Source organism: Mobula hypostoma, chromosome 26, assembly GCF_963921235.1.
Source record: "Mobula hypostoma chromosome 26, sMobHyp1.1, whole genome shotgun sequence".
Lineage (NCBI taxonomy): Eukaryota > Metazoa > Chordata > Chondrichthyes > Myliobatiformes > Myliobatidae > Mobula > Mobula hypostoma.
The window spans coordinates 27,718,780-27,840,698 of NC_086122.1; the positions used below are offsets into that span (position 1 = coordinate 27,718,780).

General features: G+C 41.2%; 1 protein-coding gene across 2 annotated transcripts; it reads right to left on the minus strand.

The window, feature by feature from the left end:
• Positions 1-60,664: 60,664 nt before the first annotated feature.
• LOC134338267 (claspin) lies at positions 60,665-117,794 on the minus strand. Of its 2 annotated transcripts, XM_063033986.1 has the most exons (26): positions 117,611-117,794; positions 113,860-113,971; positions 106,922-107,403; positions 106,626-106,793; positions 102,274-102,342; positions 96,048-96,129; positions 94,035-94,143; positions 89,548-90,164; positions 88,419-88,610; positions 87,272-87,444; positions 85,395-85,470; positions 84,854-84,953; positions 83,423-83,493; positions 78,974-79,191; positions 78,391-78,542; positions 77,838-78,061; positions 77,097-77,214; positions 76,895-76,961; positions 76,676-76,770; positions 76,196-76,357; positions 70,617-70,738; positions 68,480-68,607; positions 67,414-67,504; positions 65,898-65,971; positions 64,728-64,892; positions 60,665-60,892 (listed from the first exon to the last, which is right to left on the minus strand). In XM_063033986.1, the coding sequence occupies exons 1-26, from the start codon at positions 117,635-117,637 to the stop codon at positions 60,776-60,778; spliced, it is 4,011 nt and encodes a 1,336-aa protein (XP_062890056.1). In that variant the 5' UTR covers positions 117,638-117,794; the 3' UTR covers positions 60,665-60,775. The 2 variants fall into 2 exon arrangements, with proteins under 2 accessions (XP_062890056.1, XP_062890057.1); XM_063033987.1 differs by lacking the exon at positions 113,860-113,971 and having other exon boundaries at positions 117,611-117,783.
• Between the last annotated feature and the right edge of the window lie 4,125 nt (positions 117,795-121,919).

Consider the following 121,919-nt stretch of genomic DNA (forward strand, 5'->3'; position numbering starts at 1 on the left):
GACTGCAGAACTTCAGAACAAATTGAGTACAATACATTTTTTTCAGAATTATTTCCAATTCTGGGATTTGATAGTACTGACTAACCCCGAGGGATGGACTTCCACCTACCACCAAGAGGCTCTTCCTCCTCAGCCTAAACCACCAGGAATGTTAAATCTAACCTCACCTTCCCATTTATTAAAAGGTTACTGGCTCCCTCTGCGGGGTGACTCTTTAACCTGAGGGAGAGAGAAAAAACATTAAATTCTCAGGGTGCTGACATTTCCACAGACACTCTGAATGTGGGTCAAGGGAAGCCTTAGGAACCTGGGACATCCCACATAGACAATAAGGGTTTGCCACACAATTACTGACCGTTGAGTCCATCTGGTCCTTGTGCTCCACTCAACACTCCTATTTTTCCTCATCTCATCTTATTTTTTTATCCTTTGATTCCTTCTGCCTCATGTGTTTTTCTGACTCCTATATGCTATTTGCGTCCTGTCATGATGTGCACTGGCAACGTCAGGTCCCCAGTGCAGTGAAAAGACCGACTCTGATGTACAGACGGCAACCAGAGTTTATTCATAATAATTCCAACAGAACAACGGTGGCTCGGCCGAGCGACACTGTGAAATTTAACATTTTCAAAACTAGGACCACACGATTAATCCTAATCAGGCGTCCACTTAAATAGTACAAGTAAGACAAGTAACACACAATCCCCAAGACTATCAGAATAAATTTAACAAGCTCCAGGAGACCGCATTACAAAGAGCAAGTCACTCGAGAAAAAACACAAGGAAATCTAAACAATTAGCGACTCTCGTTAAGCAACAATTAACCAATTCAGGTGCTCTAAAAGCCTCAGAGCCCCACACAAGCCCAAAGACCTCATTACAGCTTCCATTCTTACTGGTCATGGTAAATTCCCTAATTAGCCGAAGATTGGTTTCCTTTAGCATTCTAATGATTAAAACAGTCTCTTTATTCAGATTCTGATTTAGTTATCACATCGAGACATGGGATGGTGAAATGCATCATTTGCGCTAACAACATGGTACATGAAGCTTAGAAAAATGGTACATGGAGCTTAGAAAAATAGAGCGCTATGGGTAACCCTAGAAATTTCTAAGGTAGGGAAATGCTTGGCACGACTTCGTGGGCCGAAGGGCCTGTATTGTGCTGTAGGTTTTCTATTTTCTATGTTCTATGTTCTAACCAACATGGCCAAGGGTATGCTGGTAGCAGCCCACAAGTGTCACCACATGTTCTAGCACATTGCTTACCCTGGTGCGTGGCACAATAAACAGAACACAACAAAATTGCCAAGCCACTAAACAGCAGAAACTAAAAAGGCCTAAGCATGTTTGTATGGAAATGCAGAACCAACTGGCATATTTAGTGAAGACTTTGCCTCGCAAATCATTATTCTGTGGCAGTGAGAGGAGAGACCAACTATAATGGAAATCAAAGAGCCTCAAATCTCGAGCTTAATGGATAATCCATATTGGAATGTAGCAATGTGACACCACAGGTTTGATCCCTGATCTGTGTAGACTTACCTGAGGCACGCAATTACCTACTGAGACCCAGGGTTTGCTGTTGCTGGCTGCAGAAAGAGTTCAGCCATCCATTCATAAAAGTTGCTGGTGAACGCAGCAGGCCAGGCAGCATCTCTAGGAAGAGGAAGACTGTACCTCTTCCTAGAGATGCTGCCTGGCCTGCTGCGTTCACCAGAAACTTTTATGTGTGTTGCTTGAATTTCCAGCATCTGCAGAATTCCTGTTGTTGTGAGCCATCCATTCTGTCCATCTGTAGGAAGAGGTGCAGTCGATGTTTCAGGCCGAGACGTTAGTCCTGACGAAGGGTCTCGGCCTGAAACGTCGACTGCACCTCTTCCTACAGATGTTGCTTGGCCTGCTGCGTTCACCAGCAACTTTGATGTGTATTGCTTGAATTTCCAGCATCTGCAGAATTCCTCTTGTTTGCGAGAAAATAATGCTATTGGTCTTAATATTTACATATGAGTCTGCCCACCCTACACATGTAGCACATTCTTCCTCGTCCTGTTGCATGGATCTAACTCACTCTTCCAAAAGGCCAGACTGATTAATCTGTACATGAGGCACCAAGGCAAAGAAAGCTCTCCAAAGCCTCTACTTCCTCGGGAGGCTAAAGAAATTTGGCAAGCCCCCATAGACTTTTACCAATTTTTAGCAACGCACCATAGAACACATCCTATCTGGAGCATAACAGCTTGATATAGCAGCTGCTCTGCACGTGACTACAAGAAACAACAGAGAGTTTGGACATGGTTCAGCACATCATGGAAACCAACTTCTCCTCTATGGACTTCTTGGTAAAGCAACCAACAGCATCAATGGTAACACCCAGCTTGGCCATTCTCTCTTCTCTCCTTTCCCATTGGGCAAAAGATACAGAAGCCTGAAAGCCCATGCCATCAGGTTCGAGGACAGCTTCTGCCCTGAAGTTATATAACGGTCAAATGCAATGCACACAATGCGGTGGAGGAGCTCAGCAAGTCAGGCAGTATCCATGGATGGGGATAACCTGTCCCGAAACATCATCTGTTTGCTCCCATCTATCCTGATGAAGGGTGACGGCCAGAAACATTAACTGTTTAGTTCCTGACTAGATGCTGCCTGACCTGATGAGCTCCTCCATCTCTGGATTTCCAGCATCTGCAGTACCTCTTGTGTCAGGTGATCTAATGGTTCTCTAGCACAACAAGATAGACTCCTGCCCTCACGATCTACCCCTTTATGATCTTGCACTTTATTGTCTACCAGCACTAACCTTTCTCTGTATCTGTTACACTTCATTCTACATTGTTACTTTGCTCTACTTGAATGCACTGTGCAATGATTTGATCCACATGAAAAGTATAGAAGACAAGCTTTTCACGTACCTTGGTAAATGTGCTTGGAACCAATTCCAATTCCATTTCTCAGGGCTTTGAACTGAAGGATTGGAAAAATATGCCGGAAGTTGTAAACTCGGTCAGCTCCATTGTGGGCACAAGCCTCTCCAGGATCCAGAACACCTTCTGAAGGCAAAGCCTCAGAAAAGGCCGCATCCATCACTAGGGACGCCCATCACTCAGATCACGTCCTCTTCTCATTGCTACCCTCAAGGAGAAGGTACAGGAGCCTGAAGGCACACACATTGTGATTCAGGAACAGCTTCTTCGTCTCCATCATCGGATTTCCGAATGGACAATAAACCCATGAACACTACTTCAGTATTTTTCCTTCTCTTTTAGCACTACTTACTTAATTCAATTGATTTTTTTATATATATGGTACTATTACTGTAATTTATAGTTTTTATTATTAATTATTGCAATGTATTGCTGCTGCAAAACAATAAATTTCATGACACACATAAAATTTGCTGGTGAACGCAGCAGGCCAGGCAGCATCTCTAGGAAGAGGTACAGGCGAGGTTTCGGGCCAAGACCCTTCGTCAGGACTAACTGAAGGAAGAGCTAGTAAGAGATTTGAAAGTGGGAGGGGGAGGGGGAGATCCGAAATGATAGGAGAAGACAGGAGGGGGAGGGATGGAGCCAAGAGCTGGACAGGTGATTGGCAAAAGGGATATGAGAGGATCATGGGACAGGAGGCCTCAGGAGAAAGAAAAGGGGGAGGGGGGAAGCCCAGAGGATGGGCAAGGGGTATAGTCAGAGGGACAGAGGGAGAAAAAGGAGAGAGAGAAAAAGAATGTGTGTATATAAATAAATAAATAACAGATCCGGTACAAGTTGGGGCATAAGCGGAAGTTTAAAAAGTCAATGTTCATGTTTTTCTCTCTCTCCTTTTTCTCCCTCTGTCCCCATATACTCTGCTTCTCAGTTCCACTCTGACATCTTAACTTCCGCCCACTTTTCTCTCCAATTTCATGAACCATGTTCGCTGATGTGAACTGAATACACGCCTTAACGAACTTCAGATTGGACCGATATCCTCCGGAGCTTTCATGCTGGGTTGCTAATAAGGTTAATAATTTGCATGTAAATAATTTATAAGATTCTTGGCATGGATCCAAGATACAAACACCATTATGCACCCCTTTTCTGAAGTTGATGGACATATCGAAGAGTCCCACCATAATTGCTTTAATTACACTCTGTGGTCACTTTATTAGGTACACCTGTACACCAGCTTATTAATGAATAAATTCTAATCAGCCAGTCATGTGACAGCAACTCAATGCATAAAAGCATACAGACATGGTCAGGAGGCTCAGTTGTTGTTCAGACAGCAAAATAGGGAAGAAATGTGATCTAAATGACTTGACCGTGGACTGATTGTTGGTGCCAGACGGAGAGGTTTGAGTATCTCGGAAACTGTTGATCTCCTGAGATTTTCACTCGCAACAGTGTTGAGACAAAGAATAACACAAAGAACAAGAAAACATCCAGTGAGCGTTAGTTCTGAGAGCAAAAATGCCTTGTTAATGAGAGAGGTCAGAGGAGAATGGCTAGACTGGTTCAAGCTGACAGGAAGGAGACAACAACTCAAGTAACTATGCATTATAATAGTGGTGTGCAGAAGAGCACCTCTGAATGCACAATACATCAAACCTTGAAGTGGATGGGCTACTGCAACAGAAGACCACAATCATACACACAGTGGCCACTTTGTTAGGTACAGGAGGTACCAATTCCCATTCCCGTTCCGATATGCCAGTCCATGGTCTGTGCCAAAATGAGGCCATGCTCAGGGTGAAGGAGCAGCACCTTATATTTCACTGGTAGCCTCCAACCTGGTGGCATGAATATCGAGTTCTCCTTCTGGTAAAAATAACTCCCTCTCCCTCACACACACGAGGAAATCTGCAGATGCTGGACATTCAAGCAACACACACAAAATGTTGGTGGAACACAGCAGGCCAGGCAACATCTCTAGGAAGAGGTACAGTCGACGTTTCGGGCCGAGACCCTACGTCAGGACTAACTAAAAGAAGAGATAGTAAGAGATTTGAAAGTGGGAGGGGGAGGGGGAGATCTGAAATGATAGGAGAAGACAGGAGGGGGAGGGATGGAGCTGGAAAATTGATTAGCAAAAGGGATACAAGGCTGGAGAAGGGAGGGGATCATGGGACGGGAGGCCTAGGGAGAAAGAAGGGGGGAGGAGAGCACCAGAGGAAGATAGAGAGCAGGCAAGGAGTTATAGTGAGAAGGACAGAGGGAGAAAAAAGAGAGAGAGCAAGAAAGGGGAAAAAATAATAAATAAGGGATGGGGTGAGAAGGGGAGGAGGGGCAGTAATGGAAGTTAGAGAAGTCAATGTTCATGCCATCAGGTTGGAAGCTACCCAGATGGAATATAAGGTGTTGTTCCTCCAACCTGAGTGTGGCTTCATCTTGACAGTAGAGGAGGCCATAAGTGGACATATCAGAATGGGAATGGGATGTGGAATTAAAATGTGTGGCCACTGGGAGATCCTGCTTCCTCTGGCAGACAGAGTGTATGTGTTCAGCGAAGCGTCTCCCAATCTATGTCGGGTCTCACCAATAAATGGAAGGCCACATCGGGAGCACCGGACACAGTATATCACACCAGCAGACTCACAGGTGAAGTGTCGCCTCAGCTGGAAGGACTGTCTGGGGCCCTGAATGGTGGTGAGGGAGGAAGTGTAAGGGCAGGTGTTGCACTTGTTCCGCTTACTAGGATAAGTGCCGGGAGGGAGATCGGTGGGAAGGGATGGGGGGACGAATGGACAAGGGAGTCGCTCTCCTTCCCCCTTCTCTACTCCCCACTCTGGCCTTTTACCTCTTCTCACCTGCTTATCATTTCCACTGAGTCCCCTCCTCCTTCCCTTTCTCGTATGGTCCACTCTCCTCTCCCATCAGATTCCTTCTTCTCCAGCCCTTTCCCTTTCCCATCCACCTGGCTTCACCTATCACTTTCCAGTTGCCTCCTTCCCCTCCCCACACCTTTTTATTCTGGGGTCGTCCCCCTTCTTTCTGAGTCCAGAAGAGGGTCTTAGGCCAGAATGTCATCCGTTTATTCACCTCCGTAGATGCTGCCTGACCTGCTGAGTTCCTCCAGCATTTTGGGTGTGTTACCTAATAAAGTGGCCACTTGGAAATAGATACAGAGAAGATGTCAGGGGTAAGTTTTTTACGCAGAGAGTGGTCAGTGCCTGGAATGGGCTGCTGGCGACAGTGGTGGAGGTGGATATGATAGGATCTTTTAAGATACTCCTGGATGGGTACTTGGAGTTTAGAAAAATAGAGGGCTATGTGTAACCCTAGGTAATTTCTAAGGTAAGGACATGTTTGGCACAGCTTTATGGGCTGAAGGGCCTGTATTGTGCTGTAGGTTTTCTATGTTTCTATGAGTGTATGTCACTCTGTATCTCGAAGAGTTTTAACTCCCTCCCTCATTTGTTCTCTGTAATAACTATTTATAACTTCTTTTAAACTTTTCATGTTTTCTCACTCACATTTCTGTTCTGCAAAGTAAAAGCCATCTGTAGCGCATTTGAATTCCTGTGATTGGAATATCTGGTGTCCCTCCTCAGTTGTGCAAAGACCACTGGAACTGAAAGGTGCTGCCTACCTCCAAGTGGTTCAAGGAGGAAATATAAAGGAGGTGTTCAAAAATTACCATGGACTTTAATAAAACTAACTTGGAGACTGTTGTCACTACCAGGTGAAGACAGCGTTAAGATATTTCTGGAAGAACAAGAGGGGGAATGAGGAGAATGCACTATGATCTGGAATTCATTGTTTGAATTGGTTCCGGAAGCAAATTCTGTAGTAACTATTTATTCCTGAAGTATCACAGGGGAGAGTTTGGACAGATTAGGACTTTAATCCTTGGAGGATAGGAGACGGTAGGGGGCAGGTGACCATATTGAAATCTATAAAATCATGAAGGACTTAGACAGGATGAATGCATACATTTTTCCAGTGAAAGGAAACAAAGCCTAGAGGGTATACAGTGCTGTGCAAAAGTCTTAGGCACATATATTAGATTAGATTCAACTTCATTGTCATTGTGCTGAGTACAAATACAAAGCCAACGAAATGCATTTAGCATCTGAGCAGAAATGCAAAGAATAGTGTTATTTACAAAATAACTGTGAATAAAAAAAGTGCTACAGCACACAAATATAGAAGTACTGAGACAGTACAATACGGATGCAATACTGCTTAGCGTTGTGATGTGAGGTTCAGCAGGGTCACAGCCTCAGGGAAGAAGGTCTTCCTGTGCTTGCTGGTGTGGGAGCGGAGGCTCCTGTAGCGCCTACCGGATGGAAGGAGAGTAAAAAGTCCATGGTTGGGGTGAGATGCATCCTTGATAATGCTGTTCGCCCTGCCCAGGCAGTGTTTATGGTAGATGTTCTCAATGGTGGGCAATTCGGTGCCGATAATCCGCTGGGCAGTTTTCACCACACGCTGGAGTGCTTTGCGGTCCGATACGGGACAATTGCCATACCACACTGAGATGCAGTTGGTGAGTATGCTCTCAATGGTACAGCAGTAAAAGTCTGTCAGTATCCTGGGACAGAGGTGAGCTTTCTTCATGCTCCGCAGGAAATAAGGGTGCTGTTGCGCCTTTTTGATCAGGGTGAAAGAGTTCAGGGACCAGGTGAGATCCTTGGAAATGGAGACACCAAGGAATTTGAAGCTTGATACACGCTCCACTGCAGTTCCGTTGATTAGATGGGGACGTGAGTGTGACTCCTGGCATGCCTGAAGTCCACAATGATCTCCTTGATCTTCTGGGTGTTAAGGGCCAGATTGTTGTCGGCACACCATGCGGCCAGGTGCTGGACCTCGTCCTTGTAGGCCATCTCGTCATCCACTCTGATCAGACCAACCACCATGGTGTCGTCTGCAAACTTGATTATAGAGTTATAGAGTTAGAACCATGTACAGGAACGCGGTCATAGGTGAAAAGGGAGTACAGAAGAGGGCTCAGCACACAGCCTTGAGGCACGCCGGTGTTCAGGGTGAGAGTGGAGGAGGAGAGGTTGTCTAACTTAACTGATTGGGATCTGTTAGTCAGAAAGTCCAAAGTTATACTATAGCTAGGATGCCTAAGGCTTGTGCACATTTTTGTCAACATGGAGTGGAGATCCGCTAAATCCGGCGGGAGCAAAGGATGTTGGGAATGGCGAGGGTGGAGCACCGCAGGAGGGGTGTGGGACAGGTAGTAGGGAAGGAGTACCAGGGTGTCGGTGACGTGGGTACTGACACACCCAGCCCTGAGGCGCCAGGCAAGGTCATTTGTTTCCAAACAATTGGTGTATTGAACATTACAAATGTCCCTCTGGTGCTTCCCATTCCCTCCTCTCTCCCTTCCCCTTTTCCCAACCTAATTCCCCTCTCTCTGTCCCCTTCCCACTCTCAGTCCACAATAGAGACCCATATCAGAATCAGGTTTATTGTCACTCAAGTACATCATGATTTTTCTTGTGGCAACAGTACAGCGTAATACGTAAAATTACCATAGTACCGTGCAGAAGCCTTAGGAACTTTGTCTATATATAGAAGCCTGAGGCTTCTGCACAGTACTGTTGGTTTAAGATGAGAGAGTAAAGATTTAAAAGGAACAATGTCTTCTCACAGAGAGAAGTGTTGCCACAGGAAGTGGTTGAAGTATAATAACATTTTCAAGACACTTGGACAGGTTTGTGGAAGGCAAAAGTTTAGATCGGGGGTTCTCAACCTTTTTTATGCCATGGACCCCTACCATTGACCGAAGGGTCCATGGATCCCCAGTTGGAGACCCCTAATTTGGAGGGATCTGGGCCAAACATGGATGAACAGGACTAGTTTAGTACAGCAACCTGCTCGGGGTGGACATTTTGGGCCATGAAGCCTGGTTCTGTGCTGTCGTACTCTGTGAGGGAACAATGGCAGGGCTATGGTGAAGAATAAGACAGTGAGGCATTGAAAGCTCTTTCCCTGAAAAGTTAGCTATATAATCATAAATGTGAGAAGGTCTGCAGGTGCTGGAAATCCAGAGCAACTCACACAATATGCTGGAGGAGCTCAACAGGTGCAGAAGCATCTACAGAAATGAATAAACTGTCGATGTTTCGGGTCGTGTCTCTTCTTGGGAGTGAAAGGTCTCGGCCCGAAGTATCAACTATTTATTTATTTTCATAGATACTGCCTGACCTGCTGAGTTCCTCCAGCACTTTGTGTGTGTTGCATTAGTAACATAATGATGGTACTCGTCCACAGTAGGTTAGTAACATCAAATGGCCTTGCAGGATTTCATGAGATTTTTCCTACTTCCTTCACACCTCCTAAAACGTCTTTTAATTTCCACTTCTAATTAAAAGCAGGTTTTTTTTAGCAGATGCTAATTAACTTGTTGTGTACTTCTAACTTTACTGGTTTACATAAAATGTGTTGCTGTGTTGGCTCTGTCACTGGATATCACCTGTAGGTTTGTAGGGTGAAGGTCTGATTGACATTCGGAACACTCCGGTAAAAAGCAGAGGCAGAAATTCATCCTCGTCGTTCGCACTAATTGGGTGATGTTGGGTTTCGGTCCGTGGAACCAGATTTCAGAAATGGAATGGATACTGCTATGTTGCATATTTAACGAAGTATGAATTTCCAGTGCCAGATTTTCCTCCACCCTCCCACCCAACTCCTCCAAAAAAAGTCTCCATAGTAAACACCCTTCGACGAGAATAAGTAATGGCAGAGATAAGGCAGAATCTAATTACACTTGAAAAGTGATGTTTGATGTCCCTGATACGTGCTGACTAATTGGATTAACTGAAATCTCCAGAACAACATTAAATATTTTGAAGAAAATAATCCTGCTTGAATATAACTTTCTAAGAGTTTGTTTTTTGTTGGTATGCTGTTGTGAGAGACTGTTTGAGAGAAATTCCTTTAGAACACAGGTCCCCAACTTTTTTTATGCCATGCACCAATACCATTAAGTACAGGGTCTATGGAACCCCTGAATCAGAATGATTTCTACATGATGCACTGTAGAGAGCATTCTAACTGGTTGCACCACTTTCAGGTATGGAGAGGGGCCACAGCACAGGATCGAAACAAGCTGAAGAAAGTTGTAAACTCAGCCAGCTCCATCATGGGCACTATCCTCCCCAGCATCCAGGACGTCTTCAAAAGGCCGTGCCTCAAAAAGGGGGCATCCAACATTAAGGAACCCCCATCACCCAAGACACGCCCTCTCATTGCTACCATCAAGGAGGAGGTACAGGAACCTGAAGACACACTCAGCATTTCAGGAACAGCTTCGTTTCCTGCGCCACCAGATTTCTGAAAGCACAATGGCACAGTGAAGCCATGAACACTTCCTCAGTGTGTTCTCTCTTTTGTTGCACTACTATTAAAATTATATATTTATATATATATATATTTCTTAATGTAATTTTTTTGTTCTTATTACAATGTATTGCAATGCACTGTTGCCACAAAGCAACAACTTTCACAACATATGCAGGTGATACTAAATCTGTTTCTGATTGTAAATTTCGACTGTGGCTGACCATCCTGGGGATAACTTCTGACACCGGAACTCATCAGTTCCTGCAGCTTGCACTGGGGTTCCTTCTGAAGCGTTGCGAGAAGATGTTGCAACCTCTGACTTCCCTTCTACCCCCAGCCAGGCTCGATGGAGGAGGCAAACAGTTATTATTCTCCATTTGACCCATCCGGAGTCCATTCTCCGCCAAGCAATTAGAGTAACACAGAAATCTTTGACCCCGACCCTCCCTCCCTTTAACCCCTGTCCCCGTGAAAGAGAGCATGTACTGGGAAGTGGATCGACTAAAAGGGATGAGGGGAAAAGAAAATAATATACACATTGAAAAAAAATTGTTTTGTTTTCAAAATATCTTATTCATCCAATCCTGTATTTTGACTAGTTGTTACTACTGCCTTGACTTCTTTTTTTCAGATCACTGCTTGACTTCACATGGTTATAAGTAAAAGGATCATTTTAAAATGCTGAAATGGCTTCCATTTCACAGTGTGCGTGCTGTACAGTTTTGTATTTTAAGTCCCACATAGAGCGAAGGTGCTGGTGTGTGCGCTTGACAGTGCAGTGCCTGTTATAGATGAGGCCAGTCTGTATCATTCCACAAAACTCTGCAATAAAAGAGGGGAAATGTCCTACCATCCATCTCCACGAAGTCCAATTATTTTCCACTTATAAATCATTACAACTCATTACTCCCTTCTTTTTGCTGACTTGCAGGGTAGGGTACAATATAAAACCTCTTTGCTTTTCACCGTTGTAATCTCTTTGTTAAACAGTTATCTTATGGTCCTAGAGTAGCGATATTTTCCTCCTTTTCCTGACAGCTGGTAAGGGTCCAAAATAAAATATGTGTGGACTGACTCTATCCAGTCCCCTGTGGATGCTAGTCCATTGCACAAAGCTGCCTATAATTCTGCACTGATTGAGCAACCTAGAGACAGGGCAATATAGATGGAGGGCCTGAGAGATGGAAATGTCACATTGGTGTGGTAGACGAAAGGAGCTGCTCCTGTGAAGCTTGGTTCTAAATTCAATATCACCGCAATGTTATATGGGGCACAGGTTTTTATCTCCTGTGTTCCATACAGTGCCTGAATGAAGAGAGCTTCCTACAGTCTGAAAATAAAGTGCAGCACATTTTCTTTTATGATACCATCACCTCCCATCTTTAAGATTATATGTACAAGTTGGTATCTGTGTACACTCTTCTGATTGCGACTGAACCCTTTCACATCAGCAACTTAACCCTTTGTCTGGCCGATGACTATGACTCTTCGATGCATGAAACATTTTCAACGCTCTTTATCAAAGTAAAACAAGAGATAGGTATTGTTTCAAAGTATTCGTAATGTTTACAGTATGTTCTTCACCTCTTTCTCAGTTTGAGTTGTGGTGGCTACAGTCTCCTTTGCCTTCTCCCCGGCACCTGAACTAACTAATTTTCCCAAACAGTGTGGGTTCAATTTGAAAATAATCTCAGCTAATTTCACATCAAAGTTGCTGGTGAACGCAGCAGGCCAGGCAGCATCTCTAGGAAGAGGTACAGTCGACGTTTCAGGCCGAGATCAGGGTCTCGGCCTGAAACGTCGACTGTACCTCTTCCTAGAGATGCTGCCTGGCCTGCTGTGTTCACCAGCAACTTTGATGTGTGTTGCTTGAATTTCCAGCATCTGCAGAATTCCTGTTGTCAGCTAATTTCAATCTTTATGGGTTCAATTTGAAAAGAATCTCAGCTAATCTCAATCTTTAAATCACCTCCTATCCATAAAGCCTTTACACGGATTAATGTACGATTTACAGCCAAAATTGTTCAAACAACATGACTCGATTTGTGTACTTTCATTATCTGAGGTAACTAAGACAACAAGCAGCTCTGTTAAAAAGTCCATTCAATTTAATTAATATTGGAGATATCAGATAACATTGAGGCTTTGAGAAGAATGCAGATAAAGGCCACAGAATTAAAGTGCCTTATATCAAGATAAACCAAAAGATTTAGTCCCCTGTATCTAGGGAAGTAGAGACTCAGCAGTGATCTGAAAATCATGGTAAGGATGTAGGTAACAGTGGTGATATATATAAATAAAAATTGAACAAAAGTGTAGAGAGATTGACTAAGATGCTTGTACAAGACACATTGGATTTATTTGTGAATAGTGAAGAAGATTGTCAAAAGATACAGCAGCATATACAGTAGTGTGCAGAAGTCTATATGTCGACGGGGTGCCTCAGACTTTAGCACGGTACTGTATTTGTCAGTGTAGAATGGAGAGCAAGTTTGTGGCGGGAGTAAAGGATGTTGGAAATGGCAAGGATGAACCACCATGGGAGGGGTGTGGGACAGGTGGCAGAGAAGGTGTGCCAGGGGCAGGGGGCGGAACAGGTGCAGACACACCCAGCCCTGAGACACCAGGCAAGGTCATTTGATTCCAAACAATGGGTTTATTGATCATTACAGAATGTCTCTCTGGTGCTTCTCACTCCCTCCCCTCTCCCTTCCCCTTTTACCATTCGTAATTCCCCTCTTCCCACACCCTTCCCACTCTCAGTCCGCAATAAAGACCCATATCAAAATCAGGTTTATCATCACTCACATATGACATGAAATTCTCTTTTTCTTCGGCAACAGTACAGTGCAACACATAAAATTACTACAGTGCTGTGCAAAAGACTTAGACACCCGAGCTACATATATGTGCCTAAGACTTTGGCATAGTACTGTAGATCAGTTGCAGATTTAGGCAGAGAGATGACAGATAGATTTTTATCTGTGCAAATATGAGGTGTTGCACTTTGGGAGATCAAGTGTAAAGGGAACATAAACTGAATAGTAATTATTAAGTCCTTTCGGCGTATTGACATGCAGAGGAATCATTAAATCCAAGGCCATATCTCCTTGAAAGTGACATCAATGAGTAGATTGGGTGATAAAGGATGTGTTTGGCATGATTTGGCTTTGTTTGGTAGTGTGCAGAGTAGAGGAGCTAGGAAATCATGTTGTAACTATTTTAGAATGGAAATGAGGAGGAATTTCTTTAGTCAGAGAGTGAAGAATCTATGGAATTTATTGCCTCAGGCGGCTGTGGAGGCCAAGTTATTGGGTATACTTAAGGCAGAGGATGACGGATTCTTAGACCAAAAGACCATAGGAGATAGGAGCAGAATTAGGCCATCTGGCCCATTGAGTCTGCTCCACCATTCAACCATAGCTGATCCTTCTTTCCCCTTCTCAGTCCCATTGATTCTTGATTAGTCAGGGCATGAAAGGACATGGGGAGAAGGTAGGAGATTGGAGCTGAGAGGGAAATGGATCAGCCATGATGAAATGGCAGATCAGACTCAATAGGCCAAATAGCTTTATTCTGCTGTTACATCAAGAAGTCTTATGATATTATGGTCTACATAAAACTTTGGTTGGACTCCATTTTGAGCATTGTGTGCTCTTCTGGTCATCCCCTTACAGGAAGGATGTGGAGGCTTTGCAGAGAATATAGAAGAAGTTCACCAGGATGATGCTGAGATAAGAGAGGATTATCTCCATGGAGAGGATTCTCTAAAGGCTTGATAGAGAATTACAAAATTATGAAAGCCCCAGATAGATAGATGGTCAGTGTCCTTTTCCCTGGGTTGGAAATGTCAAGCTGCTTTCAGATGAGAATGGGAAAGACTAAAGGAGATGTGCAGGGCAGGTTTGTTGACACAGAGTGGGAGGTGCCGGGGTGATAGAAGGAGCAGACACAATAGGGACATTTAAGATGCTTTCAGGCACTCACATGAATATACACGGATTGAAGGGATATGGAGTATGTGCAATCAAGTCCTACATTACATTTTTAAATACTTAACAGTTTCGAACCTTCTTAAAAGCTGCTGATCATTGTGAACCGCTATTGGGGAAGTCTGTGGATGGGGCTTACCTTCCACCATCTGCAGACTAGTTGCCACCTGCAAGACAGCCAAAGCAATGGTACTGGTTTGACCTTAGGAGCTATGCAGCCACTGAACATATATAGCTACAACGAGCAATCGTAAGAAATAATCTAACTCAAGCATGTCCCTAACTGTTCCCTTCACTAATTATACAGTATAAAAGACTACCCTGCTATGTTTAATAATAGCTTTATGCACTGTGCCAAATATCTGGCATCATTGAAGATTATGGGATATTTTTAGAAACCATATTATTTATTCTTTAAGCACAGTGTGAAATGAAGGACACACATACAGGAAAGGATCCAGACTAAACTACATAGACTAAGATTTCCCAGTCTAAACTACTGACCCTTTTTGATTCGTGTAATCAATGGGCCAATTGGATATTTCACATTTAGGATTATATAAACAGATTTGGGTGTCAAGAGTAATGACACGTCTCTACCAAACGAGGTGTAAGGTGCTCCTTCCCTCCACTAGCCTGCAGGTCATCCTTGGGCAAGGTCTAGCACCTGCTTAGCATCCCCCTCCCCCGGATCAGGGTCACATGAAGCCATGGGAGCAGCTGGTGCACATCACAAGTCCTGGTTATGCACCACTGATGCCAAACTGATAATCTCTGAGGAGTGTCACTAATGGCTGGAGGGGTCACCCTTCTTGTGAAGACACTGCCCAGAGGTAGGCAATGACAAACCACTTCTGAAAAACAATCACAGTCATGGGGTCATGATTGTCCATGTCATACAACACAGTACATAATATTAATGATGATATTGATGATGTTGATGGTGTTGATGATGATGATGATGATGATGATGATGATGATGATGATGAAGATGATGGTGTACTATTTATTCTTTAGGCTCAGTGTTAAACGAAAGACAAACACATGCACAGCAAAGGACCCGGACTGATACCAAATGCACGAATGAATAATTATTACCCAGTCTAAAGTTTTGACCCTTTTTGATTCACACGATCAATAGGCTAACTGGATTTTTAACATTTAGGGTTTATATAAACAGATTAAGAAATAAATTATCTATAAGGGGATAGTTAGACTTGACTATGTTCAAAGCCCAAGTCACGTACCATTTGTAGCTGTTAGCTTTGCAAAATATTACTTTTAAAGATCAAGCTGGTATATGATTTGACACCAGGTTTAAAAAAACTGGCGGTGAGATTATCATTGCACATAATATGTTTATTTACTTTTTTTTGAGATACAGCCCTTCCGACCCTTCAAGCCACACCACCCAGCAATCCCTGGTTTAATCTTAGTCTAACCATAGGACAATTTACAATGACTAATTAATCTACTGACTGGTATATCTTTGGACTGTGGGAGGAAATGGCACGAAAAAGTTGAGCTAAAGAAGGAAGAGACTCTGTTGGTGGTCACATAATGGGACATCTCGATACTCCAAATGACAGAGCAGCAACAATAATTCAATGTTGAATGGAATGGAATCTGGGAGAGATCATGGCACAGAAGAGGGCCATTCAGCCCATCAAGTCCTCACCAGTTCATTCAGAAAAACATTCTTTCTTGAATGCTACTCCACTTCCCTTTGGAAGACTGATTGATGAGTCTCAGCGACGGGAAAATCTCATGTGAACTCAAAGAACATTTGATGAGTAATATTATCTGTGAAATATGGAACAATGAAAATATATATTTGCTAGATTCTCACAACGTCCCAGCTTATTTTTAATTTATTATGCAAGAAGAATGCTACATGCAAGTCAAAAATAACACGTACCAACTGAACTTCTAGGTGAAAGTAAAATTATTAATCTCGTTTAGGATCCTGAAACAGCACTTCCTCGTTGATTTATTCAGCATTACTCCAGGACATTGGAACAGGGTTGAACAAAGGAGCCTAATACATTAGTAACTACACAACCACATGGGAAAATATGGGGCCTGGTATAACTGAGATCATCCTACCACTCTTTCCACAGTTCATCAGTGTCGTCGAGCATCAAATTGGCACAACTCCTATTAACAAAATTAATTAAGTAATTTTAAATAAATTTGCACTCTTTGGGTTGCTTTATTTACAAGCGGCGTGTTAATTACTAAATCTCAATGGAATAGCTCCCATAATGTGTAAATTCCATTTCCTCAGAACCTGATAAGTGAATACAATTTTGTGGCAAACAATTTCTCTACTTAACAAGAAATGACTGCACTTCTTTAATAGAAGAACCCCAGGGTCTGTTCTTGCCCTTTGACTCTCATTGCCTGACGGATTAAACACACAAAAGGATGTTCCCATTAAACCATTATTCTAGAATATGTCCATTGGATGTAATTTTTCAATTTTAAAATGTTAATGATTGCAGCTCAGGTACATCGGTTTCTCCAAATAACCTGTCTCTTTGATAAATAACATCAGTTATGTTACTGAAGACAAACAAATAGACTTTTCCAACACTGAAAAATCCTGGCAAAAACATGCATCATAAACTGTACTGAAATCTTTGACTATAAGGTGACCCTTTATACAAAGCTGAGTACTATAAAGAAAAAGGTGACTTTAATACCACACAATGGCAATTAAATATTTCTATTCACAGGAAATTCAGTGATCAATACATTTTACAGACAAGAGAAGACAATACCCCGAACACCCTCCACATTTTTCGAGAAATGTTTCTCAAGAATGAAGCTACAGCATATGCAGTTGGAATGAAACTGTGAAACATTATGAATGCAACAAACTAGATTTAAATTGAACAGAAAGACAGCCTTTACCAAGCAATTTGAACGGATCTTACATGTGCTAATAATCGAAGGTGACACACACAAAATGCTGGAGGAACTCAGCAGGCCAGGCAGCATCTATGGAAAGAGCAAACAGTCAATATTTCGAGTGAGACCTTTCATCGGAGTCCTGATGAAGGGTCTCAGCCCAAAACGGCAATTGTTTACTCATTTCCATAGATGCTGCCTGGCCTGCTGAGTTCCTCCAGCCTGTTGTGTGTGTTGCTTTAGATTTCTAGCATCTGCAGATTTTTTTGTGTTGGTAATAATTAGAAGTTTTGCTTATAATGACATGATGGGTATTTAAAAAATGAACATTATTGAAGTTCAAGCACTTTTACTAAAATGGCAAGACTGCTCATGATTGCTACTTGGTTTTGTTTAATTCCCTTTCTTAAATGCCCTTGACAAGATGGTGGTGAGCTACCTTCCTTAACTGCCACTGTCTTTGCAGCACAAGAGCTCACACTGTGCTCTTCATAGGGGAGTTGCAATACTTATCCCAGCAACAAGAGAGGAACGCCAGTGTAAGTCCAAGCCATGACGTGTTTGCAGTTCTCCTCAGCCTTCCAAAGGTTTGCTCTAAAATGGTGTTCACTTATCAGTGCCAGTCCTGCACACGCAGGCACATCCCAGTCTCCACCCAGCTAACAGGAGTCGCCTGCCACTCATTTCCAACATGTCACCTGCAGCCTATTTAAACCCAGCTCTCAGCCACAACCCTTTGTTCAGCAGCCAGTTGCTCCTAGCCTTCAGTGATCTTGTTAAAGTACCTGTTTTTTCTTGTGTGGTGGCTTGCTATTTTGCAGTTTACTGCCGAAATCATCTCTGCTGCACTGGTTTTGAGTCAAGTTTCCTCTGCATTTCCTGACCATCGGGTGCTCAGGAAGTGGAACCTATCCATTATGTGAGCTGTCTCAATCAAACGAAACACTGCTTGTAAACAAAGCAACCCAGAGAGTGCAAATGTATTTAAAATTAACCAGTTAATTTCATTAACATGCAAAAAGACTCCCTGGCTTCAGCAAGCTGTCAGTCTCATGACGAAGATTCATGGGCTAAGTGTGACTAATAATGTTCAAAGTAAAGAGAATCTTAGTAATGTTGCTGTTTATTGGGTTTAAGTTACTGACTGGGATCATTCTCCCCATCTGCATATGGTGTTTGAAAACTAGTTTCTCTGCTTTATTTTGTAGGTATAATTTATTGCATCATGGCAGGTAAGCTCTTTGAGCATGGGGAGGTTTACAGAGAAGCGGAAACAAGAGGAAATCTGCAGATGCTGGAAATCCGAGCAACACACACAAAATGCTGGAGGAACTCAGCAGGCCAGGCAGCATCTATGGGGGAAAAAAAGTACAGTCGACGTTTCGGGCTGACAACCTTGACTGTACTTTTTTTTCCATAGATGTTGCCTGGCCTGTTGAGTTCCTCCAGCATTTTGTGTGTGTTACAGAGAAGCTCATTGATTTTCTGTTTTACCGAGCTTGTATACTTTGTGTTTCCACACGTGGATCGTACTGGGGCTTCCAACGCAGAATGACTCTGAGAAAGTGCAAAGTTCACTACTGAACATTCCCATTACCCAAGCTCTTTCCAGATTTTGGCAATGCAGAACCAACTACCAGTACTGTGCAAAAGTCTTACGGACATGTATATAGCTAGGGTGCCCAAGGCTTTTGCACAGTGCTGTGTTTGTCAACGTGGAACAGAGAGTGAGTTTGTAAATCTGGCGGGAGCAGGTGGGGTTGGTAATGGCAAGAGTAGAGCACCGCAGGACAGGTGGCAGAGAAGGAGTGCCAGGGCAGCGGGTGGTGCAGGTGTAGGGACACCCAGCTCTGATCGCCAGGCAAGATCACTTGATTCCAAACAATTGGTTAATTGATCGTTACAGAATGTCTCTCAGGTGCTTCCTGCTCCTTCCTCTTTTCCCAACCATGATTCCCCTCTCCCTGCTCCCTTCCCATTCTCAGTCCACGATAGAGACTAGAATAAGAATTAGGTTTAGCATCATGCATGCATTTCATGAAATTTGTGGGTTTTTTTTGTGGCAGCAGTACAGTGCAATACATAAAATTACTACACTACTATGCAAGTCTTAGGCACCTTAATTATATGTATGTGCGTAAGACTTTTGCATGGTGGTGTATCATTCCACTTAGCTTTACACTTACTTTGAAAACATTTGCATTGTCTCAGTAATTAGAAAAGCCCTAGCATACTTTGATCAAAGCCCAGGGTAAATTTGACACACACACTTTCATAACTTCATTAGATAAACTAATTCCAAAACCAGCACCCGTGTTTAACTGCCAATGGAAGAATTCTGCTCTGTTAAAGTTAGGACCAAAATGAATCTGAACAAAGAGTAAAAGTACAAGAAAGAGCGTGCATTTATATTGCTCCCATTAGGACTTCCCAAAACTATTTCACAGCCACTTTTGAATTATAGCTATTGTAGTTTTGTAGCCTATTTGTGCACAACAAGGTCCTTGAGAAAGCAATGGGATTAATTGCTCATTAATCCATTTTAGTGGTGTTTGTTGAAAGATAGGTTTGGGCAATCCTCCAACATCTTGATCAGACTGATAAGACTTCGCTTTATCATCTCATAAGTTTTTGTTCTCACACTATAACTCAGTGCTTCAATGTAACACCAATCCAGTTATAGTAACGTCATTACTTTAGCAATAAAATTACAGCTCATCCAGACCCCTTTTACAGCTTCAAGGTTATAAACACATTGCATGGCGATGATGGAGAGGCTTGGTGGCTGGTAGGATTAGTAACACAGCTCTGAATCATCTTTTAGTTATTCTTCTTTTGGTAATCAGTACCAAAACTCTTCAGTACACTGCCTGACTCTGCCGCCACATGTTTATTTGTACCGAATGTTGGGAGGTATTCTGGAATTAAGGTATATAGGAAATTTAACTTCAGCACCCAATCTTTAGACATGAATGTGGATTGTAGATTGAATTTAAAATGCGACCCTGAACAATAGTTTCCTGGAGCTGTAGACACCAGTTAATTGAACACCAGACAATGCTGATTAACATTCATTTTAGGTGTCTGGAGTGTGGGTGCGAAGAAGGAAGTGTGAAAATTTATGTAATTCAAAGGAAGCATTGTAGATATATTGTAACTCTAGGGTTGTCCTGCTGACTCGTTTGATCTTTAGCATAGAAAATGTCATGCAATATTGGGTCAAACACACATCGTCCACCAAAAGTGTCTCACTTTGTTTGAATAAAGCACTTCTCTATCCATGTCTCTCCGGTGACTTTGTTCACATTACAACACAGTAGACGCATGGTTCTTATATCCTGCATTCATAGCACAAGTGCTTCCCCACATTTCCTGCTATCTAATCGGCTTATTGTAGTTTAGCCATTTTATTCATTTATTGAGATACCGTGTGGACCTTCAAGCCCAACAATCCCTTGATTTAATCCCAGCCTAATCATGGGACAAGTTACAATGACCAATTAACCTACCAACCGGTACGTCCTTGGTCTGCGGGAGGAAACCCATGCGGTCACGGGGAGAACGTGCAAACTCCTTACAGGCAGTGGTGGGAATTGAACCTGGGTCACCTGCACTGTAAAGCATTGTGCTAACCACTACACTACCGGGCCATCACAATTTCTTCTATGAACATTGTGGCAAGTTAATAGAGAACGCCATAACACATTGTTTTGTGTACTAGCTGATATGTATTCAGTAACTCAGTTCCATAATACATCTCTTTCTCTACCCAAGGTAATCCAGCTTACATTTTTTATTTTAAAGTATATATTCCTGACTAAATAAACTTGTAACAATAATTTCTTTCAAGATAAATAAAGTTTTGTTTTATCTTATATTAGTGATGAAAGTTTTGCAATTACATATATATTTGGACCATGTATTATGATCAAAATAGGACAGAAATGATGTACAAAATTTGGTCACATTATCAGTCACTACTTGGTATTTCCAATAATACAGAACTCAGTCAGTTTCACAAGTAGCAGAGCAAATTATAGGCTGAAAGCCTTGGGATTTGCACAAGTCTCTCCACTCTCATACAGCACCATGTCCTTTCATGATATTCTGTAATCACAGGTGAGATATTAAGAATGTGCTATAGGGACTCACTGACAACACTAGCTTAATGCCTGTTGAAATGAAACCCTGGCTGTAAATCGTGCTGATAAAGTTTGGTAGTATTTCACTCCTGTCCTGTTGCCTGGCACATACAAACTCATCCTGTGACATTTAACCTGCAGGTGTCCCAGCTAAGTGATGGCGCAATTTTAAAATTCACATCTTTGTCTGGAATCCCTTCACTATACTTTTATCCTCTCAACTCCCTTTCTTCCTTTACTATGCTCCCTGACTCACCGATCAAGCTTTTCGTCATTTGCCCTGATGTGTCTTACATGTCTTAGCATATCTTTACTTACTTCAGTGCTGCATTGATGGATGTGGTGGCTACATAAATTTTGACAGAATTTGATTAAGTTAGATGGTGGCATCGCTGTTCCAGAGAATCAGGACTGCGCAAAGATTGCAGAATCTCTCTTTGACCAGATGTGTTTCCCTCCCATGCTCTGCTGTGCTCCCACATTATACATGGTAAGGTTAATTGGCTGCAGCCAATTGCTCCCAAAGAAGGGCAGGAGAGGCCAATTGATCGAGGTGCAAGGAATTAGTCCCGCTGGATGTTTGATGCTTGACATAGATAGGGTAGGACAACGGGCCTGTTTCCATGCTGTACAGCCTTCTAGGTCCTATAAATAGAGAGAATGACACACCTTTTGGACACGATCCCGAATGCAGTCATGCTGCAGCATACCAGATGTTCAACAGAGTAACATGTTATATTGTCCAACTTTGTTCTGGATGACTTCATATTACTGACCACATCACATCAGGCATCACATAAATATGAGGATAAATACACAGGTTTTAAAATGTAACTTCAAGCAAAAGAGTTGGTAATTGTTTGTAGAAAGTATGACTTCATTGCAGTTTAAGTTTCCTACACGTACTGTTCCAGGAGACATGGTGAATTTATCCATATGCCTAGTCTCACTTTGCCATTGGGCATCCACTACTAAATTTAATTAAACTACCATTGTCATTTAATAGGAATTTCCTGAAACAACCACAAACAGCCTGTTTTGGAAAACTCACAATGACTACCCAGGGTAAACTGTTCTGATACATGTGAAGGAAATTATTACCCAATAGATTTTCAATGCCACATTAGCAATTTTGATTCAGATTTTAGCTTTTATAACAACGGTTGTTAAACATGAGAAAGTCTGCAGATGCTGGAAATCCAGAGCAACACACACAAAATGCTGGAGGAGCTCAGCAGGTCAGGCAGCATCTATGGGAATGAATGAACGGTCAATGTTTCAGGCCCAAACCCTTCTTCAGGACTGAGAAGGAAAGGGGAAGATGCCAGAATAAAAAGTTATAGGGAGTGAAAGGAGGCTAGCTGGAAAGTGATAATCGAAGCCAGTTAGGTGGAAAAAGTCAAGGACTGGAGATGAAGGAATCTGATAGGAGAGGAGAGTGGACCATGGGAGAAAGGGAAAGAGGAGGGGACCCAGGGAAAGTAATAGGCAGGTGAAGAGCGGTAAAAGGTCCGAGTGAGGAATAGTGGAAGAGGGGAGGGAGATTTTTTTAACATGTAATGTTCTAATCTGCTTGAAACGACCATAATACGCAAGAGATATACAAATCTCTCCTTCACTTTGAATTTTGTATTCTGTAGGTCTGGAAAGAAAGAGGCATGAGATAGTGGGATTTGGTGATTTGCATTAGCCCACAATGTCAAGTACTAATGACTGAACCTCGGAAACAAAACTTCAGGTGCTGGATATCTGAAATAAAAACAAGCTGCTGAAAACAAAACTCAGGTCAGGCAGATTCCAATGAAAAAGGAACATTTAACATTTCGGGTCCAGGAAGAATCCCGAACGTGTTAATTTTTCTTTCTACAGATGTTGCGTGATTTGGTGAGTTTTTCCAACATTTTCTACACTAATTAAATACCAATGTATTGATGTTTACTATTAAGGTTACACTGATACAATTATACTTTGAAGCATTATAAATATTCTATGAGATACCTTGGGACCTGATTATATTCAAAACAGTATTTATTATAAAATAAATTGTTCCCTTAACAATGATTGAGTCCAAAATAATGACCATATTTATTTTGTTCAGGAATCATTCTGAAGCAACCACATTTAAACAGACATATTATATTTAATGAGGTTAATTATTCTAGCCATCAAATATTTGACAGATCCTATCTACCAAATGAATAGAAGTTTCAATTACACAAAAATATCTTGAATGACATTGCCAGTTTTCTTTTAATAGTACCGTATTACTCATATTTTTATTTGTGTTATATTCTTGAAGAAGGAATTCAGTGAAGGCAGCAAAATAATACGTCCTTTAGTGACCCAATGTTTCAAAGCAGATGTAAAGTATTATGTATTTAGTGCACATTAGACTAGAACTTGTTCAGAAAACAACACAGGGTTTTGTACACTCGCCATTAAAATTTGTGTTAAGTAACCCACAACCCAGAAATTAGTGGCAAAATGCCATGAGTGGCAAATTGCTTCAAATTCCTGGAAGAGTTGTCCAACTCGACTGTTAACCTCAATTTCAACATCCGTCTCCTGTGAATTGCTAGTTGCGGCACAGCTGCTTTTACACTGTGAGGTTTTCAAGTTTGACATAAAATCTTAAAGTTGAGAAATAACAATGTAAAAACCTCCTTTGGCAGTGTTCCATTTTCATTTCTATAGGCTTTCATTATGCTCTAGCAATGTCAACTGCACTGCTCTGACAGGGGAACAACTTAGAATTGTAGTCCCTCAAAGAGTAAAGTGTATTTGAAGATCTAAAAAATTTGTTTCCTCGAAGTCTCATCTGATCCTGTTGGGGTTAAGTTTAGACTTGTGGAAACAGATGTTTCAGACCCGCTCAGATGAATGTCGTCCCATTTTCTATAGGTTTTGCCGTTCATTGTTACGCATCTGGATATCAGAGCATTTTATTTGCAAATATTATAGTTCGTCTGCAACGTGAATGTGAGCCTCCCAATCCATTAACCCTTTCGATGCTGAGTCATCTTTTCATTGCCTGTGTTGTTTGCCCTCAGGTTTAGGATGACTTCTGTTTCTCCTCTGCCCCCACTTTTTGTTTGGGGGGATGGGGAAGGGTCTCCCACTGGATGCTTCCTTTTGCCACCTTTTGCAAACCCCAGTTATTTCTCTGTGCCAATCCAGCTGCCCAAGCGTCTCTGTGTTCCCTTGGAGTAGTACATGATGTTCTTCCCTTGGATGCTGTGTGGCGGAACGACAAGCTCCAATGCACACCCTCCTGCTCTACATCAACAACGCACTGGAGCGTGTATGCACTGGGTCACCTGCACTGCCACGCTGTTAAAAACTAATGAGATGGTCAACTAATAAAAACCTGCAACCATGGTTTCACGGCAGAAACTGTCAGGTTTTTGCAAGGAATGAATGGCTGATTGTAGGTCAGCAGCTCGGCTTATTTTAAAATTGACAATAATCAAAGGGCTTTTTAACCCCGCAGACTCAACTTCAGATGTGTGGCCAAACTGCCATCTATTAAATGTAGTTTGCTTTGCAAAGTTTTTATAGTTACGTTTTGGACTCGTAAAGAGGTTTACTCTTCAAAACATTGTAAGTGCAGGCAGAAGACGACCAGCAACGTAGCTTAAACTACAGTAGCAGCATTCAGTTGATGTAATGAAATTTTAATAGACTGATGTTATGATGTATCCGAATTATAAATTTTTTTTTAATTAATGGTTAGTGTTTCAATAATTACATGTTCTCCACGAGTCAAAGTGGTCACAGCAGAGTGAGTTTATGAAATTCAGGACTCTCAATAATGAGAATAAAATTCTTTCAAACCCATGTAAGGTACATCCCGTTCCCTTTCTTAGAGTCGTACAGCACTATAGTACAGCAACAAGCCCTTTGGCCTGTTTTTTTTACCATGCCCATGGTCTGCTTTTATCAAATTATGGTATTGTCTTGCACTGTTGTAACTATATGTTATAATTATGCGGTTTTTGTCAGTTTTTTTAGTCTTGGTTTGTCCTGTGTTTCTGTGATATCATTCTGGAGGAACATTGTATCAGTTCTTAATGCATGCATTACTAAATGACAATAAAAGAGGATTGCGTGTCCTCATAATCTAATAATCTAATCTAATCTAGTCCATGCCGAATTATTTAAACGCAAACAACAGGAATTCTGCAGATGCTGGAAATTCAAGCAACACACATCAAAGTTGCTGGTGAACGCAGCAGGCCAGGCAGCATCTGTAGGAAGAGGTGCAGTCGACGTTTCAGGCCGAGACCCTTCGTCAGGACTAACTGAAGCAAGAGTGAGTAAGGGATTTGAAAGTTGGAGGGGGAGGGGGAGATCCAAAATGATAGGAGAAGACAGGAGGGGGAGGGATGGAGCCAAGAGCTGGACAGGTGATAGGCAAAAGAGGATATGAGAGGATCATGGGACAGGAGGTCCGGGAAGAAAGACGGGGGGGGGTGGACCCAGAGGATAGGCAAGAGGTATAGTCAGAGGGACAGAGGGAGAAAAAGGAGAGTGAGAGAAAGAATGTATGCATAAAAATAAGTAACAGATGGGGTACGAGAGGGAGGTGGGGCCTTAGCGGAAGTTAGAGAAGTCAATGTTCATGCCATCAGGTTGGAGGCTACCCAGACGGAATATAAGGTGTTGTTCCTCCAACCTGAGTGTGGCTTCATCTTTACAGTAGAGGAGGCCGTGGATAGACATGTCAGAATGGGAATGGGATGTGGAATTAAAATGTGTGGCCACTGGGAGATCCTGCTTTCTCTGGCGGACAGAGCGTAGATGTTCAGCAAAGCGGTCTCCCAGTCTGCGTCGGGTCTCGCCAATATATAAAAGGCCACATCGGGAGCACCGGACGCAGTATATCACCGTGTAAGCGGAACAAGTGCTACACATTCCCTTACACTTCCTCCCTTACCACCATTCAGGGTTCCAAACAGTCCTTCCAGGTGAGGCAACACTTCACCTGTGAGTCGACTGGGTGATATACTGCGTCCGGTGCTCCCAATGTGGCCTTTTATATATTGGCGAGACCCGACGCAGACTGGGAGACCGCTTTGCTGAAATCTATGCTCTGTCCGCCAGAGAAAGCAGGATCTCCCAGTGGCCACACATTTTAATTCCACATCCCATTCCCATTCTGACATGTCTATCCACGGCCTCCTCTACTGTAAAGATGAAGCCACACTCAGGTTGGAGGAACAACACCTTATATTCCGTCTGGGTGGCCTCCAACCTGATGGCATGAACATCGACTTCTCTAACTTCCGCTAAGGCCCCACCTCCCCCTCGTACCCCATCTGTTACTTATTTTTATGCACACATTCTTTCTCTCACTCTCCTTTTTCTCCCTCTGTCCCTCTGAATATACCTCTTGCCCATCCTCTGGGTCCACCCCCCCCCCCTTGTCTTTCTTCCCGGACCTCCTGTCCCATGATCCTCTCGTATTCCCTTTTGCCAATCACCTGTCCAGCTCTTGGCTCCATCCCTCCCCCTCCTGTCTTCTCCTATCATTTTGGATCTCCCCCTCCCCTTCCAACTTTCAAATCCCTTACTCACTCTTGCTTCAGTTAGTCCTGACGAAGGGTCTCAGCCTGAAACGTTAACTGCACCTCTTCCTACAGATGCTGCCTGGCCTGCTGCGTTCACCAGCAACTTTGATGTGTGTTGCTTGCCGAATTATTATTCTGCCTAGTCTCATCATTCTGCACCTAGTTCGTAGTCCTTCACAAATACCACCCAATCCAAACTCTAATAAATGTTGAAATTGAACCTTCGGGCAGCTCGTTCCACACTCTCAGCACCCTCTGAGTGAAGAAACTCCTCCTCAGATTCCCCTTAAACATTTCACCTTTCATCCTTAACCCATGACCTCCAGCTCTGTGCTCACCCAACTTCAGTGGTAAAAGCACATACCCTATCTATACCCCTCATAATCTTGCATAATCTTCATCATCATTATGTGCAGTGTCATATGATGCGGGCGACTATGGCCCATGACATGATGGTTCTTGGCCAATTTTTCTACAGAAGTGGTTTGCCATTGCCTTCTTCTGGGCAGTGTCTTTATAAGACGAAAGCCATTATCAATACTCTTCAGAGACTGTCTGCCTGGTGTCAGTGGTCACATAACCAGGACTTGTGATATGCACCAGTTGCTCATATGATCATCCATCACCTGTTCCTATGGCTTCACATGACCCTGATCAGGGGGCTAAGCAGGTGCTACACCTTGCCCAAGGGTGACCTGCAGGCTTGCGGAGGGAAAAAGCACCTTACATCTCCTTTGGTAGAGTCGTATCTCTACCCAGGCACCCTTAATTTTGTATACCTTCATCAAATCTCCCCTCATTCTCCTATGCTGCAAGGAATAAAGTCCTATAAGGTCATGTGCTTATTCTAAAGAGTGTAAGTTTTTTTCCTTTTTATTCCAAAATCCACAAGTGACTCCAGGCAGTGAGCTTGCTCGTTCCTACGGCAGTGCTTATTTCCATTTCCAAGGGCTTTCTCTATGAGCTTGATCTTAAGGATCAAGCTTAAGGAGTCACCGGAGGTGGTGTTAGCATGGCATCTGTGCTCGGTGGCTGTTGGCCTTCCCCATCAGTGCTGCCCTCCAGTGTTCGACTGGTGGAATGAGAGGCTGGACTGCCAGGAGCTGTACCAACAAACTGCATGTCGCTCTGGGTCTTGGACGATACATGTCTCTTCTTGCGTAAGGATGTGTGTGTGTGTGTGTGTGTGTGTTTTTTTTCCCTCTCTCACTATTTTGAATGTATGATATGCATCTTGGCCTCAGAGGAACACCGTCTCATTTGACTGTGTCCACATGTGGTTTGAATGATAATTAAACTTGATTTGATTTGAATAATCTGCAGAGTTTGAGGGTAGAAGGAATGCAGGCAAAATTTGTCCCCACTGAATATCGACACATGTTTGTCTGATCTTAACCTGGTGAGCTCCCTTTCTCTATAACTCCAGCTGACAAGTCCTCTGTCCTGTTGGAAAGCAATACCCCTTGACAAAAGGATGGGTCTGCTCCAAGCCAAAGATTCCACTTTTGGTCTTGTAAGATTTAGTGTTCATTTGCATATTAATTCCATTCAATGTCAGGTTGATGTGCTGATATTTCTGTCTTGATTTATAAAACTGCTTTACATGTTTAACAGCATCATATCTTTCGCTCTTTTACTAATAGCTCACCTTGCCTCTCACTTGCCCGCTGTCTCTCCCTCTCTCCTTCACACATGCACACTTCCCATTGTCGTTTGTCAAGCTGTGCCTGTCCCCAGTGGTGGCCTCATTGGTGGTGCTGCCTTTCACATTAAGGCCAGCTCAGTTTCTAATTTTCAGCTATTGATCCGCCCGGCTCCCATTTTCCTCCCAGCACCGCGAGGCGCTGGATCTGCTGACAGAGTAAAACCTGCTGCGTACACAGGCAAAGGAACAAAAAAAAATTAAAGGGCCATGGCAGCTCCTTATATTTTGAAGACTGACAGAAAGTTCTGAACTAAATAATATGCTGTGAAGGGCAGGTATTGACTGCATGGAAGGCATGTTCCTTGCTCATGCTGGAGCACTCAAGGACGAAGGTTCATTTCTCTTTAACAATCTGAGCATCTACTCTTAAATCCATCAATTTAAATGGCATTGAAGTAAACTTAATAAGACCGAGAGGTGACTTGTTAGAGGGGTGCAAGCTGAGAGGCATAGATCGAATGGATAACCAGGGACACTTTCCCATGGCGGAAATGGTTAATAGAAGAGGAAATAATTTTGAGATGATTGGGGGAAAGTACAGGGGGAATGTCAGAGGTAAGTTTCTTGCACAGAGAGTAGTGGGTGTATGGAAATCCCTGCCGGGGGTGGTGGTAGAGTCAGAGAAATTAGGGGCATTTAGGAAACTCTTAGATTGGCACTTGGATGATTAAAAAAAAATGGAGGGCTATGTCAGAGAGAAGGGTTAATTTGATCTTAGAGTAGGTTAAAAGGTCGGCACAACATCATGGGCTGAAGGGCCTGTACTGGGCTGGAATGTTTTGTGTTCTAAGCTGTTATCTGTTGGGATGTGAGGAGGGTGTGCAGCGGTAGGAGTGGGGGGGTGGGGGTGAGTGGGAGGGATCAACAGGGGAATGGGTCCTCCCCACTTAGCATTACACATGGTACAGACATCCATTCATGTGTGTATGTGCAGATTACGTGTGCCTTTAACATGGCCCTCCACAGCTGTGGTTTGTACATTCACGTGCTTGCGTGAAACGTACAGAAGGGGCCCGTTGCTGAAGGGGCTGTGGGTTGCCGTATTCCAGGAAAGGTGAGGGCATTGCCATGGCAACTGGCTTCTCTGCGGTCCCTCCCTCCAATGGCTCTTCACATCTGGGCTGAGAGAATCAACTTTGAAATAGCTATTTAACTAGAGTGATCTCAATGCCTAACTCAAAGCCTAGGGATAGTCAGATACTCATTATATGCACCGTAGCTTATCATGTGGGCTTCCATCAGATACTATCTTTCAAATTATTTTTGATCACAATATAGAAGGAGACCATTCAACCCGTCGAGTCTATGCCAATCCTCAGATCGTTCCCATCAGCCCCACCCTCCTTCTGTCTCTCATGTGATTATCAGCTCCCTTCAGGTTCCCTCATCGCCCATCTGCACCAGGGGCAACTCACCTGCCACCAGCGTGTTTTTGGGACGTGGAAAGCAACCAGGACACCCAGAAGGGGCCCACATGGTCTTGGCAGTGCTGGCCTACCACATCATGGTGTCAATGTTGAGCATAGCCTCCAGAAATTTCCCCACACTACTACTTCAGTCCAAGGCTGGCATTTGTTTTGTGGCTGGCCCAGCTTCATGTTTGGAGATTCTTAAACCGACATCAAAGATCAAGGAGTTCTGGCTTGAGCCAAATGGCCATATCATTGTTTCAACCTATTTACCCTCCAGCTTCCTGTGGCAAATCCATATTATTTCTATTTTTAGTCCTGACTCTGCTTCCAAAAGCATGAAAATTGCAAGCTTCCTGTCAAGCAATTAATGTATACTAACAATGCAGTTTTCAGTGTGCACTGGGGAGATTCTCACAGTAGCCCCTGACACAAGGCAAGGTAAAACTTCTACTCTGATAACTGAACCCCATATTTGGACGACAATTTAAGCCCCAGGTTGAATCAGAAAGGTTGGCAAAATCAACAGGTCAAATCAGGACAGCGGGAACCTGGCCCCAGAGCAACCGATCCTGTTGCTTGGACGACAAAGTAGGCACTGGGCTAGAGGGAAAAGGTCAGGGTGTCGGGTCTTAAGGTTCAGCTCGCTGCTCCGAACTAAGGGTCTGTGGACAGACTCTCTTCGTGGACCTCAGTTCAGAGTGCTATTTGGGTTGTGTTTATTGTTTGCATGATCTGCTTTTCTTTCTCTCTGCACCTTCGAGGTTTGTCAATCTTATTTTTAATTGGATCTTTTGGGCCTCTTTGTTTTGTGGCAGCCTGTTAGGAGACGAATCTCAATGTTGTATAATGTATGTGTACTTTGATAATAAATCTTCTTTGAACTTTGGCCCTCCCACTTCTCCAACTCCAAACTTTTAATTTCGCTCAAGTATTCTTTAACTTTTAATATTTTATTGATAATACTGCGATCAGTGCTCTTCCAACCAAGTGTGCTTTATTCCAACATTCAGTGGGTTGGAGTAAAGAGGTATTGCTTTTGTGGTATAGCATAATGTACTTAATTCCCAACTACTGACATTAACTTGGGGTTTCATTTTAAGAGGCTGGTCTGACACGATGACGCAATTATGTTAAGGGTTTTTTACTGTACTTTGATTTCAGATTTTTGGTGTTTAATCAATAAATTGCTACTGCTTTTCTGAAACATAAAACACCTCTTCCATTTTATTAGTGAATATCTACACTGGCGACCCCAATGCTCGAGGATGATTCCAGACTTATTCAACATGTCGGCCAACGCAGTGGCTTTGAAACTGCCGGAGTTCTGGGAGTAAAATGTTGTCGCTTGGTTTGTACAAGCGGAGGCTCGATCTGCACTTTGAGAAATCTCCACCGACACCACCAAATGTTTCTATGTGGTAGCATCGCTCAGCATCTCTACAGCTGCGAGAGTGGTGAGTCTACTAGAGCATCCGCCTGAACACGTTAAATACCGACCGCTGAAAGCCCATCTTTCCTAGACTTTTGGACTATCAGAGTCTGAGTGTGCCAAACAGCTGTTCTTCTTGCCTGGAGAGTCTAGGACGAGAGGGCCCAGCCTCAGGATAGAGGGGCACCCTTTCAAAACAGAGATGCGGAGAAATTTCTTCAGCCAAGAGCAGGGAGTTTGTGGAATTTGTGGCCACATGCAGCTGTGGAGGCCAGGTCACTGGGTATATTTAAGGCAAAGGTTGATAGGTTCTTGATTGGACATGGCAGCAAAGGTTACAGGGAGAAGGCCAGGAACTGGGGTTGAGGAGGAGATTTTAAAGAAAGGATCAGCCATGATTGAATGGCGGAGCAGACTTGATGGGCCAGATGACCTAATTCTGCTCCTATGTCTTATGGTCTTATGGATTCGGCAATGGTAAGTAAGCCTTTGGAGTGAATAGACCACATTCTGTTTCTCCTGGGAAATCACCATCCTTGTTTTATTTTTAAACAATTCTTTAGGCAGCAAATGTTCGATCAAGTTCGCAGAGCCCTCGCTAAAGCACCCGTGAAGGACTGTAGGGAGCTTGCTAAAATGGCTGATAGGCTACACTCAGCCAGGCAGTGATGCGTCATTCCTCCTCCTTTCTCTACCTCAATAAGCCCAGACGGCAAGGCCCCCAGCATAAGGTATGTCCGAATCAAACGACGCTGGGTTTGTGCTTATAGCAAGCTCACTTTGGTAGGAATGCTAGGAAGTGCCGACCGCCTTGGTGCCTCGACAGTGCCAGCACCTCGTGACATCACAGGTCTGTGAACACTGTGGGGTCCAGCCGCCAGGGTTGTCTACTGTTCTTTATGGACACTCTTTCAGGGCTTCCTGTGTGACACAGGTGCTCAAGTGAGTGTGCTGCCAGCATCGCCAACTGATGAGAAGGCAAAGAGCGACGAAACCTCGCTGGAGGCTGCCAATGGCAGCAAGATAACGGGACCTGATGAGCGACACTCTGCTTCAGTGGGTGATGTTACACATGGGACCTTGTCCTGGCTAAAGTGGCCAGACCTCTACTCGGTGCGGATTTCCTGTGTGCCCAAGTTCAATCCTAAGAACTGCTGGCTTGTGGATGTTAAGGAATTTGGGTCATTAGCCTGCTCTCCCAGGAAGTTCCCCACAACGACCCTGTCAAGAGCCTCCACCAGCCATCACATGTGAGCTTACTCGACTACTGGGCGAACTCCCAGACCTCACCAAGCCCACATTCTCCACAACTGTCACAAAACATGGTGTCAAGCACCACATTTCCACAAAATACTCTGCAGAAGCTGGAGTCAAAGCAACACTCACAACATGCTAGAGGAACTCAGCAGGTTGGGCAGCATCCACGGAAACGCTCAGTCAACGTTTCGGGCCGGAACCCTTCGTCAGGACTGCAGAGGGAAGGGGCAGAGGCCCTATAAAGAAGGTGGGGGGAGGGTGGAAAGGAGAAGGCTGGTAGGTTCCAGGTGAAAAACCAGTAAGGGGAAAGATAAAGGGGTGGGGGAGAGGAAGCAGGGAGGTGATAGGCAGGAAAGGTGAAGAAGGAATAGGGGAAAACACAATGGGTAGTAGGAGGCGGAACCATGAGGGAGGTGATAGGCAGCTAGGGGAAAGGGCAGAGTGAAATTGGGATAGGGGAAGGGAGGGGGAGGGAATTACTGGAAGTTGGTGAATTCTATGTTCATACCAAGGTGCCCCTATCACCTCCCTCATGGTTCCGCTTCCTTCTACTACCCATTGTGTTTTCCCCTATTCCTTCTTCACCTTTCCTGCCTATCACCTCCCTGCTTCCTCTCCCCCACCCATTTATCTTGCCCCTTAATGGTTTTTCACCTGGAACCTACCAGCCTTCTCCTTCCCACCCCACCCCCCACCTTCTTTATAGGGCCTCTGCCCCTTCCCTCTTCAGTCCTGATGAAGGGTTCCTGCCCGAAACGTTGACTGATAGTTTCCACGGATGCTGCCCGACTTACTACATTTCCACAACTGGCCCGTGTGGGTAGATTGGACACAGAAAAGCTGTCTACTGCGAAGGCTGAGTTTGCCTAAGTGGAAAGACTTGCAATTGTATTTTGGTCAAATAGCCACTGGGCTTTCCCCCTCCACATGGCTCCTAAGTCCGATCGACGGCGGTTGCAGCCCATGTGGCTATTACTGATGCCTTAATGAGGTCACCACCACCAATCGCTACCTGGTCCTGCACGTCCAAGACTTTTCAGCACGTTTTGCTGGAAAGTCAATTTTTTCCAAAGTTGATTTAGTTAGGGGCTAACATCAGTTGCCTGTGTGCTCAGAGGACATTCCCAAAACAGCTTTGATAACTCCACTTGGCCTCTTTGAGTTTCTGAATAGACCATAAGCCAAAAGATACAGGAGCAGAGTTAGGCCATTTGGTCCTTCAAGTCTGCGCCACCATTTCACCATGGCCGACTCACTTCCCTCTCAATCCCAATTTCCTGCCTTCTCCCTGTATCCCTTTAAGTTCTGGCTATCAGCCTGTGTCTTAAATATACCCAATGACTTGGCCTCCACTGCCGCCCATGGTAATAAATTCCACAGATTCACCATTCTCTAGGTAAAGAGATTCCTCCTCATCTCTGTTCTGAATGGACGTCTCTCTATTCTGAGGGTGCGTCCTCTGGTCTCTGATTCCCCCACCATAGGGAACATCCTCTCCTCATCCACTCTATCAAGGCCTTTCAACATTCAGTAGTTTTCAATGAGAAATCTTCTCTTTCTTCTGAATTCCAGTGAGTACAGGCCCAGAGCCATCAAACACTCCTCATATGAGAAGCCTTTCAATCCCAGAATCATTTTTGTGAACCTCCTTTGAACCCTTTCCAATGCCAGAACATCCTTTCTTAGATAATGGGCCCAAAACTGCTCACAATATTCCAAGTGAGGCCTCACCAATGCCCTATAAAGCCTCAACATAAGTACCCCGCTTTTGATAGGAAAGGTTTAGAGCAGAGCTTCCCGAGCTGGGGTCCACGGACCCCTCGGTTAATGGTAGGGGTCCATGGGATAAAAAATGTTGGTGATCCATGGTTTAGAGGGATATGGGCCTTGATTAGATGGAAACCTTGATTGGCATGGATCAGATGGGCCAAATGACCTTTTTCTGTGTTATATGATTGTATGTAGACACCATTCACAAGACCAGCATGTATTGTGTATTCCTGATTGCCGTTAAGAAGATCTTGATGAGCTACTTTCTTGAACCGAATTGAGAAGGAGGGAGCTCTGTCAGTAGTGTTGGGGATGGAGGTCTGGGGTTTACAGTAGATCCAGCAGCAATGAAAAGTTGTCAATATATTGTGCCAATGTGGTGTGTGACTCACGGAGGAACCTGCGGTTGGTGGTATTCTCATGTGCTTGCTTCCCCTGTCTTCCTCATTTATAGAGATCACAGGTCTGAGAGATGCCCGACAAAGGATATTTTGCAGATGTTTCTTCCAGGAATAGTGAGCCAGTAGTAGAGGAAAAGAATATTTGGTGTTCTAGATTCAGAGCTGATTAATTTGAATACTAAATCATGTTAGGCTTCCAGAATGACGTTGAGGTTGCACTTGTTCAGACTTGGTAATATTTTATCATATGCCTTGTTCTCTCCTTCAGACAGTGGGTGTTTCAGAGATGAGTCACATCGCAGAGGCCCCGACTCTGACCTGCTCTGGTTGCCATGGGATTCATGCAGCTGACGGACAATCAATAGTGAATCAGTGACCAGATAATCTGGTTTTAATGATGTTGTTTGAGCACTGGTCAGGACACCATGGTAAGTTCCACGCTTTCCTCAAAGGAGTGGAATGGGAGCTCTCATAACTGCCCAAGAGAGGCATTGATTTGAATAAGGCATTAAGAGACACCACCTGTATTATTCCAGCACTCTTCCAGTACTATCTCATACTGCATCAGGACATCAACCCACAACTTCTAAAGAAGAAGTGATAGAGTGTCTAACTGAGCTGAAGCTCTCAAATAACAAGGCATCAAATGGTTCATTTGAAAACCCACTTTTCTATTATAGGTCCATTACTTTCAACATTGGCCATTCAATTTTGGGACCCTTCAATGTCGTTCATTCCTACTTGAGCAGGTGAGAGACTAATCTGAACGACTACAATCCTTCTGGTGAAAGTGCTCCCAACGTACTGTTGGGCAGAGAGTTCCAGGATTTAGATGAAAGTCCAACAATAACTTTTTTGGTCTGGAGACTTGGCTGCCCTTTTCCTTGTTGGAAAGGTTATGGATTTAGGAACTGTTGTCGCAGTAGCCCGGGGAAATAAGTGCAGTGCGTTTTGTAGATGATACCTACAAATGCAGGCAATGCATGCAATGGTAGTTCAAATTTCAAAGTTCAAAGTCAATTTATTATCAAAGTACATACAAAGTAAATATATAACCCTGAGATTCAGTTTCTTGTGGACATTCAGGGTAAATGCTAGAAACACAATAGAATTAATGAAAGACTGCACCCAACAGGACACAAATAAAATATGCCAAAGACTACAAACTGTGCAAATGCAAAAAGAAAAAAAAGTAATAATAATGCTAAATAAGCAATAAATATTGAGGACATGAGATGACGAGCTCTTTAAAGTGAGTTCATAGGTTGTGGGAACATTTCAATGATGTGGTGACTGAGATTTAGTGGCATTACCCCCTCTGGTTCGAGAGCCCAATGCTTGAGGGGTAATAGCTGTTCCTGAACCTGGTGGTGTGAGTCCTGAGGCTCCTGTATCACTGTCCTGATGCCGGCAGCGAGAAGAGAGCATGACCAGGCTGGTGGGGGTCCTTGATGATGGATGCAGCTTTCCTGCGACAGTGCTCTGTGTAGATATGCTCAATGGTAGGCTTTACCTCTGATGGACTGGGCCATATCCACTACATTTTGTAGATGCTTCCGTCCAAGGGCATCGGTGTTTCCATACCAGCCTGTGATGCAACCAGTCAATACACTCTCCACCACACATCTATAGAAGTTTGGAAGCGTTTTAGCTAGCATGTCAAATCTTTGCAAACTTCTAAGAAAGTAGAGGTGCTGGATTGCTTTCTTCATAATGGCATTTGCGTGCTAGACCCAGGAGAGAGCCGCTGAAATGAGGAATTTAAAGTTGCTGAGCTTTAAATTTGGAGTTGGTTTATAGTAGTGAAGGGAATGAATGCTTACTGTGGTTGGAGGGGTGCCAGTTAACTAGGCTGTTTTGTGCTGGTTTATATTGAGCTAACTGAAAATTGCTGCATCAGCTCACAGTGTCACACTCCTGGCTCCTGCCTTTGAATAATGAAACAGGCTTTGAAGTATAAGGATATGATAAGCAGCCCCCTCACCTGCTCCTGTGGATGTTCCAGTTATGGCTCTGGTTAATGACGACACTCCGGATGTTGACACTGGGGAGCGTGGTAAAGGTAACATCACGGGTAAGATTTGAGACTCCCCCTTGTAGGAGGATCACTGCCAATGCTGCATCTAGAATGGAGCAGGTAATCGGTACTACAGATAGGGTGAAGTCTGGGCTTGGTGCTTTCAGTCATCCCTCTATAGAATGAATCAAAGTCACTGATGGCCGGCTTCCGTGGGGATCTCGGAATAAGGCCAAGGTGGATCATTTATTCTGCTCATGCAGCTGAACACTGGGTAGGAAAAGACCAGCAAGGATGTTGTCCTTTGCAGGATTAAGCAGATAAAGGAAACGTGCACTCAGGTGTACAGCACAGTTCTGCTTCAACTGTGCACCTGAAGTGGTCAAATATAAATGCCTCAGTGCAGCCCTGGTGTCACAAAAAGCTTTTAAAGAAGAGAAATGCTTAGCTCTGTACATTGCCACATCAGCAACGGATCTGGTAGGGGAGTGAATACTTCTCTGAGGAGCAGTTGTCTAGCTCTCCTTTGATGCCATAATCTTTGAACCCATTTGTGATCCAAATATCTATGGAACCTTCACACTGATTGTTCCAGCAAAAGCATCCTTCTTTCAACAATCCAATAGACTAAACATCTATGCAGTATGTCAGAGGTTACTACCGCATAATTTAGATATATTAGATAGTACAACCACTAAACATGGGAACAGCTTCTTCCCCTCTGCCATCCGAATCTGAATGGACATTGAACCCATGACCACCACCTCACTACTTTTTCATTTCTATTTTTGCCCTATATATATATATTTACTGTTATTCATATTTTTCTCTGCTATCATGTATTGCATTGTACTTCTGCTGCAAAGACAACAAATATCATGGCGTACAGTATGCCTGTGATATTAAACCTGATTCCAATTCTGATTCACATAACTCAGGAGTTTAGCTCAACCTTATCTCATGTCAAAGAGTACAGCGGCAAACGCATGTGAAAAGGAAGGCCGGATTCATCATTATCACCAATGCCATCTTAGATAAGGTGGGTGCGGTGGGTGGGAATTAAGGGAAATCAAGGCGACAACTGCCAGAGGAAGAGAGTCGGGTTATTAATTTTCATGGTAGCAATCCAGAAAAACCTGGGAACTCTTTGCAGGCCATGGCTTATCATAATCAGGTTGATTTGCTCACTATAACTATCCCTCTCATTAAAAGCATGGCTCATTCTGTTAAAGAATTGTAGGGTCTTTAGCAATGTGCTGAGAAGATGAACATGACTTTCACGTGAACTTTTTTTTGAGGTTCTCTAAGAAAGGCTCAATAAGGTAGGTCACATTTTCTTGACAACTCTTTGCCACTTTATCAGGCTTATTTCATTCCTTCAAAGGGCACACAAGACTACTGAATCTTTTTTTTAATCCCACAAAATCTGTCTGACAGGGAGAATTCACAAGCTCCATCTTTTTTATAGTTCTCTGATTTAGTTCTTAAGAAGAGCACCTGACCAAAGTTTGTGAAGTGCACGTGCAAATATTAACACTTTGATAGGTTTGACCAATTAGTGTTGCAGGAACTTATAAAGATTTTTAAAAAATCAATTAAGATACCTTATGCAAAAACCGCAGGTCCACAGACTCAGAAACTACTAGAACAAGTGATTATTTGAGATCTGTTGTGGTGGAGTAATGGGTGTGGAATGGATGGCATCTACACCATAGAATGAGGCCCCTCGTTGGCCAGGGTCGACGTTGGATGTTGTGTCCTAGTCATGCAAGCCAGAGGAGACGGTATGGAGAGCAAGCTGTTACCCATACAGCAGCCCTTCCTCTTCACACAGCTTATGAATCCAAAGGAATGACAGAGACCCATACAGTTTGGCACCAGCAGCATCGCAAGAGTGGCTGGCCAACACTGAACTCAACGTAGGACTGCCTTACGCACTCCGGCTCTGGATTTTTCCTCAGCGTTTACTCCAGAAGCCTTTTCCATGCGTGGGTCTAGCTACAAAGCAGTGCGGGTTTGAAATCAGAGTCTCCTTCTCCTCGGAGAACTGCCAGCCATGGCTGTCGAGACCCATCTGCCCAAAGCAACTGGCTTTAAGGTGTCAGTAACCCACCTATCCTCTGGCCCTTCTCCTGTCAGTAGAAACAGTTCCTCCAGGTTTAGTAGCTAAGCCACATGTGAGGGCCAGGAGTTGGATTTGGTTGTTAGAGGCTCTTCGCATGCCATTGGGAACATTTAATAGGTTCTGAGAGCTCATCCCCACCCCTTCCACAGCTATGACAACCTTAAGGAGCCTTAATCATAGATATTGCATCTTATACTCTGTAACTAGTTTGTTAATCTTCTCATTCTGCATTTGCCTTAAATCATTAAATTGTTTACTCACAAATTAAGTTTCAATATCCTTCAGCACTTTTAAGCAGTGGGTTTGTTACATTTTCACCATTGATAACAGAACTAATTCCATTAGTTTGTCTTCAGAATTCAGACGTGAGGCTCTTTAGCCTTTATAAGCTGTTTAAAAGTTGAACCAGACCCACATTGTCTCAGTGTCGTGCAGATTGGCAGGAATACTGGCAGAGGTAGAGAAGCCAGCGTTATGAGGAGGTCCAATGCAGACAAGCAGACAGGCATGACATTTTTCCTTACTATTCATTTTGTTGGTGGTATACTGTATGTCGGACAATTTTGGTCAGCACAGTAACTGGCTCATCATTAAAGAATTTTTAAAAAGTGAATGGAATCCCATACACTTGGGGAAAAACACTCATATTTTTGTAACACTTGACCCATCATGGACATTCCAACCACCAGGATACTAATGGGAGATGCTCAATAAATAAACATGCCTACAATTTTCTTTTACTTCAGGATTTTTTTTCCTATGAGTCTGACACTCGTATTTTATTCCACTTAAATAGTGATTACTTCCCCATACATTTCTCCACTAACCTTCATCCAGCAACTCCCCTGAACCTCAGTAATTGTACATGTTGTTAAGTTTAGTTTGCATTCATTTACTCTAATGATTTCTCCTGGTTGGGGTCTGTTGGTAGGAGTAGGTTGAGGCTGGCTGGAAAGCACCATCATTAGGTGGAGTGTAGATTTAAGTGGCTGAATGTTTAACCTCTCGCTGTCTTGTTGATGGCAGTCACTGCTGGGAGTTATGTGCTTAATCCCAGCAGGATGATGTCTGGAGACATTGGCAACCGAAGAAGAAGTGACACGTCGTGGGGGCTTTGGTGTTTGTAAATGATGCATTCCCCACATTTTGCACAACTCATTAAAATTATCAGCAAGACTTTTTTTTAATCTTCTATGTTCACAGTAGAACCTTGTGCTTATCTATCCCACTCTGCAAATCAGGATTATTATATTAATCGGCTGCAAACTTATCAAACAGTAGAGCCAGAAATAAACCTGAGATAAACATCTAGATTAATTAATGCTACATGTCGATGCTGTGCCAGGATATTACAACGTGTTTATCTATGGAAAATTTGTAACTAAGTTTCTTTGCTTAATGTCACCTCTTTGTGTCTTTCAAAATTCACAAAGGTCAAAACTGAATGGTATCTGTCCTCAGTACAATTGCCTTTGGATCTCCTTTATCGTCTGGATAATTACTTTAATAAATGAGATGTATTTAATATTTCCACAGAATTCAGCAGTTGATTTGTGAATGCAGTGATTATCCATTTGGATTTGGATATTACTGACGATTTTTAAAATCTCGGGTTAGCCTCAACGAATCTGAAAGTTGTCAGTTAGTTTCTGAAACCTCCACTTCATCTGCCAAAAGCAGAACTTCCTAGTGGCCAAACATTTTAATTCCCATTCCCGTTCCTGTTCCACACATGTCAGTCCACGGCCACCTCTTGTACCACGATGAGGCCACCCTCAGGGTGGAGGAGCAACACCTTATATTCCATCTGTGTAGCCTCCAACCTGATGGTATGAATATTGATTTCTCCTTCCAGTGAAAAAACATTTTGTCCTCTCCCTTCCTTGTTCTTCTATTCCACACTCTGGTCTCTCACCTCTTCCCTTGTACCTATCACATTCCCTGGGTCCCCTCCTCTTTCCCTTTCTCCTATGGTTCACTCTCCTCTCCTATCAGATTCCTTCTTCTCCAGCTCTTTACCTTTCCCACCCACCTGGCCTCACCTATCACCTTCCAGCTAGCCTCCTTCCCCTCCCGCCACCTATTTATTCTGGCGACCTTCCCTTCCTTTCCAATGCTGGTGAAGGGGCTCAGCCCGGAATGCCGACAGTTTAGTCATTCCCATAGACACTGCCCGACCTGCTGAGTTCCTCCAGCATTTTGTGTGTGATGCTCTGTCAATTGCTGTTTATTTCTCAGACATGACTACTGTAGTTTCAAACACTTTCATTAAGAGAGAAAGCTTAATTAATGAAGAAACTTTACAGTGGGGTACTTCTCAATTTAGCATTTCCAAATTGGGGAGGCACAGTGGCACGTCTAGTAGACGCTTCACATATCCACTGAGTTGGGTTCTATTCTGACCTCTGGTGTTGTCTTTGTGGAGACTTACTTTATACTTTATTGTCGCCAAACAATTGATACTAGAACATACAATCATCACAGCGATACTTGATTCTGCACTTCCCGCTCCCTGGATTACAAATCGATAGTAAATATTAAAAATTTAAATTATAAATCATAAATAGAAAATAGAAAAAATGGAAAGTAAGGTAATGCAAAAAAACCGAGAGGCAGGTCCGGATATTTGGAGGGTATGGCCCAGATCCGGGTCAGGATCTGTTCAGCAGTCTTATCAGTTGGAAAGAAGCTGTTACCAAATCTGGCTTTACGAGTCTTCAAGCTCCTGAGCCTTCTCCCGGAGGGAAGAGGGATGAAAAGTGTGTTGGCTGGGTGGGTCGTGTCCTTGATTATCCTGGCAGCACTGCTCCGACGGCGTGCGGTGTAAAGTGAGTCCAAGGTCAGAAGATTGGTTTGTGTGATGTGCTGCACCGTGTTCAACTTGAGGGTTACCATGGGGTGCACCAGTTCCCTCCCAGATCCCAAGGACATGTGGTGTAATTGGTCTCCGTGGATGGTCCCTAGTGTAAGTGGCTGGTAGAATCTGGGGGAGAATCGGTTGGAAAATAATTCGTTGGGGAAAGGGTTTGCCTTGTATGCCCAAGTAGATCTGAAGGATTGATATCTCCTCCTTCAGCAGAAATATGCAAAAACATTTTAAATACATAGCTATCTAACAATAAAGCCTAAACTAGTAAATACATTTTAAAATCAGCCTAAAAATAAAGACGATACACCATAATGCCCCCAAGTTAATGAAAAATGCATTATATCTGAGAAGAGCAAGATAAACATTTATAGGAAAGTGGATCATTTTGCTGTGTAGTCAATAATGTGCATACGTTATGAAGTGTGCTGAATCTCCTGCAAGGAGAATGTTTAAGTCTTCAGAAAGTACTTCTGCGAGCACCCTCCCTGAACCATACAAATTCAGGGGGTCACATCTACACTGAACAGCTGCCCGTCTTCCCTCCAACGTTCAGCTGGTCTTTTGCACATTGCAACGTGGAAGTTGGTGTTAATTTAACACCAAATCCTTGGCCTGCCTGTGAACCCTCAGAGTTTACCCATATCAGGATCGTACTGATCGCAGGGCCCACCGCACTTCACCTGAGGCTTTGCTGGTTCCCACTTGCGGCTGGTATACAACAACAATTTAATTGACTTAAAAAATGTCCCCAATCTTCACTGAAAATGTAAATTCAGGCTAGGGTTTTGTTTATATTTCCTTTTCTCTTTAGAGCCAAATAATCATACAGCAGAGAAACAGGCTCTTCAGCCTATCTCATCAGTGCCAGCAAGTTGCCCACCTCAGCTCATCCCATTTGTCTGCATTTGTCTCGTATCCATCTAAACCTTTCCTAACCATCTATCTGTTTGCACACTAATTGTACACAACTCTACCACTTCCTCTTGCAGCACATTCCATACACTCAACAACCTCTGTGTGAAAACCCTCAGGTCCCCTCTAAATGTGTTTATTTATTTATTGAGATACTGCACGCCACACCATTCAGCAATGCCCCTATCTAATCCCAGCCTAATCACAGGACAATTTACAGTGACCAATTAACCTAACCAACCGGTACATCTTTGGACTGTGGGAGGAAACTGAGGCACCCAGAGGAAACCCACGCGGTCACGGGTTGAACGTATGGATTCCTTGCAGGACAGTGGCGGGAATTGAACTTGGGTCACCCGTCCTGTAAAACGTTGTGCTAACCACTACGCTAACTTTCCCCTCTTATCCTAAACCTTTGTTCTATAGCTTTAAAATGCCCTTCACTGGAGAAAGACTGTGACCTTTCTATGCCCCTCATAAGTCACTGTAAGGTCACCCCTCGGCCTCCTGTGCTCCAGACGATCCAGCCTCTCCTGAGAATTCAAGTCTTCCAGTTCCAGTAACATCCTTGTGAATCTTTTTTTGCAGTCTTTCCGTTTTAATGATATCCTTCTTATAGCTAGATGGGCTGACCTGCACAAAATACTCACCAACAGCTTGTACAGCTGTGGCACGACATCCCAGTGATTGTATTCCATGAACCAACTGATGAAGACTAGTGAGGCAAACACCTCACTGTTCTTCATCACCCGGTTTCAGGGAACTATGTATATGTAACTCTATTTCTCTCTGTTCTGTAACTCTTTTCTGGGCCTTGACCAAGTCCTGGTTTAATTCACCAAAGTGTAACTCTTTGCACTTGTCTGAGTTAAGTTCCATCTGTCATTCCTTAGCCTACTTTCCCAGCCGATCTTAGGTAACCCCCTTCACTGTCCACTATACAATTTTAGAGTCATCTGGAAACTTAACAAACATGAAAACTACTTTTTTCATCCAAGTCATTAATAATGGATGACAAACAACACTGCACCCCACACCATTCCTGCAGCACACCCCTGGTCACAGGCTTCCAACTTGAAAAACAGCCCTCCACTAACGCCCTCTGCCTCCTACCACCAAGCCAATTTTGTATCCAATTTGCTAGCTCACCCTGGATCCCATCCAATCTTCCTGCCATTTATATGATACTAATGTTATTTGGGTGAAGATGAATGTACTTAATTATTGTAAAAATAATATTCTAATTGTTTAAAAATAAATACTTTTAAAAGTCTCAGGCATTCTATTTATTTAAAATGTGAAAATACCTTTGACCATAGCAACTGTCAAAGGTCGTCAAGCTGGTGCTGAGGTCAGGGCCTACCTAAGGTTTGCTGCCTTGGATCTCGTTGATATATGTGACACACTCCATCTGGCAGAGGGGCTTCAGAGTGTGTGACTCCTGTACAAAACCTCCTGTGGTTGCCACAGCAGATTAGAATGGTGGAATCTGCGTGGGAGCCAGTGCAGTCTGATCCAGTACTTTATTCTACCTTATCTGGATGAATTTTACAGCGGAAACACTGTTCTGATTTGGAGGGCATATAACTTCCCCTTATAACCTTCACTACCATTCGGTAAAAATGCAGACTGTACAGAATGTCAAACAACCAAAGTGAACAGTTTTTGAAGGAGATAACATGCACATTTACCTTTTTATTTCACATCTCCAGGCTGTAAACTCGCATGAGATTTGCCAAATTTGTACTCGTGTCCTCTAGTTGTTAGATCACAGATTAAGTTAAATGATATATTTACATCTACTTTACTTATGCCTTTCAGCATTAAAAAAAAAGCCTTGATAATGTCTACTCTCAATCTTACTGAGATAAATATAGCCTAGAAATTATTGTTATCAGTATTAGCGGACAAAAGTTTAACATGTTTGCCTTTTTGATTAGATTAAAGTCTGTCACAAGCCTTTGTGGCCCATCGGGCCGGTGCTTATGCCGGCTCCCGTGGCGTGAAGCGACTGAGAGTACGAGACTTGCCCCCCCCCCCGGATAGGATGCTAGTCTATCGCAAGGTTAACCCCCAGTATTTTGCCAGCACCCATTTTCACCTGGGTAAACTGGAGCATTGTGTGGTTAAGTGCCTTACTCAAGGATACACATGCTGCCCCGGCCAAGGCTTGAACCCACAACCTTCAGATCGCTAGTCCAACATCCTAACCACTTGGCCACGCACCACACATTTGCCTTTTTAACTGGGGTATTAATCCATTTAAAGAAAGAGCCTTCAATTCCAACATAGTATATCCTAAGATCCAATAAAACATAATCTCACCTGCAGTAAAAGTAGTTTAATACTTTTTGAGTGCCTCATATAACTTAGTTTTAACGCCTGAAATCAGTCCCACAGGTCTCCTATTTATCTCTTCCCATGGATCAAAGTCCTTTAATAATGGTAGAATTTTCATGTGATTCTCTCATTGGAACTTCAAGTGAATGATTGCCAGAAACACTGGAATAATTATGTGAACAGTCACCAGTTCCATCGCCTCAAAGCTGACAGAATTACATCAGTGGTTGCTGTGAGGAGACAGGCTAGATGGCCCAATGGGTCAATGCTAATGTTTTTCTTCTGCTCAGGTCTGATCCTACCTTGCAATCACCACCCCTGATTCCCCATCATCCCCCAGCTCCATTAACATCACCTTCATGTAACTTTCTATGTTTTGCTGTTGTATAGGAGAACGGGAGCCTCTCGTGTTTCTCCGGAGTTTGATTCTGGCGAATGGTAAAGGTGTGGGGAGGTGAGATGGAGAAACAAAAGTGTAGGTTATGTACATTCAATGTATGAATACGTGTTCCAATGTCCTTGCTCAGCACCAGAACAATAATATCAAGTTCAAGATCAATTGTCATTCAACCATACACATTGAATTGAATTGACTTTATTAATTACATCCTTCATATACATGAGGAGTAAAAAACTTTATGTTACATCTCTGTCTAAATGTGCAATGTACAATTTTTTAGTAATTGTAATAAATAGTATGTTCAACAGGACAGTCAATATAACATAGAAATACGATTGTGTCAGCATGAATTAATCAGGCTGATGGCCTGGTGGAAGAAGCTGTCCTAGAGCCTCTTGGTCCTGGTTTTAATGCTGTGGTACCATTTCCCAGATGTTAGTAGCTGGAACAGTTTGTGGTTGGGGTGACTCGTGTCCCCAATGATTCTTGGGGCCCTTTTTACACCCTTGTCTTTGTAAACGTCCTGAGTAGTGGGAAGTTCACATGCACAGATGTGCTGGGCTGACAACACCACTCTTTGTAGAGTCCTGCCATTGAGGGAAGTACAGTTCCCATACCAGCAGTGATGCAGTCAGTCCGGATGCTCTCAATTGTGCCCTTGTAGAAAGTTCATTAGGATTTCGGGGCCCATACCAAACTTCTTCAACCGTCTGAGGTGAAAGAGGCGCTGTTTTTGCTTTTTTCACCACACAGCCAGTATGTACAGACCACGTGAGATCCTTGGTGATGTGTATGCCGAGGAACTTAAAACTGTTCACCCTCTCAACCCCAGATCCATTGATGTCAATAGAGGTTAGCCTGTTTCCATTCCTCCTGTAGTCCATAACCAGTTCCTTAGTTTTTGCGACATTGCAGTAGAGCTGATTTTCTTGATACCACTGTGTCAGGGTGATGATTTCTCTGTAGGCTGTATACAGACAAACAAAAAATGTTCCATTGGTTATACCCTGTTAGTTATTTTCTTTCATATTTATGTCTGCCTCCTGTTGTTTCATATTCAATAAATCTACAGGGTGTCTTCAAAATAACCTTGACCTTAAAAAATGGGACAGATTAGTAACTGGTAATGACTAAGGTTGCTTAAGCCGGTGGTTCCAAACCTTTTTTAGGCAATGGACCGATATCATTAAGCAAGGGGTCTGTGGAACCATGGGTCTAAGGGCAAAGTCAGACATAGATCAGCTGCAAAGTTGGGCAGTTTTGTGGCGGATGGAGTTTAATCTAGACAAGTGTGAAGTGATGCCGTGGAGTCAAATTCTTAGGACATCAAAAGTAAATGTTATTGAAATGGAAAGATACCTCTGTCCCTTCATTAATTCAATGGCTTTTTCAAGTAATGCTATGTCTTAGCTTGGAAAAAATTAGAAGTAGAACTTTTGATCCTTGATTCGATTTTGAGAGAAGATGGGGCTCTTTTGCCAAATATTATCATTTAATTTGAATTAATTTATTTCCTTCCAATCTTATTTTATATAAATGTGAATTGGCAGTTGATGATTTTTCTTCTTTATATATATAGATGATTCTAAGACATATTGCTCCAGCAGTTGGTTCCTAACGTTTTTTTCCCTCTCTTTTCCTTCTTTTTTTTCCTCTTGTAGTTACTGTTTTTTTTTCCTTTTAATAGTTGGGGTTCTCTTTTTCCTTCTTTCCTTTATAAATTTTTTTTCATTATCATATATTATTCTTTTTTGATAAGGTTTTTTTCTTCGGCTTTATTAACTGTATGTATATCAATTTGTGGAAATTGTGTACCATTTTAAAGCTGTAGAAGATTATGTATCAATAAAAAGATTTTAAAAATGAAAATGAAAAGTAAATGAGGATTGATGCACAGTAAGGTCTCGGGGTGCAAGTTCCCTGGAAGTGGTGACACAGATGGATAGGGCAGTGGAAAAGGTACTTGTTAAGCCTGCCTTTCCAGAGTTGGAGCATTAGTAGGAAGGTCATGCTTCAGCTGTACAATGTATGGGTTAGACCATATCTGGCGGCACGGTAGGGCAGTGGTTGGCACAATGCTTTACGGTACCAGCGACCAGGGTTCAATTCCCACCACTGCCTGTAAGGAGTTTGTACTTTTCCCCCATGACCGCTTAGGTGCTCCAGTTTCCTCCCACAGTCCAGAGACATACTGGTTAGTAGGTTAATTGGTTGTTATAAATTGTCCTGGGATTAGGCTAGGGTTAAAGTGGGTGATTTCTGGGCAGCAAGGCTCAAAGAGCTGGAGAGGCCAATTCTGCGCTGTATCTCAATAAATAAAAAAGTATGTAAATATTCTGTACAATGCTAGTTTTCGCACGAACTGAAGGATGTGGTAACCATAGAGATTCACTTGGAGTGGCGAGCCGTAGGCCTAGTTAAAAGGAGAAATTAGATTTATTCTCACTGGAGTGAGAGAGGCTGAGATGGGTGACCGAAGAGATAGAGGTTTATAAAATTACAAGGGACATAGACATGATGGATGGAGCATTTTTCCTGGGGCGGTGAGTCTGGAACTTGAGGGCACAGGTTTAAGGTGAGAGAGACAAAACTTGAAGGCGATCTGATGGCAGGTTTTCACAAAGAGTGTGGTGAATAAAGAGAATAAGCTGCAAGAAGTGGGGCTGGAGGCAGACACAATTACTACAATTAAAGGGCATTTGGATGAATATTGGGCTAGGAAAGGCATAGGGCAATATGGGCCTAAAGCAGACAAAAGTGATTAGTGCATATAGGCACCACTGCCAGCATGGTCAAGGTTGGCCTGAAGGGGCCATTTCTGTGCTGTACAATTCTCTAATTAGCAAGAGGTTCGGCGTGAATCAGAAATAATTAAAATGTGATGTTGTACATTTTCACTAAAAATACTCTATTGAAAAATTCTGGCACTGCACAGGTGAGACATTATAGCTGATCCTCTAGACAGCAGAATCATAAAAGGCTAATGAATATTGGAATTCCAAGCTAGTATATAATACAATATTGGAGATGTAAAGGTGATTCAATATAAGTCTTGTGATGCGTGTAGCTTTGGGCTTTACACATATAGAAAGGATGCTAAAGCAATTGTGGAAAACAGAGCAACATATATGGGTTAGGATGCTAAAAATCAAAAACAAAAATGGAGCTATTCAATTTGGTATCAAACATCGAGAGAAAAAGAGTTAACATTTCAGTTTGATGACCATATATTGACCCTTTAGATTTCCAGTATTTGCAATTTCTCGCTTTACCTTCACACAGAAGATGCAACATCGATGAAGAGAGAAACAAAAGTATTTCAGATCTACGATCCCTTATTAAATAAAATCTACCTGGAGCAAGTTAAAAGGGATTTTTTTCCCCCCCCAAGAAAACCACACAAACCCAAAAGGAAGGAATGTCTCACAGCATTTTAATAATGTGTCTGAAATGCCAATGGAATCAATTGTCACAAGTCAATTTGGGAATTACCTGCACAATATTAAAAATAGCAAAGAGTGTCGGGTCCTTTTAGATCAAAGAAGCCCAAGTGGGTCTCCTCTTTGATATGTGGTAATGAGGCCAAAAAAAAAAGCCTAGACGATGTCTTTTTAATTTCTGCTCTGGACCTTGGAGCAGGCCTTAAGCCTTCTGACCATCCTTCCGTTCAAAAGTTCAGAGCAATTTCTAATTCATGGATTAAAATACTTCGGGCATTGGACGGAATCATTAACTAGATATGCAGAGAATAAAATCATGGTTTTAAAAAATGAACATTACAAAACACATGACATCACAGGTACAGAAACAGACAGGGCTTTAATGTGTTGAGTGATAACAGCACTCAATAGTCTGGAAATTAGTGGACTGACAGATTATAAGAGATTAGCATACATAATTGAATCAATTCTTCCTTTTAGTCTTCACTTCCATTATAAATTGCTGTATTGAATATAATTCTGCAGGTAGTGCTTTTTATGAAGAAGAATATAATGCAATCGGCTTACATGTGTGGAAATCCTTGACTGAACAAATCTCTAATTTCATGTTGCCCTGCCTGTGTTATTAAGTACTGTAAACCTTCAAATCAGACTGTGCAATCACAGCTCCTCCCCTCAGGCACCCCTCAGACCCTAACTGATTGTTGGCCCCAGATTAAACGTGGTAATTGGAGTTAAGATGGAGTGCTGCCGATTGCAGGGACCTTGCCCTCGGCTCTGGGATGTTACCGCTGTAAAAATGTGCAGATGCTACTTGCAGTTTTTCCCTGAACTTGAGCTGAGAGATAGAGTACACAGATTGAACTGCAATACAACCCTCAGTCACATTTAATAACTCTTCTCTCACTGGGTCCCAAGCCCTGCGGCTAACATGGTGATTTCTCAGAAACCTAATCTCTGATCTTTAAAAATATAATTATCCCAACAATACTAAAAAATCAATGGTGAAACCTGTTTTCTTCAGTTCCAACACACATTTTATAATTTGCTGCATCAGTCTAGGTTCTCCAAAGTCTGTTCTAAATTTATTTGTGCTTGAAATGGGGAGCTCATAATCCCAATTTCTCATCTGGATTTATTCAGCAGACTACGACATTCCTCAGAAAAACAAAGGTGGTTGACTCAGAGTTAAAAATGACAAGGAACATGAACTGAACCAAAGAAAATGACTTCAGGCCATAATGTGCTCATGAGGAAAACTAATAAAATAAGTGAAAAGATTGCCTTGGAAAATTTGCAAAAGGTTAATAAATTAAAGATTCACCTCAAGGATGAAGGTTATTCACAGACAAATCTGTTTACGGATAACAAAGCTAAGTGTGGGTACATGGTAGATTGTTGGACTAAATTCCAATTGATTTGTGACTTCCTGAAACTGGTAAATCCATGAAAATGCAACACTAAACTTACTGAAGATAACAGAATAGACTGAATTACATTGAGGTCGCACAGGTAAGCACAGGTAAGATTGTTACTCACATTGTGCTTAGAATAGTGTTGGGATGACCTTCTGCAGTCCTTCACTGAGCAGGATGGCACCTCCTTCTCTCGTCCTCAAAAGACCCTTTGGCCCACTTTGTCTGTGCCAGCTATCAAGTATCACTCTATATCAATCCCATTTCATAACCTGTAGTCTTCTATGTTATATTTCAAGTGAAATACATAAATGTGGTCGGACTTGCCTCCACAACTTCCTCAGTCACTAATCGCATTTCCCAGTTCCAAACCTCTGGTCTCCTCTGCTTTAAGTGTTGGAAATAATTCAGAAGGTGTGTAGCTTGGGTGGTTGACAGTTGCGCCGGGTTGTTCTCTGATCTTGGCGACTTACTCACAAACATTTCACCACCACGTGAGGAGACATAGTCAGTGCACTGTTGATTGTGGTGTTTCCTCCGAACGTTTGGCCTCTGCGATGAGATTTCCTCCCCACTTCACAACTGGGCTCCAAAAGTGACGTCCAATCAGCTGATTGGAAAGGACATAATGGCCAATCATTTGGAGGACACTCCACAATCAGCAGTACACAGACAATGTCTCCTTGTGTGGTGATGAAACTTTTGCTGGTAAATTGTCAAGATCGAAGAACAACCTGACCCAACTGTGCTAGAATGTGGTCGTACCTGCCTCCACAACTCCCTCGCATTTCAACCACAGTTTCAATGCAAGAAATTCAGGTCCCCTCTCAATCTCCTACCCCCTTACCTTAAAACAATGCCCATGGCTCATAGAAACCTTCACCATTTCTCACTAATGACCCCTCTCTATGCTCATCTAATTTTGTATACCACAGGTCTCCTCATCCCGCCTAAAATAAAGGCATCCGTTAGTCTTGCAAGACCATAGATCTGCGCCTGGAAAGTCTTCACTCTCCAGGGCGCAGGCCTGGCCAAAGTTGTATGGAAGACCAGCAGTTGCCCATGCTGCAAGTTTGCCCTCTCCACAACACTGATGTTTCCAAGGGAAGGGCATTAGGACCCATACAGCTTGGCACCAGTGTCGTCACAGAGCAATGTGTGATTAAGCGCCTTGCTCAAGGACACAACACGTTCCCTCGGCTGGGGCTCGAACTCACGACCTTCAGGTAGTTAGTCCAATGCCTTAACCACTTGGCCACGTGCCCACCTACATCCTGCCAACAAAGAAAACAAACCAACTTTTGTTGTTCTGTTTCTCCTCATAACGGAACTGCACCATCCCAGGCATCATCTTGGTGATTCTATGTTGCTTTCATGAAAGCAAGCATTCCATGCGCCTTCTTCACAATCCCATCTGTAGTATACATGCTACTGTTATCAAGTATCCATGGATACGTACACCAAGCTCCCATTTCCTCAGAAGTCCCTAGGATCTTACCATTCATTGCATAAACCTCAGGCTTCATCATCATCATCATTATGTGCTGGGTCTTATGATGTAGACATCATGGTCCTTCCATGACCATGATTGTTCTTGGCAAATTTTTCTATAGAAGTGGTTTGCCAATGCTTTCTACTGGGGAATGTCTTTACAAGCTGGGTGACCCAAGCCATTATCAATACCCTTCAGAGATTGTCTGCCTGGTGTTAGTGGTCACAAAACCAGGACTTGCGATATCCACTGCCTGCTCCCATGGCTTCACATGACCTGATCCGGGGGAGGGGCTGAGCAGGTGCTACACCTTGCCCAAGGGTGACCTTCAGACTAGTGGAGGGAAGGAGTGCCTTACACCTCCTTTCATAGAGACATATCTCCACCCTGCCACCCAATCGTAGCCTTAGATCTCCCAAAAATTTTCATTTCATAATTTTCAGGAAAATTTCATCTGCCATTTCTCTGCCCAATAGTCAGCACTGAGAAGATATCTTACATCCAGATATTCTAGAAAGGTGCACGACATTATGTCTGGTCTCAGTGTAAGGTTATTTATGAATCTGGAGTACTGTCTCACCTGTATTTAAAAAGTCTGAGGAAAATTGTGACAAACTGGAAGTTGACCCACCTCTAGAAAGCCACTTTAAAATTAGCAGATGAAAAATTATCAAGAAAAGGATTCTATCCATACGCTCATCACAAAAGTTAGATACAGTGAAAGGGGAAAGTAGTGATATCTATCAAAATACAGCAACAGCTGAGTGGAGTTCTGAGCACATCTGACTGTTGTGCTCACAAGTGAGGTAAGTGCTACAGTTATGAGATGCATCAGGAGCACAATTTTGAAAGTTATCTTGAAGGAGGTAATTTCTGATCATGAAAGCAAGGAAAGAATATGGTGCCACAAAACATGTAACAATCAGGGAAGGAGAAGTTACAGGAAAGACACTGATATGGATAGCGGAATGGCTGACTGCACGAGGCAGTGTGGGAATAAAAGGGGTCTCCTCTGGTTGGCTGCCAGTGACTAGTGGTGTTCCACAGGGGTCAGTGTTGGGACCACTGCTTTTCACATTGTTTGTCAATGATTTAGATAATGGAATTGATGGCTTTGTGGCAAAGTTTGACGGTGATACAAGGACAGGTGGAGAGTTAAGAAGCTATGCAATTGCAGCAGGACTTAGACAAATTGGAAGAATGGGCAAAAAAGTAGCAGAAGGAATACAGTGATGGCAAATGTATGATAATGCATTTTGGTAAAAGGAACAATTGTGCAGACTATTATATAAATGGAGAGAAGGTTCAAACATCAGAGGCGCAGAGAGACTTAGGAGTCATCGTGCAAGACTCCCAAAAGGCTAATTTGCAGGTTGAGTCTGTGGTAAAGAAGGCAAATGCAATGTTGTCATTTATTTCAAGAGGGATAAAATATAAAAGCAAGGAGATAATGCTCAGCCTTTATAAAATGCTGGTATGGCTGAACTTTGACTATTGCCAACAGTTTTGGGCCTCATATCTCAGAAAGGATGTGTTGTCATTGGAGAGTCCAGAGGAGATTCACAAAGATGATTCTGGGGATGAAGGGGTTAACATTTGAGGAGCATTTGGCAGCTTTGGGCCTGTACTCACTGGAATTTAGAAGAATACGGGGGAGGGGGTGGATCTCATTGAAACCTACCGAACGTTGAAAGGACTAGATAGGGTGGATGTGGAGAGGATGTTTCCTATGGTGGGAGTATGCAGAACTGGAGGGCTCAGCCCCAAAATTGAGGGGCGACTCTTTAGAACGGAGATAAGGAGGAATTTGTTTAGTCAGAGAGTATAGAATCTGTGGCATGCTCTGCCAAAAACTGTGTGGAGGTCAAGTCCATGTGTATATTTACGGTGGAGGTTTATCATTTCCTGATCCATCAGGGCATCAAAGGGTATGGCAAGAAGGCAGATGTATGGGGTTGCGTGAGATCCAGGATCAGCCATGATGGAATGGCGGAGCAGATTAAATGGGCTGAATGGACTAATTCTGCTCCTATGTCTTATGGAAAAAACATCCAAAAACTATCCTAATTTGATTCTGTCATTTAGCAATCTTAGCTGACCCCTTTCCTTGTACTGTAAATGCTCAAATAATTAAAAGCATATAATGGTCAAACTGTTTCGATCAAGTGCATTCTCATGTGAAACAACATCCATTGTCTTTACTGTAGAATAATACTCAAATATATTTATGGCAAAATCGGTAACATTCTTAAAGTGCTACTTTAGTTATAAAATCATACCAATAAATGGACATTTGCTATCATATCAGCTGTACATTTCTGAAAAGTGAAGCTAGCTCTCAAAAGCTTGTTTTCACCCATTTTGTCTCTTATTAAAAGATGAATTGATAAACATATGGCAGCTTCTCTTATGACCGAGGAAAAGATCTGGAAACCAATCACCAGAACTGTATTCAAATAGGGTTTAAATCATGCTTTGACTCATTAACAAGTGAAGGAACAGCAGGTATCAAAATCCTGCCACTTACTGTCCTTATACCCACACTGTGACCAGAAACTTAGCTCACAGGAGGTGACAGTTTACCTCCGAACCTAGTATGAAATCGTAGCACATTTTCCATTGTTTTCTCAGATAAACTATTGAAAGTATAAGCAACACACATAAAAGTTGCTAGTGAATGCAACAGGCCAGGCAGCATCTCTAGGAAAAGGTACAGTCAACGTTTCCGGCCGAGACCCTTCATCAGGACTAACTGAAAGAAGAGCTAGTAAGAGATTTGAAAGTGGGAGGGGGAGGGGGAGATCTGAAATGATAGGAGAAGACAGGAGGGGGAGGGATGGAGCCAAGAGCTGGACAGTTGATTGGCAAAAGGGATATGAGAGGAGCATGGGACAGGAGGCCTAGAGAGAAAGAAAAAGGGGAGGGGGGGGCTAAATCCAGAGGAAGGGCAAGGGGTACAGAGGGAGAAAAAGAATGTGTGTATATAAATAAATAATGGAAGGGGTACGAGGGGTATGTGGGGCATTAGCGGAAGTTTGAGAAGTCAATCTTCATGCCATCAGGTTGGAGGCTACCCAGACGGAATATAAGGTATTGCTCCTCCAACCTGAGTGTGGCTTCATCTTGTCAGTAGAGGAGGCCGTGGATAGACATATTAGAATGGGAATGGGACATGGAATTAAAATGTGTGGCCACTGGGAGATCCTGCTTTCTCTGGCGGACAGAGCATAGGAGTTCAGCGAAACGATCTCCCAGTTTGCCTCAGGTCTCACCAATATATAGAAGGCCACTTCGGGGGCACCAGACACAGTATATCACCCTAGCCGACTCACAGGTGAAGTGTCGCCTCACCTGGAAGGACTGTCTGGGGCTCTGAATGGTGGTGAGGGAGGAAATGTAAGGGCATGTGTAGCACTTGTTCTGCTTACAAGGATAAGTGCCAGGAGGGAGATCGGTGGGGAGGGATGTAGGGGGACGAATGAACAAGGGAGTCGCGTAGGGAGCGATCCCTGTGGAAAGCCGGGGGGGGGGGGGAGGGAAAGATTGCTTAGTGGTGGGATCCCGTTGGAGGTGGCGGAAGTTACAGAGAATTATATGTTGGACCTGGAGGCTGGTGGGGTGGTAGGTGAGGACAAGGGGAACCCTATTCCTAGTGGGGTGGCAGGAGAATGGAGTGAGAGCAGATGTGCGTGAAATGGGGGAGATGCGTTTGAGAGCAGAGTTGATGGTGGAGGAAGGGAAGCCCCTTTCTTTAAAAAAGGCCATCTCCTTCGTCTTGGAATGAAAAGCCTCATCCTGAGAACAGATGCGGTGGAGACGGAGGAATTTGCAGAAGGGGATAGCATTTTTGCAAGAGACAGGGTGAGAAGAGGAATAGTCCAGATAGCTGTGAGAGTTAGTAGGCTTATAGTAGACATCAGTGGATAAGCTGTCTCCAGAGACAGAGACAGAAAGATCCAGAAAGGGGAGGGAGGTGTCGGAAATGGACTGGGTAAACTTGAGGGCAGGGTGAAAGTTGGACGCAAAGTTAATGAAGTCAACGAGCTCAGCATGTGTGCAGGAAGCAGCGCCAATGCAGTTGATATAGCGAAGGAAAAGTGGGGGACAGATACCAGAATAGGTTTGGGATATAGATTGTTCCACAAAGCCAACAGAAAGGCACGCATAGCTAGGACCCATATGGGTGCCCATAGCTACACCTTTAGTTTGGAGGAAGTGGGAGGAGCCAAAGGAGAAATGATTAAAAGTAAGGACTAATTCCACTAGACGGAGCAGAGTGGTGGTAGAGGGGAACTGGTTTGGTCTGGAATCCAAAAAGAAGCGGAGAGCTTTGAGACCTTCCTGATGGGGGAATGGAAGTATATAGGGACTGGACAACCATGGTGAAAATAAAGCGGTGGGGGCCAGGGAACTTAAAATCGTTGAAAAGTTTCAGAGTGTGAGAAGTGTCACGAACATAGGTAGGAAGGGATTGAAAGTATAACATGGCTTTTAATACATTTAGCCTCATCCTCAACTTCCCTAGCACCATCACCTCTCTAATATACCTAACCAGCTTTTAAAATCCATATTTCTACCTACACTTTTGTTCCAAGCTTCACCATTTTTAATTCTTCAGTTATTAGCCACCCTGGTGATATTCATTCTTGATTATTTCAATTTTGCTTAGAGGCTATGCCCCCTTTTTATTTGAATTCATCTGCTTCCCTATGAACTTTCTGATGCTTGGTTTTAGCGGCCCTCTTAATTATTGCAAATTTTTTGCCCTTTGCTTTCACCACTCCCAAAGTCATGAAAGTCAGTTCCTGTATGAGCCAAGTTTCGACCTCCTTATGGACAAAGAGAGCCATTTACCTATTGTTTAATCTATTAACACTTTGGAACAACGTTGCAAATTTTTTATTGTTTTCTCTAGGAAATTTCATGACACAGGTCATAAAGTAAGCATCAATGTCACTGTTTATAGTGTTCTAGATTAACTATTTACATAACATATGCTTCCATCTATTGCTACTATAAGATCACTCTTCAGATGGTTCATTTCAAGTCTGAAAGCCCAATCTTCTCCAATCATTCCTCAACCTGGGCAAGATGGAATTTGATAGACAAGGCAAGTGCTAAATAATGCACAATAAATCCAGAGATTGATGATTTAGCATGGGTATTATTATCATCATCATGTGCTGTGTTGCAATGCCATTGGCAATCATAGTATCGGTATGATCATGATTGTTCTTGGCAAGATTGTCTATAGGTGGCTGCCATCTGGGCAGTGAATTTACAAGACAGGTGACCCCAGCCATCATCAATACTCTTCAGCATGGGTGTATAATAAGCAAACAGTAAACAAGTGTTTAAAGCAAACATTAGTCTGGAATGAGCCGATCAGTTAAAGGTAAAAGCTTTGGCATCACTCAAAAGGCAGTGATGTGGGATCTCCGATGGCAGAATGAGTACAGCAAATACTAAAGATTCATGAGATAATTTAGAGAATTATTATTCTTTAACCTGAGATAAACATCTACCCCATTTACACCTCCTCATTCCCTTTCTCCTTTGATTCACTCTCCTCTATCAAATTCCTTCATCTCTAGCCCTTTCCCTTTCCTACCAACCTGGCTTCACCTATCACTAACTATCCTCCTTCCCCTCACCCCACCTTTTTATTTTGGTGTCTCCTCCCCCTTCCTTTCCAGTCCTGAAGAAGGGTCTCGGCCCGAAACATCAACTTGTTTATTTATTTCCATAAATGTTGCCTGACGTGCTGAATTCCTCCAGCATTTTGTGTGTGATACTTGGGATTTCCAGCATCAGCAGATTTTCTCATGTTTATAAAGTATTTACTGTTTGTGAAATTAAAAGATACATGGATTCTGCTCTGTTACATTAAAAATAAAATTATGGAAATCCAGGGCAGGAAAAGCAACACAGCGAGTGGGCAGTACCTATTAATATTAGCGTTGTATACACAGAGTGAGATTAACGAGTTGTCTTAATCTGCCCTGATTTAATGATGTGCTCAGCATTCGAAACAGAGTTAAATTCAGTTTAATGCATCTTCTTGCTAACAAGCAGCAGGTATATCTGATGACATCTTTCACACCATTAATTGCATTAATAACCACCTTTTTACTGCTCCCATTAGTATACTTCCAGTCGTAATTCCATCACTGTGGGAATAATAATTTTCTTCAGCCTGCTGCACATAGAAAATAATCTGACATTTAGTTTAATGAGGAAAATGTAATTGATACAAATTACTTATTTCAGTCTAATACCATTCAGACTAAGAATTTACAATGGATGTCACTTTTTTTTTGCTTGTAATCAGTCAGGAAAATTCAGCTTTTGCATAATCTTACAAAGTACAAACTCCTCAGCAACTATAAAATTGTGCTACAAGGTTTCCCTCTAGTGTTGAAATCTATTGAACTGTTTATATTCCAGCTTCTCTTAAAGGAACATTTAACATTTTGGGGTTAGTCTCCTGTCATAACAGCAGCTGGTTTAACAAAACTGAACAGTGATATATACCAACCTGTGAATGTTAGCTATTAAAAAGTATTTGGGAACCGCTTTCACAGAACATTACTCTTGAATTTATTTTGGCATTGGTCATCAGAGAAAAGCAGTCAAAACTTCTTGTAAACCTAATCCACAATCTTTTTAATCATGACTTCCTTTAAACTTACCCTGAAGATTAATGCCACTGAACAAATATTTCTATTCTATCCAATGTAATCTTTTTTTTAAAATTCAGGGCACATTTCATCCAACTCATCCAGATGGAAAATCTAATATTCCCTTTTTACTTTCAATCATGCCAATCAAGCATCAACAGTTCTGTCAATTATGTAATTTTTCTGGTGTACATGTATACATATTTGCATCTTTGAAGCCAACAGAAAGTTAGGACACAGTTCAAGCTTGATTTTAATAATGCTTGCATTGAGGATAAAAGGAAAAATTAGCATGGATATATTAAAAAAAAACTACTTTGATTCTAACTGGATTAATGTGATCAATTCTGGACTCATACTTTATTTATTGAGATACAGTATGGAATAGGCCCTTCGAGACATGCCGCCCAGAAATCCCCGATTTAATTTTAGCCTAACCATGGGACAATTTACAATGACCAATTAACCCACCAACAGGTATGTCTTTGGACTGTGGGAGGAAACCAGAGCACCCAGAGGAAACCCAAGCAGTCACTGGGAGAACGTGCAAACTCCTTACATGCAGTGGTGAGAATTGAATGCAGATCACCTATACTGTGAAGCATGCCGATCACTACGCTACAGTTCGCCTCCAGGCCCCACAATATGAAGGATGTTTAAGCCACAGAGAAAATACAGATTAAACTTTGTAATCAATACATTACTTTTTAAAATAAATTGAATAAATACTTAAAGGAAATCATGTAGAATGGCAAGGACAGGACAAGGAGATTGACAAATGGAGTAACTCGGTGTTATATTATTCAGTAACCCAGACAGTTTGAATGAATGGTCTGCACTAATTGGAATAATGATATTTCTAATTCATGTGCAAGATGATTCAGTTTGATAGAAAAAGTTATTTTCAGTGTAACAAACTAAATTGAGTAGAGGAGCAGTTCTGGAAACAGAGAGAAATTACTTATAGATAGAAGGGTTAAAAGGTCCTTGCTCTAGAGCAGGGTTTCCCAAACTTTTTTATGCCATGGAACCTAACATTAACCGAAGGGTAAATGGATCCCAGGTTGGGAACTGCTGCTCTAGAGGAACTTGTGCAGCTACAGTTTATACACTACTACAAATATCACAGTGCTGGATCATGATTTACATGGCTTCCAAAATGTTAGGTGAAGCAAGCTGGGGAATATGAAGCATGTTGACATCTGTTCATTGAAAGACAACAAAAGTTTTTGAAGGATTTAAGTAGAAATGAAAAATTGTTTGCCTTTTTGGAAATTTAGTATGTGGTGATAACTCCACCAGACTATCAGTGATTTAAATACAGCAGGAACATATTCAAAATGGAGGGAACGAGACTTGCTAATTTAAAATGAAGACATTTAAGGGAAGGCTCGACTTGCACCAAAAAGTGAAATAGAAAATCAAAATGGGAAATTTGAGATGGTTCAGGTTCATTGAGAGCACACAAGAGCAAGTTTGTGCTGCACAAGCTACAATGCAATTCTTCAAACATACTGTGCATTTTTAGAAAATCTAATGAGAACATATAATATGTTTATTCTGTGATGTCTTTCACTTCTATATTTAGTTACCTAAAGGACTCAATGCAAATGGAAAACAAAGACAACACAACCTTTTTCATACTATGTTCAGAATGTCTCATAATGCATCATAGCCAGGAAGTGAACCCACTAATTTGGGTTCAAAATACCCAGAGACTCAACACGTATATAATCTGTTAATGTTGCTTGAAGGATAAAATTTCACAAGGGCACCAGGAACTGTTGAAATAATAGCTATGGATTTGCTTGTCCATCTATACAAACAGATTGGCATCAGCTATGTTCTATTAATGCATAATTGTTTAAAATCTATTCTTATTCTTTATGAAGTTTTCCCTGTAGACATGAAGCTAATTTTTCATTGTTCCATTGGAAACTTGATTTTTAAAAAAACTTTATATTTGGATAATATATTCAGACTATAATACATAGTGTAAAAATAGCACTTTGGAAAACAGTGTTCAAGTATTTTTTTATACCAAAGACATCAATGTGCAAGTTGGTGAAAATTAGATCTCCACAGAATTATAAAAATGGTATTTATTTCTCAGATAAAACAATCTAGTAAGAGCATTTATAATCATGTACAAGCACAACACATCTAATTTACAATAACAAAATGAATAACAGTAAAGCTATATTATAATTACAATAATTATTTCTCTAAATATCGAAATATACTTCTAGTATGAGTGCTAGTTAATTGTGTCTTTTCAGTGCGTGGTCGCTTTGCTAATGAGGTGATTGGAGCAGCAGTTGCTTTTCTTTTTGTCTGCAAAACAAAATGGATTATTTATTTTTGTTGGCAATTTTAAAAAATGTATAAATATATACACCATTTCAAGAGACACAAGCAAAAAACAATGAGCCAATTAATGGAACATCAGACAATGAAAGCTTCCAGTCCCTCAACCACTGGTTAGACCATGGGTAGCCCACGTTTCAACACTGTTTGCTCACCATTTATCCACAAATACAGCCACCAGAATTAAGCCAAATTCCAAATGTCCCAATAAATATTGGAATTCTCTACTTGAAGTTTATATCCATACAGGTTTCCCCCGCTATCTGAAGGTAGAGTGTTCCTATGAAATGGTTCGTAAGCCGGAATGTCGTAAAGTGAATAAGCAGTTACCATTTATTAATATGGGAAAAAATTTTTGAGCCTTCCCAGACCCAAAAAAAACCTACGAAATCATGCCAAATAACACACAAAACCTAAAATAACAGTAACATGTAGTAAAAGCAGGAATGATATAAATACATAGCCTATATTAAGTAAAAATACTTTTCTGCAGCACTGTCTAGCGCAGTGAAAATCTTGTGGAAGCACTTTCGGCAGAAACATTCTCTCCAGTAACCTTTAAACTGTGAAGCTGCCAAATCATACCAAATAACACATAAAAATACACAGCCTATATAAAGTAGAAATAATGTATGTACAGTGTAGTTTCACTTACCGGAATCGGGAAGGCTCCAATAAACTGCAGTTTCATCACAGTTAAACATTTGCTTATACGAATAACCACCTGACGCAATTGGCAATCGCCTCTGATCTGGGCCGACATTTACGTGCCGGGCGGCACCTAATTAATTAGCTTGTTTATTCTGGCTCCTTTCTTAGAGATGTGCTGGGTGCATTCCGACTACTGCTGCACCACTGCATTCTTCGCGGCAATGTATTGGTCCGCAGCCTGGAGGTTGGGGACCACTGCTTAAACTATGAAGCTGCCCTCGCCTCAGAAACCGATCAAACTACCCATGACTACCTTTAAATTCCACTTTCGCAACACTTTCATCACCATCGTCCAGTGCTTTCTGGTTCAGCTTATTAAAAATACTGACCGATTTCTCCTTAAGTATAAGAAAACTTAACAGAACACCACGCTTTGTAAACCCATCAATCCACTTAAGCAATAGACTTTCCATTTTATCCATTATTGGATGCGGACTAAGAGAGACCACTTTGCTACGAGCAGAACCAACAGTAACATTGGCAGCTTTCAAAATTCTTTCTCTCAGCGTATAAATAGTGCAAATGGTGGACGCAGGCAAGTTCAACGCTTGGACAATGTCCTTACTTCGTTCACCACAATCGAAACGCTTAATTATGTCTAGTTTTACGCTAAGTGTTAACACCTTTATGAGCTCTTTTAGTCTTTTCTGATACCTTAGAACTCATCTTGCTAATGGATGCACAAAATAAATCGAGGTAAAGCACGTGTTTAAGCAATGCCGGCTAGAATGCAGTTCCGGGGTTGGAGCTTGGCTGTTCGGGCGTGCACTGCCCTTTTTTTGTAACAGTGTAAATACCTTCTGTTAGCGAAAACAGGTATCTAATGTAGGTCTTTCGTAACAGTGAGGTGTCGTAAAGCAAATGTTCGGAAAACAAGGGCCACCTGTATATCCAAGCAAATTATTTTTAGGATCATGTACCCCAACTAGAATACTCAACTTCCTAAAGTTTACACATGCTCTGCTTATAGTTTGACTTTCCAGACCAAGTATAATTCAGCAGATCTGGGCTGTGCACACTCTGAAGCCACTCTCTGTAGGTTCATTCCCAAAACTAAAGCAGTGTGGTAAGCATAGCCTTACCAAGATTCTGTACAGCTTGAAACAGCGTTTCACGTCAGAATTCAACACTGCCACTCCCACTTTAAGGGCCAATATTTTTCTTTACAAATGTTTCTAACCAGTGAACTAGGTTGTGGTGTACCCTAACATACTTTGTAAACTATTCCATTTGGTGTTCTTTATCTTGGGGGTGATCTACTGTGAGTAAATTATGCAGACACACTTGGTTTCCAACAGGGTCTACTCCTATTCTTCATTAACATACTGTTCCAGAGCAAAACCAAGCACTCTTACACCTACTGATGCTACCAAATCTACTTCATACTGGGAGAACGTTTTGCTGAACACCTACGCTCTGTCCGCCAGAGAAAGCAGGATCTCCCAGTGGCCACACATTTTAATTCCACGTCCCATTCCCATTCTGATATGTCTATCCACGGCCTCCTCTACTGTAAAGATGAAGCCACACTCAGGTTGGAGGAACAACACCTTATATTCCGTCTGGATAGCCTCCAACCTGATGGCATGAACATTGACTTCTCCAACTTCCGCTAATGCCCCACCTCCCCCTCTAACCCCATCCGTTATTTATTTATATACACACATTCTTTCTCTCTGCCTCCTGTTTCTCCCTCTGTCCCTTTGACTATACCCCTTGCCCATCCTCTGGGTTTTTCCCCCCCTCCCCCTTTTCCTTCTCCCTGGGCCTCCTGTCCCATGATCCTCTCATATCCCTTTTGCCAATCACCTGTCCAGTTCTTGGCTCCATCCCTCCCCCTCCTGTCTTCTTCTATCATTTTGGATCTCCCCCTCCCCCTCCCACTTTCAAATCTCTTACTAGCTCTTCCTTCAGTTAGTCCTGACGAAGGGTCTCGGCCCAAAACGTCGACTGTACCTCTTCCTAGAGATGCTGCCTGGCCTGCTGCATTCACCAGCAACTTTGATGTGTGTTACTTCATACTAACCTCTTTTAGTCCCATTATTGCCTCCATGTAACTTGGCTGAGAATTAGTGGTGGTTAGTAGATATTTACTAAGTATTGAAAAGGCAAGTTCCATTATCTAGCCGATAATTCCATTCATTTATCTGGCTGAAGTGGTGAACCTTTGAAATTTTCTATCACAGATAGTTGTAGAGGCTCAATAACTGACTATATCTAAATTCTTAACAACCTCTAACTCAAATACAAAGGGAATTGGGAGATGTGGACCAACTCAGGGCAGTGCTGCTGAGGTTAAAGATCAGCTATGGCTTTATTGAACGACCAGTTGTTGCTAATTCTGCATTTACTTTTGGTGATTTATCCAATAATGATGGTGTATTTAATGTCTCTTTTATTGTTCATCTCATCCAGTATTTTACATTCCTTTGCCTTAACACATCAGCATTATGTCCTTTTGTCAGAAAATAGTAAATAGTCAAAAAGTAGTCAGAAAATATTAAGAACTTTACCAAACTCATAATCTTCCACCAAAAGGACCTTTGTGCTCCTGAAATGACCCATTCTTTTGTTTTAGTTATCATCTTGCTGCTTTTGTCCTTACAAAACAACTTTGCACTTTCCTGCCAGTGTTTTTCATCATCTCGCTTTGCTTTCTTAATGTCTTACACTTCCTGTATTCAGACTTTTTTTTAAATGTTTGACATCAGCTTCCCTTGACTGGCTTATCTCACCCTCTGTGCATCTTTGTGGATTCAAATCTATTGAAACTCTTGGTAAAATACCCACCATTGTTTTGGCATAGATATACTTCCAAGAAGTTATTTGCAGACGTTTGCACTCAATCATTCTGTCTAGTAAAATCAGCCTTGCCCCAATTTTCTCCGATTTGGTCCTTGCAATTTTGCAGAGCCTAACTGAACTTTGATCTTTATCACCGAAATGAACCCGCTGATACTTCTTCAAACTGCTCAGCTTTTTACCTCAAGAACAAATTCAGAATTGGTCCTTTGGAATTTCTCCTTAATGTTTGATATAGTTGCATTAGTCAATTGGTACCTTTCCTCTACACCTGTCTTTTTAGTCTTACCTGTGGCTTTGATTCTATCCTTTTCATATCATTCTTCTCTGGAGATAGTGTATGGAAGACAAAATTCCGGGAGTTGGCACGAGGAGCATTTAGATTCACATCTGATATTGCTGCTAGCTTCTGTAGTACCTCTCGAGGTTGGTTTAGAAGAGATCCATTCTTTCTCTGTTGTGTATTAAAAAAAAGAGAATATACTAACTCTAACTTTTTTACTGTTAACAGACTTTTCATTCTCAAGTTATGGATCAAAGTGAAATCCTTATGATCTATTATAAAATGGCAAGCATGTGTTTTCAGACACTTCTTCCTATAGCTTAAATGGATCAAAAGCAGTCTAAACTTTACGAGTGTTGAAATTTGAAATAAATTAAGCAGGTTTAAATTTACTGTGCTATTGGGACCAGAATTTAATTGTAATCATAATTTTCTATATATAATTACCTATATATGGAACATACCATTAAGACTTTTCTAAAAACAGAAATATATCATTTAACAGGATAGATTTTGCTAAGAGTTAGACAACCCAACCACACCACCTTCTGAATTCACTCCTTACATTTTTCCACCTTTTGCTCCACACCCAATAGTACCTATCCCACCTTGTCCCACCGCCAGACTGGGAAATATTTACCCTTATTCTCAATGCATTTATCACTCCAACTAAAACGTGGCAGATACTGAACATCTTGGGGAACTTGCTTCCGTTAGGAGTCTGGTTTACAAAACCAAAATCAAATACTCCACAATATATCACACACACAAAATAAAACATAACTTGGTACCATCTGCTGTTTCGATGTTTCCTTAATATCTGTGTCAGATCAGATAGAATGACAATCAAACAGCCAACAAAGGAATAGTTCATTTTTGATTAGGAAATTGTTACACTACAATGGTACCCAAGGCTTGTCAAAACATAAAAGCAATTGAAGCCAAATACACATTCCACTTAATTTATGACATTAGCAGTTTAGGATTGCAGGATCAAATATATTCAAAAAATCTTTGTACATCTAATCAATAATTTTTTCAACCATAAACACTTGCACTATTGTAAAGAGGCAAAGTAATTTCAAAATACATCAAGACACTTTAAAAAAAAACTTCATCTTTCCTCTGAACAAAAATTGAGATTTGGACTATACTTGCTTAAGATTGATTACATACACAAAAAATAGACTTTTGAGGCTTGAATCCCACTGATTCTTGCTGTTTTCTTGCTGGATCTTCCACGGAACTACCTGTAAACCCAGGCATGGCACATATTAGGTTAGCATTTTTTTAAAAAAGAACTGTGTCTCATACACATGGCAATTTTTGCAGAACATAAATTCTACATTTTATAATACAATTGAGTCTTATTCACAAACGCAATTTTTCAGCATTTTCACGCACACACACAAGACACAGGAACAGAATTTGGCTGTTCAGCCCAGAGTCTGTTCTTCCATACAATCATCACTGATTTATTATTCCCTCTTAACCTCATGCTCCTGCCTTCTCTCTATAACCTCTGACACCTTTACCAATCAAGAATCCATCAACCGCCCATTTAAATATACCTAATGACTTGGCCTCCATGGCCATCTGTGGCAATAAATTCCATAGATTCATCACCCTTAAGGTAAAGAAATTCCTCAGGTCTGTTCACTTCATCCTGAGGTGTTGTCCTCCAGTCCAAGACAATACTGGAAACATCCTCTCCACATCCACTCTGTCCAAGCCTTTCAATATTCTCCAGGTTTCAATGAAATCCTCCCTCATCCCTCTGAACTCCAGCGAATACAGCCTTCAAACATTCCTCATACATTAACTGTTTCATCCAGAGGATCATTCTTGTAAACTTCCTCTGAATCCTCTCAAATGCAAGCGCATCCTCCCTAGATATAGGGCACAGAACTACTTACAATTCTCCAAATATGATCTGAACATGTCTTCAAGCCTCAGCACTGCACCCTTGTCTTTATATTCTGTCCTCTTGAAATGAATGCTTACATTGCATTTGCCTTCCTTATTACCAATTCAACCTGTAAGTTAATCTTTAGGGAACCCTGCACCAGAACTCCCAAGTTCCTTTGCACTTCTGATTTCTGAATTTTTACCCCAGTTAGAAAATAATCTGCACCTTTATTCCTTCTATTTACATACATGACCTTACACTTCCCTACGCTATATTCCATCTGCCACTTTTTTGTCCATTCTTCCAGGGGGTCCTTTTGCAGACACCCTGCTTCCTCGACACCACCTGTCTCTCCACCTTTCTTTTTATCACCTGCAAACTTGGCTACAAAGTCATCAATTCCAATATCCAGATGATTAACAAATAACCTGAAAAGTAATGGATCCAAAAGTAAGAAACCAGCACTAGCCACTGGCAGCCAACCCCTTTATTCCCACTCTTTGCCTTCTGCCAGTCAACCAATCTTTTATGCTAGTACCTTTCCAGTAATACCACAGACCCTTATCTTGATTAGCAACCTATGTGGCCTTCTGAAAATCCAAGTGCAATATCCACTGACTCTCCTTTGTCTATTCTGCCTGTCAACTTTTTTGATGAAACTTGAAATATACGTAAGAACATAACTGAAATGGTTCACTTGTGATTTGGTATTTACATTTTACTTTGTAATTTTAAGTTGATTTTGCACAAGCTATGAACATCAAGTTGAACTGATATACGTACTTTTATGTAAAGCTTTGATGGTAATTTTCTTTGCCAGCTTCATGAATTGGCTTTCTTCACCAACCTCTTCCTCACTATCTGCTTCCTGGGACTGAAGGGAAGAGCAGAAATTACACTTCTGCCTGATGAAATCCAGATTTGACTTACAAATCCATTGAAAAAGTTAAAAAATTTTTTTCTTTCAGTATACAAAAAGTAGTTTGAGCCAACAAACACCTAAAATTTCAAAAGTGTTTTTTTTTGTGTTGTGAATGATATATTTTCTACTACCTTTATCTTATTAGACAGCAAAATAATGCCCAATAATATTTGAATTAAAATTGCTCACAGTATGATGCAACATTTTTTTCCTCTCTGTACTTCTCACTTATACACATTGTCTGGAAAGTGACTGGCTAGTGGAAGGGTGACAGTCATTTGCCTTGATTGCACCAATGGCAGCGTTTGATTACCACTAACTACTCTTGGGTTAGATCATTGGGTTTTTGCAGTTTCTCTAGACAGAAATACCTACTAAGGAGCACAAGCCCAGAGGCTCCCAATATTGTGAATTATAAGGAAAAATATGGAAGGAATGGGTTATCTTGATGCGTTGTTTAAAGCATAAGACTGTGTTAGGGGTATAACACATCTAAGAAGTACATTTAACAGACACTCCAAAACATCCATATGTCTAATATAATAATAAATTGTTTGTTAAACTGAAAGACTAGAGAATTTAAATGGAGACTTCTATGAGATTCCATTGGTAAAGTAGTTTTTGGAATTTTGGCCTTTTAAAGGGACCCTTGAGCCAGCAGAAATAAATCATTTATTCTCTTGGGATTCTTTTGTATCTGATACATTTTGACTAGAAAAAAATTCTGCATGTTCTTTCCTTCTACCTCTCCAACAAATCCACATGAAAGCTATGTAGCAGCCTGACAAATCATGTTAGTGTGATCCAAAAATTTATATTATACAACAGTTAACTTGACCAATTATGGTTGTCACAAGGATGCAAAATAATAAATATCTCTTAAAAAAATAAATAGATCTAATAAAAGACCTAAAGTGGAAAAACCACCTTCTCACGAAGCCACTGCTCTCGTTCAAACCGATCTTTCCGCCATTTTGCTTCTGCCTCATCTGCTTCCTCTTCATTTGTTTCATCCTCAGAATCTCCATGAAACTGGTCAACATGTGAAGAATCGTCTGAAACAACACATTTATAAACATTCAATGTGGAATTTAGATATAATCAAGATTTAGGGTGAAGTGTGTTGCAGCCAGCCAGAAACACAGCGCTACACCAGACTGACATGCTGAGCAGATGCACGGTGCTTCTGGATGTGAATGTAGTAAAGAGAATATGGAAGGATGATATAGAATTGCCCAAGAGATTCATTTCTTTCATGCGTGTTACACGCAGAAGATCTTACGTACTCATTATCTGTTTATTGTTCATGATCCTTCCAATATTATTTTCCATTTATTGAAAATACAAAACGTTTTCCTGTAAATCACTGAGTTTTCTGAAGATCCTTTAAATCAGGTTATGCCATTTTGTTAAAATTTGCTATTTATTTAGGCAAATCACATTTTCTTGTACATTTTAAAATTCACTCAACAGCACTTTACAGGAAAACTACCACCCAAGCAAACATTAAGATTGGCTTCCTGCACCCCTAACTTAATTTGGTTGCTTTCCCAGCTTACAAAATTTTTCTGGTGGAGATAAGACCAAAATCAATTTTTAATCTTACATACTCAATATGAAAATTAAGTGCTCAAGATGAAATAATAAAAATTAAAATGAATTAACAGGACACTTACAATAGTGGAAATGAGAGGCCAATCATAATGGCTTTCTTAAACAAACTTAATGATCTTTTCATTTCCACAGAGTAGCAGTGAGGTTTATTTTATTTTAGAAGAGTACTTACATTTTTGCAGAACAAAGAAAAGAGTAAACATTAATCTACAAAAGTGAATAATTTTCAGAGATTAATGTTCAAGGATATGTAAAGCAGAGCACTGTGGGAATTTTATCAAATTACACCTGGGTGGCACTTTAAATTTATGAGAGATTGAAAATACAAACACCGACTTGAACAAGTGAAGAACTCCTCAGATTTAGCTCTCTTCACTATCTGCCTTTCCACAGGGACATTATCAACTGGGACATTGTGAACTTAAGACCATACCATGATATGGTCTGGCTCACTAATGTCTCAGATCTGAAATGCTTGTTGGTCAACAACAATAGTAGTAATAATAACAATAATAATGTCTCTGACAAACATGCACTACCTTAATTCCTTCCTACAAAAATAAAAAACATAAACCTTAACCATAGAAAATGGATGAGTACATCACAAGAATGCGCCTTTCAGCCCACGATGTTGTACCTAATTAAGCTAATGCTGTCTAATTGAACTAATCCCTTCAGCCATGGTCCATATCCCTCCATATTCATGCCCCCATCGAAGAACCCAGGTTTAATGTACTCTGCCTCCTTCACTCACCACTTTGTGTAGAAGTACTTACCCCACATAATCACTTTTGAACTTGCCCCATCTCACCGTAAATGTGTGCTTTCTAATAGACATTTTGATCCTCGGAAAAAGATACTTCTCTACATTATCTATGCATCTCACAATTTTACAAATCTCGCTGAGATCTCCCTTCAGCTTCGCTGCTCCGGAGAAAACAACCTTAGTTTGCCCAACCTATACTTATAGCCTCTAATCCTAAATTTCTCAGTAAACCTCTTCTGCACCCTCTCCAAAGCCTCTGCATCTTTCCTTTAACATGGTGACCACGAATGCAAATTCCAGAAATGGCCTAACCAGAGGTTTATAATAAATGCAACATAATTTTCGGACTCTTGAACGCTGTGTCTACTATTGTAAGCAGAAATTAAAATTAATTCAAACTACAACTGACAATCTACTTATAAAGTCAACTAAAGTTTGAGTTGTATATAAAAAACAAATTCCACGGGATTAATAGACCCAGTGCTACCAAAACACATAAACATTACTCCATTACCAAACTCAAGTTATTGATATAAAATCTTAAATTATTTTTATAACCGTGCTGAATAACTTATGAACTTGAGATAAACCGAGAATAAATACGTGAAATACTGACAGCTTACTTAAAAGGGAAAAAATACCAAAATATAGATTGTACTTGAAAAAAATTACTTTGAAGCTCACCAATATTCTTCCAACGGAATTTTCGTGCACGTCCTGGTCCATCATTGTGCAGGTCCCCATCGGCCAAGTATTGTTCCTGATAAAGACGCAGCTGTCGTTTATCATCATCCATCAACACCTTCCTGCGAAGGGTTAGGGGAGGAATTGTGGTGGAGGAAGGAAAAGAGATAAGTAATCAATCAAACCTATATTCCCATCCAGCTGTACTCCAGCAGCAAAAGGTTGAGAATAAATAAAAAATTGGTATACTTTAAACAAGAGATTCTGCAGGTGCTGGAAATCCGAAGCAACACACAAAATGCTGGAGGAACTCGGCAGGTTAGGCAGCATCCATGGAAATGAACAATCAATCAATGCTTCAGGTGAATCACCCCTTCAGGGCTGGAAAGGGAGGGGAAAGATGCCAGAATAAAAAAGGTGGGGAGATGGGAAGGAGGATAGCTAGAAAGTGATAGAGGAAGGATTCTGATCGGAAAGGAGAATGGACTGTAGGAGAATGGGAAGGAGGAAGCGCACCACAGGAAGGTGATAGGCAGCTGAGAAGAGGCAAGAGGCCAGAGTGGGGAATAATAGAAGAGGGGAAGGGGAGGGTTTTTTTTTTAAGAAAACCAGAAGAAATCAATACTCATGCCATCAAGTCAGACTATGCAGATGAAATACACCGAGGATGGCCTCATCATGCCACAAGAGGAGGCCGTGGACCAATATATCAAAACAGGAATATGTATTGGAATTAAAACATTTGGCGGATGGAGCGAAGGTGCTTGATGAAGCACTCCCCCAGTTTACGCTGGAAGCTGCATCGTGAGCACAAGATACAACAGACAACCCTAGCAGGTTCGCAGGTGAAGTGTTGTCGCACCTGGAAGGACTATTTAGAGCCTTGAATGGAAGTAGGGGAGTAGGGGAGGTGGTGAATGGGCAGGAGTAGTACTTTGGCTGCTTGCACTGATAAGTGCCGGGAGAGAGATTTGCGGGGAGGGACATGTAGACAAGGGAATCATGGAGGGAGTGATCTCTGCAGAAAGAGGGTGGGTAGGGAGAGAAGAGAAAGAAGAGATAAAGACATGTTGGTGGTAGGATCCCTCTAGTGAAGAAGGGTGAAAGTTGCAGAGAATAATGTGTTGGATGTGAAGACTCATGGGACATGAGGAACTCTATTACCATTAAGGCAGCAGAAAGACGGGGTGAGTGGGGAATGGAGGAGATGCAGGTGAGGGCAGCATCAATGGTGGAGGAAGGGAAATTCTGTTCTGATGTCCTGGAAAAGAAAGCATCCTGGGAACACGTGGCGGAGATGAAGGAACTGAGAAAAGGAAATAGCATTTTTAAAGGGTGGAATGAGGTAGAATCAAGATAGCTGTGGAAATGGGTAGGTCTATAAAAAAATGACGGTTAACAATTGTCTCCAGAGATGGAGACAGAGAGATCACGAAAGGGGAGGGAGGTGTAAGAAATGGACCAAGTGAATTTAAGGGCAAGCTGGAAGTTGAAGGCAAAGTTGATGAAATTGACAAACTCAGCATGGGTGCATGAACCACCACCAATGTAGTCATTAATGTGGTGGAGGTGAGTTGGGGAATATTACTGGGGAAGGCTTGGAACATGGACCGTCTTCGTAGCCAACGAAAAGGCAGGCATAGCAGGGGCACATGCAGGAGTCCATGGCCACCCTTTGAATCTTGAGAAAGTGGGGGGAGCCGAAGGAAAAATTATTGAGGGCAAGGACCTGTTCTGCCAGATGGAAGAGGGTGGTGGAGGAGGGGAACTGGTTGGTTCTGTTACTAAGAAACTGGACATCCATGGTGAAAATGAGGCAGTAAGAGTCAGGAATTGGAAGTTACTGAGGAGATCAAAAGCATAAGAAGTGTTGCAGATGTATTGGGGGGCGGGGGGAAGGAGAATGGAATCAAGCTATGTGGACATGAGTTCAGTGGGGCAGGAGCACACAGAGACAATGGGCCTACCCAGAAAGTCTGGTTTGTGGATCTTAGGTAAGAAGTAAAAGCAAGCAGTGCAGGGTAAGTTTGGTGGCAGTGGATGGGAGGTCTCCAGAGTTGATGAGGTCAGTGATGGTGTCAGAAACAAGTTTTCCGATGGTCCAAAGTGGTGCCCTCTTCAAGGGATAGGTTAGAGGAGGTGTCTGAGATTTCCAGCCTGGCCTCAGCAAGGTAGAGGTCAGTGTCCCACTGGCATATCTTTCTTCTTCGCCCCTAGCCTTCTATATGAACTTTATGGTGGGGTATGGAATTTAAAGTCATGATAAAATAAGCCTTGGTCTGAAGACTTGTTAGAATAAGTCTGTTTCTGGAGTTCTGGAATAATTTGTTTAGATTGACTCAAGTTCAATGTCAGACTGCTACTAAAAGCTGAATTCTTTAAATTAATCATTCAGCACTCCCAATTAAATACGAAGCAAGCAAAATGTTATTTTAAATTATAAGCTTCGGTCTAATTAAATGCTATTATTTCAAACTAAAATAGAGAAATTACTGACCAAGGATACATTTCAAAGTAGCAAACAAGATTTCTGGGAGAATTTAGATTGAATGGAAAAGAATATAACTGGAAATCTGACTTGAATTTTTTACATTCATAGTTATGGGGACATGAACTGTGCATAGAGTTCAAGTTGCACACTGCAGAAATGGGCGCTTCAGCTCACCACATCCGTATCGACCTTCATGAGACTATTCACACTAATCCCAGTTGCCCACATCAGGTCCAAATCATTCTCAGCCTTACCTGTATAACTGTCTATCCAAATGTTTCCTAAACATAGTGATTGTATCTGACTCTACCACATCCTCGATCAGCCCAGTTCCAGATATCAACAGCTTTCGGAGTTTAAATAAAATCCTCATTAAATACCCTTTAAAGCTGCTTTCTCTCACCTTAAACAATTGCACTTTAATTAAAAACCAACAGAAGGCAACTAAAGAAGCCATAGGGGAAAAGATGAAACATGAAAGTAAGCTAGCCAATAATATCAGAGCATACAAAAAGTTTCTTCAGCTATATAAAGTGTAAGAGAGCCCAAAGTAGACATCAAACGCTGGGGAGGTAGTAACGAGGGACATGGAGAAAGCCAACAAACTAAGTATTTTGCATCCGCCTTCACTGTGGAACTCAGGCAGCAGTATGCTAGAAGTTTGAGAATGTTAGGGGGCAGAAGTGGGTGCACTGCTAATATTAAACAGAAGATGCTTAGGAAGCTGAAAAGTCTGAAAGTAGATAACTCAGCTGGACTAGATGGGACTACACCCTAGGGTTCTGAAAGAGGCAGGAAAGAGATAGTAGAGGCATTAGTAATGATCTTTCAAGAAACAATAGATTCTGACACTGTTCCGGAGAACTGAAAAGTTGAAATATCACTCCACTCTTCAAGAAGGGAGGGAGGCAGATGAAAGAAAGTTATAGGCAGTTAGTCTGACCTCAGTAGTTGGGAAGATGTTGGGAGTCGATTGTTAAGGATGAGGTCTCAATGTACTTGGAGGCACGTGATGAAATAGGCCAAAGTCAGCATTGTTTCCTTAATGGAAAATCTTGCCTGACAAATCTGTTAGTCTTCTTTGAGGAAATAACAATCAGAATAGTCAAAGGAGAATCTGTGGATGTTGTGTACTCGGATTTTCAGAAGGCCTTTAACAAGGTGCCGCACTGAGGCTGCTTAACAAGCAGTGAGCCCATGGTATTACAGGAAAGATACTAGCATGGATAGAGCATTGGCTGATGGGCAGGAGGCAAAGTGGGAATAAAGGAAGCCTTTTCTGAGTGCTGCGGGTGACTAGTGGTATTCCACAGGGGTCGGTGTTGGGACCCCTTTGTACGTTATACAGTATGCCATGATTTGGATGATGAAATCGATGGCTTTGGGGCCAGGTTTGCAGACGATACAAAGATAGGTGGAGGGACAGGTAATGTTGAGGAAGCAAGGAGACTGCAAAAGGACTTGGACAGACTGGGAAAATGGGCAAAGACATGGCAAAAAGAATACAGTGTTGGGAAGAGCTTGGCCATGCGCTTTAGATAAAAGGAACAAAAGTATAGACCAATTTCTAAACAGGGAGAAAATGCAAAAACCTGAGCTGCAAAGGGACTTGGTATTCCGTGTGCTAAAGTTTAACTTGCAGGTTGAGATGGCTAGGCAAGCAAATGCAATGTTAGCATTAATTCCACGAGGTCTAGAATATAAAAGCAAGGATGTAATGTTGAGGCTTTATAAAGCACTGGTGAGGCCTCATTTGGACTATTGGGAGCAGTTTTGGGCCTCTTATCCAAGAAAGGATGTGCTGACATTGGAGAGGGTTCAGAGGAGGTTCATGAGAATGATTTCGGTAATAAAAGGGTTAGCGTATGAGGAGCATTTGAAGGCTCTGGACCTGTACTTGCTGGAATTTAGAAGAATTGGGGGAGGGGAATTTTGAGAGGCTTACATAGAGTGTATGTGAAGTGGATGCTTTCTATAGTGGGGGGAAGTCTAGGACCAGAGGGCACAGCCTCAGAATAGCGGGGTGTTCATTAACAAGAGATGAGGAGGAATTTCTTTAGTCAGAGGGTGGTGAATTTATGGAATTTGTCGCCACAGGCAGCAGTGGAGGCCAAGTCATTGAGTATATTATGGAGGTTGATAGGTTCTTGATTAGTCAGGGCATACAAGGTTACGGGGAGAAGGCATGAGAACGGAGTTGAAGGGGAAAATGGATCAGCTATGATGAAATGACAGAGCAGGCTCGATGGGCCAAATGGCCTAATTCTGCTCCTTTTTCTTATGGTGTTATTTTTGATACCCACAGCTTTGGAAATAGATGGATTATCTTCTCTATTTATACCTCTTATGATCTCATACACATGCCTATCATGTCACCCTTTAGCACCTTCACTCCAGAAAGGAAAAAAAACTGATCTAATTTCTCCTTAAACCAGGGGTTTCCAAAAATTTTTTTATGCTATGGACCCCTACCATTAACCAAGGAGTCTGTAGACATCAAGTTGGGGACCCCTGCCTTAAACAAAAGTTCTCTATCCAAGCATTTTCCAGTAAACTTCCTCTGCATTTTCACCAGCTGAACTGTCTCCTTCCTTTTGCGAGTCAACACAAACCACACACAGTTAACCTCAAGTGCTGTTGAAACAGTTCTTTATAAAGTTGCTCATTTTGTCCCAACTTTAGTATTTTATGCCCATGAAGGCGTGTTCTTTACCATTTCATCTGCCCACCTTCTACAATCTGCAGAAGTATTTGTGTACAAGAGTACATGCTGATAGAGTCACCTAATACAAATTCAAATTTAAGGCAAATCTACTTCGACTTACAGGCTAATGATTCTACTTATTGTTCTTTGGTCAACTACAATTGACATTTGAGTTATTAAATAACAAGATCTTTCACTCTTAAAAGCAGTTTTTTTTTAAATTGAACAAAATCAACTACTCATGCAATTTAAAGGCAGTGCATATATAGTATTTGTTAAGGTAGCACCAAAGTTCTAAAATTAGATCGGATTAAATATTTCAATTACTTCAACCAAAACCAAGATCCCAGATAAAATTAATATTGTTTGTCTGTGAAGACTCACATGTGAATTTTGTTGACTTGCTCTTGCAGTTCTTCATCTGATGGCAGTTCTTCCTCGATTTCCTCTTCTTCGTAGTCGTCAGATTCTGCATCGTATTCCTCATCACTTGCCACGTCGCTGCCAGAAAGTTCAGCCTCATCTTCTACAAAGTCTCCCAGTTTTCTATTCAAATAATTTCAATCTAGTCATATTTGGGTTGTGGTAACTGAAACAGTGAATAATCTACTTTATATTTTTATACAACCACCAGGATAAGATTCCAATTTCTTCAGAAGAAATAAAACAATTTGAGTAGTTGGAACAATGGTTGGGAAGAATGTGGTAGATCATTGTTGACAGCCATTGTTTGTCCAAAACTTAGAAAACAGACACTGCAATATTTCAATGAAAATGATACATTTTGGAAAAACACAGAACATTTACAAAGGCACAGCTGTGACTTAGTAGGAAGAAAAAAAATAAAACGCGGGATACACTCACAATTTGCTTTTTCTCTTTATTTGTTGAGCCAATTGCTCCTCTTCATCTTCCTCTTCTTCACCTTCTTTCTTTTCTTCATCTTCACTTTCATCATCCTAATTAGAGAAATTTGACATCAGCTTTTCTTCAGCAACACTTACTACATGGCATTCTTATCTATTTTTTGACAAGTAGAACCTATCAGATTACTTTTTGACCAGAATTCATACATTCTCTCACCTCATTCTCAAAAACTTCATCATCAGTTAGCAGCTGAAATTGATCATCTTCATTTTCATCACCTTCCCTAGACGGAGGATAGAAATTAAACTGATAATAAAAAGTAGTTTTCATTCTAGAAATATTTCAAAAGGCATATTGAAACAAATGCAAAACTACCAAAGTTCCAATTAATACCGTTTTGCAGAAATGAAAAGATTACCTGTCTGTTGGAAAAGAGCCTGAGCAAAGTGCCAGCACCTCATTCATAGGATCATCGGATACTGTGGTTGTGTCTTTTTGTTGCTTTACAGTAGAAGTGATGGAAGACAATGAATCTGCTGTAGAGTGAAAGAAACACTTAAAAATAAATCCAAATGATAAGAGTAATTGCTTAATTTACAAATTTCTGCTGTAAGATAATTGAATGCATCTTCAATTGACTAAGCTAATTTTTTTTTAGTTTTATGAATAAACTATCAATATCTGCACATATTAATCACCTTATCCAAAGATGTCCATAAAATACTTCACCAGCCTGGTTGAATTTTGCATCGCTTCACACAGCAAAATACTTCCAAAGAATATACCTTTTCATAAATTGAGTGAGAGTCCTATAGCATGAAAGCAGGGCCTTCATTCCACTGTTTCTGTCCAACCATCAAGTACTTATTTACATCCAGCATTTGACCTATGGTCCCATCTGCTACAGCACTTCTCTTAATCATTAAGCCTTCTTATGCTGCCTCTAGTCCAAAATTACAAACAGCATTTGATGAAAATATGCTTCCTCAAATCCCATCCTTCCCCTCCTCAAGGAATGACTGCACTAGATTTTTCTCATTTCAAGTTCACACCTACCCAATTACCCTGTGCGAAAATAAGCAGAAGACTATCAGTATAATACACACACCAGGTTCTTCTCTATGCATGTAGAATTTAAGTTAAAATTACAAGAGCATACCTGGAGAAATAAATTTGCCAGAGCAAAGTCCAAGCAGCTCATCGATATTTTCTTTTTCTTTGTTTTCTTTTAGTGTATCAAGATTTTGAGATTTAAATTCTCCTGAACAAAGGCCCAACAACTCTCCCATGTTGGCATCCATTGCGTTTTCATCCATACTGTCCAAGATCAGTTGTCGCTTTAATGGCTGCCTCTGATTGCTGTGATGACCCACATTCAGAAACCTAGTTAAACCAAATACAATTTCAGAGGTTCTGCAATATCATAATAACTACCTTGAAGTTTAAAAATATAATTCTTCATACAAGGCAAAAATCAGAGAAGATATTCATGACTTCACTACACAACAGATGCTTTATAGATTCCAAAATAACAGAAAAGCTATTCAAAATGGTATGGGACAGCTAAATTCAAGAACTTAAACATTGTTGTTTCAATGACTTGTATCTCAATATACAATAGGTAAAATTCCACACTCCAAGCAAGAGTAAATTATTAACTTAAAAACTTGTATTCTCCCAACTCTGACCTTTTGAATGAACATAGCACCTACCCATCTGAATCAAGTAACTGACTTTGTGTTTCATCTTCAAGAGAGAACCTGAACTGAGATTCACCAGCTGAATTTTTGGGATCTGGAGATGCATTGTACAAGTCTTGTGAATCTTCTACTGGCATAGAAGGCTCAGACAACTTCCCAGAACTCTGATGGCATAAAAATGCATTGATAATTTTATTTTCGCTATAAATAGCATGTACAGTACTCATTACCCCACCTAAGAGAACATAGCCTTTTACCACATGATGACAAACATTAATTTCAATTTTTTGTCTGCTCAGCAAGGTTTAGTTTAATGTACCACTAGATGTACAAAATAGTTGCTATTTTAGTTTTAAAGGCACAACTTTTAATGCCAGTGTTTTAGTTGGTCTTTCCTAACAGTAAAAATAACCTCACTTTTTTTTCTGTTTTGGGGCAATTAGACCAATTTGTAGCCTTATGAAAAATGTACTCGTTCGTCTTTGTAACAGCTAGCATTGGAGAATTCAAGATTTATAATATAGCCCTACAATCCAGGAGATCAATAACTGTAAAAAAACAAGTTGATAAATCTGAATTTACATCTCAAACTTACCTTTGATGCTGAACTAATGAAGCTTGTTTTGAACTGACTATTTGGATTAAAGAGGTTAGGTGATGGTGATCGGAATCCTCCGTGCATAGCAATTCCAAATCTGCCAGGCTGTTTGTTAATTGGTTGATATGAAGGAATCATTGATCCAATTAGCTCAAAGCTACTGTTGTGGCTATTGTCCTTTGTTGTGGATGCCTGGGAGATGGAATCATCTTCATCTGAAACATTGATGTATATATTTTCAAACGACAATTATTAATACCTAGTTAAGACAATGATGTGCCACTAGAAATCTGCCTTATTTAGCAGTCTGTTCTTGAGCTAGCTTCAAGTTTCACGAGGAAATGCACAAAAGTTTTCACCAAAGCACATTTAGGAAATATGCGGTTATTAATTTTTTGATGAAAATGCAAGTTTACAAAATTACCATGTCAGATAAACCAGCCTGGCAATGCAGATATTAGGACTGACTCGGTGCTTGTATAAGAAAGGTAACTTAATCATGAAGGAAAAAAAAGTCCAAATTACAACTCAGTAAATTGTATGAGAGAATGCGGGCAGGATTAGATGTTGCTACATTCGGTTCTCTCAGCATCGACAATCTAGGTACCAATCATAGCTGCAATCTTAGAATAGTAACAAGACACTGCTCATTCAAATATAAAGAAATCAAGTTTATCAAATTGAATTCTACCAGGCCAGACAAAGCCAAAAGCCCATCTTTCTTGCTCTATACTTCATATTCTGTGGATTCTGGTTATTTGGGCCATTGGTTAATTGGGGCAGCAGTTTATTTGGGACAACTCTTGGAGAACAAAAACATGTGAGTATCTGGGGGACAATGACCACGCTCCCTGGCCTTTAGCATTATCATGGAAAAAGATAGAATCAGAGGGGACAGGAAAATTTTTAATTGGCGAAGGGCAAATCATGAGGCTATAAGGCTAGAACTTGCGGGTGTGAATTGGGATGATGTTTTTGCAGGGAAGTGTACTATGGACATGCAGTCGATATTTAGGGATCTCTTGCAGAATGTTAGGGATAAACTTGTCCCGGTGAGGAAGATAAAGAATGGTAGGGTGAAGGAAGCATGGGTGACAAGTGAAGTGGAAAATCTAGTCAGGTGGAAGAAGGCAGTATACATGAGGTTTAAGAAGCAAGGATCAGATGGGTCTATTGAGGAATATAGGGTAGCAAGAAAGGAGCTTAAGAAGGGGCTGAGGAGAGCAAGAAGGGGGCATGAGAAGGCCTTGGCGAGTAGGGTAAAGGAAAACCCCAAGGCATTCTTCAATTATGTGAAGAACAAAAGGATGACAGGAGCGAAGGCAGGACCGATCAGAGATAAAGGTGGGAAGATGTGCCTGGAGGCTGCGGAAGTGAGCGAGGTCCTCAATGAATACTTCTCTTCGGTATTCACCAATGAGAGGGAACTTGATGACGGTGAGGACAATATGAGTGAGGTTGATATTCTGGAGCATATTGATATTAAGGGAGAGGAGGTGTTGGAGTTGTTAAAATATATTAGGATGGTTAAGTCCCTGGGGCCTGACGGAATATTCCCCAGGCCGCTCCACGAGGCAAGGGAAGAGATTGCTGAGCCTCTGGTTAGGATCTTTATGTCCTCGTTGTCCACGGGAATGGTACCGGAGGATTGGAGGGAAGTGAATTGTTGTCCCCTTGTTCAAAAAAGGTAGTAGGGATAGTCCGGGTAATTATAGACCAGTGAGCCTAAAGGCTGATTTATACTTGTGCATACAGGCTACGCCTTAGGCCTGATTTATACTTTTGCGTAGCCCTACGCCATAGTGAGCATGCGTAGTTGTGTATGCATCACTCTGCAATTCGCCGCCAAAACGCTAGTTGGCGGTGGGGTTTCTATGCCACTGTGTTGAGTTTCTTCGTGAGAGACACGGACAAGGAAATGCATTCAAATATTTTCGGATGTCGGCAGGTAGATTTGACGATTTGGTTCATCGTCTCCAACCATTTATTTAGCATCAGCGTACAGACACGGCGGAGAAAAACAACTGGAAATGCAATGCTACCAAGCGGACCAATCACAGTTGTTGCTGTCTGCGTCGCCACGACGCGCGAGTTACATTTTTGGGGAGGTGCACGTCATCCTACGGCGTACACTTGATGCAGAAGTATAAATCAGCCTTTATGTCTGTGGTGGGAAAGCTGTTAGAAAAGATTCTTAGAGATAGGATCTATGGGCATTTAGAGAATCATGGTCTGATCAGAGAGGGACAGTCAGCATTGCTTTGTGAAGGGCAGATCATGTCTAACAAGTCTGACAAGAGTTCTTTGAGGAGGTGAACAGGCACATAGATGAGGGTAGTGCAGTGGATGTGATCTACATGGATTTTAATAAGACATTTGACAAGGTTCCACACGGTAGGCTTATTCAGAAAGTCAGAAGGCATGGGATCCAGGGAAGTTTGGCCAGGTGGATTCAGAATTGGCTTGCCTGCAGAAAGCAGAGGGTCATGGTGGAGGGAGTACATTCGGATTGGAGGGTTGTGACTAATGGTGTCCCACAAGGATTGGCTCTGGGACCTCTACTTTTCGTGATTTTTATTAACAACCTGGATGTGGGGGTAGAAGGGTGGGTTGGCAAGTTTGCAGACGACACAAAGGTTGGTGGTGTTGTGGATAGTGTAGAGGATTGTCCAAGATTGCAGAGAGACAGTGATAGGATGCAGAAGTGGGCTGAGAAGTGGCAGATGGAGTTCAACCCAGAGAAGTATGAGGTGGTACACTTTGGAAGGACAAACTCCAAGGCAGAGTACAAAGTAAATGGCAGGATACTTGGTAGTGTGGAGGAGCAGAGGGATCTGGGGGTACATGTCCACAGATCCCTGAAAGTTGCCTCACAGGTAGATAGGGTAGTTAAGAAAGCTTATGGGGTGTTAGCTTTCATAAGTCGAGCGATAGAGTTTAAGAGTCGCGAGGTAATGATGCAGCTCTATAAAACTCTGGTTAGGCCACACTTGGAGTACTGTGTCCAGTTCTGGTCGCCTCACTATAGGAAGGATGTAGAAGCATTGGAAAGGGTACAGAGGATGCTGCCTGGTTTAGAGAGTATGCAGTATGATCAGAGATTAAGGGAGTAGGGCTTTACTCTTTGGAGAGAAAGAGGATGAGAGGAGACGTGATAGAGGTATACAAGATATTAAGAGGAATAGATAGAGTGGACAGCCAGTACCTCTTCCCCAGGGCACCGCTGCTCAATACAAGGGGGCATGGCTTTAAGTTAAGGGGTGGGAAGTTCAAGGGGGATATTAGAGGAAGGTTTTTTACTCAGAGAGTGTTTGGTGCGTGGAATGCACTGTCTGAGTCAGTGATAAAGGCAGATACACTAGTGAAATTTAAGGGACTACTAGACAGGTATATGGAGGAATTTAAGGTGGGGGGTTATATGGGAGGCAGGATTTGAGGGTTGGCACATTGTGGGCTGAAGGGCCTGTACTGTGTTGTACTATTCTATGTTCTAAAACTAACTTGAGAAAATAGTTGGGATTCCCTTCGCTTATTTGAGATATTATTTCATTTAATTGGGGTAGGAGACTTGTCGAACAGTTTCTAATTAGCATCAGTTGCATGCACTTTCATGCCATTAGACAGTTCACCTTGCTTAAAGCGATCAGTTTTTAAAAAGCGCCAGTTTCATGTGTTTGTGTTCAGAAAGCAGTGACTTTTTCAATGATAGTTGGCGAGAAATAAGCAGTGAGACAACTCGGAACAGTTTTGCTCACCGTGGTTCCAAGCACTCAAGTTTGGAAATGCCAGAAACAGCTGGGAGTGAAAATGAAACGAATTCACTGCTTCAACAAGTTAGAAATTATATTATGAAGAATTTGAAGGTATCGCTAATCATCGTAATGTTACAATAAAAATGAAGATTTGGAGGTTGTAATCATCTAACGCATGATATAAAGGCAGTCGATTATCTACACTAGGTGTCTGCAATTGTCCAAAGCAGTATCTGCACTTGATGTCTCACTGATTTTGTTTATTCACAGTCATTCAAAAGAACATGGCAGATGAATTCCTCCATCAATAACTATTAGGAACTAATACTGTTTTATAGTACTGTAGTGATATTGGTAGCATTCTAATTTGTTCTATATTTCATTTAAATACATAAATTGTCCCTCAGTTAAATGGCATTTTGTCTTTTTTAGACTTTTTAACTATTTCCATGAAGCTTCAGCTCATTGGGGTAGCTGCTTAACTGGGCCAAAATGTACCGGTTCTGATGTGCCCCAATTAACTAAAATTTATTACATTTCTTTTTGAATGATTAAGTGGAAGATGCAAAGATAAGGGACATGAGAATAGAACTATTTCTGCTTCCAGATATTGAAAGAACACCTCTTTAATTAAATGTGCTGTGTTGCTTTTTTAGCAATAGTGAGATGTGCAAAAAGAAGCAGAATTATTTACCAAGTTTGCTATCTCCTTTGGGTGGTGTTTGTTGAAGTTGCAGCCTCAATTTGTTGCCAGAAGTCTGTTCACTAAAAAAAAAATCCACACAATTTTCAGTTGGTGTAACTGTAGATTATTGAAATGCTAATTCCCTCCAAAACCAGCAGCAAGATATTATTCAACAATGAACTCAATTGAAAATTCCATTCTAGATGTGGCACTATCATGTCAACACACAGCACAAACATAGAAGGCCATTTGAGTACCATAAATTCACAATGAAAATTTGAAAGTGTTTTTGAAGACTGGCATCTGCTCATCTTCTATAATCAAGGACAGCGGTCCCCAACCACCGGGCTGCAAAGCATGTGCTACCGGGCCGCAAGGAAATGATATGAGTCAGCTGCACCCTTCCTCATTCCCTGTCACGCACTGTTGAACTTGAACACAGGGTTGCCAACTGTCCCGTATTTGCCGGGACATCCTGTATATTGGGCTAAATTGGTTTTCCCATACGGGACCACCCTTGTCCTGTATTTCCCCCACTAAGGTAGAGCGTTCCTATGAAACCTTTCGTGCGGAAATGGCACAAAGCGAAGAAGCAATTACCATTAATTTATATGGGAAAAATTTTTGAGCATTCCCAGACCCAAAAAATAACCTACCAAATCATACCAAATAACACATAAAACTGAAAATAACAGTAACATACAGGAAAAGCAGGAATGATATGATAAATACACAGCCTATATAAAGTAGAAATAATGTATGTACAGTATAGTCGGGAAGATTAACCCAAACCAATTTGCGGAAAAAAAAACGGCACGTACACACATGCACACGTTACGCATGCGCACACAGGTGTCCGCGTAAGGCTTCATGGTCATGGTAGTCTTTCCTGGGGTAAACACAAACGTCCCGGGATTTGACTGCTAATTTTGTCCCTTATTTGGGAGTGAGAAAGTTGGCAACCCTAACTGTAAAAGACATGTTGAGGTGAGTTTAACCCTACTTGAACACCTACCTCCCCGTCGGCTGGTCGGCAAGAATATTGTCAATATTAAACCGGTCTGCGGTGCAAAAAAGTTTGGGGACCCCTGATCAAGGATCTGCACACAATTTGCCATGATTGCTTCTCCTACAAACCTAAGCTATAGATTTACTGACTTGAATATACACATATCACAGCCTGAACGAATACATTTTCACAAGCATGCAGAAGTGTTAAATGGAAAGCAAATTGAATCAAGTAGTTCTAAGTTCTAAACGTCTAGGTACAAAATAAAAAGATTTAGACAATACAGATAGGCAAGGAAAAAAACAGAAATAGTAGCAATTGACTTCCCACTTAAATCTATTTCAAATCAAATCTAGGGCTCCTCAACAGACGAGAATGAATATAATTTTGATGCTCCACATAACGTAGTATTACAAATATCGATAAATTACCTAGTTTTAGAAGAAGAACTGGTACCAGAATTTATGGACTGTAAAAAATCTGATGTGACAGGTTTTGGTGTAGATTCGTTTTGGGTCACTGCTTCTGGATCTGCAATAAAGCATCAAGAGAAGATCAGTGTTATATGGATTTGTTCCACATAAGTGCAGTCTATTACCAATCTGCTACCTAAAGACCGATTCAAGTTTTCTGAATTCAACCACTTTTTTTTCTAAATATAAAGTGCACGCCTTTCACTGTGAGCCATTACATTTAAACAATCTGCCATATCAAAATACTCTGAAGATTTGACGAATACAACCCATTAAAAAGAGTGAACATCCTCTCACTTTCCTGATAGGATTATTTGTCTTTAAACTTATACTGCAATGCAGTCACTTCTCTCTAACAGGCCAGTGGCCAGTCAATATGCAAATCTTCATCTACAGCCTTTTTAAATATAAAAGCATGCACCACACGTTGATCATGTTGAGAAGAAAAGTTTAAGATTGATTCAATTGACGATGTGCTGTTTAAATGGGTTCCACCTACTCTGTGCTGTATCTGTAGACTGAGAATCATTATCTACTTCTGCTGGCTCCTCTTCATCGTCAAGGAATTCTACAGTCTAAGAAAAACATAATCCACTGTTAATACAAGAATAATAACTTGACAAATACATACAAACCCACCTTGAACATTCATATGTCAAATACTCCCAAGTAATTCATGATAAGAAAAGGCTGATTTGGTCCATCTTGCTGCTGCTGACACAACTGAAAAAATGCTATTTGCACCTTCTACCTTATCAAAAACTCTGGTTACAGTACTTCACATATTCAATCAGATTATTTAACACATGCCCCGTATTTCAGCCTTCACCAACAATTGAGGAAGCCAATTCCAGACTATTATATACTGGATGAACAAAAAATATTTAATCATCATCTTTCCACAAATTTCCTTAAGTCAGTATTCACTAGTTTTTGATCTCTTCTCTGGGAATTGGTCCCTTCTTGGTCACCTTGTGTAGGCATCTTAGCTTCATATATCTCATTTAAAGTTGGAGGAGAAGATGGCGACGACGGCAGCACGCGTGGCCACTTTTGGTGGTGATGTCTGTTATCTGTCAAGCAGGGGACCGTGCACAATCCTGATTTGATGGAGACAAACGTGAGAGTACAGAGGAACATCTGGAAAACTTCTGAAATGCCCGCTTCGCTGCTGCTGCTACTGTGTGGTAACCGGAATCTCCGCAGCAGAAGGCCCTGAAATCCTCGGCTTTGCATGTTTCAGTGGCCGGGGAGAGGTCAAAGGCGCTCGGGAGACTGTATCGGAGAGGCTGGTCGGAAGCTCGAAGTTTTCGGATGGGTGGACTCAGTGTCGGCTGCTTCCAAGGCATCAGCAAGTTGACAGTGCCTGGAGGTTTATGGCAGGGAATTTCTCCCTTTTGCCACCGCTATCGGGGACTCGGGAGTTGATCAACTCGGGGACTTTTGAAACTTTATTTACCGTGCCCATGGTTTGTTCTTCATCAAATTATGGTATTGCTTTGCACTGCTGTAACTATATGTTATAATTATGTGGTTCTGTCAATGTTAGTCTTTGGTTTGTCCTGTTTTCTGTGATATCACTCTGGAGAAACATTGTATCATTTCTTAATGCATGTATGCATTTCTAAATGACAATAAAAGAGGAGTGAGTGTTCTTGCAATCTAAATCTTCTCCCCTTCCTCTATTCCACAGAAAATATTTCCAAACTGTCCTCATATCTGTACTTACACCCCGGTAATGTTGTCATAAAACAAAGTATGCTACCACACACTTTTTGCAGTGTGTTGGCAAGAAATATACACCATACTGTATTATAACCCTTCACCAAATAGCTCTTTACAATTCCAGACAGACCTCCCAACCTATCAACCTCCTGCTATCTTCAGTGTTTTGTCAAACTACACTTCAAACTCTTGCCGTTCTTCTGCTCTTTCAGCATCTCCTCATTTATTATCTAATTCATGACCGAATTTACCCTCCTCCCAAAGCACACCCACACCACTGTCATTTCCACACTAGGATAATTCATTTATTCCTTGTAGAGCTATTTTGATGCTGGGAGTATTAACCTGATCTAACTCAAGATTTAAAATTTTACATGAACCAGCAGGACAAAGGAGAGAGAAAGTTACAGGAAGAATGTGAATCTCTGTCATTATCCTTCCTCTCTCATCCATGCCTCTCCATGATAGACATCAGCATAATAGTCAAAGTTAGAGTAGACCTGAATGATGGCCTTTTAATGTGGAACAGCAATTAAGATTTATTTTATTCAATGTTAATATAGATTGGGATGTACTCTGCACTGCCAGATTCCTTGCTATATTTTCATTTTCTTTTGTCCATCAAGTTGAAAATGTACAGACGGAGTGTACCTCAGACTCTTCTTCTTCAGACTCTGTCAGTTCTTCTTCCCCATCCTCTTCATCTTCATCCTCAAAAGCTTCCTCGTCATTAAGTTTGTAGAGTTCTCGTTTCTGGCGCTCTTCTAACCGCCGTAATTTCATGGCTTCCTGGAGTTTGGCTTTCAAAGCCTGCAGTTTCTCCCCTGTAAAATACACAAATATTAGTTGGCAAAGGATAGGTTATTATTATAATGCTCAAGAATACAACCTACTCTCATTTCCTGTAAGGTTTGTTTACAGATAGAGTACCTGTCAAGCTTTTAGTTGTATGGCTTTGAATCACAGAAACTATACCTAGAAGATCTGCAAGACATTTAAGAATCTTTTGCTTGCATTCAGATGTATAGATCTAGCTAGAAAAAAAATCACCAAAGCTAAAATATTGCAGCTGCAAGCTATTTCATGCACAATACAATAACCTTGAAATAATGAGTATCAGATTGCTGACACGTTTTGCTGTTTATGGTAACATAGTGGTTAGAACAGCACCTTACAGTACAAGTGACATGGATTCAAATCCCACCGCTGCCTGCAAGGAGTTTGTATGTTTTCCCCCTGACCTCTGGGTACTCCAATTTCCCCCCCACAGTTCAAAGATGTACCAGTTGGTAGGTTAATTGATCATAGTAAATTGTCCAGTGATTAGGCTCATATTAAATCAGGGGATTGCTGGGTAGCACGGCTCGAAGGTTGCGCTGTATCTCAAATAAATAAATCACTTTCCAGTTCCCAAACCATTTCATAACAACTGCGTATGAGGGTAACTTTTCAATTTTAGGTTTAGCAAGGTAATTAGTAGCTTAGAGAATAGAAAGTGGATGAAGACATACATTTAAATTTTAGCTTAAAAATTGGAGCAAAATAATTTTAGAATAAAACTATAAATCAATCAATATTGTAAATGAGAACAGATTGCATTTGAATGTCAAAATTAATCAAGAGTAAACCCCATGAATTACTGCCAACACAGTTACTGAAAGCAATTAATTTTACATGTTGTACCGAACATCTGGAGTAAAATCTGAGTGGGGGTACTGATCATGGCTCAGGATTAACATTAAACCCAGGCTAAAAACAAATGCTCAAATTGACCAACTGCTATCTGTATTTTACTTACCTGGTTTCATTGGTACAAATTCTTCCACTTCCTTCTTGCCCAAAGTCACTGTTACGGAATCTGCTTTGAGCTCCTCCTTCCCCTCAGCAGTGATTGCTTTCCGAACAATGTTAAGCTCAACACGCCGTTCTTGGTTTTGTTTAGCAGACTTGATGCCATGTTTAAGGAAACGCTCCTTTAATGCTTGAAGCTCTGAAAACAAAGACAACTTCATTTATACAAAATGCTGGTCGAAGTTTTTATTAAGAATATAAAGGAGTTCACTTTTGCTCAATTGAAATTTACCTGACTAATTTAAAAGCACAAGTGCACCCAACAACATGTATGGGAAAAATAAAAAATGTTAATAAAATTAAACACATTCCTCAAGAGGAACTGTCCAGCCAGAGATCTAAGGTTAATGGCAAGAAGAAAGAGATGGGGGCATATTTCAATCTGAAGTGCTTTTCTTAAAAACACAGGCAGCATTCAGTCGAGGAAATTGGTTAACTCATTGGAGGGTAAGTATCTGTATCACTCTGGGATAAAGCAAGGAGTTGGTTCAATTGGAATGAATCTTTTCAAAGGCTGGCACAAGCACAGTGGCTCAAGCAACTTCCTATGATTGCTGCATTAACATCCACTATTTCACCCATCCTTCTATATATATTCCTGTAATCGTAGTATTGGTAGGTTTAATTCAGCTGTATAACTGGACATAACTATTTTAGGAAGTAAAATACTTGCTAAAAATTTCAATGATTTAAACTTTCTTAAATATTGCTCTGCACATTCCTGGCAGTTATATTTGAACAGATCTACTCTCCAGTACTGAAGCCAGATGATGATTGAAGCTATAGTTCCCTGAACTACCTTTCTTCTAGAGATGTAAACAAGAGCTTCTCTTTCATTGTTTGACTGATCAGATGTTTACTGTGGGAAACTCAGAAGCACTAATTTGTACCCTACCATTCCTTGAAAGCTCCAATGAGATGTGACAGTGTGTTAAATCTGGCAGCTCCTCCAAATGTGACAACATAATAGCCAAGACTAAAAGCTAATTTCTCACAAAACCCCCTCAAGATTTTAAAAAAATGCTAACTTAAAATTTCAGGACTATTTACTAAATGCAACATATGAAAAAGATAACCTTTGTTTACTTTGGGCTCCTCCAGGTTCACAAATGCACCTTCATCAGCACAAAGGCAAGGTTTCAATGTTAGATCCACTCCCAGCACACGTAATTTATCCAATTTGGATTTTCTTTGCTTGTTCATTGAAGTTGTTTCCAACTGCTGTTGTCCTTCTTCTGCATCACTGGAGAGCTTTACCATGCTTTCAGTTGCTCTTTTATCTGTTTGAGGATCCTTAGACATACTTGCAAGGTTTTCATTTGGCCCAGTTTCCTCAATTAGTTTTAAAGAGAAAGAGTTATGATCAGATTCTGTGTTATGTTCGAGCGTTTCATAATCTTTTCCTACACTTTCCACATCAGTGGAGAAATTTAACTGTTTGACCATTTCCGTTTGTCCTTCATTCCTTTCAATATGGATTTCACTACCAGACCAGCTGGGGCATGTATTTTCTTTATTATCCAAATTATTTACATGGGATTCTTCTACTTCTGGATTTGTTGTAGAAATGGGTATTTTATTGCTTGGCACCAACTGATTGAGAGGCATATCATCTTGAGGGATGCCATTTAATGTTTCATCCGTTGTGGAATCAGTTGTTTCCTGCTGTAAACAAGGTTGGTACTTCGCTGATCTGAAAGAAAATTGTGTATTGTTTATCCACTGCATAAAAAGTAAACACGTTTAAATCTAATAAGGTCAAACCAGAACGTTGAAAACACAATTTAGGCACCCCTGTGGATCAACATTTCAGGCTGATGACCCTTGTTCAGAAATGAGAAAAAATAATTGTTGTATACATTCAGTTTTTTTTTAAATCCTGTGAGAGCAGCTAAAAAAGAAGTTTAGGACTTGGGGAAGAAAAGGGCAATAATTAGCAAAAATAGAAAATTCTGAATGTTGGCACTATTTACTTTGTCACCAAATAGGATACTAAATCTAAATTGGTAAATGGTAAAAATATCAAACTACTTCAGCATCTATCCGTATATGTAAATATAAACTTTTTCCTCATCCAAGTCAACTTAAAAATTCCAACCAGTATCTAATGACAGACTCAAAATGCATTTTGCACCATCTTACACATCCTTCACAAATGAGAAACAATTGACCTGCAGGTACTGGTAATGAAGGGAAATGTGGTAGCGAAGCCTTAAGTATACAAGTATTATGAATCATATCATGTCAGTCACATCTGCAGCAAGGCAGATCTATATCAAAGAAAATCTCTAACAATGTTTCCTGCTTTCAACACTAGATTTAGGTGACAGGTGATATAACAAGCTGAAACATCTGGAGTTAGTTGACACAAGTTAGCAGACCATCACTATGCCAAGACTGGCATGACATGATAAAATTCTGTCATGGGTTTTGAAAGCAGGTTTTTCTGTAGCAGACATTACAAATCAAATAAAATAACTATGAGGAGTTTTGAAAATAGTTGGAAAAAGGTGTTCTGGTGTACTTATAATCCATATTAAATAAGTACAAGATCAGGAATATTTGGTTACATGGTTAAAAAATACATCTACAGACAGAAAATTATTACTCTATCTACCATTTCCTCAAGTAAGTCATTTTCTTTTCAGAGTTTTGTATCTTTTCAGTTAAATCTCACTGCACCATGATTATTTCACCATAAAAACAGCATTTTAAATTAATCCTGGGGAGAAGTCTATCCAAACTCAGCAACTGCAGTGGATGAGCACTTTGCAGTTTTCCTGTTAGAATCCAAATTAAAGGATAACTGCACCTCTGCAATTGGAAGCATTGATGTACAAAACATCTATTGTTATAAAAAATTATAGCACAGAACTAGCTTGTTTTTTCCACTGTAGTCATTCACAGTAGTTTCCTGGAGAGTATTAAATACAAAACAAAGTATCTTATTTTAGCCACTCATCATCATCAGGTGCCGTGCCCAGTTTGAGCTTTGACTGCCATGGCCCACACACTCCTGTTTCGGGTCAAGTGGATCAATTCATTGGTATTCATTTCCAGTTCTCTGGCTGCTGTCTCCATCATCATTTGTCTTTGTCTTCCTCTTGCTTTCTTTCCTTCAGTCTTTCCCATAATTACTGTGCATTCTAACTCCTCTTTCCTAATCACATATCCAATGAAGTTACATTGCCTTTTCATGACCTCATACATTATTTCTCTTCTTGTGTTTGCTCTGTTCATGACATCCTCATTAGATATTCATTTCATCCATGATATTCTTTGCATCCTCCTCAAAAACCACATCTCTGCTTCTTCAATTCGTTTCCTCATGTTACTAGATATTGTCTAACATTCTGAGCCATATAACATAACTGGATAAACATAACATTTCAGTACTCTGAGGTGGGTTGTCATGCCTAGTTTAGTATTGGTCGGTATACTCTTCATTCTCGTAAAGGTGTCTTTTGCCACCCCTATTCTTCTTTTGATATCCATGTCGCACCTGCCATCTGATCTCACCCAGCTTCCTAAGTAGCAAAAGTTCTGTACTTGTTTTAGGTCTTCCCCGTTTATTCTCAGCCTGCAGATAGGGTTCTCCTTCTTTTTGGATATCACCATACATTGTCTTTTTGCAATCGATAGATAGACACATTTTTGTACTTTCTTCAACAACTATATCAATTAAGTTTTGCAGTTCTTCCTCCATACTTGCAATTAACACAGTGTCATCTGCATATCTGGAATTATTGATATCTTCACCGCCAACCTCGATTCCCAAGATGTCTCTTATATTTTGTAACATTGTTTCACTGTACACATTAAATAAATCAGGGGAGAAAACACACCTTTGTCTAACACCTCTCTTGATTTTCATAAACTGACTCACTTCTCCATCTATTCTTACAGCGGCAGTTTGTACCCAGTACAGATTTCTGATTAGGCAGAGGTCTTTCGAATCTAAATCTAGAGTTTTCTGTAATCTTTCAAATAACATCATTTATTCTTTGAGCTTTTTATTTTTTTAAGAATCGCTGACTTTGCTGATTCTACCAAGGCATCCTTTAGAGTTAAATTTCATTTCTGCATGATTTCTGTCATCTTCAACAGATTCTATTTCTAGACTTTGAAATCTATTCGTTACTTCAATTGTAAATTTTTGTCTTAAGTTTTCTTCAATTAATTGCAAGTAGTCAAGGGATTGTTCAGGTATTTGCTTCTTTAGTTTTTTTAGTTTTACTTTTACATGACATACTACTGGCTCATGGTCACTATTACAGTCTGCACCTGGATATGTTTTGCATTGAGTTTCTAAGTCTTTGGTTTATAGTAATAAAGTCAATTTGATTTCTAGTGTTATCACCTGGACTTTTCCAGGTCCACAAGTGTCTTGGATGGTTTTCAAAGTAGGTATTCATAATGACCTGATTATTCATCTTGCACCATTCTACCCATTTCTCACCTCTTTCATTTCTTTCCCCTAGTCCAAATTTTCCTATGGTATTTCCATCAGCACCTTGTCCTACTTTAGCATTTAGAACTCCCATGACAATAACAATATCTTGAGATTTGCATCCATTTTCTGCTTGTTCAAGCTCTTCATAGAATTTATCTATATCCTCATTTGTTCCACCTGTTGTTGGTGCATATACTTGTATAATTGCTAAATCAAATGGTTATCCTCTGAATCTAACAAGGAGCACTCTTGCTGATATTGCCCAATGTCCTAAAACACTTTTTTGCCATGCTTTCATTCATAAGAATTCCTACTCCATTAGTATGGGATATTCCACAAGAATAGTGTTTTATTTCTATTCTGACATGCTCCAGCACCTTTCCAATGAACTTCACTAATTCCCATGATGTTAATCTTTAGTCTTTCCATTTCATTTATCATATTGCCCAATCTTCCTGCTTGATATAGGGTTCTTACATTCCAAGTGGCAATAATTTTCTTTTGCGTTACTTGAATTTTATGAGCAGTAGCTTGATGACAGTCAGGGATCCCCTGCTGACCAGAATTAGCTGTACTTCAGAATTGTCTTGAAGATCCTCTTAACGCTGTTGTTGTGTGATACATTTTGTGAGTTTGACCCTGGTTTTCTTAGCAAATAGATTCTAGGAAACCTAGTATCTAGCAACGGTGGTTTGGTATTGTCTACCGTTGGGCGAACTAAAGAAATCGCCATTTCTCTTCCCAAATGTTCATCCGCCTGTACTATAGCTGTTGATATTTGAGGTCCTAGCTCATCCGCCTTCTCCGTCATAAGTTCAGTTACTGAGCAGGAACTCTTGCAGATGCTACCGTTCCGGGTCAGAGTGGCCCTGGGAGCAAAGAATGACTAAGGGGTAACTCCACTTTCTCCAAGGCTCTGAAAGTCCCCAATCAGAGCCTCATCATCGGTTGCAGTTTAGAGTCATACCTAGGACAAATTTTAGCCACTAGAAATATCATAAAATTGTAAATGATACAAAATGAAGCAAATCAAAAGTGCCGTATGCAATGTTTCTGACGTTGGAGTTTTACTCCAAACATACTAGTTATGTTTGCTTTAAAACAACTTACTTGAGCAATGACATAGCACTTCCTTGGCAGGCTGGTCGTGGACGTTTCTTGTAGAAATCATGAATGGTTTGTGGTTCTGGCAGATGATAGGGCAAAGATAAATTTGCCTCTGGGAAAATAAGATAATATTACTAAAATTTAGCTGCTCGCAATATTAACAGTACTTACAAACTTCTAAACAATGGGGTTTCAGGGTTAAAAAATAAGGCTTATTGAGAGGATCGATAGCGTCATCTTGCTTCTCCTCTACATTCTTTCCTTCAACCCTCCTCCCACTCCCATCAGAACCCAAATGATTGAATGGAATGGTGAAATTAGTTGATAAATCTTTTGACTGCTGCTTTTGAATTTTGACTAAGCAAACAACCAATATGACAAAGAAAGAAGTCTATAAACTTGAATTTTTTTAAAAAAGAAAATCAACTACAACACTCCTCAGGTTATCAATTGGGTACAAAATGTTGAAATAAATTAAAAAAAAATTGCTCACAAAGGTTCAAAATATATTGGGGAGAGAAAATCAAAAGTACTATCAATTTTCCTGAAACAATTTTAATATCAAACCCAAATTTTATCAGCTATCATTGAGTTATTGATATCCAGAAGCATTGTATTTACAGCAGAAAAGCCAAATAATCCATGCTCCCTATATATGCTTTCTGAAAGTTATTCATACTAGCCCAACTATCTAACTCACAACTTTTACAAATATTTATTCGTTTTGCCAAGACAGCTCCTTGGCATGTCCTCCAGAAAAGAAATCAATTTAACCGTTCTCCTTTCTAACTTAATATTTTAAGTTAATGACCATGTATTGATGTTTGGACAAATAGGTTTCAATAATGCAAATGAGGAAAGGACTCCAGTTTTGCATGCCTCTCAAAGTTGCTACAAAACTGACATGATAGAACAGAACTTTCCTTCCTCCTCCACAAGTCTCCTCAAGACTAAAACCTTGGTATCATCTTATTAAAATATTATTACTACCCTCCTCCTTGGCATTGATTTCAATCTTAAAGCATATAACCAAAACTTTGTTTTATACAGTATCTGTAAGCTTGCAAATAATTTTTTAAATATTTAAATCAGTTTCAGCATTACCTTTAAACCAAGATCTTACACATTCTTTTCTTAACTTAGGGATCAAAAGCAAGATTTGTACAAATGTACCTTCAAGTGTCTACTTTTTATTCCTTTTTAAAAACAAATTTGTAAGACGTAGATCACCTATTGAATCTTTCTTCAATTCTCTGCTTGAAAACTTTCTTGCAATCTATTTCAATCCACAAAAATCCTAAACTGCTTATAGGCTTCTTTCATTGATAATGCTCCTGTAGGAGCCAAGCCTCTATTTTCTGGCTGTATTGCATTCTGTGTTGTACGTTTATTACGGGTAATTTGTCATGTGGGTGGGGTGCAGTAGAAGCAAATGAGTATAGTGATGTATTCATGCTTTGTCTTAGTTAATTAGAGGCAATCGGGGTGATTTTTTTTTGTTGACCACTAACTTGAATGCTTAGTTACGCTAATTGAAATGTTTATTTAAATTACATTTTAATTATACTAGTTATTTTTATTTTGCTATATCATTAATTTAGCTTTTTTTAAAATTGCTATAAAATCTTTCATCTTTGCTGGGTTTGTAACAAAGGACCAATGTACTTATTTCAATTGAAATGTAGTTATTTGGAGGCGCATCATACAGTTTCAAATCCTGAACTCAGTCTCTCAGTGGCTTTGGTTTATTTTTAAGTAAACATTACAATTCCATTTATGCATTGCTTCCTAACTGACAAGGCACTCCAAAAGCAAAATCAAAACAGCTAGTGGAAAAAAAAATGAAACATCAAATTTTGGATCATGTAATGTTTTCACAGGGAAAACACATTTAGCCATGTTCTTCACCATGTTACCACATTTCCATATATATTATTTGTCTTTAAGTATAAACTTTAAATTAACAATGTTCACATATAATGCCATTTATAATAGATCTATATTCTGAAAACACACCTCGCAACAATCGTTGTGTTTCACTATGAATCTGGCGCATTGCCTCCTTACTCATTTTTGCTGCTTTCCTCTCTGTACGTTCCTATTGGAGAAAAAAAGCCCAATAAAAATAGAATAATTCAAGACTTTAAGTAACCAAATTATGCAGATTCAAAATGAACAATGAAAAATATTTTCAGAGGCTGGATACTAGAAGGACATAGAAACATAGAAACATAGAAAATAGGGGCAGGAGTAGGCCATTCGGCCCTTTGAGCCTGCACTGCCATTTATTATGATCATGGCTGATCATCCAACTCAGAACCCTGCACCAGCCTTCCCTCCATACCCCCTGATCCCCGTAGCCACAAGGGCCATATCTAACTCCCTCTTAAATATAGCCAATGAACTGGCCTCAACTGTTTCCTGGGGCAGAGAATTCCACAGATTCACCACTCTCTGTGTGAAGAAGTTTTTCCTAATCTTTGTCCCAAAAGGCTTCCCCCTTATCCTCAAACTGTGACCCCTCATTCTGGACTTCCCCAACATCGGGAACAATCTTCCTGCATCTAGCCTGTCCAATCCCTTTAGGATTTTATACGTTTCAATCAGATCCCCCCTCAATCTTCTAAATTCCAACGAGTACAAGCCTAGTTCATCCAGTCTTTCTTCATATGGAAGTCCTGCCATCCCAGGAATCAATCTGGTGAACCTTCTTTGTACTCCCTCTATGGCAAGGATGTCTTTCCTCAGATTAGGGGACCAAAACTGCACACAATACTCCAGATGTGGTCTCACCAAGGCCTTGTACAACTGCAGTAGTACCTCCCTGCTCCTGTACTCAAATCCTCTCGCTATAAATGCCAGCATACCATTCGCCTTTTTCACCGCCTGCTGTACCTGCATGCCCACTTTCAATGACTGGTGTATAATGGCACCCAGGTCTCGCTGCACCTCCCCTTTTCCTAATCGGCCACCATTCAGATAATAATCTATTTTCCTATTTTTGCCACCAAAGTGGATAACTTCACATTTATCCACATTAAATTGCATCTGCCATGAATTTGCCCACTCACCCAACTTATCCAAGTCACCCTGCATCCTCTTAGCATCCTCCTCACAGCTAACACTGCCGCCCAGCTTCGCGTCATCCGCAAACTTGGAGATGCTGCATTTAATTCCCTCATCCAAGTCATTAATATATATTGTAAACAACTGGGGTCCCAGCACTGAGCCTTGCGGTACCCCACTAGTCACTGCCTGCCATTCTGAAAAGGTCCCGTTTATTCCCACTCTTTGCTTCCTGTCTGCTAACCAATTCTCTATCCACATCAATACCTTACCCCCAATACCGTGTGCTTTAAGTTTGCACACTAATCTCCTGTGTGGGACCTCGTCAAAAGCCTTTTGAAAATCCAAATATACCACATCCACTGGTTCTCTCCTATCCACTCTACTAGTTACATCCTCAAAAAATTCTATGAGATTCATCAGACATGATTTTCCTTTCACAAATCCATGCTGACTTTGTCCGATGATTTCACCGCTTTCCAAATGTGCTGTTATCACATCTTTGATAACTGACTCCAGCAGTTTCCCCACCACCGACGTTAGGCTAACTGGTCTATAATTCCCCGGTTTCTCTCTCCCTCCTTTTTTAAAAAGTGGGGTTACATTAGCCACCCTCCAATCCTCAGGAACTAGTCCAGAATGTAACGAGTTTTGAAAAATTATCACTAATGCATCCACTATTTCTGGGCTACTTCCTTAAGCACTCTGGGATGCAGACCATCTGGCCCTGGGGATTTATCTGCCGTTAATCCCTTCAATTTACCTAACACCACTTCCCTACTAACATGTATTTCGCTCAGTTCCTCCATCTCACTGGACCCTCTGTTCTTTACTATTTCCGGAAGATTATTTATGTCCTCCTTAGTGAAGACAGAACCAAAGTAATTATTCAATTGGTCTGCCATGTCCTTGCTCCCCATAATCAATTCACCTGTTTCTGTCTGTAGGGGACCTACATTTGTCGTTACCAGTCTTTTCCTTTTTACATATCTATAAAAGCTTTCACAGTCAGTTTTTATGTTCCCTGCCAGTTTTCTCTCATAATCTTTTCTCCCCTTCCCAATTAAGCCCTTTGTCCTCCTCTGCTGAACTCTGAATTTCTCCCAGTCCTCAGGTGAGCCACTTTTTCTGGCTAATTTGTATGCTTCTTCTTTGGAATTGATACTATCCCTAATTTCTCTTGTCAGCCACGGGTGTCCTACCTTCCTTGATTTATTCTTTTGCCAAAAATGGGATGAACAATTGTTGTAGTTCATCCATGCAATCTTTAAATGCTTGCCATTGCATATCCACCGTCAATCCTTTAAGTGTCATTTGCCAGTCTATCTTAGCTAATTCACGTCTCATACCTTCAAAGTTACCCCTCTTTAAGTTCAGAACCTTTGTTTCTGAATTATTTATGTCACTTTCCATCTTAATGAAGAATTCCACCATATTATGGTCACTCTCACCCAACGGGCCTCTCACGACAAGATTGCTAATTAACCCTTCCTCATTGCTCAAAACCCAGTCTAGAATAGCCTGCTCTCTAGATGGTTCCTCGACACGTTGGTTCAAAAAACCATCCCACATACATTCCAAGAAATCCTCTTCCTCAGCACCTTTACCAATTTGGTTCACCCAATGTACATGTAGATTGAAGTCACCCATTATAACTGCTGTTCCTTTATTGCACACATTTCTAATTTCCTGTTTAATACCATCTCCGACCTCACTACTACTGTTAGGTGGCCTGTACACAACTCCCACCAGCGTTTTCTGCCCCTTAGTGTTATGCAGCTCTACCCATATCGATTCCACATCTTCCCGGCTTATGTCCTTCCTTTCTATTGCGTTAATCTCATCTTTAACCAGCAACGCCACCCCACCTCCTTTTCTTTCATGTCTATCCCTCCTGAATATTGACCTAGCATTGTATGTCAGCAATCTCTTAATCTTGTCCTCAATAAGGTTTATATCCACACTCAAGTATGGAAATATATCTGTAACCCTGTAAACACAAAATAATCTGCAGATGCTGTAAAAGATCAAAGCAACACTTTCAGTACGCTGGATGAACTCAGCAGGTCGGGCAGCATCAGTCAGAAACGATGATTCAACGTTCGGGCCGGAACCCTCGTCAGGACTGAAGAATGAAAGATGGGGAAGGATTTGAAGAATGCTTGTAGCGTCAGTTGATAGAACAGAAAATTGAAAGACAAAGGGGTGGGGGAAGGGAAGCATCAAGGGTACCGGCCCAAAATGTCGACTCATCGTTTCCGACTGATGCTGCCCGACCTGCTGAGTTTATCTGTAACCCTGAAGTCTTTATGAATTTGTAACCTTTGTAAAATGTAATGTGACAAAGTAGAGTCTATGAAATCCCATGGTGCTTTGCTGATTTGGATGGGAAAACTTACAAGTTTGTGTATTTTATGGGAGGAAGCTTTTTTTTAAAATGACAGGCACTTTGTTTTACGACCGGAGGGGATGTTTTGACAACAAAAGTAGACAGGATAGAGCTTCTGAAGAACAAATATGAGAATGCGATAAGGATAAACAGAGGAATGCAATGTTGTGGAATGGAGCAACCTAATTACTATTCTCTTGTAAAAAAAAAGTACTTTGGTTGAAACCTAAGATCGAAGCTATTTTTCCAAACAAAACTTGGCTGGAAATATATCTTCCCCTGCAAGTAATAAATGCATTAATAATGTGATCCTCTCTGAATTTGTTGTAGTTTGTGTTGTGAGTCAGTGTCCAGGAAATAGATAAGGATGTGAGAAGGAGGGGGTTCTATATATGGATAAGATAAGCAAAGACTGACCAACTATAGCCCAGGAAAAGTTTCAGATCTATCAGTCATATTACCCATTCTTTCTGCATTATACAGTATATGAGAACATGAAGGTGCTATGCAAAACTTCATACTGTACATAACATATGGTAAATGATGGACCAGATATAATACCTGTAGTTAGTTATAAGTTACACATATCCTATGTTGTTTTTTTTTAAAACCCCCGCCCCCCCCCCCCCAATATTCATGTTATTTTGTAACATCAGAAACCGCTACAATACCCAATTGCTGGTCATTTACTTTATTTTTCTGGAACCCGATTGCAGTTTTAACAAACACCACGGTTTATTGCATGTATACAGCATCCTTAACAAATGACAAAGAACGTTTTTAAGATTGACGAATTAAAAAAGTTGGTATTAGGTAAGGACAGAATAAAGAAAAGGGGAGATGGAAAGAAAGGAAAAAAAAGCAAAAGAGAAGCAGGTTTTAAAACTATGTGTTGGTGCATGGAAATAAATGAAAGTCGGCAAGCAGAAGATTGATGGGCAAGTTAAGGTGAATTGACACTGGAAGACCGAATGCATAATGGAGCAGGTGGAATTTATTCCTTCCCTATTCATTAATAAACTACCAATTGATCAGATAAGCATATTTGGAAAGCCAAATCCACACTTATGAGCCTCTGCAGAAATACTTTGGACAATAAGGAGTAAAGGTTTGCTTTGCTGAAAGTACTCTGATGTTAAGAATGCAATGATCTGATTAAATCCCAAGCAAAATATGATGAATGCCATGGCTTGGAGAACATTTTAAAATGCTCAACATTAAACTGGAGAATCAAAATGGTCTCATGTATGGATTTTTTTAAAATTACAGGTATTCAAACTAAAAACTCAGCAGTCTCAAATGAATCATAGATTTAAATTACAAATGTCAGGACAATGTAAGACTCTGGAACTTTCAGGAAGTTGTTTAGAAAGCTGAACACTCCTTTTATTTAATACATAGTAAGCAAGTCCTAGCAGGCATAAAAGTCATTTATTTGTATACTGTATTCAAAGAATTGTCTTGAGCTTCTCTAGATTTTCTCTTGTATTTAGCTATCATAGCAAAGGAGAAGCATGATTAAAAAAGTGAATTTAAAATACCAGCTACTTTTTCTCTGTGATACTGCAGCTGTAGCTCAACTAGTATAACTCCATAATTAATCTGCCACTCTCCAGACTCCGGCAATGTTGAACAAGCAAATTTGATTATAATTTGTATTAGTACTCCAAGACACCTTATTTTTTTAGAAAGAGAGGTTAACCAGTAGAATAATAACTGCCGCATTGAACCTAGTGATTTTAAAAGGGAGTGTCAGAACCAGAACTTGGTCGGAAACAACTTGATGAGGAAAATGCTGAACTAGTATGTATTTTTAAATGGTCAAGTAGCAGATTATTGGAGATTTACTTGGAAAATATCAACTAGTTCAAGGTGAGTATTTAACATGAGAGAGTAGCACAGTTAACTTGCTAACATTGCAAGCAATACAAGAACTAACCATCATATTAGGCAGTTATGTAGAAATATAACTTGTAATGAGTAATGACAAGATCAACAGTGGAATTATTGTAACGGGAAACAAAAGAGCTCACGTTAAAGTTCTTTTAAATGACTTGGACTGCAATTTTATCAACATTTTTAAAATTGACTATTGACATAATTTTAGAGGTGTTATTTTCTTAAATGGTTCCTTAAGATCGTTATAACCAGGGGTGGTGGTGGGGATAAGCTCCCACTACCTATTAAATGCTGAACATGGTGTGTGTCTCAAATAGTCTCTGGCAACCAAGTTCAGCTCCTGGCCTTCACGTATGGCTCATATGTCTGGTGGAACTGCTTCTACAGACAGGGGAAGGGGCAGAGGCAGGTTACAGGCAACTTAAAACCTGAAGAAACCTGGCTTGTCAGCTGTGGTTGGCAGCTCATCTTGGAGAAGGAAAACTCTGATCTCATCCCTCAGCTGCCTTGCGGCTATGCCCACTCATGCAGAAGACTTCGGGAGCAAACCCAGAGGGAAAAATCCGGAGCTGGAGTCCCTAAGGGAGTCTTACGTTGAGTTCAATGCTGACTGGCAACTCCTGCCACACTGCTGGTGCCAAATTGTATCGGTCTCTGCCTTTCCTTGGGTTCATCAGAATTGTGGGGTGGGGCTGCTTGCTACATGGGCAACAGCTTGCTCTCCATATTGTACTGCCCAGGCTTGTGGATCTAGACAGCTAAGACTCAACGTCCATGGTCAACCCTGACTGACAGATGCTTCATCGTCTTTTTCCTAAACTGCAGACTGGATGCAATAGGACTACACTGTTGGATAATGAAGTAAATAAAATTCACATATGCTATCACCTTTTTCCCATCTTTTTGCCCTTGCTCTTCACAGTCATAGCCATGGAGATTTTCAGAAGGACCAAGATTCTAGAATAAGAAAAAGAAACTGAGAAATGCAGCAGCACATCACATTTCATGATTCAATATGCAATCTAATTGTGGTCCATGGACATCTAAAAACTACATGAAAGGAATCCTCATTACAATGGAATACAAGTATTTCAACAACAAAGCAACTTATAATAGGACAAACTGTTAACCATCAGAAATTAGGAACTGAAAATCAAAGACAGAATCAGACCAGATGGCTTGCAATCTTTATCTTACAAGAAAATCCAAATACCATCTCTAACCAGGGAAAATTAGGAAACCCAGGGAATTGTGAACCTTCAGCATTTAACTTTAAATTTAAGCAGATTTCAAACAAACAGCAACATTCTAAACCCATGGACAGATTCAAAACATTAACACTGGATCCCACAAGGAGTTCAGTAACAGACCTCCACCTGGCTGAGGTTCTACAGTATTTATGCTATGGAAATTCGTGCTCAAGTCAGAAGTGAAGATCTATGTCTGTATTACAAACAAGAGAAAAACTGCAGATGCTGGAAATCTGAGCCACATACACAAAATGCTGGAGGAACTCAGCAGGGCAACAACATCTATGGAAAAGGATACAGTTGGTGTTTTGGTCCATGTCTGTACTTATTTCTTCCTGAATTGCAAGGCTATGATAAGCAAAGCTTTGCAATATTCCAGTCTAATGTGATATCAATTTCTCTTTAGATGCTTTAGCAGCCTTTCTTTTTCCAAATATCAGTTACTTATTTCATTTTTTAAAAATAATGCCAATTATCAAAGGTTCTAGCTCCTCAGTGTACTCAAGTTCACACAGCTGGAATCCACGACAGCGAAGACTAGTCAGGTAATACTGATAGGGTACAAAGATAAATAATATAATTTCACTTTTGAGACAGTTGTTGGAACAATACCCTTGGCTCCCAAGAGTCATTCGAAATGTCCAAATTCAACTTATGCAAGGAAGAGACAGGAATTTTGTATTTTGCACAATGTCTAGTAGACAAATAGAGCACAATAAGGCAATCGACCCATCAAGTCAGCTCCACCATTTCATCTGGATGATCCATTTCCCTCTCCACAACATTCTCCTGCCTTCTCCCCATCTTTTATGCCCTGACTAATCAAGGACCCATCAACCTCCGGCTTAAATGCACCCAGTGATCTGGCCTCCACAGCTACCTGGGACAATGAATTCCACAGATTCACCACAACTGGCTAAAGAAATCCCTCATCTCCATTCTTAATGGATGTCCTGCTATTTTCAGGCTATGCCCTCTGGTCTTAGACGCCACCACCACAGGAAACATCCTCTCCACACCCACTCTATCAAGGCCTTACAACACTCAATAGGCTTCAAAGGGATTCCCCCATCGTTCTTCTGAATTCCAGTGAATGTAGGCCCAGAGCAATCAAATGCTTCTCATGATTCCTTTCAATCCCAGAATCATTTTTGTGAACCTCCTCTGAACCCTCTCCAATGTCAGCACATCTTTTCTTCAATAAAGGGACCAAAACTGCTTGCAATGCTCCAAGTAAGGCCTCACTACTGACTTATACGGCCTCAGCATTACATTCTTGCTTTTATATTCTAGTCCTCTCAAAACGAACTATAACATTGCATTTGCCTTCCATACCACCAATTCAACCTGCAAATTAACCTTGAGAGAATCTTGCAAGCACTCTCAAATCTCTATGCACCTTGGATTTTTTAATTTTCTCCGTTTAGAAGATAATCTTTGCTTTTATTCATTCTACTAAAGTGCACGGCCGTGCACTTCCTGACCCAGTATTCCATCTGCCACCTCTTTCCCCATTATCCTAATCTGACACAGTCCTTCTGCAGCCTTTCTGGTTCTCCAACACTACCTGTCCCTCCACCTATCTTCACATTGTCCGCAAACTTGGCCACAAAGTCATCAATTTCATCATTCAAAATGTTGATATACAATGCAAAACAAAAAGCAGTCCCAACAGAGACCCCTGTGGAACACCATTAGTCATTAGCAGCCAATCAGAAAAGGATCCCTTTAATCCCACTGTGCCTCCTGCCAATCAGCCAATGCTTTATCCATGCTAACATATTTCCTGTAATACCCTGGGCTCTTATCTTGTTTAGCAGCCTCGAATGCAGCACTATGTCAAAGGCCTTCTGAAGATCCAAGTACCACAACATTCAGAGGTTCTCCTTCATCTATCCTGCTTGTTATTTCTTCAAAGAATTCCAACACATTTGTTACGCAAGACTTTCCCTTAAGGAAACCACATTGGCTTTAGCCTATTTTGTTATGTGCTCCCAAGTACCCGGAAACTACATCCTTAATAATTGACTGCAACATCTTCCCAATCAATAGGGTCAGGCTAGCTGGCCTAAAATTTCCTTCCATCTGCCTCCCTCCCTTCTTGAAGAATGGAGTTGCATTTGCAACTCTCCAGTCCTCTGGAATCTATTGATTCTTGAAAGATCATTACTAATGCCTCCACAATCTCTTCAGCTACCTCTTTAAGAACCCTGTGGTGTATTCCATCAGGTTTAGGTGACTTATCTAACTTCAGACCTTTCAGTTTCCCAAGCACTTCTGCCCCTTGACACACTCAAACCTCTGACATACTACTAGTGTCTTCCACAGTGAAGATCAATGGAAAATACTGATTCGGTTTGTCTGCCATTTCCTTGTCCCCTATTACTATCTCTCCAGCATCGTTTTTACAGCAGTCCAACATCTAACCTCACCTCTCTTTTACTCTTTATATATCTGAAAAAACACTTTTGGTATCATTTTTGATATTATTGGCTAGCTTACCTTCATATGGGGTATTACATTTTTTTAAAGTTGCCTTCTGTTGTTTTCTTTAAATTTCTGATTCCCCTAAATTCTCACCAATATTTGCTCAATTATATATGCCCTCTTGTTTGCTTTTATATTGGCTTTTACTTCCCTTGTCAGCCATGGTTGTGTTATCCTGCCTTTTGAATACTTCTTCGTCTTTGGGATGCATCTATACTGCCTTTCCAATTGCTCTTATAAACTCCAGCCATTGCTGCTCTGCCGTCATCCCTGCTAATGTCCCCTTCCAATCAACTTTGGTCAGCTCCTCTCTCGTGCTCTAGCAACTCCCTTTACTCCACCGTAATACTGATACACTTGACTTTAACTTCTCTCACATTGCAGGGTGAATTCTATCATATTATGATCACTATTTCCTAAGGGTTCTTTACCTTAAGCTCCCGAATCATATCCAGTTCATTACACAACACCCAATCCAGAATTGCTGATCCCCTTGTGGACTCTACCACAAGCTGCTCCTCAAAGCCATCTCAGAGGCATTCCACAATTTCTCTCCCGAGGGATCCAGCATCAACTTCATTTTCCCAATCTATCTGCTTATTGAAACGCCCCATGACTAATGTAATATTGTCTTTTTTACATGCTTTTTCTATCTCTGGCTGTAATTTGTAGACCACATCCTGGCTGTTGTTCGGAGGCCTATAATTAACTCCCATTAAGGTCTTCTTACACTTGCAGTTTCTTAACTCTACCCACAAAGATTCCACATCTTTTGATTCTACGTCACCTTTTACGTATTGAGGAAAACTCAGTAACGTTCACTTGGTTTCGGTGAAACAAGTGATGAATGTTCCAAGAGCCAGCATTGAATGGATGGGCCAAATAGCCACACCACATCACAATGAAAATATACTAAGTACGTTGCATGCACTGTTTAATCTTAGCCTTGATTCTTCCTCAATATTATATTTAAAGTCAACAAACTGATGCACGTTTCTCTGGCCAATGGGATTAAATATTGCGAACTAGGAGTAACATTACAGAAGCAAAAATATTTACAACACATAAGATAATCATCTGGTTAATTACATCCTTGTAAAGGTGCTATTCTTCCCAGGTCTTGTATCATAGGTACGTAAATTATGAGATACTAACAGCTAAATCTACATTCCTCTTAAACAAGAGAATTGTTACCCTCCAGGACCCTTTAACCAGAGATTAATTAGCCAAATTGGAAGAAAATAAATTCTCTACCCTCCTTTTACCTTTCTACTCAACATCTTAAATACATGCCACCTCCCACCCCTGCTCTGAAGAAAATAATGCAAACTTCAATTTTACTTCATATCTAAAATTGTCCAGAACCTGCAAAACTAAGGTGTAATAACAAAACACAATTAGATATCAGTTTAAAGATAGAGATGCCATATTCCAACAACAGTTAATATGCCACAAGATTTACAAAAATGCAAGTTCATAAAAAAACAATCAAGTTTCACTCACTTTAGGTTGCTTTGCTTTCTCTTTCACTGCTGTTCGTATGGCATCTAATGAAAACTCGTTTTCCTCTCCAATGAGTTCATTCTCATCATCCATTTCGGTCTCAAACAGATCACTGTTGTTTAGTAGACAGCCGCTATCATCTGCAGTCTTCAAATCTGCAGACTCTTCCTAGAATTAAGGTATTTAGAGAACTTAACGTGATTAACCTAGCCAAATTACTCCAAAAACCAAGATAAAACCTAAAGATAAACACAAGTTTTAGTTGGTTTATTGGGGTTAAGGATCCATTTCAATACCTGCTTTTTTTGTTTCTTTTTTCTTTTCAGTTTCTCAACTGTTTCTAGTTGCTTCTTCTTTTTGTCTCGTGCTCGCTGGGATTTATTCTTTTGAGTTGCTTGTTCTTCATGAAACACTGAACTTTTATGAATTTCTTGACTACCTGAAGAATGATCTAAATGAGAACTTCCAGGTTGTAGGTCTTCTGCTTCCTCATCTTCATTGCTGACAAAACATGGTTTTGTTACTGCAGATTGGCAGTCACTGTCAGCATCAGAGTCACTCTCACCACTGTTCATTGTCACCCTCCGAACTCGATGTAACTTTTTGCTTTTGCGTTTATCTATAGCATTACTGTTCTGGTTTTGCTCCTCATTATCAGTCGCACTATCCAACTTGGAACTGCTAGCACTTTTTACATTACTTAAATCTTCATCACCATCACTGTCTTGTAGAGGTTTTCTCTTCACCTTTTTGCAGGCAAAAATTTCCTCATCCGAATCTGGAAGGAAACACACTTAAGTTAAACAAATCTTGATATGTTCTTTTAATAGTATTAGTTACATTATATTTTCTATCAATGTACTTTATCAATAAATGCAAATACTTCAGCATTTTAGACTTTTTTTAAAAACTTGTTATTAAATTGGGTCTTCTGATCTACCTAAATGCAGAACACGAACATGCTGGAAGTGGGACAAAGATGTATTGATAGGAATGTTGATTTATTTTGCACTTTGATGTACAGTATATTATCATTCCTCTAAACAACCAATTGACCATTTGATAGGGGGAAAAAAAAAGGAGAAAAATAACAGTTCCCAAATTTAAAAGTGCAAATCCACTTAAAACTGTCAGAAGCAGGTCTTCATAATGCAGGTTAAGTATCCCTTATTCAAAATTATAAAATCTGTAAACCTCTGAAATCTGATTTTTTTTTTAAAAGCTTATATGACGTCACAAGTGGAAAATTCAACAAGGTATTGGGAAGGTTCCCATACATGTAATGAACAGAAGTTAATGAAAAAGAGGAAAACACTGCATAAAGTGAAAATTAAGGATCTTGATCATGGATCATCAGGGTCTGAGTGAACATATGCCATTTTACGGTATGCTGATCATGAAACAGGCAAAGATCTGTCATGATGAACTGAAAATTGAAATGTGAACATTCAGCAGGTTGGTTGCAGAAATTTAAGAAAAGGCACAGTATTAAATTTTTTGAGTGTCTGCTGATCTCAAAAATCTAGCAGTGAATGAGAGGCAGGTCTGAAGAGGTTAAAAAGCCAAAGTGGGGAACAGGAGAAAGGTTTTTATTACTGGAAGGAGAAATCAATATTCATGCCATCAGGTTGGAGGCTACCCAGATGGAATACAAGCTACACTCACAACATGCTGGAGGAACTCAGCAGGTCGGGCAGCATCCGTGGAAACGATGAGTCGATGTTTTGGGCCGGAACCCTTCATCAGGACTGTAGAGGGAAGGGGCAGTAGTCCTATAAAGAAGGTGGGGGGAGGGTGGGAAGGAGAAGGCTGGAAGGTTCCAGGTGAAAAACCGGTAAGATGAAAGATCAAGGAGTGGGGGAGGGGAAGCAGGGAGGTGATAGGCAGGAAAGGTGAAGGAGAAATAGGGGAAAGCACAATGGGTAGTAGAAGGAGGCGGAACCATGAGGGAGATGATAGGCAGCTGGGGGAGGGGGCAGAGTGACAAAGGGATAGGGGAAGGGAGGGGGAGAGAATTACCAGAAGTTGGAGAATTCTATGTTCATACCAAGGGGCTGGAGACTACCAAGACGGTATATGAGGTGTTGCTCCTCCAACCTGAGTTTAGCCTCATCATGGCAGTAGAGGAGGCTATGTATGGACATATCTGAATGGGAGTGGGAAGCAGAGTTGAAGTGGGTAACTACTGGGAAATCCTGTCTGTTGTGGCGTATGGAGCGGAGGTGCTTGACAAAGCGGTCTCCCAAGCTGTTAGCCATGGACTGACATGTCAGATTGGAATAGGAATCGGAATTAAAATGGTTGGCCACTGGAAAACTCTGCTTTTGGCAGATGTAGTCAATGAAGAGGTGCTCAATGGAGCATTTTCCCAATTTGCAATGGTCTCACCAATGTAAAGGCCGCACTGGGAACACCGAACACAATAGATAACCCCAGCAGATTTGCAGTTGAAGTGTTGCCTCACCTGGAAGGACTGTTTGGGGCCCTAAATGGAAGTAAGGAAGGACATGAATGGGTAGGTTTAGCACTTAGGCCGTTTGGAGGAATAAGTATCAGAAGGGAGATTAGTGGGGAGGAATGAATGGACAAGAGAATCACAAAGGGAGTGATCCCTGTGGAAAGCGGAAGGTGTGAGGTAAAAATATGTTTAGTGGCGGGATCCCTTTGACAATTGCAGAAGTTGTGGACAATGACATGTTGGATGCAGAGGCTCATGAGATGGTAGGCAAGGACAAGAGGAAATCACTGTTAAGCAAGCAGGAAGATGGGGTGAGCGCAGATGTTCAGGAAATGGAGGAGATGCGAGTGAGGGCAGCATCAAGAGTGGAGGAAGGGAAAGCCCACTCTTTGAAGCGCATCAACGATGTCCTGGAAAGGAAAGCTGCAACCTGGAAACTGATGCAATGGAGCGAGAAGGAACTGAGAAAAGGGAACAGCATTTTTTACAAGAGACAGTAGAAAGGGATAAACAGACAAGGGAAGAGGCAGGATGGGAAGAGGTACAGTCAAGATAACCATGGGAATTGGTAAGTGTATGAAAAGTAGGCTGTCAGTTTGTCTCGAGATAGAGACAGAGAGTTTGAGAGAAGAGAGCAAAGTGTCAGAAATGGACCAAGTGAATATATGGGCAGGGTGGAAGCTGGAGGCAAGGATGATGAAATTGACAAGCTCAGCATGGATGCATGAAGCAGCATCAATGCAGTCATCTTTGTAGCAAAGGAAGAGGTGGGGAGTATTACCAGGGAAGGCTTGGAGCATAGACTGTTCTATCTAGCGAATGATTACGCAAGCATAATAGGGGCACATGTCTACCCTCAAGTCTGGAGAAAGTGCGAGGAGTCGATGGAAGAATTGAGGGTGGAAACCATTTCTGCTAGATGGAACACACAGCGTAAGAGATCCTCTTACTAACTCTTCCTTCAGTTAGTCCTGACGAAGGGTCTCGGCCTGAAACGTCGACTGTACCTCTTCCTAGAGATGCTGCCTGGCCTGCTGCATTCACCAGCAACTTTGATGTGTGTTGCTTGAATTTCCAGCATCTGCAGAATTCTTGTTGCCTGCTAGATGGAGTAGGGTGGTGGTGGTGGCGGGGGGGGGGGGTGGAATTGGTTGGTTCTTTTGATAATAAAGTTAAGAGCTTTGAAGCCTTTTTGATAGGTTATAGAAGTATTTGGGACTGAACGTGCATGGTGAAAATGAGGCGGTTAGGGCCAGAGAATTGAAAGCTACCAAGGAGATCGAGAGTATGAGAAGTGTCGCAGATGTAGGTGGGAAGGGACTGAATCAAGGGGGATAGAATAGAGTCGAGATATGAGGACACGAGTCCAGTGGGACAGGAGCAGGCAGATACAATGGGCTTACCCAGACAGTCAGGTTTATGGATCTTGGGTAGGAAGTAGAAGCGAGCATTGTGGAATAAGGGAACTATGAGTTTGGTGGCAGCGCATGGGAGGCCTCCAGATTTGATGAGGTCAGTGATGGTGTAAGGAGACAGTTTTCTGATGCTCTGAAATGGAATCCTCTTCAAGAGGTAGGTGAGGAGGTGACTGAGTTTAGAGGTCAGTGCCCCATACTAAAATAGCACCCACTTCGTCTGTGGGTTTGATGGCAAGGTTGGGATTGGTGTGGAGAGAGTAGAGGGCAGCACATTCAGAAGGGGGTAAGTTTTGAGGAGGAGAAAGGAATGCTGAAGTCAAGATGGTTGATGTCTCATCGGTATTTCAAGATGGAAAGGTCCAGAGCAGGCAGAGAACCAGAGTGTGGTATCCAATAGGAGGAGGGTTAAAGATAGGAGAAGAGGTCATCAGTGCGGGATGTGGAATTCTTACTAAAGAAGTGAGCTTGGAGACAGAGGCAAAAGAAGAACTCAACGTCTCGGTGGGCACAGAACTCACTGAGGAGTGAGAGAAGGGGGACAAAGGTAGGGCCCTTGCTGAGGACAGGACACTCTGCTTCAGAGAGGGGAAGGTTGGAGGGCATGGTAAACACATGGCAAGGATTAGAACTGGGATCTGGGGTGAGGGGAAAGAGAGTTGGTGTTGCCAGAGCAGAGTTGGGGTGTTCAAAAAAGTGTGGTGGGAGGAAGATAGAGGCTTAAAGACCAAGAGGTGACAATGGAGACTGAGAGATATGGGTTTGGAGAGTGGTGGGGGGAGAAGAAGGGGAGCCTGGAGGCCCAGTTGCAGTGAGTAAAGTCGCGGCCTGGACAAATTCCCTGCTCAGTAAAATATGGAAAACAGTGATTAAGGCCAGTAACATCACGAAGGCACCCACCCACCCTACTCATGGACTGTTTGTCCTGCTCTGATCAGGGAGGAGGGAACAACCAGGCTCAAAAACAGTAACGTTCCCCAAGCAGCAAGACTGATCAGCACCTCCACCTCACCACCAATACTTTATCATTTCCTGTCAGGGTCACCTTATACACAGACACTCCTGTGCCTAGATTCACTCTATAGACATACAATCAATATATATATATAGGAACAGGAAGTTTTTGACAAGAACAGACCATTCTCCCTGTTTCTAAGCCTGTTCTGCTCCCTGTTACTATTGATGGTGGGAACGTGGATGTGGTGAGCACCTACAAGTACTTGGGGCTGCTACTGGGTGACAGACATGAGTGAAGCACCAGCAGAGAGGCTGTGTACAAGAAGGGCCAGAGCTGCCTCTATTTCCTGAGGAGACTGAGGTCCTTTGGCGTATGCAAGCCTCTCCTTCACATATTCTACCAGCTTGTTGTCAGCAGTACAATCTTTCCTGCGGTGGTGTGCAACATGGGTGCTGCCAACAGGCTCAATCTCTGATCAGAAAGGCTGGCTTTGTTATAGAAGTCAACTGGACATTGACGCTGTGGTAGAACAAAGGTCTCTACGGAAAATCCTGGCACTGCTGGACAATGTTTCTTGCTCTCTGCACGTCACCTTGGCTGAATGGAGGAGCACTTTTAGTAATAGATTACGACAACTGCACTGCTCCAAAGAGCATTATACCAGGTCGTTCTTACCCTTAGCCATTAGGTTCTGTAATGAGTCAACATATAGCCAGGGAAGTGATAATCCCCTCCTGTTATACTTGATGTAACTTACTTCTTTTTTTATTCTTTCTTCCTTCTTTTCTAATATTTATATCTGCGTACTTGTAATGCTACTGTGACACTGTGATTTCCTTTACAGATCAATAAAGCATATCTATCTATCTGGCCCAACAAAGCTTGCCAAATTCCTATTCACATAGTGTGTTGAAGTAACTATCGAGATTAGATTTGAAAAGTCTCTAAGGTACTACTCTCAACTAGACAACCAGGTAGTTTGTTCCATGTGTCCACAGCTCACTGTGTAAAGAAATGCTTCCCGATGTTAGTTTGAAATCTCCCTTTAACCAGCCTCCCCCTATGGCCCTGTCTCTTCATTGATGGATTAATTTTGAAGTAGCAGCTGACATCTACTTATACCCTGAATGATTCTGAACACTTCTATCATGTCTCCTCTCATTCTATGTCTACTTAGGCTAAAAAGATTTAATTCTTTCAATCTTTCTTCATAGATCATACCCTGCAGACCTGGAATGAGTCTCATCACCCTTCTGAACTCTCTCCAGTGCCTTCTCATCCCTCACAAAATAAGGAGACCAACATTGTACACAGTACTCAAGGTGTGGCCTCGCAAGCGCATTATACAGCTAAAACTGAACCTCTCTAGACCTGAATTCCACTGAGCGTAATATAGAGCTCTACATTCTATTAACCTTCCTCATCACTTCTGTGCGTTGTCCAGATGTTGATAGTGTTGAGTCTATCAGGACGCCTAAATCCTTCTCACAGTGCACTTTCTGACTCAAGACCACCCCCCCATTATATATTTATATCTAATATTTCTATTTCTGGATTTTGTTTAGATTGAACTGCATTGATTCTGCTGCCTGAATAATATAAACTGCACCCCGCAATTTTGTGTCATCTGAAAACTTTACTAGTTTATTTGTTGTGTTTATCCAAATCATTAATGTAAATTAAAAACAGCTGCAGCCCCAAATCTGATCGCTGCAGAACCCCACTTTTAACATCTTCTGGGTGTGAAAATGATGCTCTCATCATAACTCATTGTTTTCTGTTTTCGAGCCAATTCTGCACCCACTCGCACACATTACCCTGAATCCCTACCTTCTGTAATTTGATTATTAACCTCTTGTGGGGTACATTGTCAAAAGCCTTCTGCAGGTCCAAGTAAATGATATCAAGTACTCTATTGTTATCATAAATTTTACTTGCCTCTTCACAGAACTCCAGCATATTAGTAAGACATGATTTCCCCTTTCTGAACCCATGCTGGAAGTAGAAGACCACAAATGGGAGATGTTAAAGAAAGAGAAGCAAATTCTACTTCTGAATGGTTCAGGAACCAAGAGTCATAGATTAAAAACAATTAGCAAAAGATACATGTACATTTATTTGTGTGAGAACAAAAAAACTAAGTGATGATAATCTGGAGCTCTATACCTGCTACAGTGAAAGGAAAAGCCAATCAGGAAATTCAAATAGTAACTAAATAGCAGGACTGCACGGAATGGAACTGACTGGATTAGCCTACAATGAACCAATATGTGCACACTGACCCAAATAGCTGCCTCCTGTACAGAAACAATTCAATTCCATAACACGAATGAGATAATTTTAGATTAGATGAGAACAGGGAGTTGATAACTTGAAGTCATTCAGTATGGAAAGAACACAAACCTCCATTAAAATTTCTCAGTTCCTTGTTGGAATGCAGGGAGTCCATTCCACAACTTCCTTTACCACTGTCAGTATCACTGTCAATTGTTTTCTCTTCACTGCCAAGATTCAGCTGGAAATAGACAAACACAGGATGACTATTTCAGCATTGGTCACAACAGAAACAGCACCTGCTTGTTGACATATTGAGTTGAACTATTGATGGAGAAATGGCTTAAAGTGAGTGCTGTGTTCAGACTGCAAATGTCTCTCTCATTACTGTGGCATTATAACCGATCTATTCTGGGAAAAGTAACCAAATTTACTACTGTAATTCATTACAGTATCTGCAAAAAATCAACAGATGAAAGCACATGCTAGAATGAGATTTATGTTTCCTTTTATATAAGATCTTGCAATGTGCTTTAATTCATAATAGCACTGCACACTATGTTGTACACATAACATTAACCAAGCTTTGTGAACGTTCGGAGGATGTCGAATTTGCTGGAAGCAGCAATGCTTCCATGCCCAATCACCCCACCACAGGCTAACTTTCCAGGTTTTTCAGATAAGAGAAAAGAATCAACTGCTTGCTTTGTGACTGCCTCGGTCATGTTAGCAAGGACCAATATTTCCTTCCTTGAAGGCTGTGTGAACACCATTATGATACTAGATGTTTTTATTCCAAATTTTAAAGAGTAGCAGGCCTTGATATTCTAATCCAGTAATGTAAAGTGTATCTAATCCATAATTCAGTGTTGGAGTTTTAGTATTTATCAAAAAATGGAAATGCTTGTTATTTCTTGCTATTATTTACCGTGCGGTGAAAGTCTTCGTCCCATGTAAAAAATTCTGTAAAGTGAAGATGCTTTCAAAAATATTGAAATGTTCCTAAATATCAAAAAGTTATCATAAAAGCAGTAAACAGTAAAAAAAATTAAATGAAATCAATATTTGATGTGACTATCCCTTTGCCTTTAAAACTACATCGATTCTCTTCGGTAAACTATCCTGCAGTTTTATAAGAAAACCGACTGGTAGGTTGTTCCAAGCATCTTGGACAATTGGCCATCGTTCTTCTGCAAGCTCTGGCTGTCTCGCTTGCTCAGAGTATCCAGGTAATCCCAGACAGCCTTGATAATGATGAGATCAGGGCTCTGGAGGCCATGCCATCTATTGCCGAACTCCTTGTTCCCCTTTTTGCTGAAAATAGTTCTTTATGACCTTGATTGCATGTTTGGGGTCACTGTTCTGCTGCAGAATGAAGTTGGAACTGGTCAGACGCCTCCCTAACAGTATTGCCTGATGGATGAGAATCTGCTTGCATTTCTCAGTATTGACAATTCCATTAATTTTGACAAGATCACCAACTTCATTTGCAGAAATACAGTGCTAACCCTGCAGGGAGCATCCGCCTTGTGTCACTATTTGCTGCAGACACTCGTCCATGTAGCACTCTCCAGCTCTTCTATGGACAAATTGCCTCCTGTTTGAGCCAAAAATTTCAGATTTTGACTCGTCAGTCACGATCACTTGCTGCCATTATTCAGCACCCCAGTCCCTGTGGGGTTTTTTTGTGCATACAGGTAAGCCTCTTGGCTTTGTTTCCATTTGGCAGCAACTCTTCCATAACAGCACTTGATAAGACTTCTCCAGACTGTAGGAGGAAGGGTGTATTTGGGTTCCAGTGGTTTCTGTGATTTCAGATTTGATAGCAGTGCTGAATTTCTTCTGATACAGAAGAGACATCAGTTTGATATATCTCTTGTTTGCTGCCCTCAGTTTCTGTGGACGGCCACTGCGTTTCTGGTCCTCAACCTTGCCCATTTTTGTGCTTCTTCAGAAGAGCTTGGACAGTACAGCTTGAAACTCCTGTCTGCCCTGATATTTCTGCTTGTAAGTTTCTTGCTGATGCAGGACGACCACCTTGTATCTTGTTGCTATGCTCACTTTTCCCATGCCAAAATGGAAGAATTGATGATTTGAAGGTTAAACTGTCACACCTTCGCCTTTTGGTTTGATTCTCCTTCGCCCAATTCCATTCCTTCTACACCCATTTCTGTTAGCTAATCAGTTTAGTTCAGTCAACTCAAGTGATTTGATTTTTAGCACCTCCTTGTTATCTTTGTTTAATCATACAGAGCTATATACCACAAAGGGAAATTACAATGGACATTTACAAAATGGAGAAGATAACAGCATCTGTTAATCATAAATTGGAACAATGGTTTAACTACAGAACACCTCATAGGCCTGATTTTATTTTCACAAGTCAATGAATGTTGAAAAAAAATCACTCCCTACTCTGTACATAATTTTCTTCTTTCGATTGTTCTTTCTTTCCTCTCTTTTCCATAAGTGTATACCTCAGATAAATATCATGTGGAGATTTGTGACAAATATGATTATATGATATATATGTACAGTATCTGAAATACATCTTATGGAAATGTTTGTTTGATGATGAAATTCAATAAAAATAAATTACAAAAAAAATTGCCTATCACTTAATATGTTACATTCTTTAACAAAATACAAACGTTTCTCTGTGACACCTAATTTTTTTGGAAATCTAAAATTTCCTATTTCTACTGACACTGAATGCAGAAGACAAAACGTAAACATTTAAAACAAAATTTATATGAAAAATCTAGGGTGCCTACGACTTTTGCACAGTATTGTCTTGTTATTGCTTGTTACATAGAAATTTGCTGCACAGGATGCTCAGTTGCTTTGCCAAGTCCGCCAAAAAAGATCAACGTCAAGCAAAGTGATTTCCAAAGGCAGCTGAACCCATCACACCCACATTCCCTGTCCACCTTCCAACAGAAACCAAATTAAAATCCCAACTAGAAATAAAGCACATCAGAAACAGAAATTAAAAAGTTGCAAATGCTGGAAATCTGTAATAAAACCAGATCGTGTCAGAAAAACACGGCAGGTCAGAAAGAGTAACAAAGTTAGCTTCAGGTCGAATACTCTGAACCTGGGCAAAGATCTTGGGATGTCACAGACCTCTATTATACAGAGCATCTAATGCAAAAGGAAACCAAATTAAAAAAATATATAGTGGGCTTTCTTAACACTCCAATGATAGAATTAATGTGATACTGGACAACAAACACACCACGTCTGATAGTATCAATTGGGAGAGACAAACTATCGTACATCTGGGCATCAAAAGAAAATACAACTGATTTAAATATTACTTTTCCCCTGGTCAGCCATCTCATGCTTAATCTTCCATATTGCGATCCAAGATTAAGGTTCATATTGCTAAGTTTAGTTTAACCCATGAAAAGAAATGTTATTTGAAAGTTAAATGCTCTCAAGATTGCATTACAATAACGCCAATGGCTTAAGAAGTTAAAATACAGGATATTAAAAAAAGGGTGTATACTGTACTCTACTTAACCACATTAGGAGTAAACCGCCAAGCATAAACTAACTGCCAACCAACCTGCCGCCAAAGCTTGAACAAAGGTTAATGCTACATAGATGTGAACTAGGGATATCGCAGATAATCTGCAAGGAACCGGGGGACAAAATAAGGACAACCACAATTAAACAGGGCACATTTAAACTCGGCAGGAAGGAAACCGGCGGCAGGTGACAGGTCTGCCAAAGGGCAGGAGCCACATCGGTCCGCACAGCGGTAGTGAATCTGTCGGGGAGGCTGCCTGGGCCGGGCTCCGGCAGCGGCGACCCCACTGCGGGATCCGGGGAGCGGGCCCGCTACCGCCCGGCTCCATTTTGCTCGGTTCCTTACCTCGCCGCGCGGCTCCGCCACAGACATCTCGGCCCAGATGCAGCTGACGCGCTTGCTAATTTAAAACGTAAAAGCACACGGGCTGGGCTCGCAGGCGATATCCAAGTCATCCGGTCAGGACACCTAAAGCAGAAGAGCTCCAGTCCCCATTTTGAGCTCGGCAGCGGGAAAAGCAGCAACAACACAACCGATGATTCAAATCAGCTTCCCGCGCGGCTGCAGTGCGCAGGCGCCTTGCGCGGGGCCCCGCCCCCCCTCGCGACGTGATTGGCTGCTACGTACGGCGGCCCGCCCCTTTTCACCAGTATAAATGACATCCGAGCGCGAAACTCCGCCCACCGAAGAGAGGCAGGAATATAAATTATTCAGTAAGGAAAAGGCAGGCTGCTATCAACAAAGTAGAGGGATGAGGATGTGGGTGGGGGGTTTAAACTTTCTGCTGCAAAGACTCAAAGTATTTGTTTTTCTAAAAGGAGCATTACACCCACTATTGATCTCAAGTTATATGGTAAATCTTTTAACCAAGAGTCAGTGGTAAAGTTTCTAGATATGTGAATGGACACAAAATTGACATGGAAGGTGCATGTGAATAAAATCCTAGAAAAGTTTTTTTTAAAAAAACCCTTAATGTGCTCCAGTGCTTAGTTGGGTGTAAATAGTGGGTCATTCAAACAAATGTACATTGCATTAATCAGATCATTCTTTGATTATAGATGTGTTGCTTATATCATCAGCAGTCTTAAAGCCCCTAGATCATGGGTTCCCACCCTTTTTTATGCCATGGACCCCATGTTGGGAACTCTTGCCCTAGATAAAGCTCAAGCATTGAGATCATGTGGTGGTGCTATTAAATCATGCCCAATTAAATTGAATTGACTTTATTACTTGCATCCTTCACATGCATGAGGAATAAAAATCTTTATGTTACATCTCTGTCTAAATGTGCAGTGTGCAATTTATAGTAATTTGTAATAAATGGTATGTACAACAGGACAGTCACTATAACATAGAAATACAATTGTATCAACGTGAATTAATCCGTCTGAAGGCCTGGTGGAAGAAGCTGTCCTGGAGCCTGTTGGTCCTGGCTCTTGTGCTGCGGTACTGTTTCCCGGATGGCAGCAGATGGAACAGTTTGTGGTTGGGGCGACTCAGGTCCCCAATGATCCTTCGGGCCCTTTTTACACCCAATTTCAGCAAACTGGTAGAAATCTACGTAAACAACAGGAATTCTGCAGATGCTGGAAATTCAAGCAACATGCATCAAAGTTGCTGGTGAACGCAGCAGGCCAAGCAGCATCTATAGGAAGAGGCGCAGTCGACGTTTCAGGCCGAGACCCTTCGTCAGGATTTAGCGATGGTTTATTGGGTTAACATAAAATGATATAAAGTTGGTCACCCAACATTAGTAGAATGTTGGGAGCACTGTATTCACAAGTTTTGTGTGAATGGGCACAAAACCGTGAGTTGTTTAATGTGGATTATGGTCCTGGTGTACCCTTTCTGTCACTCCACCATGGATTTTCCCTTTGCCTCTGGTTGATTTGGGCTTTCAAGGAAAGATCAAGATGAGGACTGATTGTTTATCAGTGGCACAGGAAGTTCAGCAAATTATGCAAGGCAGATATTATGGATTCCTATATATCTACACAGATGGTGCAAAAGATCCAGTGACAGGTCATACATGTGTTTCTGTTTCTGTTGCAAAATTTCTGGTGACTATTAAAAGTTTATCAGACAAAGCATCGATATTCACATCTGAGGTGACTGCTATCATTTTAGCCTCGGAATGGGTTGAAGAAGTATGCCCTGATTGTGTACTTCTATGCTCTGATTTGTTCTTGGGCTTGACATCTATTAAAATGGGTACTTAAAACTGCAGGGCAGACATTCTTCTTGGGATTGGACAACATCTGTTGCAGCTGCAGGATCTCGGCACGTGTATACATTCCATATGTATTCCTGCCTATGTTGGGGTTGAAGGAAACGAGATGGCAGACGTTCTTGCCAAGCAGTCACTTTAAATTAAGGATGTACTGCAAATGTAGTGGTGCCTTTGCATAAGGGGGGGATGACAGCCATACTTTTAAAAAATCTATTCAATCACTGTGGCTACAAAGTTGGGATAAGGAAAAGAAAGGGTAGTATTTATGTAAAATTCAGAAGATGGTGGGTACACAACTGAGGGATGGGTGTAAAAGGAGAGAAGTAATACTTACACATTTACGTATTGGACATACTAGGTTGAATAATTTCCTGTTTAGAATTAATATCCATGATACCAGCATCTGTAGGGAGTGCACTTGTCAAGAAATGGCACAGCATATATTGTTTGAATGCAGTTCCCATGAGGTACAAATGAAACATCTAATTCCTAAATTGAGATCTTTGGGACAGACATTTTAACATGGAAAGATTGTTAGGATATCACTGCCATCGTAATGTATGTAAGTGTGTATTTAACTTTCTGAAAAGCATCAGACTTCTTAATACTATTTGAGTTTTTTTGGAGGGGTAATTTAGTGGGTATACTTCCTGTCTCTTTTGCTTCACGCTCCAACTCAGAAGGTGGTGGTAGTGCACCTTATGTGGGTCTGCCAACCACCATTAAACTTTACAAGAAGAAGAACACCACCCACATCCCGGGATGAGGAAGAAAGGAAAGTCCACTGATGTGAGGACAAGAGATACTCGGCCTTTGTCCAGGGATCTCTCTTCCTGCCTGTAAAACATCAACTACAATTTGGAGTTGAACAAACCAAATCTCTTGGGTGACTAGTGGGTGCCAGAATGTCAGAAGGGATACAAATCTCTGGAAAAGCATGATTGTCAAAGAAAGATTAAGTTAAACAGAAGATGGAAATCTAGAGCAACACACACTTAATGCTAGAGGAACTCAGCAAGTCAGGCAACATTTATGGAAGAAAATAAACAGTTGATGGTTTTGGCCGAAACCCTCCATCGAGTCCAAAATGTCAACTGTTTAAATTAAGTTAGTTTACTAATGTCACATGAACAGAGGTACAATGAAAAACATGCTTTGCATACCGTCCATACAGATAATTCATTACAACCATTGAGGTAGCACAAGGTAAAACAATAGCAGAGTGCAGAATAAAGTACTACAGTTATAGAGAAAGTGCAGAACAGGTAGACAATAACATGCAAGGTCGTAAGGAGATTGATTGTGAGCCAAGAGTCAATCTTATTGTACTAAGGAACTGTTGAATAATCGTATGATAGTGGGACAGAAGCTGGCCTTGAGCACGGCGTGTGTGCTTTTAGGCTTTTGTGCCTTCTGCCTAATAGAAGGGGGAGAAGACAGAATATCTGGAGTGGGTGGGATCTTTAATTATGCTCGCTGCTTTGATTACTGGGGTCCATGGAGGGGAGACTGCTTTCTGTAATGCATTGATTTGTGTCCATATCTGTCTGCAGTTTCTTGTGGTCTTGCAGTCATTCTAACAAGCCAGGGTCTCTGCTGTTTATTTCCCCCCATTGATGCTACCTGAGTTCCACTACCATTTTGTGTGCGTTTTTCAAGATATACAGCATCTGCAGAATACCTTGTGCCTCTGTATCCAAAGAGGACGTTTTCTTTGGTGCATCAATAAAAAGCACAAAGTGCCAGATTACTTTATCCCCCCCTGGGGAAAATCAGTCCGAGTAGAGCCAAATCGTTATCAAGGGTCTCAGCTTGAAACACAGGTTGTCCATTTCCCTCCACAGAAGCTGCCTGACCTGCTGAGTCCTCTGGCATTTTATTTGTTGCGTCAAGATTTCGGCATCTGGAGTCTCTTGTATTCTCCAGAGGAGTCCTTCAAACAAGACGCCTGAAACAAGACCTTGTCGTAACCAGTACTCGGTTTTGACAGAAAGATGTACAAAAACACATAGCAATGCCTTCAGTCTGGGCACTAGCACGTTTGAGGTAATGCTATTATATAAGTGGGTTCACATGGAAAGAATTACTGATGCCATTATCGGTGCTGATTTCTGGGGGAACAACTTCCTAATCTTCATCCATCAGCGTGGCCCTGAAACAGGAGTTCCCAAACTAGGGTCCACAGACCCCTTGGTTAATGGTAGAGGCCCATGGCATAAAAATGGTTGGAACCCCCTGCCCTAAAACAGTGATGGCAACAGAAACACTTGACACAGAAAAATCAATGTCACAGGGCTTTGTGCTCCCCAAAAAGTATCAAAGTTCTTACAAATAAACTCTTCTCGGGCTTCCATCTGGGTACAGGTATCGACTTTAACCAACACTTCGATGACAAAGTTCTTGATTTGCAAGTGAAAATTATTT

Bases quoted from the DNA above. Each gene is read 5' to 3' on its own strand.
- LOC134338267 (XM_063033986.1), bottom strand. From the start codon at position 117,637: ATGTCTGTGGCGGAGCCGCGCGGCGAG. The intron at 79,192-83,422 runs GTAAATAATTCT...TCAATGTTTCAG, and splicing joins CAAAGGAGATAGCAAACTTG to ATGAAGATGATTCCATCTCC. The intron at 64,893-65,897 runs GTATGTAATCAA...AATACACAACAG, and splicing joins CTCAAAAGTCTATTTTTTGT to AGAAAGAATGGATCTCTTCT.